At 43.6% G+C, this 144,179-nt stretch overlaps 2 protein-coding genes and 1 long non-coding RNA gene across 7 annotated transcripts in view; 1 reads left to right on the top strand and 2 right to left on the bottom strand.

Moving 5' to 3' along the window:
* LOC120320233 overlaps window positions 1-11,522 on the top strand; it is a 21,510-nt gene extending 9,988 nt beyond the window's left edge. The window contains exons 2-3 of the long non-coding RNA XR_005559924.1: window positions 5,276-5,314; window positions 9,867-11,522. This is a non-coding gene — a long non-coding RNA (uncharacterized LOC120320233). The remainder of the gene's footprint in view (window positions 1-5,275; window positions 5,315-9,866) is intronic.
* Window positions 11,523-18,298: 6,776 nt separating this feature from the next.
* Window positions 18,299-45,735, bottom strand: TMEM168 (transmembrane protein 168). Of its 2 annotated transcripts, none has more exons than XM_039369784.1 (5): window positions 45,623-45,735; window positions 42,153-43,408; window positions 39,786-39,928; window positions 38,637-38,911; window positions 18,299-18,692 (listed from the first exon to the last, which is right to left on the bottom strand). In XM_039369784.1, the coding sequence occupies exons 2-5, from the start codon at window positions 43,287-43,289 to the stop codon at window positions 18,685-18,687; spliced, it is 1,563 nt and encodes a 520-aa protein (XP_039225718.1). In that variant the 5' UTR covers window positions 43,290-43,408; window positions 45,623-45,735; the 3' UTR covers window positions 18,299-18,684. The 2 variants fall into 2 exon arrangements, with proteins under 2 accessions (XP_039225718.1, XP_039225717.1); XM_039369783.1 differs by lacking the exon at window positions 18,299-18,692 and adding an exon at window positions 22,595-23,893.
* Window positions 45,736-66,843: 21,108 nt separating this feature from the next.
* BMT2 (base methyltransferase of 25S rRNA 2 homolog) lies at window positions 66,844-127,427 on the bottom strand. 4 transcript variants are annotated; one of them, XM_039369786.1, is made up of 6 exons: window positions 127,228-127,358; window positions 116,124-116,210; window positions 75,279-75,420; window positions 72,798-72,962; window positions 69,496-69,610; window positions 66,844-68,753 (listed from the first exon to the last, which is right to left on the bottom strand). In XM_039369786.1, the coding sequence occupies exons 2-6, from the start codon at window positions 116,152-116,154 to the stop codon at window positions 68,124-68,126; spliced, it is 1,083 nt and encodes a 360-aa protein (XP_039225720.1). In that variant the 5' UTR covers window positions 116,155-116,210; window positions 127,228-127,358; the 3' UTR covers window positions 66,844-68,123. The 4 variants fall into 4 exon arrangements, with proteins under 4 accessions (XP_039225720.1, XP_039225719.1, XP_039225721.1 ...); XM_039369785.1 differs by lacking the exon at window positions 116,124-116,210 and having other exon boundaries at window positions 127,228-127,427; XM_039369787.1 differs by lacking the exon at window positions 116,124-116,210 and having other exon boundaries at window positions 127,220-127,354.
* Window positions 127,428-144,179: the final 16,752 nt, after the last annotated feature.

Below are 144,179 nucleotides of genomic sequence, written 5' to 3'. Positions count from 1 at the left end.
TTATCGGCTTGTGCTTTGTATGCCTGCCTAGCTTCATCTAGTGCTTTTCTAACTATTGGCCAGGTGTTTTGTAATTTTTTCATCCATTCTTTCAGTGAAGGGATCGTTGGTTCGTTTGGGGTTAACTCTGGCATGTGGTTGAAACTTTGACCGGTGGCTACTTGAAAAGGAGTGTAACCTGTGCTGGAGTGGACTGCATTATTGTAGGCAACTTCTGCAAAAGGGAGTAAGTCTGCCCACTCGGTTTCCTGCAAACTAAGAAAACATCTTAAATATTGCTTAAGTACGGAGTTCATTTTTTCAGCCCCCCCATTTCCTTGTGGGTGGTCGCTAGATGTCAGTCCCTGAGTGGTTCCTAAGAGGGATAAAAATTCCTTCCAAAATGCAGACGTAAATTGCACCCCCCTGTCAGAGATGATGCGTTGGGGTGCCCCATGCAATCTGTAAATGTGCTGGATGAAAAGTTTTGCTAAGGCTTTTGCAGTGGGAATCTTTTGGCAAGGGATAAAGTGCACCTGTTTGGAAAACAAGTCCGTGACCGTCCAGACCACAGTATTCCCATTGCTTTCTGGCAATTCCACTATAAAATCCATGGCTATTTCTCTCCAGGGGGCTGAGGGACTTGCCACTGTTTGCAATAGTCCTGGCAATTTCCCTTGCAACCTCTTTGCCGTGGCACATTTTGGACAACTGGCTACATAACTTTCTATGTCCTTTTGAATGGATGGCCACCAAAATTGTCGTTTAATTAAATGTAAAGTTTTTACAAATCCAAAATGCCCTGCTGATTTTGTGTCATGGCAAAGCTGCATGAAAGTGACTCTTTGAGTTGTTGGTATATATAATTTTTCCCCTACCCAAGGCAACCCGTCTTTCATTGTGCACACATTTTTGTTTTTCTAGAACCATTCATCTGTTTCCAAACTTTTTCTGAATTAAATTCCAGTTTGGCTGTCCAGTTGTGGTTTTAATTTGGCTTGGGTTCTTGTGGTTACTGGTACTCCTTCATTGTTTTCTTGTAATAGAACAGCCCCCACTGCCACATCACTCGCATCTGCCTGTATTACGAAGGGCTTGTCCATGTCTGGGTGCCTTAGTACTGGTTCGGCAGAAAAAAGTCTCTTTAGTCTCTCAAAGGCTGCTTGGCACTCCATTGTCCATGTTAGTGGCTGGCTAGGTTTTACTGAGGATGTTCCCTTCGTTTTTAGCAAGTTAGTGAGGGGCAAGGCTATCTGGGCAAATGAGGGGATGAATTGGCGGTAAAAGTTTGCAAAACCCAGGAAGCTTTGTAGTTGCTTTCTTGTGCGGGGTGGTGCCCAATCTAATACTGCTTTGACCTTCTCTGGGTCCATTTCAATGCCCTGGGGGGATATGCGATAACCTAGGTAGTCTATCCTTTCCTGGTGGAATTCGCATTTTGAGAGTTTGGCATATAGGTGGGCGGCTCGCAGCTTCTTTAAAACCGCTCTGACAAGGTTGACGTGTTCCTCTTTTGTTTCAGTAAAGATAAGAATGTCGTCCAAGTAAACAAGGACCCCCTTAAACAGGTGCTCCCTTAGAACGTCATTGATTAATTGCATAAAGACTGCAGGGCCCCCTTGTAATCCAAATGGCAAGACTTTGAATTGATAGCACCCCATGGGGCAGTTAAATGCAGTCTTCCATTCGTCCCCTTCCTTAATTCTCACGCGATAGTAAGCTTCCCTTAGGTCTAGTTTAGAAAAATTTTCCCTTTCGATAGGTGTGACAGCATGTCTTTCATGAGGGGCAGAGGGTATAGGTTGCTTTCACTGATTGTATTCAGGGCCCTATAATCCACGCATAAGCGTAAAGAGCCATCCTTCTTCTTTCTAAAAAGGACCGGGGCAGCCACTTTAGGCTTGGCTGGCTCAATGAAACCTCTCTCTAGGTTTTTTTTTTATAAATCTTTCCATTTCCTCCTTCTCCTTTGGGCTCATGGAGTATAATCTGGGCTTCGGGAGTTTTGCCCCAGGCTTGAATTCAATGGTGCAGTCTGTGGGTCGGTGGGGAGGGGAGCTCATTCGCCCTTTCCTCACTGAAGACTTCAGCAAGGTCTCTATATTCCTCTGGTATTTCTGTTAATCTTTTTTCCTCTCCTATGGATGCTTTTTCTATTCTTGATTCTGGTAGCCTCCCTTGGGGTTTTAAGGGTCCCCCTTTGGGAATTTGATTTCTGTCGTCCTCCAATTTACCCAGGGGTTCCATTTTTTCAACCATTCCATCCCTAGAATCATTGGGCATTCCATACCTGGGGTCACCACAAACGTTATGTCCTCTTCATGTTTGCCCAGGGAGAGGTGTATTGGTAGAGTGGCTAGGGTAGCTGGCACCCCCCCTGCTATGGATCCATCTAACTGGCCAAATGAGATTGGTTGTTCCAGTCTCCTGGATGGGATGCCCAGATTCCCCACTAGTGTTGGGCTAATGAGGCAGCAGGTGCAGCCAGAGTCTATTAAGGCTTTCACCTTCACAGCTTCGGGCATGGGAGGGATTAATATAGTCACTGTTTTGAAGATGGGTGTGATGCATCCACTTACCAGGGGTTCGCCCTCCGAGCTGTCATCTGAGGCATCCACCGTCCCTGTGGTGTAGGCTGGAGTTCTTTCCCCTTGGTGAGCAGAGGTGGGGGGTTCTGCAATTTCCATCATTCTCATGGCCGTTTCTTTTGGCTTAGCTGAAGACTTTCCAGATTTGTTGATTGGGGATCTGTCTGGGTTGTGCTGGGGGGCCTTTGAGCGGCATTCTACAGCTCGATGCCCTTCTCTTCCGCACTTGAAACACCCCATTTGCTTCTTGGCTGTAGCCGATGATTTCACCGGTTCGTGCATCAGCTCAGGCGGGGGGGCGGCTCCATTGTTTTCCTCGCCGGTGCCTCTTCAATATGTCGATCTCTGCTTCCTCTGCCAAGACGTACCATTCCTCAAGTTGGTGTGGGTTCCCTTGGGGCAGGCAAGTGTCATATAGATCATAGTTTAGTCGGTCTTTGAAATGGCTAAGGAGGATGTTTTCTGGCCAATTCAGTTTGCTGGCAATGGCCCGGAATTCTTGTGTATATTCAGCCACCGGGCGTTTGCCTTGCCTCATCGTTTTTATCCTTTCACGGGCTTTGCGATCAGCCAGGGGGTCTTCAAATCGTCTTCTCAAAGAGGACATGAAACGGTTGAAGTTACTGAGTTCTGGGGCATTGGAGTCATGCAAGTTCACCACCCAATCTGCAGCCGGTCCATCCAGGGCAGATTGCACGATCCGGATGCGGGCTTTGTCGCTGGGAATGTCCTGCCCGTATTCCTCCATGTAGCTGAGGACTTGGGTTAGGAAAAACCCCAAGCGTGTTGGCTCCCCTTTGAATTTCACCTCCAACGGTGGACGTCTTGGAATGGATCGGTGCCTCCGTTGTGGTGGTAGTGTCTTCCGTCCAGATTGCCATCTGTGGTCCGGTAGGGGGTGGGGGCTACTGGATCAGTAGATGTCCCCGGGGTTGCAGGTTCCACGTCCCCCTCGGTGTCTCTCCCTTTGCGGCTCCAGGAGCTGGGGCGGCCGTAGGGCTCAGGATTCTCCTCTCCTAGGGAGCTGAGAGTTCTCTTCATCAGGTCAATAGGATCTCTAGGATCCAGTCTGAGTACAGTGCCCAGCTTCCTCCCTCTTCACTTGCGTGCAGGGATTTCTCCATCTCCTGCTTCCATTCTGGTTGCTTGGTCCCCCATCTCAGGGTCACCTTTCTTGATTCCTTTCCCCACTCACTTTTCTTTCCAACGCCCATTGACCAGCGAGGCTTGTGGTCCCGTGTCTCCACCACTTCTTCCCCTGAGGAATCTGACCTCTCGGATCCCAACATCTGGCAAGGTTCCAACTGGGTCAGCGGCTCTCTTTCCAGGGAGTTTTTCCCCTCTCTTGCTCCATTGTCTGACATGGTAAATTTTTTGCAAAATCCCCCGGCAAGGGTCTCCCTTCCAGGTGGATTAATTTTGCAAGTCCTGTCTAATGTAAGGACCCACCCCACTTTGCATCTTAAGAAGACAGAACTCTTGGAATAATTCTTCCAACAGGAATCCTTTATTAAGAGAAGTGGTTGCAGGCGTGCTAGACAGGACTTGGGGTCCAAGCCCTCCCATTCAAGGTTTTAAGGGGTTCCCCAGTAGTCCCACCCAATCAACCCCCCTTCCAGTGATAGTTTCAGGCATCACAATTCCACCCCTTTTTTCTTTCTTCCGTCTGGATGGAGACTTCAGATAAACTACATGAAAGGCAAATAACCTTCTTTGTTATGGTAAGGTTCTTTGGTGCTAACGCTTTGAGGTTACAATAAACACATTCAGCATTCAGCTCCTTAGAAGTATACTGAAGGAAGTGAGGGCCATAAAGCCCTTTTGTTCTCCCCCTTCTCTCCCTCTTATGGCAGAATCCAGAGAAGGCAGAATTGGGAGTTTCTATATTTGATAATTAAAGATGAAATATAATTGGATTCTGACATTTATACACATATACAGACACATACATATATAAGTATTTTACAGGTAGTCCTTGACTTACAATCACAATTGAGCCCAAAATTTGTGTTGCTAAGTGATATATTTGTTAAGTGAGTTTTGCCCCATTTTATGACCTTTCTTACACAGTTGTTAAGTGAATCACTGCAATTAAGTTAATAACACGGTTAAGTGAATCTGACTTGATTTTGCTTGTCAGTCGCAAAAGGTGATCACATGACTCAAAGACGCTTTAACCATCATAAATATGAATCAGTTGCTAAGTGTCTGAATTTTGGTCATGTGATCATAGGGATGCTGTAATAGTTGTAAGTATAAAAATGGTCATAAATCACTTTTTCAGTGCCTTTGTAACTTTGCATGGTCATTAAATAAACTGATGTAAGTTGAGGACTACATATATACAGTATTTGTATATTCATTTGAAGTACTAGCATGCTAATTGTGGAATTTCCTCCCTAGGGATGGGGGATTAGTTCCCTATATTGATTTAGAAGGGAAGAAAGACTATACTATTTTATATGTATTACTGTTCCTCAGTTTGAGAGCCACTTTCAAATTTCTCTGTATAAGAATTCTTCTCTTTAATTTTATAAGGCACTTTTAGTATATTTTTAAATTGTATTTTCCTGGGCACATGCTAATTTGAAAGGTGTAATATATAAACTTATTTCATAAATAAATATAAAGGTGTTATTTTATTTGTCATTGCTTTGTTAATACATCATAACATTTACTCTTTTTTTTATATCCGAATCTGTGCTTAGGGAAGAAAGATTTGAGTTCATCATTAACATGGGGATTTGGTAATTATTTTTTCTTATAACTTTTTTTAAAAAAATCTTTCATAATGTAGCAATATTGTGATTGTTTCTTTGGCTCTTCCTTCTTATTCTCTTCCTGTTGTTATGATCAACTTTAAAATAATTTGCAGAGTTTGTCTTATAATGTTTAGTTAGACCAGTGGTTCTCAACCTTTTTAATGCAGCGACCCCAACCGGTCGTAAGTCGAGGATTACCCAACCGGTCGTAAGTCAAGGACTACCCAACCGGTTGTAAGTCGAGGACTACCCAACTGGTTGTAAGTCGTGGACTTTCCCTGCCCGGGAGCACCGTGCATACGTGGTGCCGCCCCCTGCGCCGGCTGAAGTGTAGCTGGCAAGAGGCAGCGACGGCGCAGGGTGACCACCGGCTGGGCCACCAGCTGGCCCAGCCCAAGGGAGGTAAGGCACCCGCCGGGCCCCACACGCGCCAGCAACCCTCCCTGCGCCTGCCGACCTCCCACCTCCCAACCCTGGCCCTCTTTTACTTACATTTTTAGTAGTTGCTCAGCAGGGAGGGGTTGAAGCTTCTAGACAGCTTGCCTTCACTGCAGACAACTTGCAGCATCGTTTGCAGACTGGGGGTTTTGGTGGGCCCAGCAGGGCAGAAACAGCCTGGACAATTCCTATTGGCTTTTGAAAGCCAATAGAATTAGACTCTATTCAAGAGAGTCTATTCTATTGGCTTTCAAAAGCCAACAGAATAAAAGGGAGTAGAACAGCTAAGGAAAAGGGGGAAAAATGGCGGACTATGTTGTTTGGCAACCCCTGTGAAATGGTCGTTCGACCCCAAATGGGGTCACTACCCACAGGTTGAGAACCGCTGAGTTAGACCTTGCAGAAGGAACACAAGAATGTGCACCACATTTATTATACATACATTATACATCATACATTATCAGCACATGGTGGGAATCCATATATCAAAAGGCAAACTGAAATTTATGTACAGTTAATCTTATTTATTTATTTATTTATTTATTTTCAGTGTTTATATGCCGCCCAATCCCAAAGGACTCAGGCGTACAAAGTTAAAACAATGATAAAACAATAAAATAAAGCAGTCATACTGCAAGTCCGATCATATCCCGCCCCCCCGGGGACATCAGCCCCAGGCCTGCCGGAACAGGAGGGTTTTAACAGCCTTCTTAAAGGCCGGCAGGGTGGGAGTAGTTCGAACCTCGGGGGGAAGTTGATTCCACCAGGTCGGAGCCACCACAGAAAAGGCCCTTCCCCGAGGGCCCGCCAGCCGACATTGTCTGGGCGACGGGACCTGAAGGAGGCCCAATCTATGGGACCCCACCGGTCTCTGGGAGCTGCGCGGCAGAATGCGGTCCTGTAAGTAACCTGGCCCTATGCCATGAAGGGCTTTAAAGGTGATAATCAACACCTTGAATTGCGTCCGGAGACCCACAGGAAGCCAGTGCAGCTCGCGGAGGATAGGTGACACGTGGGCGTACCTTGGCGCGCCCACAATCGCTCTCGCGGCTGCGTTCTGAACCAACTGCAGCCTCCGAACACTCTTCAAGGGTAGCCCCATGTAGAGCGCGTTACAGTAATCCAGTCTTGGGGTGACAAGGGCATGAGTGACTGTGAGTAAAGCCTCCTGGTCCAAATAAGGCCGCAACTGGTGCACTAGGTGAACCTGTGCAAAGGTCCCCCGGCCACAGCCGATAGATGTTGTTCCAGATTTAGCTGTGAGTCCAGGAGGACACCCAAGTTGCGTGCCTGCACTGAGGGAGGTAAATTTGCCCCCCCCAGGACTAAAGATGGACCATCCAGTTGGCCTTTGGGAGGCAAGACCCAGAGCCACTCGGTCTTGTCAGGGTTGAGTCTAAGCCTGTTCACCCCCATCCAGACCCTCACATCTTCCAGGCACCGGCACATCACGTCGACTGCTTCACTGAAAGGACACGGGGTGGAGATATATAATTGGGTATCATCCGCGTACTGATGATACCTCACCCCGTGTCGCCGAATGATCTCACCCAGCGGTTTCATGTAGATGTTAAAAAGGAGGGGGACAGGACCGAGCCCTGAGGCACCCCATGATCGAGGCGCCTAGGGGTCGATCTCTGTCCACCCGCCAACACCGACTGCGACCTGTCAGAGAGGTAGGAGGAGAACCACCGCAATACGGTGTCGCCCACCCCCACCTCTCCGAGACGACGCAGAAGGATACCATGGTCGATGGTATCGAAAGCCGCTGAGAGCTCAAGAAGCACCAGGATAGAGGAGTGACCCCTATCCCGGGCTCGCCAGAGGTCATCGGTCAGTGCGACCAAAGCAGTCTCAGTGCTGTAGCCGGGCCTGAAACCAGATTGAAAAGGGTCCAGATAATTGGTTTCATCCAAGGATCGCAAGAGTTGAGATGCCACCACCTTCTCTACAACCTTCCCCACAAAGGGGAGGTTGGAGACGGGACGAAAGTTCTTCAAAACAGCTGGGTCCAGGGAAGGCTTCTTGAGGAGGGGCCTCACCACCGCTTCCTTTAAAGGTTGCGGTAAAGACCCCTCCATCAAGGAAGCATTGATTATCGCCTGGAGCCAGCCTCGTGTCACCTCCCTACTGGCAGAAACCAGCCAGGAGGGGCACAGGTCCAATAAACAGGTGGCGGCATTCATTGCCCTCACGGCCTTGTCCACTTCATCAGGGGTCACAGGCTCAAACTCGCTCCAGATAATATGACTAAGACCAGCCCCTGGCAACTCGGCTGGCACTGTCCAGGTCCCTCTGAATCTGAGCGATTTTGTCCGAAAGAAACTGAACAAACTCCTCAGCTCTCCCCTGCAAGGGTTCCTCCGCCTCCTCCACTTTAAGAAGGGAGCGGGTCACCCTAAACAAGGCGGCCGGCGAGATTCTGCGGACCCAATAAGTGCGGAAAAGTGAACACGCTTTGCCGCTCTTATCGCCACTAAATAAGTCCTAAGATAGGCTCTTAATAGTGATCGGTCAGATTCAGAGTTACTGGCCCTCCAACGTCGCTCTAGACGTCTCTTGTGGCGCTTCATCTCCCGGAGCTCCTCAGTAAACCAAGGCGCCCTCCGGGGACCACCACCACAGAGAGGTCGCAAAGGCACAATTCGATCCAGGGCCCCGGACGCCGCCTCATTCCAGGCCGCAACCAGGGACCCGGACGAGTTGTGGACAAGGGAGTCAGGTATTTCCCCAAGCTCCTCCTGGAACCGATCTGGGTCCATTAGGCACCTGGGGCGGAACCACCTAGTCGGCTCCCTCTCCCTGCGATGGGGGAGTGATGCTCTGAAGTCCAGCCTCAATAGGAAATGATCTGTCCATGACAAGGGCGAGATCTCTATTCCCCTTAATTCCAGATCATGTCTCCATTGCCCCGAGAGAAACACAAGGTCGAGTGTGTGACCACCCCTATGGGTCGGATCCTGAATTACCTGGGTCAGGTCCATGGTTGCCATGGAAGCCATGAACTCCTGCGCCGCCTCTGAGCGATCGCCGAGTGATGGTAGGTTAAAGTCCCCCAGTACTATAAGTCTGGGGAACTCCACCGCCAACCTGGCTACTGACTCCAGCAACGCAGGCAGGGCTGTTGCAACGGAGCTGGGAGGTAGGTACGTCAGCAGCAAGCCCAACTGAACCCGTGAACCCAACTTCAATAGGAGGGACTCACACCCAACAACCTCCGGGGCAGGAATCCCACGAGGACTCAAGGACTTCCGAGCGATGACTGCCACTCCCCCACCCCTGCCCTGATGTCGAGGCTGATGAAGCACCACAAACCCGTCCGGGCACATCTCCGAGAGGGAAACACCCCCCTCAGGGCCCAGCCAGGTTTCGGTTATACATGCCAGGTCCGCCCCGCTGTCCAATATTAAATCACGGACAAGGGGGGCTTTGCTGACAACGGACCTGGCATTAAGCAACAGCAGCCTACAATTAGGGCCCTGTACTCCCCTGTCACCAGTACTACAGGATGAGCCTTTTGAGGGGCCGGAACAAGGAATCGCTCTAACATAGCGAGTCCTCGTTCCCCAAAGATGGCCTGCCCCTCGGCTCCCGCCATATCTGCCCATCCCAGTCATGACCAGGATGCTCCGACCTTCTCCCCTCCCCGGAGTACCCCCACCCTCACCAGCCTTCTCCCTTCCTGAGCGGACTCGCTTTCCATACAGACCAAGCCCAAGGGTAAGTCCTCCCCCCCCTACTTTTGCTATTGCACTCAGCAGAGGGCGTACCAGGCTCCACCCCCGACTCCACCATTCTCATACCCCAAACACTCAATACACATTCACACTCAATTTATATACATAGAAAATAAAAATGTTCACATTCATACGCCCTAAATACAATAATAAAATTTACACATAACAGGGCCATCATTCATCTACATGCATACTCACACCCACAACAAACATTCTCTAAAAATTAGTATTGCCCCTCTGTGTTCCAGCATATAAGAACACTTATTTTGAAACAAATATAGAAATCAATTAATTTTGAGATTGTTCAAAGGATGCTTAGATATAAAAATCTGCTGACTAGACCAAATGTCCATTCTCCATAGAAGATGAAGAACCAAAGACTTATGAAGCAAATGGAACCAGGAAATATTCAAAGAAACCATCAAAGCCAGTAGACTGGGTTTTGTGAAGAATGAATCGACTTTCATGGTAAGATGGTCACTTGGGGTAAAGAAAGGTGTAGTACAGAACAAAAATGTGTTGAATGTAAATCCAGTGAAGGGATGTAAAAGGAATCTCTTGAATTGATACTGGCTATCATTTATTTATTTATTTATTTATTTATGAGACTTATATACCGCTTTAAGTGCAAGCACTCTCTAAGCGGTGTACACCAGTAAGCAATGTATATATATATTTACATTGCCCCCAACAATCTGAGTCCTCATTTTACCTACCCCTTCAAAATAGGCATTGTCAATGTATAAATCACTAGCTCGCTCCTCTAGTGCAATATCTGGATTCCTGAGATCTGTGTTTTCATAATGCATGACAACACTTAACAAGGGTTTCAAATTCCTTTGTGTATAATATATGTTGGGAGGGGGAAGATGGAATTGGAATAGCTGTTTTTCAAAAAGACATGAAGAAGATTAAATATGAAGCTAAAAATAATATTGGAAAGATTCAGCAATTTCTTTTTAAAAATAAAATTGGGTCAATTATCTAGAAAGATTATTGAGTGGTATGATGGGCTAGTGGTGAAGATGCTTGCCTCCCACTCATAAAGTTGAGAGTTGAATCCTAGTCAGCCACAGATGTTTCCATATCAGGATGAAAAGAGAAAATATCTGCTGCAATTTCCACGTAGGGATCAGGAAGGGCATCTGGCTAGTAAATGCTCAGCTCCATTCAATCTCCCTGACTCTACCCCTGACTCTACTCTACTCTATCTTCTTTCTAGTATTTTTAGTGAAGGTTAAAAAGAATAGATGAAATTCTAAAAAAGTAAATCTACTAAAATTCCTTTGACAGTTTCAGAATATATTAGGATTATAATTTTGTTCCTAAAAATATGTTTTCTTTTTGCCAGATGTTAAGAAGAATTCTTAGGATTTGTGCAGTGCTCTTTCACAATGTAATGTCAACATAATAAAGATATAAAGTCATAGAGGTATAAACAGCTGTTTGTGGGCACAAAGAAAATTGTTTACAATAAAAGGAACAATCAGCATCATCAAGTATTTGGTCAATTATATTAACACAGAAACAGAATGCAATCTGTGTTGACAGCAAACCTTTTTATAATGATATATTTACACCATGTGCATCTTATTGCTTCTCACAATGCAACGAGACACATGAACAAGCTATATAATCATGAACCGAAATAAATCATTGCATGGAAGAATAGATCTGAGACATTTCTAATTATTTCAAGACTTCTCTTTTGAAATGATAGTGACAATTAGTGGTTTAATTCTTGTTTCTTGAATTGATATTACTTCTTTCATATACATCTTATAGAGTGCATATTAGCAATCAATCAGAATAAAGCTGAAAAGGACCTTGGAGATCTTCTAGTCCAAAGGTCTCCAAACTTTTGGGCACAGGGACTGATTGCATGAAGAGAGGGTGTGTGGTTGTAAGGACCCACCCCACTTCGCATCTTAAGAAGACAGAACTCTTGGAATAATTCTTCCAACAGGAATCCTTTATTAAGAAGAAGTGGTTGCAGGCGTGCTAGACAGGACTTGGGGTCCAAGTTCTCCAATTCAAGCTTTTAAGGGTTTCCCCAGTAGCCCCACCCAATCAACCCCCTCTTTCAGCGACAGTCTCGAGCATTACACTTCCACCCCCCTTTTCATTATTGCCTGGCTGGATGGAGACTTCAAAGAAACTACATGAAAGGAAAACAGCCCCATTCTTATGGTTAGTTCTTTTGCAATACACACATTCAGTTCCTTAGAAGTATACTGAAGGAAGTGAGGGCCATAAAGCCCCTTTGTTCTCCCCCTTCTCTCCCTCTTATGGCAGAATCCAGAGAAGGCGGAATTGGGGTTTTCTATATTTGATAACTGGAGATGAAGTATAATTGGATTCTGACAGTGGTTTTGTATGTTGTCTGCATCTTGCAAATGGGGCTTTGCTTGTTTGTGTGGCCTGGTTGCTGGTATGCTGCGGCCTGGTATTGGTCCATGGACTGGGGGGTTGGGGATTCCTGTTCTAGTCCAACCCCCTGCTCAAGCAGAAAACCATATATCATTTCAGACAAGGAGCTGTCCAAACTCTTCTTAAAAACCTCCACTGATAAAGCACCCACAACTTCTGATGGCAAGCTGTTCCACTGGTTTATTGTCCTTATTGTTAGGAAGTGTCTCTTTAATTCCAGGTTGCTTCTCTCCTTGATTAGTTTCCAACCACTGTTTCTTCTTCTGCCATCTGGTGCTTTGGAAAATTATTTGACCCTCTTCTCTTTGTGGCAGCCCCTCAAATATTGGACTACTGCTATCATATCCCCCCTAATCCTTCTTTTCTCTAGACTAGCCAAACCCAAACTGCAACTAGTCTTCATGTTTTAGTCTCTAGGCCTTTAATCATCTTAGTTGCTCTTCTTTGCACTTTTTCCAAAGTCTCAACGTCTTTTTTATAATGTGGTGACCAAAACTGGGTGTAAGACTGACGCAAAGTATGAGTTAAACAGCTCTTTCTCCCTGTTGCCTGTAATTTCTTTGCCATTTTCTCTCTTTAGTGGGCCTACAGTTTCCTTGACTTATTTCTTGTTATTAATATGTTGAAAGAAACTTTTTTTTATTATCCTTGATTTCTGTTGCAAGTCTTCGTTCATTCTGAGCCTTTGCTTTCCTGACTTCATCTTTGCATGTTTTGGCTGTCTGCTGATAATCGGCCTTGGTTATGTGCCCCTCTTTCCATTGTTTGTATTTGTCCTTTTTGTCTTTCAGTTAGAGAGATCTTTGTACAGCTATGCTGGTTTTTTTCTTGGATTTCTTTTTCTTTTTCAGTGGTATTATACTCAGCTTTTATGATCGCATTTTTCAGAGTTTCCCATGCTTCTTGGGTTGTTTTCCCCTTTAGGATTTTAATCCATGGGATCTTTCCTAGGTTCTCTTTGAGTTTGTTGAAGTCAGCTTTTTTATGCCTGTTCATGGGTAAGTTTCCTACATCTCCTGATTGTTGTTTTGAGTTTTTCTTTTTTCTCATCTCTGCCCACCTCATTGTTTGATTTGTTTTCTTGGGATTTAAGATTGGTTTTATGTTCTAGAGATTCTAATGATTGGCCACCCTCTCCCCTCAGTTTTAATTTAAAGCCCTCCTGATGAGTTGCCAGTCTAGAGGCATTGCAGAAGAATTGTGTTGTCTATGGTGGCAAAAAAAAAAAAAAAATCAGAAAATGTCTGTTGGCCTCTTTTTTGACTAACACGTTTTTAAAGAAGCATACACTTTTGCTGGCTACAAATTTGGCTTTTTAATAAAATGTATTAGTTGGAAAAAGTGCTACTGGACTAGTTTTAATTAATGTAGTAAGTTATGCTGATGGAGGTTTGTAATTTATAGTTTTAGTCTATATGACATATTTTATAAGCATAGGACTTCCAATAATTATTGCACTGAATGGATTTTTAAAAATCATGTTATGATTTTCTTTTTAAAAAATTATTTTCCAGTACCTAGTTTTTTCTGTTTATAACCAAAATATTTCTCCAGCACCAATATTCTATTCAGGCAGCTGCTTTCTATCTTGTATAATACAGTTCAAAAAGATCCACCTATTAAATTGCAATTCCTTATTTCTGATATTTTCCAATATGAGTTTCTCCTGATTCCTAATAGAAGAAAGGTAGTTGAAAACAAGAAAGAGATGAGTTTCTCTCATCTAAGAATTTGCTCTAAAATTCAGACACTCTACAATTAATTTACTGCATTTCCACTAATTTTTTTTTGTCAGATTCACGGTGAAAAAATTATATTTTGCCAAAACATTATTAATGCCCTGAACATTATAACATTCTAGTGTTTTGTTCTCATTCTGAATATTCTGAGTATGCTGAATCTTGCACTAAATGTTATTCAATGAAACTGTATAAACATATATATTAAGAAACTTAATTGCAATTCTGAATTTAATAAACATAATAATGACTGAATCAAGTTTGTATTCAAAACCCAGCCAAGGTTTTAAGAAAAGTTGATTATTCATTGGCTGATTTAAAAATATTTTCCAGACTTCCGGTTCCAGTTTGCGGCATCACTAGTTGTACGGGGAGACTTCTCTCCTCGTCGGCTAGGTTTTCCTCCTTCAGTGGACCCTTATACAGGTCCAAAGTTGCACTGGAGGGTGCGACTTCCATTGAGGAGGCTGCTGTCCGGCTGTGGAGCAGCGGCGGCTCCTCCAACTGTCCGGACGAATCTCCAAGAGCCGATGGAGAAGAAGATCGGCCAGTAAATGGCTGATCGCCCTGCCGCTTCAGACCGTAAGTCAGACAACATCTAAGCTCTGAGTGCCCCCGTGGTGAATCTGGGTGAGAATTTTTTCTTGTTTTTTCTCTCTTTTCTGATTTTTTTGTTTGTGTACTTGTAAGAGCCTCTGGAATTATTTCCCTGGCTTGGAAAGGTGGCTTCTGCTTTTTTGGGGGAAGAAAGGCATTTTACAAACACTGAAAGACTATTTACTTCTATTTGGATACTAAAAAGGAAAAAAAGATGGAAAAGGTTTTCTCTCTCCTCTCTTTTTAAGAACTGTACCATTTCATTCATGTACGTATGTGTGTATGTGTGTGTGTGTGTGTGTATATATATATATATATATATATATATATATATATATATACACACACACACATACACATACACACACATACACATATATATATATAATACTTCAAAGACAGAAAAAAGGAATTGATTTTGGGAAAAAACTTTCTTAACTCACTGATGGCATCTAGTGGCGAAAGTTTAATACTGCAACTTTGCTTATTTTTCTATTGAATTTCAAAATACTAAAGATAAGCTGTGCACCTATGAAGCTCTGGGGATGTATGTTTTTTGTATTAAATATAGCCTTCACAAAAAAGAAAAAGAGATCTTCTTTTAAGCATTAGTATTAAAATGGAGAGACCTCAGTTACAACTGAACTGTGCACTTATATTGGAAAAGATTTATGAGGCTACTGCAGAAATATGTGCTACAATTAAAAACTCTACCTTAGAATTAAGCTCCAGAGACTCTACTACATTTGCTCAAACTGATGCTCAGGCTACAACTGACTATGGCATAAATCAAAATGTACCAGAAGAGGATTCTGCAGAGATAGAAGAGGAATTTACTTCATCTGACAACCCTTTCTTCAGCAACTTAGAGAACCAGAAGGAGCAGAGACCAAGATTTTTAACTACAAAGCAACTACGTTCCAAGAAGAACAGGAAAAGATGTTTACTGCAGAGGAAGGGATTTATATTTTCTCAAAGACCACTACAAGCAACAAGAATGGATTTATTGGTTGAAAGGTTAAAAAGACGTTTACTTCAGAGGAAGGGACTTATATTCCTTCAAAGATTACTACAAGCAACAAGAATGGATTTATTGGTTGAAAGGGAAGCACTTTTATGGAAGCCTGTGTGGCATAGAAAGAAACCCAGAATTAGACTTAAAAAGAAATTCAAAAATGTTTAATGGAGTAAAAAGCAATGCTGATTTTATGGATTGTTTTAAGGATAATAATCTAAAGTTAGAAGTAAAAAAAATGCTATTATATTCATGTGTGTTTAAATTAGTTAGATGATTTTTTTTTTGAAAGTCTATTAAGGATAGAAAATATATAATCATATACATACAGATATATATGTTCTGGAATTGAAAAAATGTTCAGTTATGGAAATGGAATTTTGAAATGCTTAAATTGTTTAAGTGATTTTTGATAATAATATCTGATAAAGTATGATTATTAATTGGATGGAATTTGAAGTTTGTGTAATGAATTGAAAGGATTTTTCTTTCTTTCTTTTTCTCTTTCTTAATTAAGTTAGTTACAATTATATACATATGTGGTTTTTTTGTTGTATCGAAATTTGTTTGGAAAAAAGAACCTTGGCTTTATGGATTGTATTAAGGATAAAAAATATATAATCGAGTATGTGTGTGTGTGTGTGAGTGTGTGTGTGTGTGTGTATATATATACACACACACACACACGCACACGCACACATTTAATGATGTCCATAAAAATGCGACTCCCGGGCATATTTATAATAAAAATAAATAGCATACGACCACCAGGAGAATTTAAGTATAAAAAATACTTTACTAAAACCACCAAGCTTTCGTTGGGAACTCCCAACATCATCAGGGCTAAAAGCCAGTTAACAAGGATGACTTAAATAGGTTTGGCTGACATTTTCAGCCGGCTCCTGGACCACATCACTGGCCCTGGTCTGTCAATTTATATTCCAGATGTTTCTTTGTTACTCCCATTGCATTTCCTTCGATCATTCTTCCAGATCACCTCACCTACTGTTTCATTGCTAACACTCAAATTTGTTAACACCCTTTTGTCCTCCTTCCTTCTGATGGTATTAACTCCCACTTCATCCTTCTTTCTGCTACCTATTTCGGGGGTATCTGGTTCTCTTCTAACACTGCCATCAATCCCGCTGGGGCTCCAGTTGTTTCTTCGCAGCCCCTTTGACTGTGGATCGATGTTTTCCCTCTGTTCTATACTCTCTTTTCTCTCCTCCTTACTCCTACGGGTAGTAGGAGTAGGTAGTAGGTCCACCAGCAGCTAGACCCCCCATAATGAGTGTTTAAAAACCGTCTTGGTAGGGACAGTGGTTACCAACAGATAGAACAGCGGAAGACGGTAGACATAGGGAACGCCAGGGTGGGGGATGGGAGTATGGGTGACCAAGTATACAACGTCCACATAAACACTACCCATAGGAATAAGGAGGAGAGAAAAGACAGAATAGAACAGAGGGAAAACATTGATCCACAGTCAAAGGGGGTGCGAAGAAACAACTGGAGCCCCAGCGGGATTGATGGCAGTGTTAGAAGAGAACCAGATACCCCCGAAATAGGTAGCAGAAAGAAGGATGAAGTGGGAGTTAAAACCATCAGAAGGAAGGAGGACAAAAGGCTGTTAACAAATTTGAGTGTTAGCAATGAAACAGTAGGTGGGGTGATCTGGAAGAATGATAGAAGGAAATGCAATGGGAGTAACGACGAAACATCTGGAATACAAATTGACGGGCCAGGGCCAGTGATGCAGTCCAGGAGCCGGGTGCAAATGTCAGTCAAACCTATTTAAGTCATCCTTATTAACTGGCTTTTAGCCCTGACAATGTTGGGAGTTCCCAATGAAAGCTTAGTGGTTTTAATAAAGTATTTTTTATACTTAAATTCTCCTGGTGGTCGTATGCTATTTATTTTTATTATGTATGTATGTATGTATGTATGTATGTATGTATGTATGTTCTGGAATTGAAAAAAAAAAGTTCAGTCATGAGAATGTAACTTTGAATTGCTTATATTGATTAGGTGATTTTTGTTTATAATATTATGATTTGATAAGGTATGATAATTAATTGAATGGAATTTGAAATTTGTGTAATGAATTGAAAGGAATTAATGTTTAACTTGTTTTTTTAAATTAAGTTAGTTATCATTGGAAGAAGAAATGAATGAGATTGATGATAAAAAGAGGGCTGAGAGAGATTAAGAACTTCAATATACTTGGTAGAGATATTTGAAGTGATAATTTGTTGATGTAAAACAATATTTGATTATGGTAATTCTAAATTGATAAAGCTTTAAAACAGGTTGAGTAGTAATAGAAACTTAAGCTACAAACGGAATATATTAAATCTATTATGTTATCTGTGAAAAATTGAGAGATGATAGTGAATGTATTAAGTTGAGCTGTTTTTGTATGTTTTTTTTACCTTGGAATGTTTGTTTACCCAAACACCACGGTGTGTCTTAAATACCTTTTGTTAAAATTAAAAAACCAATAAAATATATTCAAAAAAATATTTTCCATATGGTTAAACGTTATATTAGGAAATACAGAGAAATTAAAGGCAGGTACAAAATCACCTTAAATTAATGGCAAAAATTCAGTTACAGGTAACTGAGTTACGAATGTAATGGAGCCTGCCTGTAAGGACCCACCCCACTTTGCATCTTAAGAAGACAGAACTCTTGGAATAATTCTTCCAACAGGAATCCTTTATTAAGAGAAAATGGTTGCAGGCATTCTAGACAGGACTTGGGGTCCAAGCTTTCCCATTCAAGGTTTTAAGGGGTTTCCCAGTAGCCCCACCCAATCCCCCCTACTTCCAGCAACAGTCTCAGGCATTACATTCCCACCCCCTTTTTCCTTACTGCCGGCTGGATGGAGACTTCAGAGAAAACTACATGAAAGGTAATAGCCCCCTTTGTTATGATTAGGCCTTTTTGGTGCTATCCACATTCAATCCCTTTGAAGTTGTACCGAAGGAAGTGAGGGCCATAAAGCCCCTTTGTTCACCCCCTTCCCTTCATTGTATGACAGAATCCAGAGAAGGCAGAAATGGGGTTTTCTATAACTGATAACTAGAGATGAAATATAATTGGATTCTGACACTGCCCATTCCATTCGTAACTTGAGAATTCATGGGAGTGAATCTCATACCTTGAAAGAGATCACTCCCGGCCTTCGCCCACACATTTGCTAATTGAATGCGTCGGCGAATGCGCAGTTCGTTAAGTGCTGTTGGAATATTCATGAGCAGGAAGAGTCATGTGGTAACTCAGTCAGCCAATGGGAAGAAAGTGCTACTGAGTGTGCAAAAAGGGTATTGAGTTAGAAGCTGAATTTTCAGTCTCAGGTTTGTCTCTGTATCTCTCTGTAAGAAGTCTTCAATTGAGCTATGTTGCTGTAAAGAAAAATGTATGGTATTGTAAATATTTTGATATGAATACAAAGTTATTTTGAATCAGCTAAATGCAGTCAACTGTGAGAGCTTCTGATTTATTTTTTAACCAACAGAGAAATTAAAATTCTCTAACAAGTGCACACGAGGTATCTCAGTGTAGGGAAGGCCATGGGTGGGCTAGTGATGAAACAGGCCTCCAAGGCCTGCCCGACCCACAAGAAACCTAATGCTTCCTCCTTCCCTTCCTGCCGTGCCAGACTCACCTTGCAAAAATCTTCTCTGCGGTGGTTTCTGCCTTTGAGGGAGAGGAGAGTCAATGGAAACTGCTGGGTGCCATAAAATCATGCAAGTTCAGGCACTGATCCTCTTTTGCAGAGAATGGGTGCCTGAACTCTTGCAAGAACATGGACCCCAGAAACTGATTTTGGGGGTGAAAAATGTTTGCAGTGTCTGTCTCCTGCTCCCCACCCAATACCTTCCCGCCATTGCCAGAACACTTTTTACCCAGATGGAGACCTTGGTGAGATCAGAAGCTCCGTCTGGCTGCAAATGGGGTGCTTTGAGACGCTCTGTTTTGCAGCAATTCGAAGTGCTCCATAGGTGTTCAAACATTTTAGCTGAATGGAGACCTTAGGGAGACTGGAAACTCGATCTGGCTGCAAATGGGGCACTTTGAAATGTTCCATTCTGCTCTGTTTCAAAGCACTCTATAGGCACTCAAATACTTTTAGCCGAAGATCCTGGGGAGACTGGAAGCTCCATCTGGTTGCAAACAGGGCAGTTTGGAATGCTCCATTCTGCTCTGTTTCAAAGTGCTCCATAGGTGCTCAAACACTTTTTAGCTGGATGGAGATCTTGGGGAGAGTGGAAGCTCTATATGGCTACAAATGGGGTGCTTTGAAATGAAGCGTTTTGCTCCATTCACAAGCGTCCCATTTGCAGGCAGGCAAAGCTAAAAAGTGTTCTGGTGGTGGTATCGCAAACACTTTTCTCCTGAAAATCAAAGTTTCTGGGGTCCATGATCTCCCAAGAGTTCAGGCACCCATTTTCTGTAAGAGGGATGGGTGCCTGAACTCATGCGATATTACAGCACCTGGGAGCTTCCATCGACTCTCCTCTCCTCTTCTTCAAAGGCAAAGAAATCACATCAGAGAGGATTTTGTAAGGTGAATCTGGCATGGCAGAATAGGAGGGGGAAGCAGTTGTGGGGAACATGGGGGGATAGGGTGAATGTTGCAGAGCTTCTGCAGTTGTTCATAAAGGCGAAGAACTGCCGCGGTGCTGCAACATTCGTAATTTTGGGACACGCTTGTAAACACTAGGGGCGCTTATCGCGTAATTTCGAATGAGCACTAACTGAACACGTGTAACTCGGGGATTACCTGTATTAATTTTATATATGTTTTCTCATCCCAAATGATAAAATTGAATCCACTGACAGAGAAACAGATTTGACTAGATTTTAGAACAATTCTTAACCCTGGGTGGTGTTTTACTAAAGAAAATTTTATGAAGTGAAAGGGCTACATCTCATTAAAAGAAAATAACCAAGAAATTATTACATTTCCCTTTGCCTAGTGCATGCTCCCCAAAAGATGGAGAAAATTAATTTATGTCATTTTTATATAATCCAATTAAGTTTAACAAAAAGTAACAAAATTAAATAGCTGAATATAGGAGGAGACAAAAATATAAAAATATACAAACAAGTCATACATATATAAACAATACTTTATAGTATAAGTTCAAAAAAAACTGATTAACAAGGATTTTTTTCAAGAAAAGTGTTATTCATTGCTGACAGTAAATTCAGGCATAAATCAATTTTAGCATACTAAAACCTCAAATAATCCACATAAAATAATGATGAGAAAAGAATGCAGCTATATAATCAAGAAAATGGCTTAGTACTTTTGTAGATATAATTAATATACTTTCCACCTAGATCCAAATTACTTGGATGTATCAGTATTTGCATGTTATAGGAAATGTGTACAAAAAGGAGAACAAATGAAATAATATAATAATAATAATAATAATAATAATAATAATAATAATAATAATAATAATAGAGTTGGAAGGGACCTTGGAGATCTTCTAGTCCAACTCCCTGCTCCGGCAGGAAACCTATACCAGGGGTGTCAAACTGCTGGCCTGCGGGCTGGATGCGTCATGGTGAAACCGCGCCCACCCCATTGCCGGCAATGGAAAAAAAGTCACGATACGTCACGACACGTCACGTGACATTGCGAGTTTGACACCCCTGCCCTATACCATTTCAGACAAATGGTTGTCCAGTCTCTTCTTAAAAACTTCCAGTGATGGAGCATTCACAACTTCTGGAAGCAGGTTGTTTCATTGATTAATTGTTCTGACAGGAAATTTCTCCTTAGTTCTAGATTGCTTCTTTGATTATTTTCCATCCATTGCTTCTTGTCCTGCCCTCAGGTGCTTTGGAGAATAGCTTGATTCCCTTTTCATTGTGGCAACACCTGAGATATTGGAACACTGCTATCATGTTACCCCTTGTCCTTCTCTTCATTATATACCCAATTCCAGCAACCGTTTTTTATATATTTAAGCCTCCAGTCCCCTAATCATCCTTGTTGCTCTTCTCTGTACTCTTTCTAAAGTCTCAACATCTTTGTAAATGTAATGTAATGAGTTAAAATAATTAACTCATTAAGCACAAGAATACTAAATTCTAAAACAATATTTTAAATAATAGCTAGTTTCAGAAACAACTTTCAAGGAATGTTTTTCTCCTGCTTTACCTATTGTTTAATGAGTCCTGACAACTTGAAATTAAAACTGATTTTTTTGGGGGGGCTGAAACTGCATTTTAGGACAAAAGTACTCTGATCTCATCTAGGCCTAATTACCTCTCTGATATTATTTATAAAACATGGGTTATTTAATAACTGGGTTATTTTCATTCTGGCAATCTTGGCAAAGGATGCACAGAACTTGTTTTAGGAAAAAAAAAAATCCTGATTTTTAGTTAGACTCTCATCTTGATTCAATCATTATAGAATGCTTAATTTGTTATTATTGGCCAAAAAACATGGAGTTAATCTTATTTATAACTCTGAATGTTGTCTCTTGGCAAGTGGTTTCTTTAGGGGCATTGGTCTTTGCAGACCATTGCTGTTGAGTGGAATAGGCAATGCAAGAGAAAGAATTTTTCCCAGTTCCTGAATCTGTCAAACTATGAACTGTTAAACAGAAAAATAGCTTAAGTAAGAAAAGTACAATTAGTAAGGTTTTAGCAGTATTGTTACTATTAATGCACATTTTAAATTAAAATTCTGTAGTAACTGATAGTAATTTGGATAAATATAGGAGTGGCACTTAATGCACTGTGAATCTATTTTTATAGTGCTTGACAAAAGTATGAAGTACTTACTGTAATCAATAATTACAAAACAGATTTCCATTTAAAAAGTTAAAGTAAGAATGCAGATTATATCATATTATCTCCAGATATTGCCAGTTTTATCTTAGTCTATACGCTTTCATTGTGCTGTACATTTTATAAGGTAAAAGAGAGGTGAAAACAAGCCATTTAACTCCCATAATTAGAAACATTAAATGGGTTTGTGGGGATACTTTATCTTAATTTTATAGTTCTAAAACTGTTGCATGAATCATTAGTATTCAGTGAATAGTTACAACTAAAAATTGACCAGCAAAAAAAATGAACTGAAGATACCTTGTTTTTTCATATATGCATTTTAGTTACTACTCAATTATTTTCTAGCTCCACAAAGAAAAAGATTCTGCAGCTTAAGAATGTATTTTTTAAACTAAAATCAATGTGTTTCAATGTGAAGAAAAAATATAATAAAAAGATGCTTTGCTTTCTCCACTGAAAATCAGAGAAAAATATCAATTTAACCTTGCTGAGTTTAGCTTTGCTGAGTTTATTTATGATGTGTTAATTAAGGCTTGAAATATTCAAAAATTAATTTCAGCATCATTTCAAAGACAAAACATTATGCTTCTAATCCTAAGAATAAGCTCCAGTAATACTTACTCCCATGTATGTTTGTCTAGGCTTAGGATAGAACTCCTATGTACATGCACATGAACATTTCATGGAAAAATGTAACATTCACTTTAGTTCATTTCAACATGAATTAAAGTGCCAACCTGAATTAAATTACAGCTATCTAGCTGGCATAACTTGATTTATTTTAGTTCTTTGCTGCTTTATGTTTTGAAGCCCTTCAAAACAAAAGGTTATCACTATTCAATAATCTCTCTTCCAATGACCTAGGATTGAAACAGATATATTTGTCCTATGGAATGTTTAGAACAGTGTTTAGTAAGTGTGAAATTTGACAAATTTGTATCAGACAGCTGCAATGCAAAAAAGCACACAAAGCTGTCTCTCAAATCTATGGTCACATTTAATGGCTCTTATGGAATTCAAATCCAATTTGGTTACAAATTTCACTTAACATCTATGCTGTTTTTGTTTTCAAATGGAGTTTCTTATTTTTCTGAAATCTTGCATTTGCTCAAGAAAATACAAAAAGGAATATGGCTACATGGGTAACAACATATCTTCAAAAAGTAAAATGTAAGAAATAAAAAATTATAAGTCAATCCTGTTTCAAGTTTTAAGAGTTCTCATTTCTGGTTCTTAGGTTAAGATCTGATGAGTTTAAAGCCTTGTCCTGTATCCAATACTGTAGGAAGAAACCAACTCATTTTTAATCGTTTTAAGCACCTAAAACAAAATTTGCAAATCCAGAAGAGATTAAGCCCACAGAACCAGCTTGCAAGATGAACCAATGGGTATGTGATGTGGGGAAAATACACCATCCAGTGCTTGGCAACATCATTTTCAGTTGGCAAATGTAAAGTGTAGTCACTCCATCCTTTTGACACTCCATACACAGCTTTCACAGTACGCCCCTTTTCAAACCAGCTGATATTGTGATTAGAATTACAATTGTATTCAACCCAATCTTGGGTGAAATCACCAAGATGGGGAGGGTCTGATTCTTCTATGTCTACTACTTTAGCCAATTCTGCTCCTTGCACTGCGATATACAAGTCACTGACTTTTCTGACTTCTTTAACCCAAGGCTGAGCATTCTCACAGTCTAAAACTATAATAAGCCGTGAACAAAAGGAGCCATTCTTGTCTCTCCACCAGTCTAAAAGCGTGTCAAGCTGTAATGAATCTCCACCTATGAGAGAGCCAGAAATGCAATAATTACCAAAAAGAACAATTCCTATTTTAATACCAGTCTCATGTTTGTCATGATTTTTTTAAATAACACTAAAAAATTAGCACGACCTGCAAGAATGTCCTCAACTTTGTTTTGTTCAGATCAAGTTCATTACAGAAATCCTATCCATGAAAAAATCACTACTGAAGCTCCATGAAGCCAATACATGGAGGAAAAAAATACTTCTGATAATAAATTAAAAATACACTATTGACTTCTTTGGAACGTAGAATCTAGAAGTTTGTCTTCTCCCATCTTTTTCTTAAAGCACTGGTCATACTTGGAACAATTAAAGTATGCTATTATCTGTCTGACAAAATGCTCTTAAAATGAAAATGAAAAGTATGTCTTAATGTTAACCATGAATTAATATTATTAGCCGACAAATGCACAGAAGATGAAAAACTAAATCAACCAGTCTTTGGACTATATATAGTGTCATGTGTGTATATGTGTGTGTGTGTGTGAATACACACATACACACACACACAAACATATTATTTGTATACACACACACATACATACACATTATACACACACACACACACACACACATATTATATACAATGTATATAATATATGGTATGCATTGAAATAATACAAGGCTCATGACTTTTGTATCTCCAATTCTGGATCTAAAGTGTGAAATACAACCAGAACAGTATAAAACATTTCTGCAATAATGGTTTCTTAAGTACAAGTTATTCATTCAGATTCAAATAACATATTGGACCAGAGTTAAGATACTTTAAGAAAAACAAGACCTGATTATATATAAATCAAAGTTATACATTCTGTTTATGAATCAGGACAGATATCAACATGCTTTGGAACTATCAGCTTTTGAAAAAAAAATGTTTTTCCTGAATCAACAGTCAATGCATCTAAATGGGGCAAAATAATCGCACCCCATGGGGCTTTCCTGTTTTTGTTAAGCAATTCCCATTATAACTCTAAAAGAAGCAACATGTTGTGTAATCAGAATTAACTAGAGCAGTTATGCAACCAAGGAAGTACCATTCAAGGAAGGAGTTTACTTTTAATTAGATGTGAAATTAGTTTTAAGACCTCTATAAATTCTTTTACAATGATATAAAAATGTTAAAATTCTTTGTTTTGAAAATTTTTGATCATTAAAATATTTGTTACACATTTCTAGAAAATACAATTAGAAAGTTAAGGAGTTCAGTCATTGTTTAACTTGCAATCAAATGATATCTCATGATTAGTAGAGTAATATTTTCACTGTGTCAAGACTGACTCGTAATACACCTCTACTTGCAACTTGACAACAGAAACAAAGAGTGGGGGGAGGGGAATGCTTGGAGTGTATTGGAAGCTATGAGGGAGGTGAGAAATTTATGTGAAACGTTTGCAGCCTAAGAAATTCCTGACACTTCAAGGCTGTGCAATGGTAACCTTCAGAAGGCACAGACTGTTTTCCCAAAGTAAAAAGAACATGTTGGATTGGTGGACAATGGGTGACCCAAATGGGGAAAAGGGGAAATTAACTATGCCTATGCCTGTATGGATCTATCAGTAAAGTTATACTCTTGGCAAAATAATGTCCCAGATTTTTTTTTTTGCTGCATATGCCAATGGGACAATTGACATTAAGCTAACTCTCCAACAATAGCCTACCTGGACCCCACTGGGAGGCCAACAACCCCAAGATGTCGGCAGAATCAGAGAAGAAGAAGTCGGGAGAAATCCCAGCCTGAGAGGCTCCGGCAACAATAAGTACGAGAGAGCAGGCGAGGGACACCCAATACTAAGTCCCAAGACTTTCTGGGTGACAAAAGTGGACAAGGCGGCAGATGCCAAAAAGCTTTTAGTCTCATTGGGAGTCAATGTGATCCAAGGGAGCAGGTGGAAAATGAGATGGCCAGTTGAGTGGGACGAGCCTACTAAGTGGAAGCTCCCAATTGCCACCTGTAGCCCATCGATGGAGCAGCTGAGGGAGAAGTTTGGCAGCTTGGAGATCTGGGCGGCCATGTAACCTAGGGCCACAGTGACAGTAACCAGGACAGGAGGACTGAAGTCGCCAGCAGTGTCGACTACACCACAGCTCCATCTCCTACAGCCAACTGCCCATCCCGACCGGCACGGCTGGGATCCTGGCAGCTGGACCTGCTACCCTATCCCCAGCATGGCAGCAAGTGGTTCTGGTGGCTCCAGCAGCAGCTGGAGTCTCTGCACTGGTGCTGGTGGCAGGGCTGCCACTGGGATATGTCTTGGTGCAAGAGAAGGGGTCTCCATCCCCCAATGGTCCGCTCTGATGGGGGCCCAGACAACCTGGCCCAAGTATGGCACCATACGGAGTGCTACGGAGAGATGTATACAGATGATGCAACCTGGGTTCATGTTGTATCTAACTTGGAAGAGAGCGCTTCGGGATGGCTGGTGTCCCTACACAATGAGAAGACTTCGGAGTTGAATGACCTGGATGCCTTCATGCAGAAGTGCAAGCGTGATTTGAAGACCCCATGGCAGCTTGACGGGCAAAAGCCCGCATCCTTACTGAAGCAAGGCAAGCGGCCAGTAATGGAGTACATCCAAGACTTCCGCAGCCTGGCTAGCTATCTGAGAGACTGGCCTCCCATCCCCCACCTCCAAGCTAGCTGAAGAAAAAAACAGACCCAAGAAGCCAAAGGAGAGAGGATGGAACTCTAAACCCCACCAGAGTGGGCCCAGTCTTCTACAAGAGTGACAGTGAAGGAGAAGACAAACTGACAGTAAGTGGCACCATCGTCCCCATGATGGCCAGGGTGGAGACTGTGGTGTCCTCAGGGTTAAAGGGGGTTCTAAAGGCCCTATTCGACTCGGGGTGCATGAGGTGTGTGATTAGCCCCCAGGTGGTAGAGAAACTAGGGAAGAAACTGAGAAAGCTGAGGCAGCCCATGGCATTTTCCCAGTTAGACGGCTCAATAATGGGCGGAGTGCCAAAGATCTGCCTGACTGAGCCAGTAAAGCTCAAAGCTGGGGCCCACATAGAGACTATTCACCTCATTGTAGTCCCCAGGATGACCAAGCTCATGGTCCTAGAGTTAACATGGTGAAAAAAGTGGAACCTGACTGTGAATTTGGACAGAGACAAATGGCAGGTGCAAAGGGAAGCTTCCAACCAGCAAGGGCTAGTGAAAGTATTAAGAGCCAGCCATGCGTGGGACTTCTGGTTTGCATCATAGTGATGCAGCAGAGGGGATGTGAGCTCCCACTTCCCATGGCTGATTTCGCTCTGCCAGGGGGCTCTAAAGGGATCTAAAGTTGCCCCGGAGAGGCGATGAAGAAGGAGGGGACCCTCGTTGATCACGGAAAGACGGCAATTGATCTGTTTGATCCGAGGAAAGCCCTCCAAACCAGCAGGGGAAAGACTGGCTACATTTCTGTGACTAGCCCAAGCTACTGACAACTGAAAAAAGAAAGCACTAATCAGCAGATCATAAACAGCGTGTTTGGAACTGGGTGAGAATACTGATTCTTTCTCTACTACTTTGATACTTGATTCCCTGGAAAAGACAAATTTACAAAAAGTAAGAAAGTCCCCAATGCGAGAAGGAAGGGGATTTTTGCCCCTCCTTCCAGAGGAACAAAAGTGGCAGCTTAATTCTTTTGGGGGGGGGGACAGAAACAGAGAAGTACATAATATTAAAGTGGAAGTAATATAAAGACATAGCTTTAACAAACTTGAGAACTGAGAAAACTGTTAAGATTTTTCTTTTTGAAAGAATATTGTGGTGAAGTTTAAGAAACTTTAAAGCTGAAACAATTCCTCGCTTGAAGTCAGGGGTCTTCAAACTTGGCCCTTTTATGACTTGTGGACTTCAACTCCCAGAATTCCTCAGCCAGACATGCCGGCTGAGGAATTCTGGGAATTGAAGTCTACAAGTCATAAAAGGGCCAGGTTTGAAGACCCCTGCTTTAAGTGCTAGAAAATGGATATCTAAGGACATCTAGTGGTGGAATAGAAGTACAGCACCAAATCTGTTGTGTCTCACAAAGTCCAGATACAGATAACTACTTAGCCTCTTTGATCTTCAGTGAAGCTCTTAGTTCAACAGAGAGCAGCTGGCAAAGGAGAAAAACATCCTGGGCTATTCTCTGCATGGTGGGAGTTACAACTGTTTTGAAACTTGCTGACCCTCTTGGATTACAAACATTAACTTTTGACTTTTTGCCTTTTTGTTACTTTTGCCTGGGAGAGACCTACGGATTAATCGTAGGGTGGTTGGACATTTTGGATTACAAACATCAGTTGAGTGATAATTTTTGGATTCCTGGACAGAAGAACTGTTACAAAATACTCCTTTTGGTGGTGGACCTATATTTTGGAACTTATTGGACTATAAGGGCTATATACAAAGACTATAACAACTATATGAGAATGATTTTAAATTTAAATTTAAGTAGTATATTGTTGTATTGACTATAAGATTGGGCATGTTAGATAAGGCCAGCACTTGGGGAATATAATAGAGGGTGGGAACAAAAATGAGTGCTCCACACCTAGCTAAAAGTGGTAAAAAACCATCCCCAGTATATGCCTCCGAAACCCCCAGCCTGGTATATCAGAGAGAAAAAGCTAACAACTTTCAGAAGGAAATGCAATCTATACTGCAATTAATTCAAGAGGCAATTGTTTCACACAAAGAAGATTCAAGAAGAAACTATGATGAGACTAAAGGCAATCTGGATAAGATAAATGAACAAGATTTTAACTTAAATTCAAAATTAGAAAACCTTCAGAAAATGACTATAAAGAATGAACAAGGAACTCAGAAAATAGAAGACAATTCAGAGGAAGCTGATCCAAAGAAGGATATAAAGGAAGAAAATCAAAGACTGGTGCAGACAAAGAAAAACATGGAAGACTCAGTGACAGTAATGGAAACGGAAAAGGCATCCTATCTCTCAAGATGACAGAATATATCTGAAGATAAGGAAGAAGACTTTATAGAACAGATTATAGAGCTTTTAGAAGAAACGTTAGAAATTGGGAAACAAGAAATGAAAAGAGAAGCCGAGGAAGAAGGAAAGTTGGAGTTTTTCAATGAATATAAATGGGTTGAACTCCCCTCAGAAATATCTTACCTAAATGCTTTTTCCTATTTAGAATAGTACCCATAAAAACAGAGAAAAAATTATTTGACAATCTAAATACACTGATTTGGAAATTTATCCGGCAAAGGAAGAAAGTTAGAGCTAGATTAAAGAAAATAGAGGACTTGACCTACCAGATGGGGCCTTATATTAACAAACATGTGTTTGAATTCAGCTAAAGGAAATAGATAACACTTAGACGCTGAAAGATTATTATACTTAGAAAGATATGATTTATAATTAGGATAGTACACTTTTCAAGGATATGTGAAATATGAAAATATCAGGATGGCTCTTAACAAGAGAAGCTTTTACTCACCCAAACATAATCAATTTTGAGAAAATTGTAACCTATAAAGATGTTTTGAATATTGAAGGGAAACCAAAATTAAAATAAGAATTGGAAGAACAGGGTATTGATTCAATAGAGTGCCCTCAATTACAAATATAATTGAGATATGAGTTGGATAGAAAAGATGTTATAAACTAGAACGATTTTTATTAGGTACAATATTAGAAAAATATTATGAGAAAGTGTATACTTAATGTTGCATGTATTAATAGCAGTAAGAATTGTATTTACTTAGTGCTGAAAAAATGAAGAAACATTACCTGAAGAAGAGAGGACCAAGAAAACACTGGATTGTATAGAAATGGACAGATCAATACTGAAGGATATAGAAAAAGAAGACATAAATAATTTCAAAAAGGAGATATAATTTTGTCACTGGCCAGAAAAAAGGGGTAGAGATTAGGAATTCAATGTGTATTATTAAGTAAAAAATAGACCCAGACAACATGTTGTTTACTAAGCACTTATGATTTGTAAAAATAATAAATTAATAAAATATTATATATATATATATATATATATATATATATATATATATATATATATATATATATATTATATATATATATATATATATAAAGAGCCAGCCACGCATCTGCAACTAGAAGAGTGAAAGTGGAAACAGCAAATACACTAATGGAAGGTGGTGAAGTAGAGCCATTGATTCCACAAGAATACTGTGACCTAGTGGAGGACTTTAGTGAAAAAGAATCAGACACGCTCCCACCCCACAGACTGCAGAATTAAAATCATGCCAGGGGCCAAGTTACCTAAATAAAAAATGTATTTAATGTCACCCAGAGAGATGGAAGAGCTCCGGGTGTTTATAAACAAGAACCTGGCTGGGAAGTTATTCAGCCAGCAAAGTTGAGGACAGTTACCCCATGCTCTTCAAGAAGAAGGATGGGTCCCTTAGGCTGTACATGGACTATAAAGGCGTAAACTGTATTTGTGTGGAAAATATGTACCCACTCCCTCTTATGAGGGAAATGTTAAACTATCTGGCTAAAGGGAGGATTTCACTAAACTGGATTTGAGAGAGGTGTATGAGGATAAAGGAGGGGGATGAGTAGAAAATGGTATTTAATTACCCCCTGGGCTGATATAGGTTTCAGATGATGCTGTTTGGTCTGCATTGAGCGTCTCCCATACTCATGCAACTAATGCAAGTCCTGCATGAGCACCTGTATAAAGGGGTGTTTGTGTACCTGGTCAATATATTGATATACACATGTGAAACTGGTCAGAGCAATGCTTGAAAAATTACGAAAAGCTCAGCTCTATATCTAAGTGTGATTATCACAAACCAGCCTAGACTATAAGGTATCAAATCTCAAAAGAGGGAGTGGAAATGGATCCCAGCAAAGTGAAGGCAATATTAGAGTGGGAATCCCCTCAAACCAAGATATAGTCACAGTTTCCTTGGTTTTGTGAATTTCTACCACCAATTCGTCCCCGAATTTGCCCAGATATCCCTGCTGATTACCAACTTGCTGAAAATGGGAGGGGAGAGTAAAGCCGAAGCCTGGCAAACCTCTGAATTGGTCCCTCAAGTGCTGAGCTGCCTTCGAGAAGCTAAAGCACTTTGCAGCGGAGCCTATCTTAAAGCACCCTGACCCGGATGAGACATTTGTCACACAGGCAGATACTAGTGATGTGTCTGTGGGTGCAATTCTACTCCAGAAAAATGCTAAGAGGGAACTGCAGCCCTGTGCCTATATGTTCCGCAAGCTTTCTAAGACCGAGAGGCAGTGGACTATTTGGGAGAAGGAGGCTTATGTGGTCTAATGGGCTCTCTTAACCTGGAGGCAGTTCCTAGAAAGCAGTAAAATTCCATTTGAAGTGTGGACAGACCACAAGAACTTGAAAGCATTTAAGACTCCCCAGAAGTTATCCTCTAAGCAGATACAGTGAGTGCAGTACTTCATCTTTAACCTCTGCTACCTACCTAGAGAGAAAAACCTTTTGGTGGATGCTCTCTCCCAAATGCCCCAATACAACAGTGCGCGAGAGGAAGTCTTTACTCCATCATCCCATCCCCACAATTTGTGGCACTAGCCCTCACGAGGCAGCAGAGGGAGTTGCCCCTGCAATCAATCAAAGACCTAGTGCAGCTATTGAGGGATGCCTTGTCAAGAGATGAATGGTTTCAGTGGCACAGATCTGAGATCGGGGGACGCTTCCGTGGCCTCTGTGGCACGATCTGGGTGCTGGAGGCCTTTTCTAGACTGCTACCACCTGGATCTGAGGCCAGGGGATGCCTCTGCGGCCCTCTGGCAGCCCAATCCAGGCACTGGAGGACTTCTCCAAGCTGCTGTTGCCTGGAAACAGGCCACCGGAAGGCCGCAGAAGTGTCCCCTGGCCTCAAATCCAGGCAGCAGAGGCCTGGAAAGGCCTCTGATGCCCCAATCCGGCCTCCTGAGGTATGCAGAAGCGTCTCCTGGCCTCAGATTTAGGCAGCAGCAGGAACCACAGCGGAAACAGATCTTTTCAAAGGAGTCCGGTGTGGCAGGAAGGTAGGGGGAAGCATGAGGTATCTTAGTGGGTTCCCGTAGCTCAGCGTTAAGACCTGCTACTGAACAATCCCCTCCCCCAATTTAGTGAGAGGAGGAGAGCACTTTGAAATCAAGGAGATCCTTGACTCCAGGAAATTTAAAGGGAAGTTGCAGTATTTAGTGTTGCGGAAGGGGTATCCTTTAGCAGATGCTGAGTGGGTGGTAGTGAAGGATGTTAGGGCATCTAGACTCATTAGCAAGCTCCATGCTAAATATCCAAACTAACCCAGATAGGGTGCTGGGGTAGAAAACTTTGTGTTGTGTAATATTTTGTACATTTGTTCTGTCTTTTTCAGCCGTATCTTTTTTCTGGAGGGTTGGCATATCAAGGCTGACTTGAAATGTATCTCTACTCGCAACTTGACAACAGAAACAAAGGGAGAGAGGAGGGGAATGCTTGGAATGTATTGGGAGATGAGAGGGAGATGAGGAATGTATGTGAAACATGTACAGCCTGAGAAAATCCTGGCACTTCAAGGCCGAATGATGGGAACCATCTGAAGGTGCAGACTGTTTTCCCAAAATAAAAAGAATGTGTTGGATTGGTGGATAATGGACAATGGGTGGCCCAAATGGGGAAAAGGGGAAATTAACTATGCTGTTTTCACACGAAAACCTCAAAGCTGGCTGCGTTTCTTCTGTGCCTGTATGGATCTATTAGTAAAGTTATACTCTTGGTAAAAATAATGTCCTAGGAGCTTCTTTTGCTGCATATGCCAATGGGATGGTTGACACATCGTGGCAAATGGGGCTAGCAGAATCAAAATATAACCTCTTTATCAAGATTGAAATCATGTTTTATTAATTCTGTTACACAGTGCTATGACATGTCAGGTCCCCATAGATTCCTAACAGGATGCTGCCATTCTGGCAGGAGATGCGAACTTTGGAGTTTTCCTGTGATGTATCCATTTGTGCTTTGTTCCTCTTTTGCTTTGATGTATCTTTCTGGGAATGGGAGAGGGAGGGATGAGCCTGGGGCCATCTGTTTTGTCTCAACTCCAGGGAAACAAGATCGAGGCAGAATGAGTTCTTATTACCTTCTCAGCACGGAGTTCTCATAACATCTGGATTGGCTTCCTGTGGACTGGGCAGTTGGGAGGGGTTTTGAAGAGTGGGTTTAACCTAACGTTTTTGTGTGGGAATTTCAGATTCTGCCTGCTTTCTCTGCATTCACTGTCTCTCAATAAAAATTCCTTTTGAAATGCTTGTTTCAAGAGTTCTGCTTCCTTGAGGGAACAGCTAAGGCAGGACCTTACATTAGGCAGGATCTGCAAAATGGTCAACCTGGAGTGACACCAGTCCAACTGTGGAGACTGTGCACACGATGTCCAACCAGGGCAGTGAGCATGAAGAAGCCAAGTGCTGAGGGGTGACCTCCACAAAGACTCACTCTGACGAAGACTTAGCTGAATGGATGGAGGAAGCTGCCACTCTGGAAGACCCCACCAAACCGAAATGGTTGGCATGGGGAAGAAGGAGGATTGGGAAGGGAAAACCAAAGGGGTTACCCTTACCTGTGGCAGCCAACAGCATGGTTGGAGGTGCAAGATAGAGCTGCTCTATCATAATGGCGGGCTCAAGAAGGAATCAGACCATGCTGATTGTCTTATGAAGCAAGCCATGTGCTTCATGATGGAAGCTTTCCAGACCCTGAAGGCGAGAGAGGCCCCAGGGCATGTGGAGAAGGAAGACTGAAAACCGGAGGAAGCCGCGTGCTGATGGAGTGAGACCCCCTACCCCAGAAACAACTGCGGGCATTGCTGAATCAGTGGAGAGCGTGGTGGCTACACCAGCCAGCCCACCTTGAAGGGCCCTGGGTGGCACAAATGTTCAAAGAGCAGGTGGTGGACCCCAGTGGATGGGAATGGAAGGCATCCCCCCGGGCATCAAGTTCAATGGGGACCCCCAGCAGCTGGAACTTTTCCTCGCCCACATCCTCACCTACATACAGGAATACAGGCGGGACATCCCTAGTTAGGGGGCTAGAGTCAGGGTGGTTACCCTGGCCCTGGAAGGGGCAGCCACCTGATGGATGGTGACCTTGCACAACGCCAATGCTTCAGAGCTCTGAAAGTTCAACCACTTTATGACTGCACTGAGGCATCAGTTCAAGGACCCCCTCGCTGATCAGAAGGCCGAGACCACATCAAGACTGTCAGGCAAGGTTGCCGCCTGGTAATTGAGTGCACCAAGGAGCTCCGGGACCTGGTGTGCCACCTTAACAGGCCAGAAGACAGCCTGATGAGCTGATTTAAAGATGGGCTGAGTGACGACCTGTACCATGTCTGCATCACCCGAGGGGCTCCAGCTTGCCTACATGACTGGTGCATCCTGGCCAAAGAAGCTGAAATTGGCCAAGCACGAAACCAGTACCAATCCAGCAGAGTTTGAAACGATCACCGCCCGGGTGGAAGAGGGAGGCTACCAAGCCCCAGGCAGTTCCACCATCTGCTTCAAATGTGGCAAGGAGGGACACCGGGCGGCCGATTGCAGAGCCAAGACTCCAGCGAAGAAGGAAGACTGGATGCCAGGGGGAAACCAGTTAAGCCCTCGCAATGCCCAAAAGACACGGTCCTGAAAAGCACAAAGATCATTGAGTTCCGTCCCAGCCCAAAACAGGGGAGTAGAACTCCGACCTCATCAGAAGACAACCTGGGATCCTCCCTGGTAAGTGGGTCAATCGCACCAGTGACCATGCCCATAGAACTGTTAATCCCACGTTTGGGGAAAAAAGTGGTCCTAAAGGCTCTACTAGACTTGGGGTGCACCAGGTGCTTAATAAGCCCAACCTTACTAGGAAGACTGGAAGACTCCTCTGCCTGAGGAAGTTAAAGAATCCAATCACTTTTTGCCAACTAGACAGGTCAGTCTCAGGGGATGTCCCAGCCGCTTTTGCTACTGATCCCATAAACCTAGCATGGGAAGCCACTCTTACTTTTATCGTGGCACCTAGCATGGAATGGCATCCTGTATTAGGACTCGCCTAGCTCAAAAAATGGAACCCGCAGGTGGATTGGAGAAAGGGACTGCTGAAATTCCCAAAGAGAGAGCAAGTCCTAGGCAACAACAGCCATGGAGTGAGGAAGGAATCCCACAGAGAAGTAGCGGCTTTGAGGTGCGAGTTGCTGCAAGGCATACCCCAAGAATACCATGAACTGGTTGAGGTGTTTAGTGAGGGGGGCTTGGATAAACTCCCCCCTCACTGACCCACGGACTGTGCATCGAGAATGTCCCCGGGGCCAAGTTGCCAAAGCGAAAGCTGTATTCCATGACTTCAAGGGAGTTAGACAAACTACACAAATTCATAGAAAAAATTTGGCCCGCGGTTTCATTCAGCTGGCCAGACCCTGGGTGGCAACCCCAGTTCTATTCCAGGAGAAGAAAAATGCGTCTCTTCATCTTTGCGTTGATTATACGGTTCTGAATGCGGTGTGTGTGGAAAATGTGTACCCGCTCCCATTCATGAAAAATATGCTGGCCCACCTTTTAAAGGGCAAAATATTCTCTAAACTGTAATTATGGGAAGCCTATTACTGAGCCAGGATTAAGGAGGGAGATGAATGGAAAACTGCTTTTAACTACCCCCTGGGGTGCTTCCAATTCAAAGTGCTCCCTTTTGGGCTGCATGGGACCCCCACAATGTTCATGCAGCTGATAAATGAAGTGCTCCATGAGGACCTATACATGGGGTTTTTTGGTGTACCTTGACGATATATTCACACTGATATGAAAGCTGAGCACATAAAATTGGTCAGAACAGTCCTAAAAAGCTCTGTGCTGCCAAACTATATGTTAAGCTTTCTAAGTGTGAATTTCACAAAGAGAAAATTGACTACTTAGGTTATTGGATTTCCCACGAAGGGGTGGAAATGGATCCAGAAAAAGTGTGAGCTATGATAGAATGGGCACCCCCGCAAACCAGGAAGCAACAGCAAATTTTCCTCGGCTTCGCAAATGTTTACAGGCAATTTATCCCATCCTTTGTGCAAATTGCCCTCCCCATCACCAACTTGCTGAAAACAAAGGGGGTTTCAGCCACTAAAATAAACTATGGAATACCAAGCCTCATTCAAAAAGCTAAAAAGACTTTTGTCCACTGAACCAGTGCTAAGGCATCCAGAACCTGAAAAGATTTGTTATTCAAGCTGATGCCAGCAATCTAGCCATGGGGGCCATACTGCTCCAAGAGAATGAGAAGGGCCAACTGTAACTTTGTGCCTACACAACAAAAAAAATGACAGAAACTGAGCAACATTGGGCAGTGTGGAAAAAAGAGACCTATGCAGTTATGTGGGCCCTCTTCGCCTGGCGACACTTTCTGAAAGGGAGTAAAACCTCTTTCCAAGTTTGGAATGACCACAAAAATCTAGAGACGCTGAACCCCCATCCAAAAAAATTGTCCCCTAAGCAAGCACAGTTGGCCCAACACTTTCAACATTTTAATTTCACCCTCCACTACATACCGGGGGGGGGGAGGGAACCTTCCTAGCTGATGCCCTGTCAAAGATGCCACAATATAACAGTGCCAAATCATAAGTGGTAAAGCCTTTGCTCCCGGCACGGCAATTAGAGCCTCGAGTAACCACGAGGGCACAAACAACAGGTGGATCGCCGCTAGATAATGCTGCTACTCTGGCTTTCAAACAAGCCCTAGAGAAAGATTAGTGGTTCCTCAACCACAAGAACCTCTGCTCCATTCAGGGAGGGTTAGCCTGGGTAGGGAAAAAACTATACGTCCCAGCCAAACTGAAAACAGTACAAACATGCCATGATTCGAAACTGGCAGGGCGCTTTGGGTTCGTAAAGACTCGGCACCTCTTAAAAAGACAATTTTGGCGGTCGTCCCTAAAAAAGGACACCGAGAGCTATGTAGCTAGCTGCCCTACCTGCACAGCAGCCAAACAGAGGCAAGGGAAAACGCCCAGCCTCCTGCAGCCGTTGACAGAGACCTCAGCACCCTGGAGAGAGATTTCCATGGATTTTATCATAGAACTGCCAGAAAGCGTGTGAAACACAGTAATTTGGGTGGTCACTGACCTATTTTCAAAACAGGTCCACTTTATCCCATGCCAGAAGATCTACTGCCAAAGCTTTGGCAAAACTGTTCATTCATCATGTATACCGCTTACATGAGGCCCCAGTTGCATAATCTCTGATAGAAGGGTCCAATTAACTTCAAAGTTCTGGAGGGCATTTTTGGACCTCTTGGGGACAGACCAGAGCCTGAGTTCTAGTCACCATCCTCAAACGAATGGGGGGATAGAACGAACGAACTTAGTACTAGAACAATACTTAAGATGCCTTATTAACTACCAACAAGACAACTGGACTGACCTCTTACCATTTGCTGAAGTCACTTCTAATAACACTATACACACCAGCACAGCCTACACAATAGTCTGACAAAAGAAACTTGAACCTGAGAGTCGGAATGGTGGTGAAGAAAACATTTCAGAAGGCCTTAATAGGATGAATGCAGGAATTAGAATGAGGGATATATAACAAGAGGTATGAAACAGAATAGCCAAAACTTGTAAGACCACCAGCCTGAGATCAAAGCTGGACAAATTTACAGAAAAGATTATTAAATGCTAAGAACCAACATATATCAGATATATTATGTCTGATAATGAAAGCATGCCTTTTTTTATCAAATTCTTTTCTGTTCTGCTATATTAAAAAAGCTAAGGAACACTGCATTATTAGTTTTTTCCATATAAGATAAAAAAACCTGTTCCCACAAACAATGTCACTAATTTTTTTTCTTGTTTATTTTCTTTAATAAACAATATTGTCATGTTCGAGGGAAATATTTGCCTTTTTCAAAGATTGTGCTGTAACAATGGAGAGCAACTGCATGATCCTGAGAAAAAAATGAATCTGCTTCAATGAGTTTTATATAGGTAAAAGCCAGTTTGATGTAGTGGTTAAGGAATCAGGCTAGTAACCAAATGACATTGAGTTCTAGTCCTGCCTTAGGCATGAAACCAGCTGAGTCATTTTGGGCCAGTCATTCTCAGTTCTAAGAAGACAATGGCAAACTACCAAATACCTTGCCAAAAATAGGGGCTTTGCAATGCATGAGAGTACAAATGAAGCACCACCCTCTGAATAATTAAAACCACTGCATCTTTGCCATATTTCACATGGCTGTTTTCAAAACTGCTTCCAGCAGTTTCCAAATATGTGTGAATGCACAACTACTTTATAAGTAGCTTTTAAGTTCCCAAGTAAATGTCATACACATCCTTGCAGAGAGTGCCAGGGGCAGCTTTCAAAACAATTTGTTGAACTATGGCAAAAACATGGCTGCTTTACCAATCTGAAAATAGTCCCTCTTAATAGTCCAGCATACTGCATTTTTAAAAAATAGTTTAGCCTTACTACAGATTACTAAAGTTGTCCTTGAAAATGACAGCATAAATAAGCTTTAAACATGTATAAATGAAAGAAACACAATATTTCCGAAGAATATTAAGGCCTGGCTCTGTCAACTGGCACGGGGATCCAAGAGTGGCACACAACCCCAGGGGTGGTTGGTGGCTTGAGTGCACTCTCTCCAACTTTTTAACTTCATCTATTTTTGTTGAGATTTTAGGGGTTTTATAGATTTTTTTACTTGTAAACGGCTGAGAGTCACTTAAACAGTGAGATGGGCAACATATAAATTTGATAAATATTCAATACTTACCTGCTAGTGCCCATTCCCCAGAGCTGTGAGAATGTCCACTATAGTATAATATATAAGTATCATGCCTAGGTCCATCTGATGTCCGAAGTTCAAGAAATGACTTTAGTTTAGAATGTAATGTGTCAAATGAAAGTCCGCTTGTGGAATAATCACAGCCATAGGTCTCAATCATATGATATACAAAAAACCTTTGGATAGCATTAAGCATGCCTGTTGACCTCAAATTTAGCTCTTGCACATGCTCAGGTGGAAGCAATGTTGGTTGGCCATCAGGACTGAAGGAAATAGAAGAAAAATTGAAAATTGTAATGAATATAACTTATTATAAATTGCTTTACTGTCTAATGTTGTATTATGAAATAATTTACCACTGTAACTGCATGCACTTTAAAACAAGAATGTTCAGTTACAAATGGCTTAAATTAGCAGCCTAAACCATTGAAGAGTTCTGTCTCATTGATAGCATATGCAACGGACATAGTTTTTAAACATAGTCCTACTTCTCAATGATATGCTAACTATGAATATCAATCTGCTTTCTGATACATCGGCACCAATTATTCTATGACCTAGATTCTAGAAGAAGCTCCCCCTCATTTTTCTATCAGTTTTAGTTGGCAGAAAATTCAAGGGGTTATTAGAATCTTTTCCGTATATCTAGGCTCATTCATCACTTCTCTCCAACCCATTCACCTCCCAAACAGATAAGGTCTCACATGAAGCACTGACTGACAGTTACAAACTTTCCAGATCCAAAACTATTGTAGAAAGCAAGTAAACACCAAATTGGTGTGAACAGATGTTTTCAAAAAAAAGAAAGAAAGAAAGAAAAGAAATAGTGATAGAACTTCATTTAGAATGATGTTTCTTTTATAAAAAATATGAATTGAACTTGCTGTTAGGAAGGATTTCATTCAGAACAAAAAGCAATTAACATTACCACTGTTTTCTTTCTTAAAGTTTAAAGTGCTCACTATGTCAGTTTTAATGATAAATCCACACATTACCACGGATTCCTTAAATATGACATATGCAACTTCTCAGATTAGGATAAATAAAGGGCAAAAATGCAAATCTAGTAGATAAATTAGCATAATAGATGACTGCAATACTATGTATTAAATAACATGTATTTGCATTAACACTTACCTGCAAAAATTGGTAGGGATCACAACTGCATAGCCAACACATGTGCCTCCCAAACAACTTCCTAGTTCATGAAACAATCCATGAGCCATAGATTCAAGGGATAAGACAATTAAAAAAACACTCATGAAGATTCCATTGGATTTCTATAATAAATGAATTTGTTGTAAGAATTGAATGCATATAATTACAGTTTATCAGTTTGCAAATGTGAATGAAAATACAGAACATTTAAAATCACAATATTTTAAACATGATTCAAATGCAATACTGTAATCTTAACAATGCTAATTCTGAATTTGGTCCTAACCTCCTTACCTCCTAAAGTGTTCAATTGTATGCACTACAACATTAACAAAAATATAGCTGTACATGCTTATTAAATATATGCACAGACTCAGCCAAATATTTACATTATAAGCCCTATATTTTATATTTCTGATTTTTAAAAGTAATAATATTTCTTACATAAATATGCATTTTCATGAAATAGTAATTTAAGTTAATAAATGAACAATTCCATTGGAAAGAAGTACTCTTTTTTTTCTTGTCACCCAGCTGAGTTAACTGACGCTTGTCCTGTTTCTTAATGGAACTGCAATACATTTATATAACATTTCTCCCTAGCTAAAAACTATTAGTGCCAGCCTCACCTGTCTTAGCCCTTATAAATATAATGAAGTAATGCTAAAAATAAGGAAATTAATAAATTAATTAAATGGTTTTAATTATGATGATTTAATGGCTAAAAGCAAATTGAGGGGGGCCAGGGTATGATGAAAAGAACAGAGAAACCTAAATTAGAGAAAGAATTAACTATCAAGTTTGCTCTGAAGGCAACTTGGTTTACAGATCTTCTATCTTTCAAGGAGAAACTAAAATTAGTGTAACTTCAACCATCCCAGTTAGACAAACAGCTGATAGAACTAAAAGGTATTTCCTGTCTTGTTAGAGCAGACATGTCAAACTCGCGACGACGTCACACGTTTTGGGACTGTTTTGCCATTGCCAGCAATGGGGTGGGCGCGGCTTCCATGTGACGTGACCGGCCCATTGGCCGGCAGTTTGACACCCCTGTGTTAGAGGGAAATAAAGGAGGTAAGAGAAGAGTGGTGACATTCACAGGTGGTGTGTAAAAACAAACAGAAAAGAAATGAAAATAACTAGCTTACTTTAAAAAAAGAAGACAGACTTTGGTCATATCTTGTGACAAGCTAAAGGATCATTCTGTAATTAAGCATGGAGATTTTGTAGCAATAGCTCTTCAGAGAGAATAACGTACCCTCTATCACCACTTCCAACAATGCTATTGTTAAATGAAATGTTTATTTCTCTCTCTCTCAATACTGATTAGGAAAATCCAATATTTGAGGGTCTGCCACAAAGAAGAGGAGGTCAACCTATTTTCCAAAGCACCAGAAGACAAGACAAGAAGCAATGGATGGAAACTGAACAAAGACAGAAGCACCTAGAACTAAGGAGAAATTTTCTGATAGTAAGAACAATCAACCAGTGGAAAGCTGGCCTTCAGAAATTGTGGGTGCTCCAACACTGGAGGCTTTTAAGAATGGATTGGACAACCATTTGTCTAAAATGTTACAGGGTCTCCTGCTTAAATAGGGGGTTGGCCCAGAAGACCTCCAAGGTCCCTTCCAACTCTGTTATTCGGTATTCTGTAAAAGAACTTGTAAGGTAAGTCATAATGTGAATATACCATGAAAGCTCAATATATGAACTCTATGTTCTTTACTTTTAGGATGGCAGCAACTAATGATGCCACTGAATAAAGGGCACTTGGAAAATGAAACAGATTTATTTACACCTTAAATAACTCATCTCAATCTTTATTGCAAGCATTAATTAGCACCAAATATAATAGTTAATGTACAACTACAAATGTAGCTGAACAAATTAAAATAAATGGCAGGGGGTAAATATAAGAATTTTAAATCTATCCCTCAAACATCCCTTCCCATCAGCTGAAAAGTTTCAGCACTGACTTTTATGTCACCAAATCTCTTGCTTGCCCATCAGTCAAATGATGAGATGCAGCCCACACAATAAAAAGGGTTGTCCTTTTTTTTAGCCCAATGAAAATTTTAGATCTTGTGGAGAAAAACAGGAGAAAGGAGTATTTAGTATGTCTACCAACTTGAGTTACCTATAAAGTAATAAAGGTGAGATAAAAATCAAATAAAAATCAAATAAACAGGGTATGGTGGATCCATTTCAAGGCATAATACTGTATCATGCTTTTATTTTTTGTCAAAAGCCTTAATCATAATTATTTTATATTGTTTTATCTCTCTCTTTTGCTACACATACTTTAAAGAAAGTTTGACAGAGGATTGTAAAAACATTAAAACCTACCTGCCAACATACTGTACCCAAAACTGCTGTTGCAAGAAGGCTGAAAAAGACAAGTTGCTCTGAAATTAAACAAAAATGGCGCATTCCTTTAGATGCCATTACTCTGTCAAGGCTATTGTTCTCTGCTCTGTGTGTATAATATATTTTGTGACAGTCATTAAGTTTTGTATGAAATCCCCAGAGAGTTATAAGAAAAATGATGTGACAGATGATCCAGAAAATGCCAAAAATGGAAAAGCCTGGTATTACAAAGTACCAGAGATCCAAATCACCTAGTTTAAGTGCTGAGAGGATGAAAAAAATCAGTTCAATAAGTCCAACAAAAATGACTGAGAATCTTCGGCAAATTCGACCACGATATAAATAAGGTTTCCAACGTTCTGTAACTGAAAGTCCACTGAAGTAAACATCAAGCAGGGGATCAGCTATTAGGCAACTAAAAAAATATCCCAAGGGAAATGGATTTGTTGGTATATGCAAGGATGGAAAAAATAACAAAGAGGCAAGGACTCCAAAAATTACTAAATTTGGAATTGCCAAAAATGATTTCATCCTCAAATCAATAATCAGCATTGCTAAAGCTACAATCAATAGAATAATACTCATGGATTTCTCCACCAGCATAGTTGTACTGGCAATTGCAAATCCAACCAGCTCAAGTACTTCAACTGTTGTTAGTAAAATGGGCCGTTGATGAACACAGCCACATATTCTCTGCACCAAAGCATATAATATTCTTATAATTATGGAAGAAAGAAGTAAATATTTTGTTGCTTCTTCCTTTACATCATTTTTAAAAGAATTATTATCCAGGAAACAAAGAAGGCCAAGTAAAAATCCAAACCAAAGATTAGAGAGACTTAAACTTGCTGCTTCCATTGAAAAATAGTAATAAAGTATACTTGCAATTCCAAGAACAAATAATCCAAGGATAAAAATTATGAGTATTAGTGCATCTGCAGTTTTTTCCCACCTGACATAAAGACCCATACATATTGCTGCCAATAAATTCATTCTGGCCAAATAGCCAAGGTAGCGGACAGAGGAATGCATGTTCACTTCGCGATTTGCTTCTTCCAGACTTGTCATTGCTGCATACAGACAATGGCTTACACAGTAACGCAATGATCTACACATGTAAGCAGATTGGAAGGGATTATACCCACTTTACAGAACATAAATGTTTGAATTTCATCCAAGAAATATGATGCAAAACAGCCTTGTTTCATTTATAATTATCAGTCACTACTGAAGGTCTGAAAAACAAACATAACTTCACATTAATATATTGTATCAAATAAACAGATCCAATACGTCTGCATCCTTACATACTGTTTTTCAGTAAGACATAATTGTAGGCAACACAGTATTAAAATCTTAATATAGTAATATATGAATCCAAAAGGGGAATTTATTTTACATGTTGACTGCAAAGTAAATATGATACATTAGTCAACTTTTATTTCCTGGACATTTGGAGATTCCATTCATTTCTATTATTTCCCCCCCTCATATTTTGATTTTGCCATTTCTCTCATTATTTTGATTTTGCTATTTTTTAAAAAACTTTTCCATATATGAAATGGGAAAGTTGTCATACATTTCCCAAACCTAGTCTTATTTCCATTCAAGAAAATGTGTGGGATATTTATTTATATATTTAAAGTATTTATATGACCACCCAACTTGCAAAAGTGTAAAGTCAAGCAGCACAGAAAAATAAAAATCTCTGTAACTTGTAACTCCATATGTATGAGAAAAGATTAGTAGGTATACTGATGGCAAATTAATTCATTTTACAAAATACAAGATGTAAATATGCATCATATAGTAGCTCATCAGCATAATTTTATACCACCCAGGCCTCTTGATTACAAGCCAAAAATGTAAGGTAATTTTTAAAATTGTTTTTGCAATATTTGGAAAGAATTTGTGGGGCAATGTTGGGTGCCTTACACCTTGTAGTAATATTGTGTGAAGGTTTTCAAAGGTAAACTGGCGTTTAAGCCCTGTACTGTACATCCATCTCATACCTTTAAACCCTTAAAAATCAACTCTGGAAACTACCTGTTATGACTTCTGTAAATTGCACATGCCTGTTATGCCAAATTAATTTTAATATATAGTAATTTAATTTTCTGCCCTGGGCTTGTGCTTTTTAGAACATGGCTATATACAGTATGAGCATGGCAGATGCACATGTTTATTTATTGGGGAGGTGGGGGTGTCACCAGATTTCATTTTAGTTGGGATTGGCATCTACAGATTGGCAGGATAAGAAATCTGAAGCACAGGACTTTTTTTTTTTCCTAAGAGGAACTTTTGAGTAAATGCAATTTTATAATTGTCAATCAAATTTTCTATTATTTTTCAGTTTTGTTTTAATTTTGTATAGTCTAGGAAAAAGGGAATTTATAGATTTATTGGAGAACATCTAAATCCATTGTAAGATCATTACCTATAGTTTCAAATGAAGATGTTATTATTTTCTTAATCTTTCTAGTATATAGAAACAGGTAGCTCCTTATGCAAACCATAAAAGAATAAAGCATAGTTTAACTTTGTCAACTGCCCAAAACATATGCGCAAAATTACAGAAAATCGTCATCCTCAAAATATTAGAAATATACTAATCTTACATTTATGTTGAATTTATTTTAAGTTTAAATTAATCTGGAAAAAACTATGTCGATTTGGCTAGTTTGAAATTTCTTAAAGAATCTACCAGTACTGATCAAGCTACTAAACTGGAATATGCAAAATGCTCATTCCTACGCAAAAATATAGCCATACACTTTGGTTTATTAGGAAAAGAGAAGCGAACTCAATAATATTTTACTTTCAAAACTCGACAGACTGCTATTGCTGTTTCTTTGTCCCAGCAGCCCTAAATGATAGTAAAAATTCTTTTCTTAAGAACCTAATCTAATTATTTCTACACACAAATGATCCAGCCCTGGGCGTTTTAAACATATCAGTTTCATCCCACTTTGAACATGCAGCGCGAGGAAACAAACGTGTTTCCTATTTAATGCTATTGGAGGAAAACTTCGATTTCCTAACGAAGTAAGAGAGCTTGTGAAACGGGGTTAAGGCAGGATGGGGTCTATAGGGTGGCGGGTGGGCACGACACCTATCTTAGCGGCTCATAGGCAACCCGGGTTCATCGCTTGACAGTAGCAGAGCGACTATTTGCTACTGGCAAACTAACAGCCTGGCAACGCAGCGGGTACGCAACCGCTAGATGAGGCAGGAGGCTGAGAGGGCAGATCAACGTCCTTTTTTCCAACGTCAAGTTGGGGCAATCACTCCCCCCATCATATACAAGGCACATTCCAACTATGGTAGCCGGAAGAGGCAGTGGTCGAAGACCCTCAGCAGCCTCCGCGTCCACCTTACGCCTCTGTCCTAATCGAAGATTAAACTGTGGCGCCCGCGTGATTAATATCCCGGGTTCCCTCGAAACTCACCATCCGCCACTTCCACCCAAAACTTCCCCTCCCGCCGCCATTTTAGCGCTTCCTTCAGAGTGTTCTAGGTGGGTACGGGAAGAGCGAAGGTTCAAATCGCGCAACGCTCTGCCCCTGAGCGCGTGGTACCGCTCTTAACCCACAGCGGGAAGGCTGAGCGGGAAGGCGAAAACAGCAACAACGGCATGAAAGCGTAGTGCTTTAAGGGGAGGTTTTTTTCCTCCGAGACTTATGAGCCGATAGCAATGCAGAGACGTCACTCCTTATTCTTCCAAAGCGGGATATTTGAATCCCCTTTCAGTCATGATGCCTTTTGTTGCAAGTGGCATTGCATGGCATCTTGTTTGCGCTTAGCCTGTGTAATTTATCCAGGATGTATAGGATAAATCAGCGAGGAGGCGAAGCTAAAGCCTTCAAACGAAACCAAGCAAATTAGCGTAGTGTTTCTCAACTTTGACAACTTTAAGATGTGTGGACTTCAACTCCCAGAATTCCCAAATCTGGGAGTTGAAGTCCACATCTTAAAATTGCAAAGGTTCCGAAAAATCAGTTCATACTAGAATGGACTCAATAGCTATGGTATTGGGGTTTTTGGTTAAGGCTCTTTTTATTCCCCAACACAAGTAAAGAAGATGGATAAAATAAATTGCCTTGAATACCCAGCCATAGAGCTCTTGTGGTAGGAACAGAGATGCTTTACAAAGCTTTTAACTCTAGTAATCTGGAGTCTATGCATAGCAGAGCTGCCAACCATGATTGCCTACTTAATTCATGGACCCCTGGCTTGAAACTCAGATGGGATCACATTTATTTGATGCTTTAATGAGATGAGATTACTAGGTGTGTAGTTCAGGATACAACTCATATTTCAAAAGTAGGTGAAGGAAATACTTTTAAAAGGAAATAATTATTAAAATAATTATTTTAATAATTGTAGAAATGTAATGCCATTATATGAAACTCTTTAGTACAAATGTAACACTGTAACACAAATGTAGCAATGCAATGCCAATATATGACCAAATGTTTACTATTTCCTGCCTAAAAATCCTCTGGACACAGGAACTTACACTTTGAGTAGAAATCCTACTATCGAAGAGGGGGATTTTGACCCAAGGTGAGGATTACAAATAAACAAGATAACAGCAGATGGACGGAAGAGGTCAGGTTAACAAAGTACAACTTCAGAGTACATCTATAAAGATGAAAGAGCTGCTTAGATATGACATGCATTGTAGGGGTATAAAATGCAGATCTTGAAACCAGGCCAGTGTGCTCCTGGAATCCAATCCATAGGGAAGGATCCAGGGGGCCGCGTTTGCAAACGCTCCTCTCTTCTATTTTTTTTTCTTTTCTCTTTTATTCTGTTTATGTTATTCTCCAATAAACCTTTGTTTTGTTAACCAGACTTGTCTTCATATTGTGAGTATCAAAATTTGGGGTTTTTACATCTCACAATCTTGGTGGAGAATGCGGGCATTAAGAGCTTCTAGGGGACACTGTTCTCAGTAAAATCAGGAGCGCGCCTGTTGATTTCAACTGCATGGAGTTATCTGAGATCCAGTTTCCCCTTGCAGGCTCCGAGCCAAACTAAATTGACAACTCTGGTTTAAAAAAATCAAAGGACAGGAAATAGGAAGAAAGTCAACAACTGAAGCCCAGACCAGGTAACCCAGTGCACTGGCCCAGGTAAGGAACTTTTGCCCCGAAGGAGGGAAGCATGCAATTGTACCTGGGTGGTCAGGAGAGCGATTGTGGGAGGATTTCTGCGATAACGGCTGTGTGAGTGTGATGGGCTGTGTTCTGGGAACACTGGTAAGTCCAGAGGAGTGCGGACCTGAAAGGTTGAGGTCTCTTACTCCCGCAAGGGGGAAGGCCAGCCTGAAGGGAAGCAAACTGGTGTTAAGAGTTTTGAGTGGCCATCAAATCGAGAACCTCAGGGAACCATAATCAGGGAAACTCTCAAGAAGATGGGTTGTTGTTGTAAGTCGTTGTTGTAGACCTAAAGAAAAAAATAACTGTAAAATTGAGTAGCTTCAAACAGGAAAACCCATCTTGCTAGCAGCAGATGCCTTGTGTTTGTGAATGGGTTTCCCAGGCTTTGCCCATGTGGAGCTAGGGTAGAAAAGGAAGTTTTGGGAAATAAGGGGAATGAGAGAAATGTGTGTATGTCTCTGTGTGTGAGTGAGGAGACCTTTTTCCCAAGCAGTTTTCTGTTCTCTTTTCCTTGTCTTGGTGTGTATATGTGTGTAGAGTCTTTGTGTGTGAAGTAAATATGACTGTTACTAACTCAAGAGAAAGGAAGAAACATCCTCACTCTGTTTGTCTGACCAACAAACAAAGTGAAGAAAGATGTGTTTGTTTGTTTGTTTTTCTCCCTCTTAAGAACAGCCCAAAGTTACATGCTCAGGCAGGAAATCCTATATCATTTTCTTGCCTATTCTGCTCTCTCCCTTTTGCAAATTTTAAGTGTGTTAATGCCTTTTCAAACTCTATCTGTAGACACAATCCCCCTTCCCCCCTGCTTTTTTTTCTGGCTGTGTTGCTTTGAGAGGGAGAGAGAGAGAAAGGAGAAGGGGGGTTGATCTTTTAAACTTTTCTCTACTTAGAATTTTAGAATTCAAGTTTGAGAAAGGTGGGGTGGCTATGAAAATTTAATAGCCACTTTTGCAGTCTCAGCTTGCAATGTTTACTCAAAAGAGGGGTCAGTAATTGGTGGACAATTTTTTGGGGGGAAATTTTTGAATTTAAATTGTTTAGTTAGAGTTAGACCTATCAACCAAAAGAAATGACTCTAGATTGTTTTGCTTAGATTTATAAATGTTTTCCCTATTTAATGGAAATTTGTTTCCATCTGAATGGAATTTGATTAAATTAGAATTTGACTAACTTTATATTAAAAGCAATACTAGAGTTTGGAAAAAAAACTATTTCAGTAACTCAGAATATCTTATTAAACTTGTTTATTTTTTTGTGAAGTTAAAACAAAGAAGTTGAGAAAAATTTTGGGATTATAAATAGCTATGCTGTTTTGATTAAAGATTTGTATGCAAAACTGTTAGAAAAAGAGCTTGTGTTAACAAATGCAAACAGGGTTTGGTGAGCTCTCCTTTGTTGGCTCTTCACTTAGGTAATTTATTTATAAACAAGGACAAAGGTTGGAGGAGGTTTTAACCCAGAAGTGGTGGTGGGAGGGAAGGCAGCCAGTGGCATTTTTATCTAAAATTGACATTTGGGGACATCTTGGTGGTTAGCATTTCTTATCAAGTGTGGACAATTTTAATCAGGAACCCTAAAGGAGGTATACACTTGTTCATAGCAAAGTAGTTGGGAAAAGAAAAGAACAAGAAAAAGAGAGACATAATGAAGGTACAATAGTATATGGGGAAGGAGGGATTACCAAGAATTGAATTAAAAGATAAAATAATTAGAAAATATGTACTTGAACTGTCCAGATGTTTTTCTCTCCTGTGACAGAAAGGCATTCTTGCCCAAACTCCTTGGACTTTGTAGTACACCAATACAAAGCAGGACAGTGGGTGTTGATAAAAGCCTGGAGAAAGGAAAAACTAACTCCTACCTGGAAGGACTTTACATCGTCTTGTTAACCACTGAGACAGCTATCCGGACAGCTGAAGAAGGTTGGACCCATTACTCCCGAATAAAAGGGCCCATGCCAGCCCCATAGGAGTGGAAGGTGGAATCTCACCAAGGAGATCCACTGAAAGTAACGTTCCAAAGGACTTCATGGACTAATAGTCAATCTTCCTGTCAGGAAGTGGGGTAATAGAGGAAAAAGGACTAAACTTTATATTTCTTTTTCTATCTAGAACCAAAGGAAAACCAAGACCTCCCACATGTGCTGATTTTGTGGGTATCTTTGTAGGTATTGTTGCTCCTCTCACTGTATTAATTGTGTTCAGTGCACAGGGTGTGAGATAGAGTGTGATATTAAGTCTTCTGATATCTTCTGATGTATTGGAGCATTACAAGGTGGTATGTCTGGGGGGGGGTTCTTATTATACTCTTAAAACCTGTCCAACCATTAGAGTCATTTAAGCAATGTGTAAAAATGACAAAGGGAGAAGGAAAAAATATACACTGACTCCAAGTATGTTTATGGAGTCTTGAATACAGGTGGAAGAAGAAAAGAAAGAAGTTATGCTAGAGTGGCAGAAGGGAAGGAAGGAATGGATAATAGAAGAAAGAAACAGGAAAGTTGTTTTAAGTTGGTTTGCACAGACTTGTGAATTGCATGCATTAAGCAGGGAGACTGCAATTAACGTGGTCAGCCCAAACGTGTGAATTGTATGCCTTAACACAAGCCTTAGAATGTTGAAGGAACAAGAATGTACTAAAGATGGGAGGTGGATGTTGCAAGATGGGAGAGGGATGTTGAAAAGAAAAAACAACAACAAAACAATGGCTAGAACGCAGAAGCAGCCACTGAAGGGGGGGTCACAAGGGATGATTACTATTTTCTAAAACAGGATGGTTGTATTTATACCTTAGTTAAACAAATATGTGAAAAAAATTCAAGTTAAAAAAAAAAGCTTTACAACATTTAGTGGTGAGGCCATGTCAATATAGGCCTCAACTGGAAAGTTGTTTTTGTTTCTTTGAAATGGGAGGCTTTTGTTACATGAAGGTTCAAGAATGTCAATGAAGAAGAGAAGAAAGTTACTCAGCATTTGCATAATGTGGCGCAGGTTTTGTCTTCTATCTTAGTACAAGCCCAGGCTGCCTTACCACCTATCTCTGGCCGTTGTTCCTGGAGAGTGGATTCAGGTGAAAAGAACTGTCACCTAGAAATACTAGTCCTGAGTGGTCTCAACCATGCCAAGTCCTCCTGATTTAAGGAATCAAGGCATGAGTCCATGGAAAGTCCCATCATATCCTCTCCAGTGAAAAACTCCGCAGCTGGACAGCCTGAAAATGAAATTTCAATCTACCTCACCTGTTGAATTGTTTCCATCTAAGTGGGAGAAAAACTTCAATGGATTGGACGTGTTCCTAGAACCTGGACTATGTATTGAAAAGTTTTTCTTCTGCTACTGTTGTTTCCTTAGTACCTTCTTTGGTAGAAGGAAGGACCATGGGCCCAATACTTTAAGGAACATTGGGGAAAGAAGACTCAGTATATGAATACTTGCTTGCACAGGAATCTAAAGAAAATATAGGACGTTATGAACTGTTAAAAGTATAAAAGAATAAATTCAGGTGGAAGAGAAAAAGGGAGGATTGAAGGAAATAAAAGTTATTCTTTTAATAATTGTAGAAATGTAATGCCATTATATGAAACTGTCTCTTTAGTACAAATGTAACACTGTAACACAAATGTAATAATGCAATGCCAATATATGACCAAATGTTTACTATTTCCTGCCTAAAAATCCTCTGGACACAGGAACTTACACTTTGAGTAGAAATCCTACTATCGAAGAGGGGGATTTTGACTCAAGGTGAGGATTACAAATAAACAAGATAACAGCAGAAAGGCGGAAAAGGTCAGGTTAACAAAGTACAACTTCAGAGTACATCTATAAAGATGAAAGAGCTGCTTAGATATGACATGCATTGTAGGGGTATAAAATGCAGATCTTGAAACCAGGCCAGTGTGTTCCTGGAATCCAATCCATAGGGAAGGATCCAGGGGGCTGCGTTTGCAAACACTCCTCTCTTCTATTCTTTTTTCTTTTCTCTTTTATTCTGTTTATGTTATTCTCCAATAAACCTTTGTTTTGTTAACCAGACTTGTCTTCATATTGTGAGTATCAAAATTTGGGGTTTTTATATCTCACATAGGTAATAAATGAATGAGTAAATAAAAAGCCAGTTTGATTTAGAGGTTAAGGCACTGGGTTACAAAGCAAGAATCAGCAAGTTGAAGTCCCGCCTTGGCCATGAAAACCATTTGAGTGAACTTGGTCTAGTCACTTACTCTCAATTCTACTCACCTCACGTGGTTGTTGTGGAAAAAAATAGGAGGAGGGAGATGTGTTGGATATGCTTGCTTTAAAAATAAAGGTGAGATATAAAATAAATACATGATTTTAGCCCATCTTTGTAGTCACTGAGGGGCTTAGCCTGATCCAAAGAAGCTTTTAATATTATCCCTTGCACAGAGGGCCCTTTCTACTTGCAGTTTAAATCTATACCGGTATGTTCCAGAAACCTCCATGTTACACTTTGACCATATATAACCTTAATTTCCAGCTCAGAATTTAACAAAACTCTGTAGTGTATCTTACTGTAAACAGTTTTCTTAAACTGACTCTGAGCCAGCAACAAAGGAAATAAAACAAATGCTATTGTAGAAAGAAAAATCTTCATCAGGATCCAGTCCAAGCTGGGAATAATCAAAATGGAGACTACTTTAGAAAGAAGGTTGTAGTTTATTGAAGAAGCGAGCCAGACAGCAAGATGGTTCTAGGAAAGCTTACCACATGTAGCAGGGAGTGGTGGGTTTTTATACCTTCTGGGGCTCTTGAGGTTGTTTCCTGTTCCTGTTTGAGGCTTTGTATTTCCTGTGTCATGTACTTTGATCTGAGTCTGAGTGTGCCCTTTTGGTATTGGTGGGTTAATCCTATTATGTCTCCTATCCTTAGAATTTGGGTGGGAGTATGTAGATTTTAGGTGTCTTTCTAATAGCTTCCTGGCTCCAACCTTCCTGAATGGATGATTACATCTGCATTTCTAAAAGCTGGCCTCTGCCTAGTTTCTGCTAAGGGGGAGAGGGGCTGGGGCTGGTTTCTGGAGGCTGGTTTCTGTCTTTTTTAAAGATCTTCTCCATTATTCCTTTGGGGAAATATAGTCTGCCTTTTTAATATTCCCCAAAATATTTCTTTCTCTGGATTCTTCTCGCACTATCTTGCAGCTTTGGGGAATAGCGTCTACAGTAGGAGTTGCAGGAAGCATAATGTATCCAGAACATAGTCATACTCCTTTCCTTTTAATCAATATTGGTCAATATTGCAATTCTTTTTCAATATCTGTAAGACCTTTTGGGTAATGAGCTTAAACTGCTTATTGTAAGGCTAATTAATAGAACTTAATGTTAGCACAAAAATTCCTGTCATCACTTTTAACTGTTTGTTCTATTAGGGCAGGGTCCTTTCTAATTCTCTTTAACAGTTAAACCATTGGGGGCACCCGCTTCTCTTATCTGATTGTTTCCTAGACAGCATTTGATCCCTGCTGTTTCCAGAAGATCATTCCACATTCCATTAAAAATCTGACTGCTAAGACTATTCTTTTCTTGCTCCTTTTAATATCAATATGGGAAGACACTTAAAGGATATTTGAACTCCTTCCAACCCAGTTTTTATATTCACCACTAGCCACTCACCAATGAGGTCAGCACTGATCATTCAATCTGCTATGGAAGCTTTAGAAGATAAATTATCCTAAACAGTTGGACAACCAAAAGTTTGTCAATCTGTATGACTTTAAATTAGCAGTTGGAAAAAGACTAGTGTTTTTAAAAACATACTCGTACTACCAAGGTTGAATCACTAAGATGCCTGCTAACATCTATCCCCACTCAACTTGCCATATAAACAAGGGGGAGAAGTAGGAAGTGTGGGAAGGAAGCGGGAGTCTAAGAAGCCATCAATGGACTGTGAGACCCTGCCTAAAAGAATGCCAAAGTCACTAATGCAGGTGTCTGACGAAGTGGACTGTTCTCATAACAAATCAAAAGTGTATGATTGGGCAACATGAACACTTGGTGGGTGAAGGTTATGAAAAGCTATTGTTAATTAAGTGGATTTTTGCATGGGAAAATCAGAGCTGGGTTTTCTTCTTCAGTTCTGAGATATGTACTCAATAAAGTTTTATCTTTTATGGCATCTGAAAGCCTTGAAGATTTAGAATAGAATAGAGCTTGAAGGGACCTTGGAGATCTTCTAGTCCAGCCCCCTGCTCAAGCAGGAGAACCTATAACATTTCAGATAAGTGACTGCCTAGCCTCTTCTTAAAAATCTCCAGTGATGGAGCACCCACGATTTCTGGAGGCAAGCTGTTCCACTGGTTAATTGTCCTCACTGTCAGGAAGTTTCTCTTTAATTCCAGGTTGCTTCTCTCTTTGATCAGTTTTTCTAACCATTGTTTCTTGTCCTGCCCTCTGGTGCTTTGGAGAATAACATGAACCCCTCTTTATGGCAGCCCCTCAAATACTGTAATACTGCTATCATGTCTCCCCTATTTCTTCTTTTCTTTAGACTAGCCAAACCCAAGTCCTGCAGTTGTTCTTTGTATGTTTTAGTTTCCAGGCCTTTGATCATCTTAGTTGCTCTTCTCTGAATTTTTTTTCAAAACTCTCAACATCTTTTTTGTGATATGGTTGCAATATTCCAGGTGTAGTCTTCCTAGGGTTTTATAAAGTGTGATCTTGTTTTTAAGCCAGGTCTCACCTAATCTGTACTTGTACCTTTGATTTTTCCTGCCTAAATGTAAAACTTTGCTTTTCTCCATATTGAAACTCATTTTGTTGGATAGGGCCCATTGTTCAAGTTTATCAAGATCTTTTTGGATCCCCAGCGCTTCTGGATCACGGCACGTTCAGCTGTACAAAGAGATCTCTCTCTTTGTTGGCTGTTTTCCCTCCACTGGTAGACCCTTATGCGGGTCTTAAATCACCCTGGGGGGGGGGGGGCGACTACCGTCAAGGAGGCTCTTGCTCGGCTGCGGTGGAGCGGCGGCTCCCCCTACAGTACGAGATAACTCCGTAGGGCCGACGGAGAAGAAGATTGGCCAGTAAAATGGCCGATCACTTTGCTGCTCCAGCTGAAGTCAGAAAATCATCTAAGCATAAAGAACTGTGGTGAATCCGGGTGAGACCTTTCCTCTCTCTCTCTGTCCTGACTATTTGCCTGTAAAAAGTTTTTGATCACTTCCCTGTCTTAAGAGAGCAGCTTCTGTCTACTTGGGAAAGAAAGTTTTAAAAGTTTTATTGACTATTTGATATTTTTTGGGGGGATACCTAAGGGCCCTGAAAAAAATAAAAAAAAAACGCTATATTTTTTACTTTATCTATTATACTGGAGATACCTGCTTTTGCTTTTTATGTTTTCCAGAAGAGATAAACTTTTACCTATTTGGAAGAAAGAGTTTACAGTCCACTGAGGACATCTTGTGGTGAAAAGTGCCATTACAACTGTATAGGTGGATATTTGTTGACCTTTTTGAAATATAGCCTCCACTAAAAGATCAAAAACTATTCTTGATCAAAGTCTATCTCACCATTGAAATGGAAGAAGGTTATCCATAGCTCGACTTTGTACTTATATTGGAAAAGATTTTGGAAACTACAAACTATATGAAAGCTTATACCAAATCTTGGAGAAAAATCAGAGATGATACTAGAGAACCACAAATTGACTTTCAACCATCAGTTCAAACTATAGACCAAAGAATAACGAAGGAAGAACAGAGCAACCCTAGAAAAGTTCCCACTCAACAAGTTATACAACTGAATGAGACAGAGGAACTGCACTTACAATTCAATTATGAACTTACAGTAGAAACTACTGAGCAAATTAATTCTACACAATCCTACTTACAACCTATGGAGAACATTGACATTCAAAGAATAACATTAACTGAACTATTTGATCTCCCAAAAATAACAGAGCTTGACATTCAGGTACAAGTTATTGAAAATTGTGACAATGTGGACAATCAACTAGCAACTTTAATAAGGAATAAAATTGACTATACTATTCAAATGATATTGGAAGAAAGAGAACTGTGACTATTTTGATGTATTGAGAAATAGCCTTACTCAAATGTTGAGGTTTGATGATGCTGAGGCTTTATCTTGGAAACCGGTTTGGCATAGAAAGAAAGCTAGAGTTAGGTTTAAAAATGTGGTTTAAATGGGTTAAATGGGTTGTTAACACTTGGATTGTTTTAATAACAAATGAAATAGATAAGGGATATTTTTTGTAATAATATTTGGTATTAGAGATGATAAATAGTTGGAGGGGTAAATTTTACTTAATTGATTGATAGAATATATATTTAAAATAGACAGAAATGTAGTTCTTTAGACTGATATCTTTATTTTAACCAAGATAACTATTTTGTAATAGAGGGAGAAGAGGAGATATTTGTGATAAGAGAAATAATAGTATTAATAAATGATGTATTAGTTTAAGCAATAGGCTATATTTAAAAAAAATGTAAGATTGTTGCTTTTTGGGATAATATATTTATTTTAGATAGAATCATCATGATAGGGAAAAGAGAAATGAGGGATGCCTGAAGTGTTAATATGTCTACATAAGCATAATTGGAATATGGTAATTTCTAAAATAGTAAAGCTTAAAAACAGGATTTGGATTCTCATAATTGAAATGTGATTGATGACCAATTGGATTTATTGAGCTTTTTTAATAAATGTAATAATTTTAATTGGTAAAATAATATGTGGGAAATAGAGAGGGAACTTTTAAGGAATTAATCTGTGTCATATATGTATGATTTTGTTCTTGGATAATTGATAGCCCAATCACCACATTGTTTCTTAAGCACTTTTATGTAAAAATGAAAAAAATAAAAATAACATTTCTTCAAAAAAAAGAGAGATCTTTTTGGATCCTGAGTTTGTCTTCTGGGGTGTTGGCTACTCCTGCTAGTTTGGGGTCATCTGCAAATTCGATGAATTCTCCTTCAATTCCCTCAATTTCTACTTGAAGTCTCCCATTACTACTGTGGTATGCTTCCTACATACATTTGTTAATTGGTTGGCAAAGAATTCATCTATTTGTTCTGATTGGTTGAGTAGCCTGTAATATACACCTCTGGCAATGTTACTTTTCCCCTTTTATATTGACCCATATACATTTTGGAGGGATTTTATCGTTGATCATGTGAATTTCTATAGATATGTAGTGTTCTCTTACATATAGTGCAATTCCCGACTTCCGGTTCCAGACGCGACGCTTTCGGATGCAAGGGGGAAGCTTCCCCCTGCCATCTGTTTTCCCTTCGTCGGAAGACCCTGGAAAGGGTCGAAAGTCGCCCTGGAGGGGCAACCACTGTTGGGGAGAACCCTCGCAAGATCGCGGAAGGGCGGTAGCCCTTCTGTTTGATCTGAGGCAGCTCCCTAGGACTGATGAAGAAAAGATTGGCCATTAACATGGCTGATCACCTAGTCGCACCAGCCAAAAGTCCCAATAACAGCTAAGCATATGAAGCAGGAGTGGAGGATTTGGGTGAGATCCTTTTTTACCTCTCTTTTTCTCTAATTACCTTCCTGTGAAAGCTTTTTGAAATTCATTTCCACACTCTCAATTCAGTAGCATTTGCATACGTGGGATTTTACAGCTTGGAAAGAAAAGGAAAGAACATATAGTGCAACTCCCCCTCCTGTTTTTGTAGACCTGTTTCTTTGAACAATTTGTATCCATCTGTCAGTCCGTTCCATTCATGGGTCCATTCCATTCATTGGTTTCATCCCACCAGGTTTCTGTAATGCCAACTATGTCATACCTACCCTCGTGTACTATTGCTTCTAGTTCGCCCTGTTTGTTCCCCAAGCTTTGAGCATTTGTATATAAGCATTCAAGACTTTTATGCCTGTCCGTGGGTATGTTTTCTGCATCTTCTGATTGTTGAGTTTTTCTTTTTTTCTCATCACTGCCTACTTCTTGTTTGATTTGTTTGGAATTTATGGTTGGTTTTGGGTTCTAGAGATTCTAAAGATTGGCCACCCTTCCCCCTCAATTTTAGTTTAAAGCCCTCCTGATGAGTTGAGCCAGTCTTTTTCTGAGTACATTTTTCCCTGTTTTCGTGAGGTGCAGCCCATCCCTTTCCAAGAGTCCTTCGTGAAGAAAATGCAGTCCATGATCCAGGAAACCAAAGTTTTCTTGGCGACACCAACCCTTTAGCCAATGATTTAGCCCCTGGTCGGCAACCCACGGCTCTGGAGCTGCATGCGGCTCTTTCAGCTGTCTCCTGCCCCTCCCTGTCCTCAGCCACCATGTACAGTCTGAAAAAAAAGTAGGACTAAAAAAGTTCAACTAATCAATTCAAACTTCTCACGAAGTTTGAGTTGATTGGTTGAACTTCTTTGCTTTGTGGGACTGCCCACAAACCTCTTTTCTTCTTCAGATTGCACGTGGTGACAACGGAGGAAGAGCTGGGAGAATTGCTGGAAAGGTGGCAGAACCCTGGGTAAGGAGCCACGGGTGGCCAGTCTTGGGATGTCTCTTCCCTGCCCGAGGGTCTCCCATCGCCCTGCTCCACCGCAGCCTCTATTAGTCGGGGGGTTGCCGGGGGTCTCGGTAACTTCCCCACTCCGCCCGTGCCTTTTGGCCGTCTCGCAGGTTGAGAGATTTCCCCATGGCGCCTGCCTGGCCCTTTTCCCACCTGCTGTGCGGTGCCTCTTCGCTGTCCTCCCACTGCCGCTGGGCTCTCCATCACCTGGCCCCACCTCGGGCCGGGCAGCCTTGCCCCTTCGCTGTCCTCCCACTGCCACCGCTGCTGCCGGGCTCCACCACCCTGCCCCACCTCAGCCCGGGCGGCCGCGCCCCTTCTCCTTCCTTCCACTGCCACTGCTGCCACAGGGCTCTCCACCGCCCTGCCCCACCTCGGCCCGGGCGGCTGCAGCCTTTCGCTGTCCTCCTGTTGCCGCCACTGCCACTGGGCTCTCTGCCGCCCAGTCCCACCTTGTCTCCATCGGTGGCGCCTTCCTCAACCTGGGCAGGTGCGCCCCTTCACCATCCTCTCGCTGTCACCGCCGCTGCTGCCGGTCACACTGAGCGAGGCCGGAGAGGTGGCGGCGACCGGGCAGCCATGCCCCTTCACCATCTTCTTGCCGCTGTTGCCACTGCTGGGAGTACCGAAGGTCCGGAGGGTTCCCTCCTGCTGCAGATCCACAGTTCCTGGGCTCATGGGGAAGGGGGTGTGGGGATATTCGGGGCCTAAAAAGTTTTCCAGGACAGGCTTGGGGCCGGCCCTCTTTCCCTGGCTGCAGGAGAAGGGGCGGCGCAGGGTCTCCACTCAGGCGGGCAGGCGAGTGAAACACCGAAACCGTTCACGTTTATTTGCAAAGAGAAGCACACCGCATTAGCTGGCACCACAGGGGGTTGTCTCACGGCAACACTGACAATCCGGGCTGTGTGCCACCGGCGTCTTCTTCTGCAGGTAGCAAACGAGAGGCGTTTGTGTCTGCGACACCCTTTGGGAAGAGTTAGCCACAACCTGTGATGGGACCAGCCCTGTTCCCGTTTCTGCCCTGGTTTGATAAATTGAGCTGGAAGGGAGGGGACACTTCTGCCCAGTTGAGCCCAGAGTAGAGGTATTGCGACATTCGTTCTACCAAAAACAGGGCAGAGTTGAAAGTGCACATTCCCAGCAGGTATTAAATCAGTCTGGATCAGTGTTTCTCAACTGCAGCAACATTCAGCCTGGGGGAGGGGGAGCTGGACGGGGACAGGGCCAGTGCATGTGTTGCCTTAGACTCCATTCTTTAATCAAGCCCCGTTACGTTTGTGTGTGCATGCGCACGCGCATGCGCCCATTTTGCAGCTCCTAGTTTTTTCTTTTGTGAGGGAAACAGGTCCAAGTGGCTCTTTCACCATTTCAGGTTGCTGACCCCTGATTTAGCCATTGATTCTCTGATATGAGTTAGCTAGTCAGATGGTTGACACATACATAATAAAGCTTTCTTGGTTTGCATCTTTCACTTCTTCAGAGTTATGCTGTAACCAAGCCCCCAACTCCTACAGCCAACATAGGTAAGCTGAACTTAATTAGACTTGCTGACTTCCTACTTAATAGAATTGTAGTTTAATTATGACTATAAGTACTGTGAGAGTTCATGTACACTATGTCAACACTGCTAATATTGAATATTCTTGCTTTGACAAAATATGCAGAACTGTCTGGCACTTAGAATTAACTCAGAAAGAGAAGGGGGGGGGGGGAGAAAGAATGTAGAGAGCAATTTGCGCGGGCTTCAGAAGGAAGTGAACCTTTGCCCCCCAGGCTGGTTGGAGAATGTGACTCATGACAGCAAGAGGGAAGGAAAAAATGCTAGCAAAAATAACTGGTGGGGACTTTAGATCTTGGCATCCCAAGCCATGATGTGCCGTCAATCTGTTACACTGTTAATAAAGGCTTTTAGGATAAACAATGCCTGGAAGTTCTTTGAAGTGTTTCATTAGTCGGAACCTTGACACACTATTGATAGCAATATAGGCAGTATTTTTTTAATGTTATGAACCACCTCACCCAGGAGAGAGAAGAGAGACACCTTTAGGGCAAGAGCACAGAACGTACAGCTTCAGTGGGAAAAACTGAAGGGACAGGAGGTGTTGGAATCCAAAGGGCATAGAAATTCTCCATAAAAGAACTTGTTAAGACCATTTCATTCACCAATAATTTTACCAGAAGAGAAAGAAACAGAATGGGACTTTCTGAAAGAATATTCAGCTGGATGAAATGAAGCAGCTTTCCACTCCTATTCTCACTGTAAATTTTAATAAAAAACAACACACACAGAGCCAAAAGTAGGCTATTTTGTGTCCTGAATTTTTATGACATATTTCAATGTATTGGGATCATAATTAGGAGTGCTGGAGAACTATGTGCAACCCAGAAAGTCCTCATCTCTGCTATACAGTAGGGATAGAAGCTGTGTGCTTCTATTCAAAGAAAAGGATGAGCTGTTGTAATGCTAGCAAGCCATCCTTCGGGGATATCCACTGCAGTAAATATAATAATAATAATAATAATAATAATAATAATAATAATAATAACAACAACAACAACAACAACAACAACAACAACAACAACCCATGGCTGGGCCTGGATAGCTATCGGGTGCGGTCCCTATGGTTATGGGATTACTGATCTCTGGATCGGTAGTGGCTTAGCCACCATGAACCAATACAGGCATCTCCCATCACTAATAATAAGAAATTTAAAAAATCCCATAGCGGATCAGTCGTCGCCCGGGTCAACAAGGACTGCGTCAGATGCTATGGCTCCTGGACATCTGTCAAAAAAATGGGCCACAGGGCTCAGTTGCTACTGCTGGGGAACCAGAGCGTACAACTGTAAAGCGACTGGAACAAAAGTGCAACCAAAGAAAATCGAGAAATCATTCAATGCTACTACCAGGCAGAACCAACAGCCAGAGGATTTCAAAAAGGAATGATGCAATTGTGGAAAGAAAAACATCCGGAAAGTGACGTAACTGAACGCTTAATGGATCAAAGACGTTACATCATTTGTAATAAAGTTTTTACAGATGTGGAAATGCAACATCTAGAAACATTGGATAAAAAGAAAATAACAAATCAAAACTGAATGCTGGAAACATAATTAAAGCCATTAATACATGGGCAGTCCCAATGATATGTTACCCAGCAGGAATTATCAACTGGACTTTGACTGAACTGGAAAATTTAGACCGGAAAGCACGTAAACTTTTGAATATGCACCATGGTCTACATCTACGAATTGACACCGACAGGTTGTACGTGCCAAGAAAAATAGGGGGCAGAAGGCTATTGCAAATCCACCAAACTGTAAAAGAAGAAAAACGAAGTTTGAATGACTATGTCAGTGGTGGCGAACCTATAGCACGCGTGCCAGAGGTGGCACTCAGAGCCCTCTCTGTGGGCACGTGCACCATCGCCCCAGTCCTAAGCCTTCAGCTGGGTTTTATAAAACCTTTTCGCTTTAGGCCTCTGCCACTGTATGCAAAAAAAAAAAAGGTTCAATCAATCAATCAATTTCAACTTCTCGTGGGGAAAAAAAGATCTTGCAAAGTTGGAATTGATTGATTGAACTTTTTAGTCCCACCCAGTCTGCCGTTACCACTGCAGCCATGCCCACCCAACAGGCCACACCCACCCAACAGGCCACACCCAGCCAATGGGCCATACCCACTGGGCACCCGACGATGCATAAGTGGGTTTTGGGTTGCAGTTTGGGCACTCGGTCTCTAAAAGGTTCGCCATCACTGGACTATGTGAATCAAAGTACAGAAAAACTGCTGCAGGCTGTGAAAACAGAAAGCCTTATAAAAATAACAGAAACAAAGGCAGAATATAAGGAAAAAGGCTGGATGACAAATTAAATAGATGAAAACCAAAGCTTTGCATGGGCAGCATTTGAAAAACATTGAAGGAAAATGTGATAACAACTTGACATGGGCATGGCTTAAGATGGGAACCATCAAGAAAGAAACGGAAGGCTTAATACTGGCTGCTCAAGAACAAGCACAACAAACTAATGCCATGAAAGCGAGAATACAAAAATCCACTGACAATCCAAATTGCCAACTTTTGCAATGACAAAGTTGAAACTGTTTCACATCTACTGTGTGAATGCAGCAAAATCGCACAAACTGACTACAAAACTAGACATGACCAAGTTGCTAAATTAATCCACTGGGCATTGTGTAAAAAATACAACTTGCCTGTGTCTGAAAAGTCATGGGAACATAGGGTGGAAAAAGTTGTTGAGAATGAGAGGGTGAAGATCTTGTGGGACTTTTGAATACAGACAGATCGCCATTTGGAACACAACACACCAGATATCGCAGTTGTAGAGAACCGAAGTGTACAGCTCATTGATATTGCTGTACCAGGAGATGCCAGAGTCGAAGAAAAAGAACTGGATAAAATTACGAAATATCGCAACCTGACCATCAAAACTGCACAATTATGTAACAGTGATACCCATTGTCATCGGGGCACTGGAACTATGTCCAAAAACTTTGCAAAATATTTCAAGAAATTGCAGCTTCCTGCAATAACTCCAGCAATGCTACAAAAGACTTGCGCTACTTGGAACATCTTACATTTTAAGGAGGTACCTGGTTGATACCTAGGATGCTGGCAGCAACCCGTGTCAATCATCAGCGCCAGTCAATTTGAATGTTCAGTTGACTGAAGTTATGTCTAATGAATAATAATAATAATTAATAATAACAATAATAATAAAATTGGAAGGGACCTTGGAAATCATCTAGTCCAACCCACTGCTCAGGCAGGAAACCCTATACCATTTCAGACAAATGGCTGTCCAGTCTCTTCTTAAAAACTTAGTGTTGGAGCATTCAGAGCTTCTGGAGGCAGGTTGTTCCACTGATTAATTGTTCTGTCAGAAAATTTCTCCTTAGTTCTAGGTTGCTTCTCTCTTTGGTTAGTTTCCATCCATTGCTTTTTGTCCTGCCTTCAGGTGCTTTGGAGAATAGCTTGACTCCTTCCTCTTTGTGGCAGCCCCTGAGATATTGGAACACTGCTATCATGTCACCCCTTGTTCTTCTCTTCATTAGACTATACCAGTGATGGCAAACATTTTAGAGACTGAGTGCCCAAACTGCAACCCCAAACCCAATTATGTATCGCCAGGTGCCAGGTGGGTGTGACCCAATCGGCGGGGGCAGCTACAGTGGGCTTGGCAGACTGGGTGGGTGTGGCCACTGGATGGGTGTGGCTGCAGTAGTCATGGCAGATTGGGTGGGCATGGCCAGGGTGGGCGTGGCCACCTTGATGCTGCTTATGGGAAGGGACACCTGTGGGAGCCGGGCAGGGTTGGGGGAGATCCAGGGGGTGTCTGGCGGATGGGATGGTGGGCTCCCCAATGGCGGCTCCAGCTGGCTGGCCTTAGGCCAGTGATGGCGAACTTTTAGAGACGTGTGCTGGGGCGATGGCGCGTGCCCACAGAGAGGGCTCCACGTGCTGCCTCTGGCACGCGTGCCATAGGTTCGCCACCACTGGACTATACATTCCCAATTCAAGCAACCGTTCCTTACATGTTTTAGCCTCCAGTCCTGATTATCTTTGTTGTTCTTCTCTGTACTCTTTCTAGAGTTTCAACATCTTTTTTACATTGTGGTGACCAAAACTGGATGCAGTATTCCAAGTGTGGTCTTACCAAGGCATTGTAAAGTGGTATTAACACTTCACGTGATCTTGATTCTATCCCTCTGTTAATGCAATGTGTTGGCTTTTTTGGCAGCTGCAGCACACTGCTGGCTCATATGTTAAGTGATTGTCCACTAGGACAGGACTTTTCAACCTTTTCACCGATTGTACCGCTTTTAGGATATGGCACTATCCGAGTACCACCTAGCAAGGTGTCAAAAACTTGACGACCAAAAAAAACCCAGTTCAAAATTGCAATTGCACTGAAATGACTTATGACCATTTTTCACACTTATGGCCATTGCAGCATGCCCAGGGTCATGTGATTTATATTTGGATGCTTGGCAACTGATTCATATTTATGATGGTCACAGTATCCCAGGGTCATGTGATCCTCTTTTACAATCTTTTGACAGGCATCAATGGCAGTGCTGCTGGTGGCCAAGTGCTAAGGCAGGACTTCCCTCCCTCCCTCCTTCCCTCTTTCTCATGCCCACTTCTTTCTGAAGGAAGAATTTGAAAAAAAAAAAACCCAATACTTTCTCTCTTCCATATATTCATCAAACAAGGAAAAGCCTCCAGAGACAGAAAAGACAAACTGCTGAGTGAACTAGCTTAAAAAGCCACAATCCCCTTTAAGAATTAGCTACTGGCTAGAAAGGAAAGTAAGGAGCGCAGCTGGGACTTAAGAAAAAAAAAATGTAAGTATTGGCTGCCGGCTAAGGCAGCCTCCCCAAATGGCTCCATTCATAAGTAAAGGAATATTACAGGCAAAATCCATTCAGGAGAAAAATACTTCAAAATCCCTTGCCACAAAACTTACAGCTAACAATAGTAGAGCAATAGAAGTTAATACAAGACATCAGCCATCAGCCAAATAGAAATTGCCAAACACTCCTTAAGAACACAAAGCCCACATTGAACAAATCCCAGAACTTCAAAATCACAAAAGCACATAAGAATCCTTCCACTTTCCATCTCCCTCTCTCGTCCGTGCCTCCCTCCCTTCTCCCTCCAGCCATTGCTGCCTTTTTTCATTCCTCGTGGAGGGCGACCTCTCCCACACTGCATTTCTTGTCTGTTTGCTGCTGCCAGTACAGATGGCTGCCACAGCAGTTGTAGATCGGCTCTTGGCCAGCCTGCTTGATCTCCTCTCCTCTACCCCCCCTCCTCTTCCTTTCCCTTTTGTGCTAGAGCTGACTCTGCCTCCTCCCAAGGCTGCTTTTTTTCTCCCTCCCTCTCCTGCCCAAACTGCCTTCTTTTATAGCCTCTCCTGTCTCTGCCCCCTCCTCCTCCTTTCTCATGGGGGTGAGCCAAAAGTGAGCCTCGGGCCTTTGCCTCGCCCCAGCCACTCGGCAGCTCCAGAGGACTCTCTCACAGTAAGTCCTTGCCTGTGCTGGCTCTTTCCCTCCCCCACTACACTTGACTAGGCAGGGCTGCATACAACCTGCCACTTGTTAATGTACCGCAAGTGGTACACGTACCACCGGTTGAAAAGCCCTGCACTAGGACTCCAAGATCCCTCTCACAGTTGCTATTGTTGAGCAAGGTACCACCTATACTATACCTGTGCATTTGTTTTTTCTTGCCTAAATGTAGAACCTTACTTTTTTCACCATTGAATTTAATTTTATTAGATAGCACCCAATGTTCAAGTCTGTCAAGATCCTTCTGTATCTTAAGCCTATCTTCTGGAGTGTTGGCTATTCCTGCCAGCTTAATGTCATCTCCAAATTTGATGAGTTCCCCATCTATCCTCTCATCCAAATCATTGATGAAGATGTTGAAGAGCACTGGGCCCAGAATAGAGACCTGGGGTACCCCACTACACACTTCCCTCCATGTAGATGCAGTTCCATTGATGACCACACGCTAAGTACGGCCAGTCAGCCAGCTACGAATCCATCTGGTTGTGAGTAACTAAAGAACTAAAAAAAATTAAAATGAGAAATAAGACTGCTGCATTGAACGCTTTTTACAAATAATTTTTTTCATTGTACCATTTTATAAATTGTTTAAACATCAGTGTCATTTTTTGCCTTGAAAATGTATTAAGTATTTGAACAAAAGGAGTAAAAACTAATGACAAAAGGCAGACTTATTCATAGATGTTGGAAGTACATAAGAGTTCAACATTTTAATGAAGAGCAAATATACTGGATTGAATGAATTGCAATTGATGCTTGATATTAATATTTTTTTAAACACAGAAATATGAAAATCCTAAAGAACAACTGAAGGTTAACCATGTTCCCAAAGAGGTACAACATAATGCAACAAGCCAGTTTAATCTCAGTTGTTGAATAAGCTACTATTGGCTAGATGCCAACATTACACTACTTTGTAAACATATTTAAAAATCAAAAACCAGGGTACAACCAACAAAGCAAGCCACAGAATGTTAACTCAGTCTTCCATTGATTATTTGATTATGTTAGTACTGATCTGTATAAACAGTTGCTCTCAAGATTGTGTATAAATATAACCAAGCATTATTATAAAATACTATTTTATATTCTCAAATTCTCTATTAATAATGTAACAATGGCAGTTTTGCTCTCTTGATCATTAAAGGCAAATTGAATGAAATAGTATACATCAACACTATTCAGAAAATCAATGTTTTCTCCTGATGTGCTCTGAGAACATAAAAAAAATGAGACATTCTGTGGTATACTTGAAAAGGATACCTTCCTTGTTAGTCCTAGGTTAACCTCTTGGTGTTTTCAAGAACCCCCTTCTTGGAACGTCTGCCAGATCTACATAGCTGTCTTGAAATTTGTATATCCAGTGAAAATATATTGAGTAAAATATAGCAAGTAGTTTAAAACATCACCATATCCACTAACATTCAAGAAAAACAACATATTTTCCACAAAGTCATCAGGTATTACTGGCCAATATCTACCCTTCAAACTTGAAGCTATTTCATCTACATATATCTTGAACTGGATTAGGCATCAGAATGAGTTGGAAAACAACATACCACATATATACACGCAACATAAATGCATTGTACTATGGAATTTTGACAACTAATTAAACAGTGCATCATGCATAGTCTGGATACATAAACAGGAAACAATATTATGGGAAGATTTTTAAATTAGTCCAACAATATAAAAGGAGCAAGCTTTTAAATTCTAGTTAAAAGGAATTTTTAATTAGAAGTAGGAAACGTTTGCCTGGCTAGCATATAGTTATGCAACTGAAAAACGTTGCTGAGGATGTAACATGTTGGCTGCAAACTTTCTAGCACCGTTTTTACATATATAGCTCATTCACACTCCATTTTGCTTTATCTGTGGAGTAAACGGTTTGCCAATCTGATTTTGGAGCTAAAAATTGCGGTCTTTTATTTAGTTCATGTCTCACCAGTGAATGCATTTAGATAAGGTTTAACATATAAGGTTTATTCCATGAATTACTTAACACACAAGGTAAAAAGCAAACCTAAAAGTCAGTTGTGAAACTTTTGTGCAAAAATTTAGTGGTAAAAGCATTGTAATTTTTTAAAAATACCTTTCATAAATACTTTCCTTGAAACTAAGCAGTGGACTTCCTGAAATGAATGATTAATATTAATACTATCATTTCTGAAACTGTAAAACTATTTTGTTTTTTAGATTTCTCTTTTATGTATTTCAAAATATATTGGCTACATCATCATTCAGATATGCAAACATGAATTATTTAATCAGTTATTAAATCAGGAAATGATCTTTAGATATTAGTAAATTTCTGGGGCAGCTAAGAATGGAAATGTTGGGGTTGTTCTTAAAACAAAATGTTTTATCGCTCATTTTTAACTAGAATGAATGAAATTAAACTTATTTTTTTAACTTAATGTCTTCATATGCAGATTAGCTATCTAACCTGACATCTAGACAGAGAATTAAGCAACAATCTTCTATTTTCTCCCATAGGATAAACATATTAATTTAAGAAAACTTGGTAAAGCAGTGAAATTGAAACAATGGCACGAATACACAAGTTGTGAGGTAACTAAAAGAAACCTGTTTATGCTTATGTATATTATATAGTATACTGAATTGCACAAATAACAGGATCTGTATTTTGTTAAAGTACTCCAGTTGCAAATACAACTTAAGTGAAGTGATTTTGCAGTTATTTTCACTCACCAGATCAACATTATCTCAAGCAAAACCTTTATTCAAGTTCAAGGCTAACAAAGCTTTCTGAACATATTTCTTAGACAATTAACAGTGCATATCATCTATTTTGTGCAAACCTCAGAAATGCTATCATGAATCTCAATCAAAAGCATTAAAAGTATCAAACCAGGGCACATTAGCATAGAATGCATAATCACAGTTCACAGCACTGGAAGGGAATGGTATCTTTCTAGAATATTACTAAGTAAACCCTGTTCATGATATGGCATGAGTCATACTGCATAAAACACATGTTAATTTTTCAATACAAGAATACATTTTAAAATTTATAAGTACAAAAAAATAGCAATAGTTTTCAAAATCTTTAGCATTTCCTTTTTGTAAATGCTTCATTTGCAGAGCAGATGTCAATTTTGCAAAATTAGTTTTATGGGAAAGGGAGTTTGGACTCTGAAGCAGATTTTAATTGTTACATTAACTTAGAAGCAATATAGGATCTTCTAGTTCATAAAACGGTATAGAGCTAGCCTGGCTTTCTCCGGAATCTGAATCATAAGGAGCATCTGGTAGCTCCATGAAGCTACAGGCCAGTTGTTCATCTTCAACATCTGATCGGATATAGCAGGAATTATTAGAAAATTCCTCCTCCTCCACAGTGTTACAATCCTGGGGAATGTATAACATCCCTGGGTAGTTCCTGCTCACCAAGTCACTTGTTGTTTTGAGTGAGATTTTCCTGAAGGCCATCAAATGCATATGAGAAAATTTTGAGTATTTGAAACGTTTAAACCCTAAAGATTCTATAGCAATTTTCCAGCTTTTCATCATCATAGCATGGCGATTCTGATGGGAAGAGTCAGGAGTGATAATAAAGAGCAATCCATTTAATACAAGTAGTTCATGGGCTTTTTTACAACATATCCACCGCTGATAGGGTGAAGGGAAATAAGAAAGGAGGAGGGAAAAGACCACAACATGAAATAGTTCTCCAGGCAGGGAATCAATAGGATTCTTCAACTGTTTCAAAAAAGCATCAATGGCATCTTGTGCAAGTTGAAGAGGTTGATGAATCTGAAGGTTTAAAAAGTCACATTTGTAGACACTCTGGGGGAAGAAATATAGATGCAATGATATACTTGGAAAACAAGTAAATAAGATAACTCAGTTAAAGAATTCTTAAAATCAGCAATAGAATTTTTCATTGATCAATTAATTACATTTTTATCTGAGTATAATTTTTTTAAGTTAAGCAGCATGCACTTGTTTCAGGTAATGTAGGTGTGTTTTTGCCTATATGAAGAAAAGGGAATATGTAATAAAATATGTACTTATGAATAAATTTTGATTATTTTTTTGTGTACAGAATTTTTCCTTTAGCCCCACTATATTCTCAAAATCTGAAGTTTCTACAAAGCAGAGATTTGGAGGGGGGGGGGGGGAAAGGAAAGCAGAAGGTCTTGTTTTGTAAGAGGACTACTTTATTAATTATGATACCTTGACTCTCCCTCCAAAATATATGTTATTTTGTGAAGCATGAGAACAATGAACTATGACATTGAAAATAATACAGGAAATAGTGCAAATTCCAGTAGTGAAATACAACTATGTGGCACATCACTGAGTACTCAAGCTTTAACCATACTATAACCTAAGCAACGGCTTTAGATATATACTAGTAAAGCTGAAGTTTTCAGTCATCTGTCCATACCTTGAGCTTAACTATTTATTAACATATTCACTTTCAACCTCAAAACTATACTAGCAGATATTAATCAAAAGGGAATTGTAAGATTAGCAACCATTGTATAAGTACTACATTTTATGATTTGCATTGTTTATTTCATACCTCAACAGCTGGGACAATATCAATACCAACAGTCAGAAACTCTTCAAACTTCAAAAATGGATTAAAACAGCTGCCAACATCAAGTAATCTTATTTTTCCTGAAGGATGCAACAATCTAAGTGGAAGGAAAAAAAAATTGAAATGTCTCTAAGAATCTTAATCATGGAAATTCTATTTAAAATAGTAAATATGTTGCAGATTCAGCATTAATGAGTGAGATTTGTATAGAAATAGTTTCTTTTTAATCTTTTAGGTAATAAATGAGGTAATGTTTGAACTAGGTTTTTATTTAAACAACAGATTAAACATGTCAAATTTTGAAAGATATGGAACATTCAGTGAACTGGCTCATGACATATACATTTGGGAACATGGCCCCTGATTTAGCAACTACAGTGGAGGAAAAAAATTATTTGATCCCCTGCTGAGTTTGTACATTTGCCCACTGACAAAGAAATGATCAATCTATAATTTTAATGGTAAGTTTATTTTGACAATGAGAGACAGAATAACGACGACAAAAAATCCAGAAAAACGCATTTCAAACAAGTTATAAATTGATTTGCATTTTAATGAGTGGAATAAGTATTTGATCCCCTATCAATTAGCAAGACTTCTGGCTCCCAAGTGTCTTATACAAGTAACAAGCTGACATTACGAGCACTCTCTTAAAGGAAGTGCTGTTAATCTCAGCTTGTTAGCTATATAAAAGACACCTGTCTACAGAAGCAATCAATCAATTAAATTCCAAACTCTCCACCATGGCCAAGACCAAAGAGCTGTCCAAGAATGTCAGGGACAAGATTATAGACCTACACAAGGTTGGAATGGGCTACAAGACTATCGCTAAGCAGCTTGGTGAGAAGTGACAACAGTTGGTTTGATTATTTGGAAATGGAAAAAACACAAAATAACTGTCAATCTCCCTCAGTCTGAGGCTCCATGCAAGATCTCACCTTGTGAACTTTCAGTGGTCATAAGAATGGTGAGGAATCAGCCCAGAATTACACGGGAGGATCTTTTCAATGATCTCAAGGCAGCTGAGATCATAATCACCAAGAAAACAATTAGTAACATAGTATACCATGAAGGACTGAAATCCTGCAGTGCCCGCAAGGTCCCCCTGCTCAAGAAAGCACGTGTACAGGCCCATCTGAAGTTTGCCAATGAACATCTGAATGATTCAGAGCTGGGTGAAAGTATTATGGTCACATGAGACAAAAATCGAGCTCTTTGGCATCAACTCAACTTGCTGTGTTTGGAGAAGAAATGCTGCCTATGACCCCAAGAACACCTTCTCCACCATCAAACATGGAGATGGAAACATGCTTTGGGGGTGTTTTTCTGCTAAGGGACAGGACAACTTCACCACATCAAAGGGATGATGGACGGGGCCGTGTACCGTCAAATCTTGGGTGAGAACCTCCTTCCCTCAGCCAGGGCATTGAAAATGGGTTGTAGATGGGTATTCCAGCATGGCAATGACCCAAAACACACGACCAAGGCAACAGAGGAGTGGCTCAAGAAGAAGCCTAGTGGCAGTCTCCAGACCTTAATCCCATAGAGAATCTGTGGAGGGAGCTGAAGGTTCGAGCTGCCAAATGTCAGCCTCGAAACCTTAATGACTTGGAGAGGATCTGCAAAGAGGAATGGGACAAAATCCCTCCTGAGATGTGTGCAAACCTGGTGGCCAACTACAAGAAACATCTGACCTTTGTGATTGCCAACAAGAGTTTTGCTACCAAGTACTAAGTCATGTTTTGCAAAGGGGTCAAATACTTATTTCTCTCATTAAAATGCAAATCAATTTATAACTTTTCTGAAATGCGTTTTTCTGGATTTTTTTTTGTTGTTATTCTGTCTCTCACTGTTAAAATAAACCTACCTTTAAAATTATAGACTGATCATTTCTTTGTCAGTGGGCAAATGTACAAAATCAGCAGGGGATCAAATGATTTTTTCCCTCACTGTATATATGTAACAAATCTGTTTTTTCAAGTTCTAATATAAGAAGCTATTTGCCTAGCTCACAGGTCGGAAACCTGTGGCTCCAGAGCCGCATGCGGCTCTTTGAGCCTTCCCCTGCGGCTCCCAGCCTCCTCTGCCATTTGCAGAGAGAGACAGAAACAGAGAGAGGCACTTGCGCTTCCTTTCGCTCTCTCGCTCTCTGTTTGTGTGTGTGTGTGTGTGTGTGTGTGTGTGTGTGTAAAAAAAAGAGAGTGGACTCACGGTGTTCTCTGACAAGCTGAAAAGCTTACTGGGCGGGGCTCCTGCCTTGGCTGCGTCTCTGCAGGAAGCAGGAAGGGCAGGAGAGAGCTAGCTAGCCCAGCTATGCTGGCTCAGGAATTCTGGGAGTTGAAGTCCATGAGTCATAAAAGAGCCGAGGTTGCCTACCCCTGAGCTTGTTGGAGAACAGCTTAAAGCCAGCTTGCCAGGTGAGCAAAAGATCGGAGAGAGGGAGAGAGGAGGGGGGAGAGAGAGGGAGCAAAAGAGAGAAAGAAAGACAGAGAGAGAGAGAGAAAGAAAGAGAGAGGGAGTGAAAGAGAGAGAGAGAGAGAAAGAAAGAGAGGGAGAGGAAAGAGAAAGAGAGAAAGAGTGGGGGAAGAGGACTGGCAGACAAAGGGCAGAAAGAGAGAGAGGGAGGGAGGGACCGAGAGAAAGACAGAGAGAGAGAGAGAGAACCTTTTGACATCTAAAATGAAGATAACACTGCAATCTTCATTTTAGCTATCAAAAGGGTTTTGCGGCTCCCAGTGTTTTGTTTTTGGTGGGAAATGGGTCCAAGTGGCTCTTTGAGTGTTTTGGGTTGCCTTATCCCTGGCCTAGCTGCATATATACATATTATGATTATACAATGATCATACAATGAATTCTAACAAAAAAGCCTATTCTATATTTTTCATCTAAATTGGCTGCTTACTTCAGAATATTTTAATTCTATACAATACATTATAGACATGCTATATGAAAGAGGGTTAATTGTCATGGTTTTCCCAATGAACACTGAAAACCTCAGTTTGACAATGGTAATGTTTTTATTGTTGTTAGAGAGCCATAAAACCTATTCCTAATAAAGAGTAACTGGTTGTATAAGTGTGTTGTATATGCTTTTATAAGAAGTTATAAACTAACCAAAGCGAAACATTTAAATCACACTGGTTTTAAACAGGAAATTTAGATCGCACAGTTAACTAATTCATTAAGCACAGCAGTGCTCAGAAGTCTTATCTAAATTAATAAATTGAAAGAATATTACAAAAATTATCTTCCTATTCATAATCACATCACAATTAGACACTTACTCATCCATTATAGAACTATGGCTTAAATTATCAGTAGAAACTTCCATTTTTGAACTTGGATGAACGCTGGTAGTTTGAATGCTTTTAGTAGCAAGAGCTGCTCTTTTCTCATCTTTTTCCAGTGCTTTCTGTTTTCCACCATTTTGAAAATATTCCCGGGACACACTTAAGGCAGAAAGGCAGACAGATTTTTTTTTTTAAAAAAATGTTCCTGTGGTATTCTATTACACCCATGATTTAAAACACTGTAATTATTGCATATTATGATATTGTAATTTAAGCTAATTATACTTCAGCAAAATGCATATAAAATTAACAATTGGATTTAAGCTAAATGCTAAAATAACCATAGAAACTGTTCAGTATTGCACAATTCTTTCAGTTCATGTAGTATTGTAGAATTATATGGACCTCACCATTTCCCCTTTTTTTCACTTTATCCTTCATATTTTCTTCCCTATGCATCTTCTATAGTAAATTACTTTTTCTAGAAAGTATATTTCTTAAGTTATCTAGGAACTAAAAACAATGATTAAACTGTCAGTTCTGAAATGAACTCTTTATATGATTCCAAGTAAAGACTACAGGTAGTCCTCATCTTACAACCATATGTTTAGCGATCAAAGTTACTATGGCACTGAAAAAAGTGACTTACAACAGGTCCTCACACTTATGACTGTCGCAACATTCCCATAGTTAAATGATCACAATTCAGGTACCTGGCAACCAGCATGTATTTACAATGATTGCAGCATCCTGGGGTCATATGATCACCATTTGCAACTTTCCCAGCCAGCTTCCGACAAAGTCGTAACAGAGGTGACATGATAGCAGTGTTCCAGTATTTGAGGGGCTGCCACAAAGAAGAGGGCATCAAACTATTCTCCAAAGCACCAGAGGGCAGGACAAGAAACAATGGTTGGAAACTGACCAAAGAGAGAAGCAACCTGGAATGAAGGAGAAACTTCCTAACAGTGAGGACAATTAACCAGTGGAACAGCTTGTCTTCAGAAATGGTGGGCGCTCCATCACTAAAGATTTTAAAGAAGAGACTAGACAGTCACTTGTCTGAAATGGTATAGGTTCTCCTGCTTGAACAGGAGGCTGGAGTAGAAGACCTCCAAGGTTTAATTCTTATTCTTATTTATTCCTATTCCTATTCCCATTCCATTCTATTCTATTCTGGAAGGCAGTTTTCTTTAAAGGCTGCATGAGTCAGTTAACAACTGTGTTTATTTGCTAACAACTGTGCCAAAAAAGGTCATTAAACTGGGCGTAACTTACTTAAATGCCTTGCTTAGCAACAGATATTCTGGTCCCAATTGTGGTTGTAAATTGAGAACTACCTGTAAGGAATTCCTGTGTCTATGCCACAGAGCTCATAAAGTAGTTTCGCTAATGGCTTTATATATTAGAAAGCATGAAGGAAAATACTGTATGGGATTTTGTGGGCCATTACAGGTTCAGTGCCACAGAGTAATGCACAAGCTCCAAATTACTTTTGAAACCAGATTTGCAAATAAAACTGAATCCTCATGACTTTCAATCCTAATCCACAAAACTGGATAAATAGGATATTACAGTCATTGGTACTAAAGCTGCCAAAAGGTTACAAAAAAAAAAATCAACATTTATTTATTTGGATCCCTTTATTATTTTAATAGTAACTTAAGGTGGTGAATATGTACAACACACCTTCCTCCTTCTATTTTTTCCACAACAACGCTGGGGGTGATTTGGGCTAAGACTGTCCCAAGTTCACCCAGCTGGCTTTTATGGCTAAGGTGAGACTAGAACTCAATGAGTGATTTAACCCACTGCACCAAACTGGCTTTCATCACATAACCCAATCTTTCTTTGAATAGAGATCTTTATATTAAGTTTTGTTTTGTGCAGAACATAAGCCTAATACATACTATAGAGTTTTGATCAGGAGTAGGCAATCTGAAACTCTCCACATATTTAGAATTTCAACTCTCAAGCAAGTACAACCAAAAGCCAAGAATTGGGACAATGTAATTAAAAAAACTGGTGCTGGACATCAAGTTTTTACAATTCACTTCTGGTAAAGATAACATTTTATTCAAGAATACCCAGAATTGGATTATTATCATTCAGTTGCTATACTTAGGCTAAAAACAAAAAAATCACAGTTGGTTGATAGTTGTTAATAATGTTTAGGTCCAATGAAGCTTTTCTCAAGATTATCTCACAAATTTCTACTTTGCTAAAGATATATTTTTGTCTTTTAGACACTGATAACCATTCAGCCATTTCTAGAAATAATCAAGATAGGCATAGGTTAAGAGTATAAGTGGATGGTTGGAGCTCTTCAAGCACCTTTACCATATGCTCAAACTGCAAAATACATCCTTCAAAATTGGAAATGTATAGTACTCCCACTATCTTCCATAAAGCTATGAGAGAAATATTTTTAATATTATATAGCATTTTCTTTTATTAGACTATATAAAGATTTACCTGCAGCACCATTCAATGCGACCTTCTCCTTCACAAGTTTTAGTCCAGTGATTATCTGCCAGGTTTTTCATTGCTTCAGCATATTCACAGAGAGTTTCTTCATCCTCACAATGTTCACGCCATATTTTATCGAAGTCACCCACTAACCAAAAACACACACATAATATGAAACTTCACTGTGAAAGAAATCATGACAAAGAAGTAGGCTATAGTATATTCCTATATATTTTCTACTTAACAAAACCCAGTGTGTAATGTGAGCTTATAAAACAACTGATCCAGACAGTCCTACCCCTTTGCAGGCTTACTTGAGGATATGAATATATCCAATAGGACATCAGTTCTAAAAAGTACTTTCCCTGTGATGATGTTCATGCCTGAAACATTTAGTGCCATGATTTCTGAAGTGAAGAATTTTAAAAAACAGAAGTTATTCCTTCACGTTTACTTCCTATGCTTGGTAAAAGATTTGTAATTCCCTAATCAAAAACATTTACTTGATTTGCTATCTTAACAGGCAAACTGCACGTACCCAATTATTAACACAACAATTACTCCGACCACCATTTCTTGAAACTTCTCATCACAATGGCACAATTGACACTGAAGATTGTATAACAATGGTGCAAAATCTCAGTTAAGGCACTATTGCTCAGGCCAGTGATCAGGAGCTTGTCATTTGAAGGTGTTCAGAAATAACTTGACATGGCAGACTATCACAGCTCAATTTGGTCTTCACCTGCAACCAACCAAAATTGGCTGACTTAACAAATGAGGAATGTCACCAAGTAACTGGTTCCACTGAACAGTGTGTGTCTCTATGTGTGAGAGAATCACCATACACACACACATACACACACACAGGGTGTCTATTTAAAAGAAAGTGTGGGAGATGAAAATATAGCCCCCTCCTCATATAACAAGATGAGGCTAGAACAAATCTGAAATAGGCCCCCACAGAAGTGATTTGAAGCTCTTAACTTGAACTTTATGCTGTTTCACAATACGAACGTACTATTTGTAATCTGCTGAGCAAAGTAGATAGTTCGATGTATATTTGGAACATGAGTATTGTAACCGTGGGAGAAATAGGGAACTGAAAAGTAGCTGATGGATACGGGTTCCAATGTACAAGGGTATATGTGGAAAGTAGCTCAACAGCAAGTCAGTGAAAAGTCAGCAAAGGTCAGAAGTCAGCAAAAGTCAGTGGACCATCTGACTACAATCTTAGAACGAGAAAGGATATAAAAGGTTGGGACTGGACCTGATTGATTTACCATTGGCCTATAGCTGTCATATTGGATTCTGCTATGTCATATGGTCCTCTTTGCAATGTGTTATTAATGGAAGTGATGTTGTGTTATTATGCTTGCTATGTTCCAAATTATTAGAGAAATAAACCTTTGAATCTTAAAGTAAGAATTATTATGTTGTGTTGCTGTCTCTTGTCTTTTTCATTGCGTTTTTCCACAACAGTTTTTGGTGCATTGGCCGGGAACAGATGGTTGCTGGAAGAGATCTGCTGTCCAACCGGGATTTCTGATTGCTTCCTGGTTTTGGGCAACAGGTAACCAGCCCGCTCTCTCCGAGCACTCACAATCTACTTTGGTCAGAGGTAAGAAAAAGGCCTCTTTCCTTGGGACCTTAGGGTAGATAGATAAGGAAGTTGTTGTGTTTTAGTTAATTAAGCCTGTCCTAATCTGGCAGTAAGGGAAGGGTCGTGCCTGGACTTACTTTGAGGACAGACTAAGTGTGTGGTAAAGGGCCGTTCTCACTGGCAAAACAGTCAGACCTGTGGGTCGTGGCTGGGACCTGGTGAGAGTCTGGCAAGTCCTGGGGCTTGGCCAGCTCCTTGTACTGTGGAAGGGTCATGCCCTTGCGTGACGTCATGCCTCTTGTGTGTTAGTTCTTTCAGCCTCATTTATGAGGGTTTTTTACTCCCTCATCAACAATGCTTGGCAGGAAATGTGGTTACAGTATTTTCTGGCGTATAAGACGACTTTCTAAGCCACAAAAACCTTCTTAAAAGTTGGGGGTCGTCTTATACGCCGAGTCGTCTTATACGCCGGAAAATACAGGTATTCTATTTTATTCCTTTACACATGTGGTTTGGCACATTACTCATCAAGTTTTCTCTCCCCCCCCTTGCTCAAAAAGAGTCCTTGATTGGTAGAGTGGCGGTGGGGAGAGCAATTAAACGCTAAGCTGTTTGTTTCAGCAATCCGTCCCCGCAGCTCACCTCTAGCAGGCGTGTGGTTTGCAGCTGCTTTTTGCTAACTTGAAGTCACAGGCTGGTAAATGCTCACCCTGAGAAATTAGTGACAAAATTCAATCTGTCTCCTCGCTTCTTTGCACTTTCCGAGCTGGAAATCGGGGTGGAGGGAAAGGATTGGAGGGAGAGGGAGGAGGGAAAGGAGGCATGTGTGTGTGTGTGTGTGCACGCATGTGTATATGTCAGAAAGATGGGCAGGGGCCGAGAGAGTTGCAGTAAATACTAGCCTGAAACCGGCTAGTATTTGTGGATGGAAGACCAAGAGGAGGAGATCCAGTCTCCAGAGATCCCGGTGCGCAGCCCGGGGGAGTCGCATGCATGCCATGTGCACGCACACACCCTGAGCTCAGCACTGGCATAAAAGGGCGCCTGCGGAGGAGAGAATACTGTACTCATTTGGGCTTACAGGTGGCCAATGAGAACTCAGAAAACTTTGCTCCCTTTCCTCCCTCCCTCTCCCCTTCTTCAGCGAAAGGGTGTATTAGCTTGTCCATTTTTTCCCTAGGGCATATAAGACAACAGGGAGGGCTGGGCAGGCAGGGAGAGCTGACCCACTCAATCCAACCAGGCTTTGTATACAACAACCAGCCAATCACCGGTAAGGTACATCGCTTGCCAGTGATAAGGTATATCGCTTGCCATGATTGGCTGGTTGTTGCATACTGGGTACGTACCGGTACAGTACAGCACCAGTATCTGTACCAGTTCATACAGTAGAGCACCAGTACATACAGTACAGTATACAAATGTCCAACAGTCAAGACGCTATCATGGCTCCACCAGCAAGAAGAAGGAAATATGAAGCCAGTTTCAAACTTAATGTTGTAAACTTTGCCATGGAACATAATAACTGCGCTGCTGCAAGACAATATGGAGTAACAGAAAAGATAGTTCGGGACTGGAAAGCAAATGAAAAAGCATTAAAGAGTATGGCAAGGGGTAAGTGTGCATTAAGAAGAGGCACCCCAGATTGGCCAGAACTTGAAAAACATGTAGCAGACATGGTGAATGAGCATCGCCAACATGGTTATGTAGTGACACGAAATAAAATATGTTTGTCTGCACTTCAGTGGGCCAAATCTAACCCAGATCACAGCAACAGATTTAAGGCCACTGTATCTTGGTGTACTAGATTCTTGAAAAGGCATAATATGGTACTGAGGCAAAAGACAAAAATTGCACACAAATTACCTGCAGATCTTGATAGCAATTAGTTTCCATCGATGCGTAATACAACAGCGCATTAAACATGGCTATGCGTTAAGTAGTATTGGAAATATGGATGAAACTCCAATGAATTTTGATATGGTTGGAAATAAAACTGTCCATCAAAAAGGTGAAAAAACAATTTTAATTAAAACAACAGGACATGAGAAGTCCAGTTTTACAGTGGTACTAGGATGCACAGCTGATGGTGCCAAACTGAGACCAATGATTATTTTTAAAAGAAAAACAATGCCGAAACTCAAGTTCCCTGTTGGTTGTTTTGTACATGTGAATGAAAAAGGCTGGATGGATGAAGAAGGGGTAAAGCTATGGCTTGATAATGTATGAAGCAGGCGACCAGGTGAACTTCTTCAAAAACGTAGTCTACTGGTGTGGGATATGTTCAGGGCTCATTTAACTCCCAGCACCAAGCAAAGGCTTGCAAGAATAAACACAGATGCGGCAGTTATTCCTGCAGGATTGACATCATTGGTACAGCCATTGGATGTGTGCCTAAACAAGCCATTTAAAGATCGCATTCGAGAATGGTGGAATGAATGGATGGTTAGCGGCGAAAAGTCATTCACAAAAGGAGGAAACATGCGTGCTCCACAGTTGGATGTTTTGTGCAAGTTTGTCATAAAAGCCTGGAATGATATTGATGCAGAAACAGTAATCAAGTCTTTCAAGAAGTGTGGCATATCAAATTCATTAGATGGTATGGAGGATGACTACTTGTGGCAAGTTGAAGAGGAAGCCGAAGCTGAGACCACACCATCTGATACGGAATTTGATCCATATGATGACTGCCTTACAAATGTACCACAAGATGTCATTGATATTTTTATGATATCAGATGATGAACAGGATGATTTTGAAGGCTTTTAAAGGGAAACTGTCACGCAAGCAAAACCTATAAAAATAGCTTGCAGTTATGATGGGCGTTGCTGACTCACCAGGGACTTGCCCGGCACTTGCTCTTTCTATTGCTTATTATCTTCCTCCTATCAACATCAATTCCAGTTTGGTTGACAGCTTAAAAAACAAACAGCATGGCAGCTCCCATGGGTTTATTGTCTTATCCTTCCTTTCAGCTTTAGAGTGAATTAGGAAAAGTTTAATCCACTTGCACTGTTTTATGTTTATATGTTTGATGACAGCCTTATGTTTATAAGTGACAGTTTTTCTGCTAAGTACCTGCATGTCATAAACATCTGAATTAAAATTACCATATTGAAATCAAATCTGATGTTTTTTAATTTTTATTTGGTGTGCGTTGGAAGAGGGGTAGTCTTATACGGTGAGTATAGCCCAAACTCTATATTTTAACTGGAAAAGTTGGGAGTCGTCTTATATGCCCAGTCGTCTTATACGCCGGAAAATACGGTATATCATTTTTTCAGTTGCTGGTGATTTGCAGATTGAGCTCTGAGATTGCCATTTTGAAGTTTGTATGTTGAGTTTTTATTTAAGCTGTGTGAAGATGAAGATATGTTCTTTTTATTTTCACCCCTAGCTGATATTGTGCATTGGATTTTTGTGTGTATGAAAAAAGAGATAGTGTTTTAATAGTTTAATTTGGCAGTTGTATTATTTTATTCAAGACTAGAAATTACGACAGAGTTGTTGTGGGTACTTGAATAAAAATTTTGGTTTGGTAGGTTATTATGGGTATTTTTGAAAGTTATGAAACTGTTTTTTTAGAATTGTATTTCGGTGGTTTGTGGTTTCTTTCCTCATCTTGCACCTGTCATTGAATTTTTTCCTGTATTAGATTTGTTTGCTTCCTGATTTTTTTATGTCTTTGGGCATAGCGACACCCACTGTTGCTTAAAGTTTTTTTTATTGTACGTGTGCATTCTTGTATACATTTTTTGTGTTTTTGTAGTTGTGTCCGCCCTTTAGTTAATGGTGAACACTGCCTTTTTCATAGATAAGGGCCAGCTTCTTTGTTGGGACAGTGTTGTTTATTAGTAACTAACACTGGTGTTACCATGTTAGTTAAAGGGTCAGCTTGTTTGCTGGTATGTTCCATTGATTGCCATCAATTTTCGTGCCTGCTACCTTTCCCATAGATAAGAATTTGGCCTTTTTTTTGCTGAGGTAGCTTGTTATTTCTCTATTGCTGCTGTAAGGTTTACTGACAAAGAGGACGGACCTCTTTCATACATAAGGACTGCCTATGTTGGCAGGGTTCAACTCCCTTCTATTGTCCCTGGATGGTTGGGTTCCCAGACTGTCTTAAAGGAGAGAATAAATAGATTTTTAAAAAAAAGTAAAAGAAAAGAACAGAGAGATCCTGCCCTCACCCATGATTAGAGTGTGTGTGGAGCGACATATATCGGATAAAGTGATTGAATTGATAGATGAATGCATGGTGAGAGAAAAAATAAACATGTAACCACAAGCATGTTAGCCTGATTGAGCAGGTCATTATTCCTTGCTCATTCATGTATTCACAAGTGTTGTCTTTTTATATTTTGCCTTTTGTTTTATCCTTTATGCACCCCTAGTTCCCCAGTTTTTTGGGTAAATGTTATGTAGCCCCAGGCTATGAAAGGAACAGTAAGTTGTACATTGTTATGAAGTAAGTAGGAAGGCAGTAGTATGTGTTTGCAAGGATATGAGAAAATGAAATGAAGAAGGTTTTATGGAAAAGTTCTGTGAGAGAGGAGCTCATGAAAGGAAGAAGGAAAGAAGTATGTGATTTACTTAAGAGAAGGAAAAAGAAAAGAGATACCTATTTAGTTGGAAGAATGCTGAATGGAAATAGAGAGGGAAATTTCTGTGTAATTTTTTAAACATCTTTACAACATTTTCCGTCTCCTTTGCTAGTTGCTATTTCTTTCTTTTTGCTTGGGGACTTTCTGCCTTGACAGTGAGGGAGGGGCAGGAAGGAAAAGGGAGCGTGGTTTCTGTTTATTTTAATTTTTTGTGTGGTTAAAACATTACACTGTGCTATTTGAACATTGCAGCACAAGTTGGCAAATTGAACATCAGTGTGCTAAAATTATTACATTGCAACTAAAGTATGATTTTAAGGAAACACACTTAATAGAACATGGAATTTTTGTTCTTTTAAAGTAATATATGTTAATATGTATTTAACATATGTATATATGTTAAATGGAAAATTTCAAGCTGCTTTAATATTAGGTAGGCAGCTAGCAGTTGAATATCAGCCAAAACTGCAAGTAGAGGAAGTATAGAAATAAAGTTAAAATGCTTATCCTGTGCTACCAAAAACTGGGTCATGGTTCACATATGGCATAGGAGAAACTTAGAAAAAGAGGAAGTAAACTTATAAAGTTAGGAAAAAAAGATTTGTTATTCTGAATCTATTTTGTGAGATTTATGAGACTGTCAGCTTCTCTACAAGACATCCATGAATCAAAGGATGCAATATTGGACTACTGCCAAGTTTTCATCATTGCTGTCACAGACTGTCATTAACAGGAGACCAGTGCAAGTCATGCCAGTGGCAAGCAACCTTGCTCCTGTCACAATATCCTCCCCTTCTACCTTCTTATCCTTTCCCTTTTCCCACCTATAAAGATTTTGTCTGAGATATTTCAGCTTCCCTGAGGACTGCTCCACCCAAGGAACCACTAGATCTTTGTTATGCCTTGAAGACTGGTGATCAGGTTCTGACTAAAGTATTTCAGCAAAAAATTACTTTGCTCCTCGTTGAAAGGGACCTTTCCATTTTCTATTCAACACCAACACTGCTGTGAAGTATCAAGATCTGGCTTCCTGGATGCGTGTTTTGTGCTGCAAGAAAGTACCAGGCCCAGACGAGGAAGACATTCAGCCCCAATCACCTGGCTGCACCTAGACAGAGTCTGAAGCTTTGCCCGATAGGAGAGCAAATGCTAGTAACCTCTGTTCCCCACTAGCATGCAATCTCCAGCCCAGACAGCACCAAGTGGACTCTGATTTGCCATCCTTAAGATGATTGAAAAACTTCATACCACCTTTTCCAATGCAATGGAAGTCCAGAGGCACATAAAGGAAATGATTTGCATCAGGAAAATGCCTCATGCCTGCTGTATGGACTATAGATGTGTTGTTGTTTATTGGCATTTGTATTCTTTTATTATGACTCTTAAGCCTACTGAGGTTATATGTGTTCCCCCATAAAATACTTTCTTTACATACCCCTCTGAAACTATTGTAGACCCTTTACTCCAGAATCCTTCTAATCTTATCCTTTTGCTTATGCTTTGTGTTGTCCTTATGGACAAGAAGTGGGGACTGTGGGAGATGAAAATATAGCCCCCTCATATAACAAAATGAGGCTAGAACACGGGTCGGCAACCCACGGCTCCGGAGCCGCAAGCGACACTTTGAGCCATCTCTTGCGGCTCCGGAGCCTCCTCCACCATTTGCAGAGAGAGACAGAGAGGCACGTGTGCTTCCCTTCTCTCTCTCTCATGCAGACTTGCCTCCTCACAGAGCTCCTGATTGGCCCTGAGCCCGGGTGCCCTGCCCCTAGGAGAAGGGTGGCCAGGAAGTCCCTTTCCCGGGCTGGCCCCGTCTGAGGTCACGTGGCCAGGGAGCAGCATGGGGAAGCCCCGGGATCCCTGCTGAGAGCGGTCCGGCCTCCCGCAAGCTGTGGCTCTGGTTGACCAAGCAGCAGCAGAGCCAGAGGGTGAGTGGCGGGGGGAGGGAGGGGGCTGTGCGAAATGCCACTGCAAAGCGGCCGTGGGGCAGGTGGCACACCTTCTGGCTTACCTGTACCAGGCAGAGGGGCAGCTGAGTCAGCCACGCGTCTCGCCGGACCGGGCGGCAGTCCTGGCTGGGATGGTGGCATCACTTCCTGAGCCGTCCCCGGGCTGCTCCCTGGGCAGCCGAGCCGGCCATGCGTCTCCCCAGTCCGGGCGGCAGTCCCGGCTGGGATGACAGCAAGCAGGGGCATCGGTTCCTGGGCTGTACCTGGGCTACTGAGCCAGAAACACGTCACCCCAGGCCGGGTGGCAGTCCCAGCTGGGGCAGCAGCATCGCTTCCTGGGTTGTTCCCGAGCCGCTCCCTGGGCAGCTGAGCTGGCCACCCATCTCCCCAGGACAGTCTGTGGTGCCCCGGCCACCTTTCAGCGCCTTCTGCTGCCTCCTGCCCCCCCCCATGCTTGGCCTTCCCGGGATCTCTGCCCATTTTCCCACACCAGAAGCAGGAGAGGAAGCGCTGCTTTCCAGGCATCGGAAGGGGCTTCCCCCTCCCAGCCCCCCATCCACAGGGGTAGGGTGCTCCTCTGGACTGGAACCATGCAAATGGCAGCACACCTCCTTTCCTGCCGCGCAGCCTGGCCCAGCTCACCCTCGTGTGGCAGGCGGAGCTCGGCAGGATTTGGCCCTGGAAACGCTGGGCCAGCTGGCCAAACAGGGAGGCTGAGCAGCCCCAGCAAGGGAGCCGCTCCCGCCCCGTGGCCGGCTGGCCAGGAATCTTGTCTGGATTGGCAGGAAGCTCAGGGGCCGCCTGACCGCCACTGGGATGTCCACGTCAGTTGCCTCCTGGCGGGCCCGCTAATTGTGAGCTCCTGGCCGGCTTCCTCTGTGAGTCAGGCACCCAGGACTCTGCGGAGCCGCCCCTAATTGCCCCGGGAGGGCCTGATCGAGCCCAGGGCTGATCTGCGCGGCTCCGAAACACCCCTTGCCCGAATTCTTTCTGCCTCCTGGGGGGAAGTTGCGCCTCGTGGCCCAATTATTATGGGCGTTATTCCAGCATGGTTACTTAATTTGGATGCTTCTGTTGTTTTTATTGGTTTTGCTGTAATTATTCTTTTAAAAAGTTTTTAGTATTTTTAATTGTAATACATTTTTGAACTGTAAGCCACCCAGAGTCACTGAAAGGGACAACCAGAGATATTGAGGAGAGAGGAAAGAGAGAGAGTGAGAGAGAAAAAGAGAGAGAGAGGAAAGAGAGGCGGGAGAGGAAAGAGAGAGAGAGGAAAGAAAAAGAGGAGGAAAGAGAGAAAGAGAAAGAGAGGAAAGAGAGAGAGGGAAAGGAAAGAGAAAGAGAGGGAGAGGAGAGAGAGAAAAGAGAAAGAAAGAGAGAGAGGGAGAGGGAGAGAAAGAGAGAAAGAAAGAAAAAGAGGGAAAGAGAGAAAAAGAGAGAGAGGGGAAGAGAGAGGGAGAAGAAAGAGAGAGAGGAAAGATAGAAAAAGAGAGGAAAGAGAAAGAGAAAAAGAGAGAGAGGAAGAGGAAAGAGGAAAGAGTGAAAGAGAGGGGAGAAGAAAGAAAGAGAAAGAGAGGGAGAGGAAAGAGAGTGAGAGAGGGAGGAAAGGGAGAGAGACCCTTTTGACATCTAAAATAAAGATAATACTGCATACATCCTTTTCCACACACACACACACACACACACACACACACACACACACACACACACCAATCATAAAGGTAAAAAAGGATATATGCAGTGTTATCTTCATTTTAGATACCAAAAGGGTTTTGCGGCTCCCAGTGGTTTTTTTCGGTGGCAAACGGGTCCAAGTGGCTCTTTGAGTGTTTTGGGTTGCCTATCTCTTGGCTAAAACAAACCTGAAATAGGTCCCCACAGAAGTGATTTGAAGCTCTAACTTGAACTTTATGCTGTTTCACAATATGAACGTACTATTTGTAATCTGCTGAGCTTTGTGCAATATGAAATTGCAAAGTAGATAGTTCTATGTATATTTAGAACATGAGTATTGTAACCGTGGGAGAAATAGGGAACTGAAAAGTAGCTGATGGATGCGGGTTCCAATGTACATGGGTATATGTGGAAAGTAGGTCAACAGGAAGTCAGTAAAAAGTCAGCAGAAGTCAGCGGATCATCTGACTACAGTCTTAGAACAAGAAAGGGTATAAAAGGTTGGGACTGGACCTGATTGATTTGCCATTGGCCTATAACTATCTTATTGAATTCTGCTATGTCAGGGGTAGGAAACCTCGGCTCTTTTATGACTCATGGACTTCAATTCCCAGGATTCCTGAGTGAGATGACTCAGGAATTATGGGAGTTGAAGTCCATGAGTCATAAAAGAGCCGAGGTTGCCTACCCCTATGTTACATCATATGGTCCTCATTGCAATGGGTTATTAATGGAAGTGATGTTGTGTTATTATACTTGCTATGTTCCAAATTATTAGAGAAATAAACCTCTGAATCTTAAAGTAAGAATTATTATGTTGTGCTGCTGTCTCTTGTCTTTTTCATTGAGTTTTTCCACGACAAAAGTATTATTACTATTACTATTTCCTCAGTGAGGTCCATGCAGCAGTCAAAAAATAAAAAATATTAAACAAAACATTCTTTAAAAAGTTAAGCATGAAAATTAAAGTTCATTAAAAAAATCTAAGAAGCTGAAGCAATTGTTTAGTACAAACAACCAACTGAATAGGTATGTCTTCAGCTATTGATTAAAAGAACAGTGTGGAGACATAGGAACAAGTTTCATAGTTGGGAATTGCTCTTTGAAGGTAATAATAATAATAATAATAATAATAATAATAATAATAATAATAATAATGTTGGAAGGGACCTTGGAGGTCATCTAGTCCAACCCCCTGCTCAGGTAGGAAACCCTATACCAGTGATGGTGAACCTTTTAGACACTGAGTGCCCAAACTGCAACCCAAAACCCACTTATGCTTCGTCAAGTGCCAGGTGGGTGTGGCCCATTGGCTGGGCGTTGCCAATTGGGTGGGCGTGGCTGCAGTGGTAATGGCAGACTGGGTGGGACTAAAAAGTTCAATCAATCAATTCCAACTTTGCAAGATCTTTTTTCCCCCGTGAGAAGTTGAAATTGACCGATTGAACCTTTTTTTTTTTGCACATGGCGGCGGAGGCCTAAAGTGAAAAGGTTTTATAAAACCCAGCTGAAGGCCTAGGACTGGGGCCCATGCCATAGGTTCACCACCATTTCCCTATACCATTTCAGACAAATGGCTGTCCAGTCTCTTCTTAAAGACTTCCAGTTTTGGAGCATTCACCGCTTCTGGAGTCAGGTTGTCCCACTGGTTAATTTTTCTAACTGTCAGGAATTTTCTCCTTAGTTCTAGGTTGCTTCGCTCCTTGAATAGTTTCCATCCATTGCTTCTTGTCCTGCCTTCAGGCACTTTGGAAAATAGCTTGACTCCCTCTTCTTTGTGGCAGCCCCTGAGATATTGGAACACTGCTATCATGTCCCCCGTCATCCTTCTCTTCATTAAACTAGACATACCCAATTCCAGCAGCCGTTCCTTGTATGCTTTAGCCTCCAGTCCCTTAATCATCTTTGTTGCTCTTCTCTGTACTCTTTCTAGAGTCTCAACATCTTTTTTACATCGTGATGACCAAAACTGGATGCAGTATTCCAAGTGTGGCCTTACCAAAGCATTGTAAAGTGGTATTAATACTTCACGTGATCTTGATTCTATCCCTCTGTTAATGCAGCCTAGCACTGTGTTGGCCTTTTTGGCAGCTGCAGCACACTGCTGGCTCATATTTAAGTGATTGTCCACTAGGACTCTGAGGTCCCTCTCACAGTTACTACTATTGAGCAAGGTACCCTCTATACTATACCTGTACATTTGGTTTCTCTTGCCTAAATGTAGAACTTTGCTTTTTTCACCACTGAATTTCATTTTGTTAGATAGTGCCCAGTGTTAAAGTCTGTCCAGATCCTTCTGTATCTTAAGCCTGTCTTCTGGAGTGTTGGCTATTCCTGCCAGCTTGGTGTTGTCTGCAAATTTGATGAGTTCCCCATCTATCCCCTCGTCCAAATTGTTGATGAAGACGTTGGAAGAGCACTGGGCCCAGAACAGAGCCCTGGGGCACCCCACTACACACTTCCGTCCACATAGATGTGGTTCCATTGAGGACCACACGCTGAGTACGGCCGGTCAGCCAGCTACGGATCCACCTGGTGGTGATGCTGTCTACCCCACAATTTTCTATCCTTATCATCACACTGTGAATTGAACCCTTTAGTGAAAAGACAAACTAGGCCTCTCTACTTGATTTTAATGCAGGAGTTGGGTGATATTGGGAGACAATTTTTTTTGACTCCTCAAATATTTAGAGCAGGGGTCCCCAACCCCCAGTCTACTGTCTGCCAGGAACCAGGCCGTACAAATGTGCAAAGCCCCATCCGCACATACGTGGGACCCAGGCAGTGGATGAAACCATACCTACCACCCATGGTCTGTGAAAAAAACACCCTCCATGGAAGCGGTCCTTGGGGGCCTCTCATTATAAAGTTAATAACTTAAATTAGACCTGGTACTTCAAAAGCTGTAAAAGCAGTTTAATTCCCAGGCTTCAGAAGGGGCGTTGTCTTACCTGAACGCCTTTTCTCAACATGACGATGGAGAATCCACCAATGGGTTTTGCTTGTCTTCTGCCCGTATAGACTAAGTCAACCAAATCGCCACGTCCCCTCTTCCTGAGACCAACTCCCAGTCTCGACTGAGGTGAAGCTGTTGACTATGGTTTAATGTGTTGGCTTTCTTCCCAGCACAGGACCTGACTGGCCCTAAGGGTGGGAGTGGATTCTCCATTGTCATGCTGAGAAAAGGCGTTCAAATAAGACAACGCCCCTTCTCCAGCATGATGAGTGGAGAATCCATCAATGGGACATACTAAAGCCTCACTGTCCCTGTGGGTGGGAAGCCGTCTGGCCCTGTCCCCCACTCTCTGACACTACACCTTGAAGGACCCTCCTGCCAAATGAGGCCTCTGCCGAAGTGAACCTAATCAACTTGTAGTGTCTGATAAAAGGGGAAGGCGATGCCCACCTCGCCGCCCTACATATTTCCTCAATCGGTGCCTGAGTTGCCCACGCTGGTGATGTTGCAGCGCTGCGAGTGGAATGGGCAGTGATTTGTCTAGGGACTGAAAGCGATTGTCCTTGGTATGCTTCTGCTATGCAACTCCTGATCCATCTGCCAATTGTGGAAGCTGTGACTCTTCGACCCCTAGAGTGTGACTGGAAGGATATGAACAGGGCCTCAGGTTTGCGAAAGGAAGCAGTCCACTTTAAGTACTGCTTTAAGGCCCTGCAAATGTCTAAGGTGTGCCACTTGCACTCCAACTCATGGGAGGGCTGAGGACAAAAATCTGGTAGCACTACCTCTTGAGCTCTGTGGAATAAGGAATTGACCTTGGGAATGAAGGAGGGGTCCAGACGTAGGACCACTCTATCCTTATGAAATGTGCAGAGATCTTCTCTAGTTGATAGTGCTGCCAACTCTGAGATGCGTCTTGCCGAGATGACGGTGACCAGAAATGCAACCTTAAGTGTTAAATATTGTAAGGTGGATGCCTGGATAGGCTCAAATGGTGGTGTGGTGATGGCCTGTAAGACCTTAGGCAAGTCCCAGGAGGAATATCTGTGGACCACAGGAGGTCTGTTATTTGTTGCGCCCTTTATGAAACATCGCACCACTGGGTGTTTGGCCAGTGGCTCAGAGTTGCTATATGTGAGTATAGTGGATAGGGTGGCCACCTGTCTGCGAATTACGTTAGGTGCTAAGCCCCTCTCAAGTCTCTCCCACAAGTAGTTTAAGACTCTTGGGGTCATAATCCTGAGCGGATCTAGCTGCTGCTGTGCGCACCAACTTCAGTAAATTCTCCACATGGAGTTGTAAATTCTGTTGGTTGTAAGCCTTCTCGAGGCCTGGATTGTTTTGATGACTCTTTGTGAATAGGCCTCCCTTTCTAGGAGGCTCCGTTCAAGTGCCAGGCGGCTAGTTGGAGCCACTGCGGCTCTGGGTATTGTAGAGGCCTTTGGCTGAGTGAAATTCGATCTTGGGGAATCCTCCATGGGTTTGAGACCGACAGACTTGCGAGGTCGGCAAACCATGGCAAACTTGGCCAGTGTGGTGCGATGAGTATCACCTCTGCTTGCTCCTGCAATATCTTCCTGATTGTTGCCTGCATCAGGGGGAGAGGTGGGAAGGTGTACAGCAGTCCCTTCGGCCAGTATCCCTGGAGTGAGTCTGTTCTTTCTGTCCCCAGTGACAGGAAGCGGGAGAAGAACCTCGGGAGCTGGGTATTCCTGGGGCTGGTGAATAGATCCAGCAACGGATGGCCGAACCTCTCTGACACTTCTCTGAAGAGAGTTGGGTGCAGTTTCCACTCTGAGTGGTCTACTGTTGCCCTGCTCAGAAAGTCCGCTTGTTGATTTGCCTCTCCTGATGTGTGTTCGGCCCTGAGGGAGGCTAGGTTGTTTTCTGCTCATGTTCCCATCGAATGGGCCTTGGTCATGAGGGATCTGGACTGTGTGCCTCCCTGTCGGTTGACGTGGGCTTTCGCCGCCACATTGTCTGTGAGCACTAGCACGTGCTGATCCACCACAGTACTGTGGAAGTGACGGAGAGCCAAGCGTATGGCTCTGAGCTCCAACCAGTTTATGTTGTGTCTTAAGTCCTCCTTGGACCATTGGCTCTGAGCCATTTGGGATTGTAGATGTGTTCCCCAGCCGAATAGGCTGGCATCCATGGTCAGTATGACTCGGTTGCGTTCCTTGAAGATGTGTCCCTTTTTCATCGATGGGGATGATCACCACTGGAGCGACTTCAGAACCTTTGGTGGCACCCTTACTCTGGTTTGAGTAACTGGTTCCTATCTTTTGAAATGGAAGCAGGAACCATTGTAGGTCCCTGGAGTGTAGTCATGCCCAGGGCACAATTGCTAAGCATGAGATCATCTTTCCCAGCAGATGTGAGAGTGTGGCCAGTGTGGTGACTTGTTTCTTTCAGATCTGCCTGACCAAGGTCCGAATGCTGTCTTGACGCTCTGGAGAGAGGTAGACCTCGCATCTTAGAGTGTCTATCATGGCTCCCAGGTGAAGGAGGCGGGTCGAAGGAACCATCTGACTCTTTTGGAAGTTTATTGAGAACCCGTGACCTGAAGAGCCCTTAGGGTCAGAGCCAGATCTGACTGTGCTGTCTGGACTGAGGCGGATAGGATAAGAATGTCATCCAGGTAGCACTGGATGCGCACAGGAATGGTTCGTAGGTGTGCGAGAGTCACCAGAACTTTTGCAAATACTCTGGGGGCCGAAGAAAGTCCAAAGGACAGGGCCCTATATTGAAAATGCTGGCCTGCATGGCAGAACCTGAGGAACCTTCTGTGCTCCGGAAGTATGGGAATGTGGAGGTAAGTTTCCATCAGATCTATGGAAGTCAGAAGGCCTCCCATTCTGACGCCTGCTAAAATTGATTGGAGAGTCTGCATTTTGAATTTTCTGTATGCCAGGTGATTGTTTAGACTTTTTAGGTCTAGAATTGCTCTCCAACCCCCTGAACTCTTCGGGACTAAAAATAAGATGGAGTAGAATCCCTGTCCCTGTTGACCCTTTTGCACTGGTTCTATTGCCTGGATGTCCAGGAGGTGCTAGATGGTCTCCTTGATGAGACTCCCCTTGATTGGATCCTTGAGCGATGGGCAAGGGACGAAATGGTTCGGGGGTTTGGAGATGAATTGCAGTGAGAGGCCGAATCTGGTAGTATTTAGGACCCAGAAGCCCCTGGTGGTGGCCTGCCACCTGTATGCGAAGAGAGCTAGCCTGCCACCAATGGGGGAGCCCTCCCTGCCGTCACTTGGATTTGCGAAATGGACAGCCCCCCCATTCCTCGAAAGGGCCGTTTCGCCTGGAACTATTGTCTGAATCTGTCCCTGTTACCGGTTCTGTCACCCTGATCTTGGCTGATAGGAGGGACGGGAAAAGGAAGTAGGCTCTGAGCCTGCCTCTGAATGAAAAGGTTGTCTGCGAGGGTAGGAGGAGGCTCTCCTTTCTGTCCTTCTTGAGAGGTGACTTAGGACCTTACTTTTATCCTTGTTCTCTATCAGGTACAGGTTGAGGGACTCACCAAAGAGCAAGCTACCCTTGTAGGGTGCAGCAGCCAACCGCCACTTGGCCTTGATGTCGGCTTGCTATTGTCTGAGCCACAATAGTCTGCGTGCAGAGATGTTGGATGCTATTGCCTTGGCAGAATAGTTTGCGGCGTGTAGTGATGAATCTGCCATAAATTCAGCTGCCGCCACTAACCTTCTTAAGTCATGGTGAGTTCTTTCTTCCTCCAGGGAGATCCTGGCCTGAATTGGCACAGCCAGAGCAGCAAAGTCCTGGTGAAAAAGGAGTTAGATATGGCTGCCGTGATTGCCCACGCTGAGGACTGGTGTGTTTTGCAGAAGGTGAGCTCCGCCTTCTTGTCCTCAGACTTCAGAGCCTCTGCCATATCCCCAGATACTGTGGAAGGGGAGAATAGGGCTGCCAGTGGCTCGTCTACTGCCGGGACATCTATTACCTCCGATAAGGCCGGATCTATGTTGAATAGCTTCTTATCTGTCCCCCCCATTGGAGAGAAAGACCCCGGAGTCCCCAAATTCTTTTGGATTTTATCTAAGAAGAGAGGGGGGCAAGGGATAAATTTTTGTGTGTAGGTGGCTTGTGTAAAAACCCTGTTATTCGTGTCCTGGGACTCAGAAGGTCCCTCCTGGGAAACCTTTGGCCTTTTAACCTTTGTGGTGCTGCTGGCCTTGTGGAGCAGGGATTTGAATAATGTAGGATTGAAGAGGCCTACAAATGGTGGAGGGTCAGGGGAGGCATCATCATCCTCTGACAGTCCCTAGTCCGTGTGTTCATAGTCCCCCGTGGGAGATCTTCTGCTTCTGGAGGAGCGAGAAGGAGAGACTGATTCCTAGTATTCAGAGCCCTCCTCTTGGGAGAGGTCGGATCGGCCTCTTGATATGACTGACCCGTTTCTGGATCTTTGGTGTCTTGTAGAAGCCATGGCCTGCATGACAGCCTGGGATATGAGGGCTTGTAGGTGCTCTGATGATAGAGCTCCCTGACTGTCCGAGGGCTGTGTCCCTTCTGTTGGGTGAGAAACTGTTACCCCCGGGCTCTCGGGTCCCTCGCTTAAAGGGGATCCTGGCTATTGTGTCTCGGCCTCTGTTTCCTGAGGTTCCTGAACTGCCTGCTGCAGACCAAAAATCTCATTCTCTGTGTAAGCAGGAGAAATTAGATCATTTCCTGTTGTGTTTTGTCTCTTCTCGGCTCAAGAAAATTGTTTCGCCAGAGCCTGGTGCCTTTGTTTGGCCTCCCTATCAGCGGTATTGGAGGATCTTTTGCCCGATATTGCTTTGGTCTTGATCCTTCCCGCTGTTTCCTGGTTGGATGACCTGGGTCTCTTGCGACCTGGAGGGCTTACAGAGGAGTTCTGGGCTGTCTGTGTAGCAATGGCGTCTGCCATTAGCACTAGAGATATCTCAGCGTGGGAACTAGGAGGAATCTCGTAGTGTGGGCCTACTGTAGGCCTATTTGGATCACAGAGCAACCTGGTTAAGGTAGGGATCAGTCCAGAGTGGCCCAGTCGATAATGATCAGCCACGCCTCTTGCTCTCTCAATTTAGCACACTGCTGCGAAAGATGTTAGCGGCAAGATCAATTTAATGATGCGACCCGCACACCGTTTGAACAAGGAACTCAGGTTGATATGATACTGCCTCCTCCCTTTGTTCTCTTCTCTCATTTATTTATTTATTTATTTATTCCTTCCAGGCATGGGGAACAGTCCTTTGTGCAAAGGCTGACAGATGCTAGTAGTCAGGTGAATTGATCTTAATTTGCGATGGGAAGCTGCAGATGGGAAGAGAAGACGTGTGTCTTCCCTCTCCTGCGCCCCGTTTGCATCACTGATAAGATTGTTTGAATGGAGAGCCTGTTATGTGCAGCCCGCTGTTTGTTGGTCTGCGCTGGTTTCCCTGACAATTGAACCCTTCTGAAAGGAATTAAGTTGGCTGGTTGGAGTTTGAAAACTCGCGCCGAAAATGGTGACCGCAAGTCCTTTGTTCTTAATGGCTGCCTTTGGGAAGGCGCTGTCTGCGGTTTGCTCGGATAAGAGCAGGTATTAAGCTGCTCTGCTATGTTTGGCTGAGTCGAGGGAAACCAGAAACGGCTCAATTCCCAGAGGGGAGATTCCCTTCTCCTGATCCGAAGCCATGCGGCGCCGAAAATGGTGACTGGTTTCTTCTGCCGATCAGCTGGGGCTGAGGGAAGCCCCTGCAGTCTGCTGGAGCTGAGCGGAAAAAACTCCTGATTCCTTCAGTCCCGCTGGGGATGGCAGCGAAAAAATTGTTTGCTCATCTCCTGGCTTCTCCGGCGCTCGGCTTGGGCTGAGGGAAAACTCCTGTGCTCCGCCGGTCAGCTGAAGCTGATCAGAAATGCTCGCGGTTGCTGGATTCAGCTGAAGATGGCAGCAAGGGATTCGCTTGCTCATCTCTCACCCTCCCCCGCTTTATTTTGAAAGGAAAGAAAAATACAACCTGATCTGTAGATCTGTCCTAGAGCCAAATCTGTGTCTTTACGAGACTAAGTCAAGACTGGGAGTTGCTCTCAGGAAGAGGGGGCATGGTGATTTGGTTGACTTAGTCTATATGGGCAGAAGACAAGCAAAACCCATTGGTGGATTCTCCACTTGTCATGCTGGAGAACTATCTACTCATAGTGTTTTGTATGAATTCAGCTTCAGTTTCCTGGCTATACCCACTTTCTTGGTCTTCAGACAGCTGTTATGTACCTGCACAAGCTCCCCTGATTAAGATGGAAAGAGATAAGGATACCGATATCAAATATCTGAACTACCACACCCAAGTGGCTTTATAGAAATCCTAAAGAAGAAGAAAAAAAACCTTGTGAGGTTGTCACTAAGCACAATGAAGCCTGAACGCCTTTTCTCAGCACAGAGATGGAGAATCCACCAATGGGTTTAGACTGTGTTCCTGCCCAATCAGATCAAGTCAGCCAAAGTTGCCATGCCTCTCCTGAGCTAGAGGATCCCAATCTCGATGCAGGCGAAGCCATGACTGACAGCAAGACGGCTCATAAACATAGATCTAGGCCTAATAACCTACTAGGCTGGGAGTGGATTCTTCATGTCTGTGCTGAGAAAAGGCGTTCAGGTAAGACAACGCCCCTTCTCCAGCACAGGAGATGGAGAATCCACCAAAGGGACATACCAAAGCCTACTGTCCTTGAGGGAGGGAATGAGGCCTGCCCAGTGTGGCACTTTGCGACAGTACCTTTTGGAGAACTCTCCTGCCAAAAAAGGCCTCCGCTGAGGCGAACTTATCGATTTTGTAATGTCTAACGAAGGGTGACGGAGATGATCATGTGGCTGCCCTGCAAACGTCTTCAATGGACGTTTGAGTGTCCCAGGCCGCAGAAGTAGCCACGCTACGGATGGAATGGGTCGTAATGCGCCCTGGAACTGGCACTGAATCCACCTGATATGACTCCGCAATACAAGCCCTAATCCACCTGCCAATCGTGGAGGATACTTTCCTGCCCCTAGAAGGAGGATGACAGGAAACGAAAAGGGCCTCGGTGGTGCAGAAGGCAGCTGTCCGTGAGATATAATAACGGAGTGCCCTGCGGACGTCTAGCAGGTGCCACTGTCGTTCCAGAGCATGTGATGGATTAGGACAGAAATCTGGTAACACGATTTCCTGAGTCCTGTAAAATAAAGAATTTACCTTTGGAACAAAGGTCGGATCAAGACGAAGGACCACTCGGTCCCGATGAAATATGCATAAGTCATCCCTGGTGGAGAGAGCCACTAATTCAGAAATCCACCATGCAAAGGTGATAGCCATCAAAAAGGCTACTTTGAATGATAAGTATCGCAAATCATATGTTTTGAGGGGTTCAAAGGGCGGATTGGTAGGAGCCCGCAAAACCCTCAATAGTTCCCAGGAGGGATATCTATGGACTACGGGGGGCTTGGTGTTAGTAGCACCCTTGATGAATGAGCGGATCAAGGGATGGTGACCTAGAGCAGTGGTTCTTAACCTGGGCGATACTGCCCCCCAGGGGGTGATTTTGTTTTTCAGGGGGGTGATGAAACAAAAAGGGGCAATGTGGGGGCGAAGAAACAAAAAGGGGGAGATATGAGGGCGATGGAGCGAGAGGTTTTGGGGTCATTTTTGAGAATTTTTCGTACAGCGAATCACTGTATATCTGATAGAGGGGGGAGCGCTTCTTTCGAAACATTGCGTGCTGAGTGGCTCTGTAAAACATTTTGTATTGTACTTTTTTAGCGTGCACTCCAGTTCGATATTATATTTTCTTTGTGTCTTTTTAATCCTTTTTACAGTGTGCATGACTATATATGCTTTCCTCGAATCTTAATTTAGTTTCAGAGTTTTCGTCTTGAAATTCTTAGTTCCTGCACTGCGGTTTGTTCTTATGCCCTTTTTATATTTCTTTTTGCATCTTAAATTTCACTTGTAATTCAATCATTAAATGTTACTGTTTTTCTTTTCGGGCATTTCACTTTCTTGCAGTTGAATTTTGTTTTCAGTGGTCATTACGTTTAAGTGTCTTGAATAAATAAGATAATAATAAAATACATGTATCACGAAGTTTGGGAATAAAGTGATGGGTAGCACCAAACTTTTTTCACACAGTTGAGATATGGGAAAAAGACTGGAAATAAATTATTTGCATCAATATGTCCTGATGACAATTTTAAAGAAAACAAAAAAAGTGTTTGGATAAATTGAAGAATTATTTCCTATGTTGTGATTGGGAGGTTATGTTGGGGGAGGGGGGAGATGACAACTTCCTCATTGACTCAAGGGGGCGATTCGTTCAAAAGGATTAAGAACTACTGACCTAGAGAAGTGACAGATTCACATGTAAGTATGGTGGAAAGAGTGGAGACTTGTCTGCGTACTGTGTTTGGAGCCAAACACCTCTCCAGACCCTCCAGAAGGTAGTCCAATATGTGAGGAATCGTCAGATCAAGAATTGTCAAGTGGTGCTTTGAGCACCACGAACAGAAATTCCTCCATGTGGTCTCATAAATACGGTTGGTAGAGAGCCGACAGGAGGCCTGGATTATGGAAATGACTCCTGGTGAGCAGTGCTCCTGGGACAAGACTGAGCGCTCAAGTGCCATACGGCTAATTGGGGACAACGAAGAGGATGGAATAGAATCCCCGACCTCTCTGATGCAACAGTACCGGTTCTATGGCCCTTATGTTTACAAGATGCTGAATGGCCGGTTGCATTAACTTTTTTTTGTGGGATTTCTTGATTGGGAACAAAAGAGGAAACGATTCGGAGGGTAGGTGAAGAATTCTAGGGAGAGCCTGTGATGAACCGTGTTCAGCACCCATGCGTCTGTGGTAGTGGCTTCCCACTGGCAGGCAAAGAGGGAAAGTCTGCCGCCTATGGGAGGAACCGCAGAGAGTCATCTGGAGCGACGGAAAGGGCGACCGCTCCCACAAAAGGGCCATTTGCCCTGAAATTGTTGTCTGGGCCTCGAACCCGTGCTGTCCGATTGTCTGTCCTGTCTGTCTTGTCTGACAGGAAAGGAATGGGGGGGGGGGTTAGGATAGGCATAAGTGGACTGTCTCCGTGAGTAGGTGTTGGGTCGTTTGTCTGGACGTTTAATAAGGTGATTGAGAACCTTATGTTTATCCTTATTCTCCGTTAAGGTAAGGATCTAAAGCTGCCCCAAACAGCTTCCCCCCCTGTAAGGGGCTGCTGACAGGCACCATTTAGACTTGGCGTCAGTGTGCCAGTGTTTCAGCCAAAGCATACGGCGTCTGGTGATGTTGGAAGCCATAGCCCTGGATGAAAATCTGGCAGCCTGTAGTGTTGCATCAGAAGCATATTCCGTTGCCACCACCATCTTGCTCAGATCTTGGTGAGTTCGGATATCTTCCACTGGAATCCTGGCTTGAAGCTGTCTGAGCCAGCGGAAAGCCGGCCTATTGAAAAAGGATGCTGAGGTAGCTGCCCTAATAGCCCAAGCCATAGCTTGGTGTGTCTTGCGGAAAGTGAGCTCCTTTTTGCGTCCTCCGCCTTGAGGGCATCAGACACATTTCCAGGAGTGGCAGTGGGAGATACCAGGGGTCCCAAGGGTTCATCCACTGTGGGAACCTCCAGAGCATCTGCCAGATCCTGGGCAACATTATAAAGTCTTTTTTCACTGCTACTCGGGAGGGGAAGGGTACCCGGGGATTTCCATTGTTTCTTGACTGCAGTTAGAAACATGGGTGGACAGGGGATGCGGTGTTGTGTGGTTACTGGTTCAGTGAAGTTCGGATCTGCCTCTGAGTCCGGAGCAGCTGTCGATGTAGAGGGTTCAGGACCAAGATGGGCCATGGAAGTGGCTTTTCGAAGCAAGGGAACAAAATGAGACGGATTAAAGAGACCAGCAAAGGATGGCATTTCGGGAGGGTTTTCCTCCTCATCCGACATCGGGATCCCCAAGTCCGCATCATACTCATGATAGGAGGAACCCTCAGAGTAAGAGGACTGTGAAGGTGAAGAAGGTGCACCATACACCTCTGTAGTTGGCTGGTGGATAGGTAGGGGAGAAACTGAGGTTGAGCTAGGTACGTACGATCTAGCCTGAAGAGCACGTGCTACTGCCTGTGCAATCAACTCATTTAGGCGGTCCTCCATGGGAAGGGGAACCGGCTCTGTTGGTCTGAGTCCAGCCACAGCAGGAGTGAAAGTAGCTTCCGGGGCCAACTGCTGGGCCCGCAGAGCCGCAGGCTGGAAGATGGGCTCCTGGTGAGATGAGCCACCTGGCACAGGGGTAGAGATGGTATCTCCTGTTGACCAGATCCCCAGAGAGGAAGCAGAGGGTCCCAGTGGCAAATCAAAGGAAGGAACTTCAGCCTGAGTGGCTTCAGTCCCTGCTTGTTTTTGTTCTTTAGAAAATTCCCTCTCTAATACCTGGTGTCTCCTACTGGCCTGTTTTTCATCCTTTTTAGAGATTTTGCCTGCAGATCTGGCCTTGGCCTTGGCCGAGATCTTGCCTGCAGTCTCCTGATTGGAGGATTTATGCTGTTTGGAGGCTGATGAAAGCAGTGAAGCTCCCTTCGTGGAAGAGCCAGTATCCTCCATCCTTGTGGATTATCACAGAAGCACGATAGGGTACTCCTGGTATCCAGAGACAGATGCTTTTGTTCTGTGGATAAGCACAGTAGCACAATAGGGTACTCCTGGAATCCAGAGACTGCTGTTGTTGTGTATTTGGATAATTACAGGTGCACGATAGGGTACACCTGGTATCCAAGGACTGCTAATCTGTGGATAACACAGGTGCACGATAGGGTACACCTGGAATCCAAAGATATTAGAATTATGGATAAACCAGGTGCATGAAAAGGTACACCTGGAATCCAAATACCACTATACAGGGAGAGTTAAGGATCTGTTGTGTCTGTACAGTTATCTTTGTGTAGATAAGGAAACACCAATTCAAGACCTCCAAGATGGTGTGGTGATATCAAACTAATGGACTGCGGCCTAGTAATCCTGCTTTGGACAAGAGGATTAGTTTAGGTCCCCAAAAAAGGGCTGCCAGATGAAGGAGGGAGAGAACTAGCAGTTCTCAAAATGGCGTCCGGATCCAAAATGGCGGCCGTCCCTGCAAAATGAAACTCCCTGAGGCTATTTCCCAATTAAGAATGGGGTGAGGAAGAACCCCCTCTCTCAGGGCGAAAAGGGCCTAGAGACAAAAGAGTTCAGTGGCCACAAAATGGCAGCCATGAGTTTGAGAAGTCTAATAGGCACCACGCTGAATTTGCTGCGCGTCCCAATAGGACCCAGAAACTTGCTGGGCAAAAAGGAAGGCAAACGTTATCTCCAGGTGTCGATCGCTGCTTCCGAAAGGAAAACGGAGCTCACCTGTGCCTTCTGCACTGTTCTGCCGCCTCACAGAGCCACCAGCCAGCTGATTTTTCAAAATCCAGTCAGGAGATGGTGCATGCTCATCTGGTGATCAGGGCTGCAGCCGCAAGCCCCCCCCCCCAGCAATCAAACAAAGAAAAACAAGCCGCAGGGAAGCCTCCCTGACTCACACTGAGTTCAATTGCCATCCTTAAGCCTGCACACACAATCGGACGCCTGGGATTGCAGCTGCAACCCCCCGGTCGTCCAGAACAAGGATTCAGTCCTCAGAAAACTCCGGAACTGCAGCCGTAGTCCCAGCAACAAGAAACCTGAAAACAAGCCTTTTAGGGAAACCTCCCTGACTCAAGTTGAGCTTCCACCCCCCCTACTGGAAGCGTGCGCTAAAACGCCTTGGAGTTGCGGCCGCAGACTCCTGCAAGGGAAGGCAATCAAACTGATATGACAAAGACAACTATTATTGCCTCTGAGAAGTGAGGAAAGGGTCCCCAGAGAAATAAAAAACAGTACTGAACTCAGAAGGGATCCTGGATTAAGAAGGGCTAGGGAGGTGGAAAACAAAACAGAAACGCAAGCAGGGCCTTACTAAGCCCCACTTTGAAGCCGGGGGGGGGGGGTTGGAAAGAAAACAGCAATCCGAACCCAGTGCTGAACCCAGCACTGTTCATAAAACTGTTAAAAGTCAAAAGATGGAAAATCCACCAATGGAAACTATACCTGCCTAAGAGCCAAACTTGCACGTCTGTCCTGGGCAAGATCAAGTCGAGACTGGGATCCTCTAGCCCAGGAGAAGCATGGCAACTTTGGCTAACTTGATCTGATTGGGCAGGAACACAGTCTAAACCCATTGGTGGATTCTCCATCTCCTGTGCTGGAGAAATCAATGATTGTCACTCTTGTTTTTCACCGTTTTAAGAAACACAGCCATGTTAGATTGTCCCTGCTAGATCTTAACAGTCATACTGGGCAAATTGTTAGAGAAAAAGGAGCTTGCTTATCCTCCCTAATTACAATCTGGCCAGAATAACAAATTAATTAGTGCTCACATAAATTTATAAGCAGCAATTATGTGGGCCAATTTAGAGCAGATGTGGATGGCTTTATCTTCAAAATTTATTACAATAGATTGCTAAATGATCTGCCTCAGGACTAACTTTGAACAGCAACCTACCACCCAAAAATGTTTTGCTGGGTTTTTTTCTGAAGATGTAATGACGGCAAGAAATAACCACTTTCTGTTGCTATCACTGCAACTTAAAAGACTAAGGTATTCTGGCTTGTGCTTAGTCATAGTTATTACAGGCTTTGTTCTAGCAATCTAATGATTTTTGCTTTACTGCATACAGTTCCTCAGAAACAAAAGAGCATTGTAACTGGAGAGGAACTCAGGAAAAATAGGATCAATATCCATCCTCTACTTACTGTATCATTGTAAGTAAGTCCAGTGCTGTGAACTACCATGTTATCTGAGAATGTTAATTAAGTCCTCAGATTCCATCTGTCTCTAAAGATAAACGATCTTAATTGGTCCTGGACAGTTTAAATTGTAACAATAATGATCTTTTCATGCAATGAATTAACCACTCACTTCTAATGTAATCCTATTCCCTTTACCCTTTAATCCATGGTTGCCATGACACAACTAAACTAGTTGTCAACTTTAATGTTGATATGAAAATTTGGAGAAAAACTGTACTAAATTTTTCCAAGATCATTTCAAGAACTGCCTTTGACAGGAAAGATGGGAAGTAGAGTTCCAAACCTCAGAAAGATGAGAGAGAGAATTCTGACAGATAAATGCAATCCCTACTCCTCTTCCTTCTGATATATGCTAGTCCTGTACCAAGTATGTGGCCCAGTCGAACTGGGTCAAGACTGCCTCCACTACTCTGTTCTCATGCCAGCAACATTTATGCAGAAAAGTTATGTTAACAAATGCTCTGTAACAACAACCCACCCCTTTTAAAACCTTGCTCTCCTTTTCCCCAGTGGTGCTTCCTTTGACTAAGAACTTCCAAGGGAGCACATTTTCTCACCAAGGACTAACTTCAAGTAATTTTTTCCACTTCAGCCTCTCTCCTATACAAAACAGGAATTATTAAGCCTTTGAATAGCTGAGAGAACAGAGTATCCCTGACACCAAAGACAAATTAGTGGTTACGGTTATCAGTGGCTACTATGTCAACTCTACAACGAACCTGGCTGCAACCATCTTGCTCATTCTAGGTTGCCACATGAATGGAAGTGCGCAGGAATTTTGCTAGTCCAGACAATTCTGTGTCCTATGGGAACCAAGGTCATTCTGTCGGTTATGCTAGGTGGTTGGGCGGGGTGTTAGAAAGCCTGCCAAACTATTCCATTGGGAAACATAGTTGATTGCATAGCACTGGAGTGGGAAGTTTGATTTTGTAATAGTGTAACTCTTTGGAGGGTATTTTAGACTTGGTTTCACTTTTGACCGTGACAATATTTTGTATCCAAAAAACATGTTCTTTGAGGAAGTCGCCAGCCTTGGAGTTCTGATTTATTTGGCCCTATCTATCGGAACCATGACATTAAACCAAGTCTCCTAAAACCCTTTGTTTTCCTGGGGTGCTGAGCCCCAACCACCTACCCACTGCCTTTGGGAGGATGGCAAAGACTCAGCAAAGATTTTGAGATGGAGAAGAAAGATGAATCCACCACTGGTCACAGCAGGGCTTTGGCTGTTGGGGCACAGGCAGCTGCTCCAGCTACTGAAGAAGTGCTACAGGTGGGGGCTCGGGCGAAGACCCAGGTAATTCAACCTGGAAAGTTGGTACCGCAGGAAGGAACTATGCTCCTGGTAGACTTTTCTCAGGCAGAAGCGGCTCCTCAGTGCAGAAGTACCCCTAAGACTGCTGAAGATGAGCTATAACTGATTCTGTCCCACAGTTCTTCATCCGCAGTGCCTAAGAAGGGGAAGGGGATGAAATGACTCTGCGGAATGGAAGTACCAGATGGCAGTCCACAGACCCTCCGTCGAACACCTGAAGGAGAAATTCAACTAACTGGAAGTCAGAGAGGTGGCACCTACCACATAATGCATGTGTTCGATAGGGGAAAAAGCAAAACCCTATCTGTTGCTTCTACCATCTTGCCGGAGCCCCAGTCCCAGTGCTGAAGCCCACATTATGTCTCCTGCTCCCCAGTTGGCAGTGATGTCAAGCCCAGGGTTCCACAGCCTATAGTGCCATCTCCCATCAAGCCCATGTTCGATGGAGATCCCGAGAAGCTACCTTTCTTTTTAAATCAAGTGTGGGCCCACTTCAATCGATATGCGTACCCCAATAACGCCACAATGGTGAACACAGTGGTGGCTAACTTAGAAGGAGAAGCAGCTGACCAACCTTCACAATGAGGTGCTGAGTTGCTAGATGTGAACTTATTTGTGGAACAATTGAGAGAACAATCTGAAGATGAATCCCAAGCCATACAAATGGAAAAAGAGATCCACTGTTTGAAGCAGAATATGTTTGGGAGTTCTGGAGAGTCGCTAGTTGGTTAGGACAGTGGCCGAAACAATTGTTGATCCCCTACTTCAAGGAAGGGCTGGACCATGACCTATCCCAAGCGTGCATCTACCGAGGGATTCTTAATCAACTACGAGATTGGTACAGTATGGCAGTGACCCTGGACATTGAGTTAGATTGAGCACAGAAACCAGCTAATGCTGAACTGAAGCTGAAGCGAAGTCCAGAAAAATGCCTATTTAGTTGGCGTCCCCAGACTACCTCAGCAGCCAATGCTTCCTGAGCACCCACTGGGGTTCCCATCAAATGTTTCAGATGTGGACAATAAGGTCACTGCGCCAAGTGCCTGTCCATTGCTCCCCAAGTCAAGAGCACACCTACTTTGACAGCTAAGCCCAGGAGAGCCCCATGGGCAGGACGAGAGAAGTCGAATTGACCTCATCAGGAGGAATCCGTCCAGATCTCCTCCCCTTCCCAGGCAGAAGCAACAGCTCCACCTGAACACCTGCCTTACAACAGTGATGAGGAAGGTGAAGACAATCCGATGGTAAGTCGAGCCATTCCACCCTTGGCTATTCCTGCCAAGATTATAGTGCCCAAAACAGGGGCCCAAACAGATTTAAATGTTCTAATTGTCATGGTTCCGACTAATGAAACACTTCAAAGAACTTCCAGGTATGTTTATCCTAAAGTCTTTATTAATAGTGTAACAAATCGACGGCACATCATGGATGTATGCCAGAGTCTGAATTTCTCTTGCTTGTGTCTAACTTTTCTTTCCAAATCCCTCCCTTATTTTGCAGTCATAACTCACATCTTCCAATTAGCTTGGAGGGCAAAGATTCACCTCCGTTCCTTTTTCCCAGGCTTTCCTTATGAATCTCCTCCCTCACTCTGTCATCTGAATTAACTCTAAAAATACCAGACAGTTCTGTATATCTTGTCAAAGCAATAGTATCCTATATTAACAGCATTGAGACTAATAGTTTTGGGTTGTACCAGGTGCCTAATTAACCTCCCCACAGTACTTAAACTAGGGATTTGTGCTAAATTGTTGCCCCTAGCCATGAGAGATGGTGATATTAGGCTTGGCTTGGCTTGGTAAGTAGCATCCCACCATTTGATGGGAGAATGGTGGGAGAACTTTGAGATTAGCGAAAGGACCCTTCCACCTACTGAGACCAGTGAGATAAAGGGAGCTGCTGCAGTTGGGACCCAGGGGGAACCTCTCGAGATATTAAAAGCTGCTGTAGAGCGAGTACCAGGGATCCAACTTATTCCCAGGGAATATTGTGATTTGGTGAAAAGGAATGTGGCATCCTTCCACCTCAACTGCACAATTGAGATCCTATCAGGTGCCAAACTTTCAAAGCCCAAGATGTACTCTATGACAGGGCTTTTCAACCTTTTCACCAACTGTACCACTTTTAGGATATGGCAATATTCGAGTACCACCTAGCAAGGTGTCAAAAATGTAATGACCAAAAAAAAACCTATTCAAAGTTGCAATTGCACTGAAATGACTTATGACCATTTTTCACACTTATGACCATTGCAGCATGCCCAGGGTCATGTGATTTATATTTGGATGCTTGGCAACTGATTCATATTTATGATGGTCACAGTGTCCCAGGGTCATGTGATCCCCTTTTGCAACCTTTTGACAAGCAAAGTCAATGGCAGGGCTGCTGGTGGCAAGTGCTAAGGCGGGACTTCCTTCCCTCCCTCCCTCTTTCTCATTCCCATCTCCTTCTGAAAGAAGAATTTGAAAAAAAACCCCATATTTTCCCTCTTCCATATATTCATCAAACAAGTAAAAGCCTCCAGAGACAGAAAAGACAAGCTGCTGAGTGAACTAGCTTAAAAAGGCACATTCCCCTTTAAGAATTAGCTACTGGCTAGAAAGGAAAGTAAGGAGTGCAGCTGGGACTTAAGGAAGAAAAAAAATGTAAGTGCTGGCTGCCAGCTAAGGCAACCTCCCCAAATGGCTCCATTCATAACTAAACGAATGCTACAGGCAAAATCCATTCAGGAGAAAAATACTTCAAAATTCCTTGCAGCAAAACTTACAGCTAACAATAGCAGAGCAATACAAGCTAACATGAGACATCAGCCATCAGCCAAATAGAAATTGCCAAACACTCCTTAAGAACACAAAGCCCTCATTGCACAAATCCCAGAACTTCAAAGTCACAAAAGCACACAAGAATCCTTCCACTCTCCATCTCCCTCCATCCATCCTCTGTGCCTCACCTCCAGCAGATGCTGCCTTTTTTCATCCCTCTTGGAGAGCAACCTCTCTCCCACTGCATTTCTTGCCTGTTTGCTGCTGCCTGCACAGGTGGCTGCCACAGCAGTTGTAGATCAGCTCATGATCTGCCTGCTTGATCTCCTCTCCCCCCACTCTCCTCCTCCTCCTCCTTCTTTCCCTTTGGCACAGCTAGAGCTGACTCTGCCTCCTCCCAAGGCTACTGCTTTTTTTCTCCCTCCCTCTCCAGCCCAAACTGCCTCCTTTTATAGCCTCTCCTGTCTCCGCCCCTCTCCTCCTTTCTCTTCTGGGTGAGCTGGAAGTGAGCCTGGTGCCTTTGCCTCGCTCCAGCCACTCTGCAGTTCCAGAGGACTCTCTCCCAGTAAGTCCTTGCCTGTGCTGGCTTGTTCCCTCCCCCTCTACACTTGGCTGGGCAGGGCTGTGTACCACCTGCCATGTGTTAATGTACTACAGGTGGTACACGTACCACCCGTTGAAAAGCCCTGCTCAATGATACCCAAGGAAATGAATGAATGAGAGAATACATTGACAAGAACCTGGCCAGAGGGTTTATCCAGCAAGCTAAGTCGTGCCTGGCCGCCCCAGTGTTATTGAAAGAAGAGAAGTATGGGTCTTTGAAATTGTACGTGGACTTTAAAGGGTTAAATACTGTTAGCGTAGAAAACATGTGCCCTCTTCCTCTGATGAAAGACATGCTAGCTCACTTTGCTAAAGGAAAGATTTTCACGAAACTAGACTTAAGGGAAGCTTATTACTGGGTGCAAATTAAGGAGGGGGATAAATGGAAGACAGCCTTCAATTGCCCCTTGGGAAGTTGCCAGTTCAAGGTGATGCCTTTTGGCCTCCAAGGGGTTCCTGCAGTGTTTATGCAGTTGATTAACCAGGTGCTTCATGACCACCTTTACAAAAGAGTTTTGGTTTACCTTGACGATATCCCCATCTACACTGAGACCATGGAGGCACACATTAAGCCATGCATGTCTAAGTACAACACGGGAAACCTCACCCAGCCCGGACACGGAAAGGATTGACAGATCGATAGCTCTTTCTCGATTCTGTGGGTGGTGGTGCATGGCCGTTCTTAGTTGGTGGAGCGATTTGTCTGGTTAATTCTGATAACGAACGATATTCTGGCATGATGTCAAGGTTCCAACTAATGAAGCACTTCAAAGAACTTTCAGGCATGTTTCCTAAAGCCTTTATTACAGAGCTACAAATTGCCGGTCACTATCATGGACGTTTTGATGCCAGAAGCTGATTTCCTCTTGCTGGCATCAAACTTTTCTTGCTAAATTCCTCTCTTATCTTGCAGTCACAAGTCACATTATCCAATTAGGGTGAAGGTCAAAAGTTTACTTCCTCTTTCTTTCCCAGGCTTTTTACCCCCCCACTCTACGCTATGTATTAACCCAGTAAATACCAGACAGTTAGTTCATGAAATGCTCAAAAAGCTGCTAAATGCTAAGCTCTATGCTAAGCTTTCTAAATGCGAATTTCATCAGGTGTGCCTTGACTACCTGGGTTACCGAATCTCTAGCAAGGGAGTGGAAATGGACCCTGCCAAGGTTAAGGCGGTGCAAGAATGGCAGCCTCCACAGACCTGTAAGCAGCTTCAAAGTTTTTTAGGGTTCGCAAACTTTTACCAGCAATTCATCCCCTCCTTTGCGAAGATAGCTATACCAATTACTGAGGTATTGAAAACTGAAAAAAGGGGGGGGGGGAAGCCCCAACCTTGTCAAATTTTACAGTGGACTATGGAATGCCAGGCAGCATTTGAGCAATTGAAAAGACTGTTCACTGCAGAACCAATTCTTAAACACCCTGATCCTGAGGAACAGTTCATCATTCAAGCTGACGCAAGTGATGTCACAGTGGGTGCTGTCCTCCTACTAAAGCAAGGCTTTTCAACCAGTGATACGGGTACCATCTGTGGTACATTGGCACCTGGCAGGTGGTACGTGACCATCCTAGAAAAGTGGTAGCAGGGGAGGGGAATGAGAGCGCCACCGGGCCAGGCAGGCAGGTGTCTTGCTCAGCTGTGCCTTGGGGGGCACTTTTTTCAGTGCCATTGTAACTTCGAACAGTCACTAAGTGAACTGTTGTAAGTCAAGGACTACCTATACTTTATCACTTTTTTCCTTTTTTGGGGGAGTCATCAAGTTTTTGACACCTTGCTAGGCGACTGGTGGTACTCGAATATTGCCATATCCTAAAAGTGGTACAATGGGTGAAAAGGTTGAAAAGCCTTGTACTAAAGAACCAACCAGCCTTGCACTTATACCTTGAGAAAACTCACAGACACGGAGAACAGGTTGGCTGTTTGGGAGAAGGAGGCTTTCGTGGTGAGAGGGGGGCATTATTAATTTGGCACCATTTCCTGTAGGGGAGAAAAGTGCCTTTCCAAGTATGGACTGATCATAAGAATTTGCGGCACTAAAGAGTCCTTGAAAGTTATCCCCAAAGCAAGTACTGCAACTAATTCAAACAACAATGACTTTAAACCACAAAGAAATCCAAAATAACTTTGAAAATATAAATCAATCTATTTCTAAGTTAACTCTACAACAAAAAAATTCCCAGAAAATAACAACAGAGAAAGAGCAGATAAAACAGATAAATGGATATAGAATTGAGAATAGAGACTTAAAGATGGAACTTAACAAAACAAGGAAACATGATTTAACCTTGTGGAATTTTTTTACAAGAATTGGAAAAAAACAACTTATCCCTTAAGACTACAGAATAAATCTGAGGACAAGAAAACAGATTGGATAAAATGGACTGTAGAGATGTCAGGAACATCGGAGAGAAAGGAAATGATAAGAGAAGTGGAGAGAAAAAGATTTTCAACAAACATGGAAAGGCGGAAGGCCCGTATAATGACACTTTGCTTGATTTACTTTCTATATCTACAGCAACATTTACAAACATATGGAAAAACTTTTTGATTCAGCAAAATACATTGATTAAGAAAGATACTGGGCAAAGTAAAAAGACTAAAGTCGAAACCAAGAAAATAGATGATGGGATTTACCAGAGAGAATACTTAAAAAAGAAAAAATTGTTTGAACATGGTTAGAGAAATAGAAAAGCTTTGGAATATATATGTCATTCTAAGAGGGATGAATTCCCTAAATAATACAGTATGCTTTTTTCTCTTTTTTGTTTTCTTTCTTGATATGAGTAATATAAAAAAGTTGAAATGACTTAGATAAAGGAAATGTTTTAGATACTTAAATGTGATTGAATTTAAGAAAATTATAATGGATAAAAATGTTTTGAATAAGAGTTAAAGGACTAGATGACTAGATGTATTAAATGGAATGTTTAAAGATTAAACATACTTTTAATTATGGTTTAAAAGAATAAGAAATTTAGGAAATAAATATATATTAGCTTAGGAGGGATATATATTTTAAGTAGTATGTTATTTTTTATGTTTCTTTACTCTTGCTCTCCTTTCTCTCTCTTTTTTTTAATCTATTCCTTAAGAAATGTAAAAGTGTGAGATGGTTCATATGGAAAAATAGAGTTAAATTTTTAAATGTAATTAATTTTTGCGAAAATCTTAACCAGTAAAAATACCTAGAATTTGGTGGGAGAAACAAATTAAAATAAGGACTGTAACAGGATCTATGATAGCGGTTCTCAACCTGTGGGTCGCGACCCCTTTTGGGGTCAAATGACCATTTCACAGGGGTCACCCAAGACCATCGGAAAACACATATTTCTAATGGTCTTAGGAACTGAGATATCGCTCCGCATCTATCTCCGCACGGCCTCCTCCACTTGCAGAGAGAGAGAGAGAGAGAGAGAGAGAGAGAGAGAGAGAGAGAGAGAGAGAGAGAGAGGGAGGCACTTACCGCCTGCAGGGCTCCTGATTGGCCCTGCGCCCTGGTGCCCCACCCCCTGGGAGAAGCGCGGCCAGGGCCTCGTGGCTTGGAGCCACCCGGGGAAGCCCTGCTGAGAGCGGCCCGCTGGAGGCTCCGCTGAGTGGGGCAGCCCTCCTGCAAGCCGCGGCCCAAGGGAGACCAGCCCCTGCAATCCCCAGCCAGCCCGACCATTGGACCTCCTGGCCGGGAAGGCGCGCCGGAATCCAGGCTGCTGGGAAGGAAGGAGATGCAGCAAAGGTAGGAGAGGAGAGCCGCCTCCTGGGGCCCAGTGCTGGCGGCGGCTTCATTGCCCTCACCTTCCTCCTCCCTTTCTTCCTCTTGCCGCCACCAAAGTGGCTCGGGTGGGCATCGGGACAAGAGGGGTGCCTGGAGGGGAGCAGCTGGGCTGGAAGAAAGGCTGGTAGGGGCCATGCGACACCAGCCCCCACCGCGGCTCCATTGGATGGGGGAAGGGCGAGGCCGCCAGCGCAGAGTCCCGGCTAGGGTGACTGCTTCCTCGCCCTCCTCCTCTCCCTCCTGCTGCCCCCCCAGGTGGCTCGGGTGGGCGCTGCCTCCACCGCGGCTCCATAGATGGGTGGAGGGTGAGGTTGGGCAGCGTAGAGTCCCAGCGGGGGCAGAGGCCGGGCCAGGGGTGGCAGGGACCCCTATGATGCTGCCGTAAGACAGAGAAAGAGAGAGAGGAAAGACAGAGAAACAAAGGAAAAGAAAGAGGAAAGAGAGAAGAAAGAGAAAGAGGGAGGAAACAGAGAAAGAGAAAGAGGAAAGAGAAAAAGAGAGAGGAAAGAGACTGCCTTCCCAGTCGCCGAGAAAGGGAAAAAAAAGAGCCGTGAGCGACTTCTCCTATCTGCCTCGTTGCTGAAAGCTTTTTTTTTTTTAAAACGACCACTCATTCAGAACTCCTTGGGGCTTGTTTGCACGAGCTTGTGGCAGATCAGTAAATAAAGGGGTGGGGGAGCCAAACGGTCTAAGGCATTTGCATCCTGAATGTGTGGATGCTGCTTTCATGATTTGCCACCACCACCCCCTCTCTTCCCACCCTGCTTGGGCAACGTGCTGCTGTTGCTGCTGCTACTGCTGGCTGAGCTGAGCTGTGGCGCTGAGCCGATCCCCACACCTCCTGGTTGCCCGGCCGTGCTTCACCCTCGGCCACCCTCCATGCCACGCCAGAGCCTCCCCCGCACCGCCCGACCTGCCTGCCTCCCTCGCCGTCGGAGGGCATCTTTGTGTGTCTCCAGACCTTACTGGACTACCATCCCCAGCAACCCTAAAAAGCACTGTGGAAGAGTGGGGAATGCTGGGAGTTGCAGTTCATCACCATCTGGAAAAACATGACTCTCCAAAGATCGATCAATCCTTCCTTCCTTCCTTCCATCCATCTCCTTCCCTTCCCCTTCAATCTCTCCTTGCTTCCTTCCTTCCTTCCTTTCCCCCTCAATCTCCTTCCTTCTCCATCTCCTTCCTTTACCCTTCAATCTTCCTTCCTTCCTTCCATCTCCATCCCTTCCCCTTCAATCTCTCTCTCTCCTTCCTTTTCTTTCCCCTTCAATCTTCCTTCCTTCCATCTCCATCCCTTTCCCTTCAATCTCTCTCCTTTCTTCCTTCCCCCTTCAATCTCCTTCCTTCCTTCCTTCCATCTCCATCCCTTCCCCTTCAATTTTTCTCCTTCCTTCCTTCCTTCCTTTCCCCTTCAATCTTCCTTTCTTCCTTCCATCTCCATCCCTTCCCCTTCAATCTCTTTCTCCTTCCTTCCTTTCCCCTTCAATTTCCTTCCTTCTCCATCTCCTTCCTTTCCCCTTCAATCTTCCTTCCTTCCTTTCCCCTCCAATCTCTTTCCTTTCCCCTCCAATCTTCCTTCCTTCCTCTCCCCTTCAATCTCCTTCCTTCTCCATCTCCTTCCTTTCCCCTTCAATCTTCCTTCCTTCCCCTTCCCTCCCTCCCAATATTTTTGAGCAAGGAAGAGTAAGCTTCTCCAGCAAGCATTGTTATATTGTTTTTGTGATTAATCACTATGCTTTAATTATGTTCACTTCGTAACAATGAAAATACACCCTGCATATCAGATATTTACATTAATATTCATAACAGTAGCAAAATTACAGTTATGAAGTAGCAACAAAAATAATTTTATGGTTGGGGGTCACCACAACATGAGGAACTGTATTAAGGGGTCGTGGCATTAGAAAGGTTGAGAACCACTGATCTATGATAAGGCAACCAGAATGGTTGGGTAGAAAAAAAAATTATATTGATGTTATTATTATTTTTGGAATATTGGGAAAAATTATATATTTAATTATTATCTATGAAAACAATAAGAATTGTATTAACTCAATGTTTGCAAAAGAGGATATTTTGGGAAAAGAGGAAATCAACTAAAATCATTATGTGGATTAAGGATTATAGAAATCAATTGTTAATGATTGTTTTACAAATGTAACCCAGACAACATACTGTTCACCAATTATTAAGTGATTTATGTTTTTAAAAAATTAATAAAATATATTACAAAAATAAAAAATAAAAACTGATCCCTGGTTCAGGGACAATAGATCACTATTAACCTATCGAAATGGGCTAGCCTGGAAGGGAACTAAGCTGTACCTTTTGACTTGCCTCAGAATTCAAGCCCTTCAATGTGTCATGATGCCAAGCAAATGGGTCATTTTGGTCTCCTAAAAACTTTGCATTTGTTGCAGCAGCAGTTTTGGTGGCCAGGAATGAAAAAGGACATTGAAAGTTATGTAAAAAGTTGAGCTACCTGTGTAGCTATGAAAAAACTGCCCTGGTGAGACTGCTGGTCTGTTGCAGCAGGTAGCAGATCCTTCCCAACACTGGGAAGACAGCCATGGATTTTATTGTGGAATTGCCCAAAAGCAGAGGAAACACAGTAATTTGGACTTGACCTTTTTTCAAAGCAAGCTCATTTCATCACTTGTTTGGGGCTTCCGTCTGCCCCAAAATTAGCCAGGCTATTTTTGAAGCATATCTATCAACTCCATGGAGCTCCAAAAAGAATTATATGGGACGGGGGTGGGGGTGGGGAGGGATGTCAATTTACCACAAAGTTCTGGAAGGAGTTTGTAAAATTGATTGGGTCCACCCAAGGACTTTCATCTGCTCTTCATCTAAGTACAAAGGGATCAGCAGAACATCCAAATGCAATGGTAGAACAATACTTCAGATGTTATGTTAATTACCAACAGACTAACTAGGCAGACCTCCTACCTTTCGCCGAAGTGGCATACAACAATACAGTACACAATAGCACTAGATTTGTTCCCTTTAAAATAGCTACTGGTCGTGATTTTGTTCCGATGCCCAAATATCCCCAGGAGGCTCCCACTTCGCAGACCCTCGATCAGTGGGTGACCTCTTTGCAGAATGTTTGGGCAAATATAAAAAAAGCTTTAGCTCAAGCTGCTGAGACTTATAAAGAGCAAGCTGATAAGAAACGATGTCCCCAGAGGCCATTCCATGTGGAAGAGAAAGTTTATCTTTCTACAAAATACTTAAGACTAAAATTGCCTAGCAAAAAATTAGGGCCTAAGTTTCTCGGTTCTTTCCCTGTAGTCAAAATCATAAATCCTGTCACAGTTGAATTAAAACTCCCATTGCTTTTAGGGAAAGTTCACCCCATTTTCCATTGTACTTTGTCAAAGCCAGTCACAGAGTCATCCTTGAGACCCATTCCCAAGAAGGCACTTGGTCCTGTTCTCGTACAAGGAGAAACCCACTATGAGATAAAACACATTCTTGACTCTAGATTGTATAAAGGAAAATTACAATATTTAGTGCAGTGGAAAGGTTACCCCTTGTCAGAAGCTACCTGGGTGAAAAATACCAATGTGAAGACAGAAAGGTTAATAAGGTTTTATGACAAGCATCCTCAGAAATCCAGGGGGATTCCTAACTTGTATTTTTGTTTCTTCTGTAGGAATTGCTTTCTTCTTAGAGGGGTCTGACTGTCAACTCTACAACAAACCTGGTTGCAGCCATCTTGTTCATTTTATGTTGCCATGTGAATGGGAGGGAGTGCAGAGAATTTTTGCTAGTCTAAACAATTTTGTGTCCAATGGGAACCAAGGTCATTCGGTTATGCTAGAGGGTGGACGGGGTGTTAGAAAGTCCACCAAACTATTCTATTGGGAAACGTAATTGATTGCATAGCACTGGGGTGGGAAGTTTGACTTTGTAATAGTGTAACTCTTTGCAGGGAATTTTAGACTTGGTTTCACTTTTGACCATGCTGATATTTTGTATCCAATAAACATGTTCTTCGGGGAAGTCGCTAGCCTCAGGGTTCTGATTTATTTGGCACTATCTATCAGAACCATGACATACTAGTTATGATAATTTAATGGTACAATTAGAATGAAAGAAAATAAATTCTAAAATAGGATTCTTCAAATGTTCAAAAGAGATACTTCACAAGACACAAAGATAAATGAAGCACCTCTCATTGAATCATGAAAGAGGTGAATCTTTTGCAAAGCTTGGACAACTGCTTCAAAAATTGTCTTGACTGTGAGAGGGCATGTACAGCCACTTCATAAAGGGCAGTGTCACAAGACATTGTGAAAGATAAACTAACTATATACTCTCTAAACTACTAACTTCAGCTCTGATTATTTCAGTTCATTATTAAATTATGAACCTAATCTAAAATATGAAATTTAAAATTCCAGAAAAGCAAGTAGGCCAGGATAAATATTCAGTTCTATGGAACAATTTTTTCTATTTTAAAATGTTCCATTTTATAAAACTAATTAGCAGTCTAAAGAATGATAAGAAAAATAAAGTTAGCGATCAGAAGGAATATTAATTAAAAGATAATGTTCTCATAGATTTAATCAGAAATGCTTATTTATACAGGTAGACTTTGATTTACAACTATTCCTTTAGTGACCATTTGAAATTACAATGGCACACAAAGAAGTGACTTATAACCAATCCTCACACTTATAACTGTCACAACATCCCTATGGCCATTTGATCAACATTTGGGCACTTGGCAACTGCCATGTATTTGCGATGGCTGCAGCATCCCAGGGTCATATGATTGCCAAGCTGCTACTTTTTCAGCCAGCTCCCAACAAGCAAAATCAATGTGGGAAGCTGAATTTATCAATCATGTGATTCACTTAAGAAGTGCAGTCATTTGCTTAATAACCATGGTAGAAAAGACTGTAAAATCAAGTGTGATTCACTTAATGGCTTTCCTTAGCAATGAAAATTATGGTTCCAATTCTCATCATAAATCAAGAACATTCATAAGTTTAAATGTGAATTTTTTAGTAACTAATTTTCTACCTTAAATTGTTAACTTGTAGAGAGGTTCATGCTATTGATTTTTATATAAAGATATTTGTATATATTCAGATAAACCAATTCCAATAATTGAATTAATTTGAATGGAACATTTAAATAACATGTTTTTCCTCTGAATCTTTTTGTTCATATGGTTTTGGCAAATAATTGTTACACTAAAAGTTAGCATGACATTTTAGTTTTGTTTATTTCCATAGAGTGGAACAAATATCAAATTTTCCATCATTTCAGGAAGTAGAAAATTGCCAAAAACATTCCACAAAGTTTATGTTGCCATTAATATCAAATCTCTGAATCTATTATTTTCAATATATTTAACAGGAAGAAGTTACCAAGTTACATGCACATTATATCTGTGTAATAATCCTAAGAATAATGCTATTTGTTAGGCAATTTAATAACCTCATTCAATAAGTTTCCATAAAGACATGGAATAGAGTCTGTACAGAAACAAGGACTAGTGGATGAATCTTACAAAAAGACAGTGTAAGGACCCACCCCATTTTGCATCTTAAGAAGACAGAACTCTTGGAATAATTCTTCCAACAGGAATCCTTTATTAAGAAGAAGTGGTTGCAGGCGTGCTAGACAGGACTTGGGGTCCAAGCTCTCCCATTCAAGGTTTTAAGGGGTTCCCCAGCAGTCCCACCCAATCACCCCCCTTCCAGTGATAGTTTCAGGCATCACAATTCCACCCCTTTGTTCCTTTCTTCCGTCTGGATGGAGACTTCAGATAAACTACATGAAAGGTAAATAGCCCCCTTTGTTATGGTAAGGTTCTTTGGTGCTATTTACATTCAAACTCTTTGAGGTTGCAATAAACACATTCAATTCCTTAGAAGTATACTGAAGGAAGTGAGGGCCATAAAGCCCCTTTGTTCTCCCCCTTCTCTCCCTCTTATGGCAGAATCCAGAGAAGGCAGAATTGGGGTTTTCTATATTTGATGATTAAAGATGAAATATAATTGGATTCTGACAGACAGAAGCCAAATTTGTTAAGTGACAAAACCCACTCATTAATATACAGTTTACATTATAAATTAGATTTTGTACTGAAAGAATCTCCAACATTTCTACCAGCAAATAAATCAGAACAGCAAAATTCTAAATACCATTTTTTTATGTATGAAAATAACAAATCTAGCAACTACTCCAAAGTAAGCAATACCAGCACATAAGTACAGAAAATCTTACAAAAACTTTGCTATAGTTTCACTTTAATAATGACAACTTCAGAAAATATCTATTGTAAGACTGTCATTATTTATTTTATCAAATTTAGGTATTGCTCATCTCCCTGACTGTCTCTTGAGTGCTTTACAGCTAAAGCACAAAAATCATACAAAAATGCAATACATTAGTAAAATTGGAACCAGATAAAAAAAACAAAGAATAACTTAAATATTAGAAAGGTGGGGAGAGTGTCTTCAAGGCACTAACTATTCCTAGGGTTGTATGACACTCTGCGACCTCCACACGAGTTGGCAGGATAGTGAGTCTGCCTCACCTCAGGGGGAGGTGGAGAATATTCCAGAGCGCAGGGTCCTGGAAGAAAAGGCTCTTACAGGACCCTGCCTGTTAAAATGTTTTAACTGATGTGGTTGATAACATACCATCCCTACCTGATGAGGTGAGATTAGTAACTTATCTGGAATTGAATCCAGAAGCAAACTGGCACCCAACTTCAGCTCACACAACAAAGGTATTACCTGTGCCATCCTTGGGGCCCCCGAAATACATTTTGCACCATCTGACCCTTCCAGATACTCTTCAAGGATGGCACCATGCAGAGCACACTGCAATAGTTCATATAGGATAAGGGTGTCAAACTCTATTTCATTGAGGGCTGCATCAGCATTGTGGTTGCCCTCTGGTAGCAGGGGGCATGGCTGGGTGGCATGGCCGGCTCAACATAGCTCGTGTTGGGTGGTGCCTGTGGAGGGGTGAGGGGGGCTGTGGGGCAATCTGGGAGTCTCTGGCAGAGGGGGATGGGACTGGGGCAGGCGCTAGGGCCTAGTCCACTGGAGGAGCCTCATTGTCCCTCTCGGGCCACACGGGGATCCCCAGATGGCAGCGCAGGCTCCTCCAGCAGCTGCCCGGCCTTCAAGCTTCCAGGGCGCTGGGACCCCGCAACCTGGCTCGGCACCACTTTCCAGAGGGTGCGTCCAGACATGCGTGGGGTAGCTCCGGGGCTGGGCTCAGGTGAAGGGAGAGGGGAGTCCCAGCTGCCTCTTAGGGATGGAGGGTTCCCTGCCCTTCCTGTTTGCCAGGATCATTGGGGTATGCTGGCAGGCGGAAGGCTCGTCCTGCATGTGCTAGAGGACAAAGTTGGACGGCAGGGCCCAAGTGGACGGGGATGCAGTGTGGCGGTGACAGCAATCCGCTGGGCTACCTCACTGAGGCTGCGTCTTTGCTTGCCCATGCCTGCCATGGTTGGGTGGGGCAGGCAGCCAGCTGCTTGGCAGGTCTGGCAGGCTGGATCGCATGCCTCCCCCCCGTGCCTCTGTCTGCACCTGCTGCTTGGAGGGCTGGCCCAGTGGCCAAAGGGCTCGAACCCACCTGCACTGCATGGGGTGTGCGATTCTGGGATGTGCTGACCAAGGGGCTGGCGGGCTGCAGCTGCTGCCAGGCACTGCCAGTCCTTGCATACTCGCCTCCTGTGCCCACGCTCGGGGGGACGCCCAGCTGGGTTGGCCAGGGCCGCAGGAGGCGGTCCCTTGCTGTTTCTGGGGCAGCCCTGTGGGCTGGATCTGGGCCCATTGCAGGTAGGATCTGGCCCGCGGGCCTTGAATTTGACATGTCTGATATAGGAAACGACCAGGGCACAAGAATTTCTTTTGACTATTACTTTTCAAAGGCCATAAATGGAGTGCATTCCTTCAGCATCTTCATAGTTATATGACTGGGAAAAAAGTATTTCAGTTGATTAACTTAATGACCTAATACATTCAATAGAAGACAGATATGTCTGCAATCTGCAGTTAAGAAGCTATATTCACCTCCTCTTGGTTAAAAAGATCAGGTCATTAATGAGTTATGGAACTATATAATGAACTGAAATTTTTCGTTTTCAGTTCTGCCTCTGGCTTGTAGAATATTGTCAAAAAACAAGATGAGAGAACTTCTCTTTTTGCTTTAAGTTTTTTTGCATTAGCATAGGGTTGCCAGATCTGAGCTGTAGAAAGTCCAGGTGACTACTTTAAGTTGACAACAAATATATAGACAAAAGCACAATTTTTGCAGCCCTGATATGGTAGCCTTGCATTAGAATCTCAGGATCAATAATAAATATCAGAGAGGCTTATAGCAGACTATAACTGGGTTGACTTTACAGCAAAGTATCTGTAAGAAAAATATTCTATGAAATTGTATAACTTCTTTTTACTTCCAAAGATGTGACACTAAAATAAGTATATCCAGAATTTACAAAATTGCAGAATTGCTGTATAGAAAGGGCAAGCTTTTCCCATGAACGTCAATTGCTAGGAAACCCTAAATCACTGGTTCTCAATCTTTCTAATGTCGCGACCCCTTAATACAGTTCCTCATGTTTTGGTGACACCCAACCATAAAATTATTTTCGTTGCTACTTCATAACTGTAATTTTGCTACTGTTATGAATATTAATGTAAATATCTGATACGCAGGGTGTAATTTCATTGTTACGAAGTGAACATAATTAAAGCATAGTGATTAATCACAAAAACAATATAGCAATGCTTGCTGGAGAAGCTTACTCTTCCTTGCTCAAAAATGTTGGGAGGGAGGGAAGGGGAAGGAAGATTGAAGGGGAAAGGAAGGAGATTGAAGGGGAAAGGAAGGAGATGGAGAAGGAAGGAGATTGAAGGGGAAAGGAAGGAGATGGAGAAGGAAGGAGATTGAAGGGGAAAGGAAGGAAGGAAGATTGGAGCGGAAAGGAAGGAGATTGAAGGGGAAAGGAAGGAAGGAAGATTGAAGGGGAAAAGAAGGAGATGGAGAAGGAAGGAAATTGAAGGGGAAAGGAAGGAGAAAGAGATTGAAGGGGAAGGATGGAGATGGAAGGAAAAAAGGAAGATTGAAGGGGAAAGTAAGGAGATGGAGAAGGAAGGACATTGAAGGAGGAAGGAAGGAAGGAGAAAGAGATTGAAGGGGAAGGGATGGAGATGGAAGGAAGGAAGATTGAAGGGGAAAGGAAGGAGATGGAGAAGGAAGGAGATTGAAGGGGAAGGAAGGAGAGAGATTGAAGGGGAAGGAAGGTAGGAAGGAAGGAAGGAAGGAGATTGAAGGGGGAAGGAAGGAAGGAAGGAAGGAGAGAGAGATTGAAGGGAAAGGGATGGAGATGGAAGGAAGGAAGGAAGATTGAAGAGAAAAGGAAGGAAAGAAGGAAGGAAGGAAGGAAGGAAGGGGAGAGAGAGATTGAAGGGGAAGGGATGGAGATGGAAGGAAAGAGGGAAGGAAGATTGAAGGGGAAAGGAAGGAGATGGAGAAGTAAAGAGATTGAGGAGGAAAGGAAGGAAGGAAGCAAGGAGAGACTGAAGGGGAAGGGAAGGAGATGGATGGATGGATGGATGGATGGATGGATGGATGGATGGAAGGAAGGAAGGATTGATCCATCTTTGGAGAGTCATGTTTTTCCAGATGGTGATGAACTGCAACTCCCAGCATTCCCCACTCTTCCACAGTGCTTTTTAGGGCTGCTGGGGATGGTAGTCCAGTAAGGTCTGGAGACACACAAAGATGCCCTCTGATGGTGAGGGAGGCAGGCCGGGTGGCACAGGGGAGGCTCCGGCACAGCACGGAGGGTGGCCGGGGGCGAAGCACAGCCGGGCAACCAGAAGGTGTGGGGATCGGCTCAGCGCCGCAGCTCAGCTCAGCCACCAGTAGCAGCAGCAGCAGCAGCACGTTGCCCAAGCAGGGTGGGAAGACAGGGTGTGGTGGTGGCAAATCATGAAAGCAGCGTGCAAACTCCTTGGACCGTTTGGCTCCCCCACCCCTTTATTTATTGATCTGCCACAAGCTCGTGCAAACAAGCCCCAAGGAGTTCTGAATGAGCGGTCGTTTAAAAAAAAAAAAGCTTTCAGCAACGAGGCAGAAAGGAGAACTTGCTCACGCTCTTTTTTTTTCCCCTTTCTCGGTGACTGGGAAGGCAGTCTCTTTCCTCTCTTTCCTCTTTCTCTGTTTCCTCCCTCTTTCTCTTTCCTCTTTCGTTTCCTCTGTTTCTCTCTTTTTCTCTGTCTTACTGCAGTATCGTCGGGGGTCCCCACCGCCCCTGGCCTCTGCGCGTCCTCAGCCGAACAGGCAGGGAGGGGGAGCAGGACAGGAGGCAGCGGCTCTGACGGCAGTGACAGGGCAGCATCGTCGGGGTCCCTGCCGCCCCCAGCCTGAACTCTGCCCCCGCTGGGACTTCGCGCTACCCGGCTTCGCCCTCCACCCATTTATGGAGCTGCGGTGGAGGCAGTGCCCACCTGAGCCACCTGGGGGGGCAGCAGGAGGAAGGAGAGGAGGAGGGCGAGGAAGCAATCACCCTAACTGGGACTCCGCGCTGCCCGGCCTCGCCCTTCGCCCATCCAATGGAGTCGCGGTGGGGGCTGGTGCTGCATGGCCCCTGCCAGCCCCTCGTCCAGCCCAGCTGCTCCCCCCCAGGCACCCCTCTTGTCCCGGTGCCCGCCCGAGCCACTTCGGGGGCAGCAAGAGAAAGAAAGGGAGGAGGAAGGTGAGAGCAATGAAGCCGCCGCCAGCACTGGGCCCCAGGAGGCAGCTGTCCTCTCCTACCTTTGCTACATCTCCTTCTTCCTTCCCAGCAGCCTGGATTCCGGTGCACCTTCCCGGCCAGCAGGTCCAATGGTCAGGCTGGCTGGGGATTGCAGGGGCTGGTCTCGCTTGGGCCGCAGCTTGTGGGAGGGCTGCCCCGCTCAGCGGAGCCTCCAGTGGGCCGCTCTCAGCAGGGATCCCAGGGCTTCCCCGGGTGGCTCCAAGCAACGAGGCCCTGGCCACGCTTCTCCCAGGCGTGGGGCACCCGGGTGCACGGCCAATCAGGAGCCTTGCAGGAGGTAAGTCTGCCTGAGAGAGAGAGAAGGGAAGCTAAAGTGCCTCTCTCTCTCTCTCTGCAAGTGGCGGAGGAGGCCGTCCGGAGACAGATGCGGAACAGTGTCTCAGTTCCTAAGATCATCAGAAATATGTGTTTTCCGATGATCTTAGGTGACCCCTGTGAAATGATCGTTCGACCCCACAAGGGGTTGTGACCCACAGGTTGAGAACCACTGTCCTAAATGTTCACAGAAGACTCCTCTAATGCAGGGCTTTTCAACGGGTGGTACACATACCACCCGTGGTACATTAACACATGGCAGGTGGTACACAGCCCGGCCTAGTCAAGTGTAGTGGGGGAGGGAACGAGCCAGCACAGGCAAGGACAGTAAGTGAGAGAGTCCTCTGGAGATGCAGAGTAGCTGGAGCGAGGCAAAGGCACCAGGCTCACTTCCAGCTCACTCAGAAGAGAAAGGAGGAGGAGGGGGCAGAGACAGGAGAGGCTATAAAAGGAGGCAGTTTGGGCGGGAGAGGGAGAGAGAAAAAAAGCAGCAGCCTTGGGAGGAGGCAGTCAGCTTTAGCTGCACCAAAGGGAAAGAAGGAGGAGGAGGGTGGGGGCAGAGGCGATCAAGCAGGCAGACCATGAGCTGATCTACAACTGCTGTGGCAGCCACCTGTGCAGCAGCAGCAAACAGGCAAGAAATGCAGTCGGGGAGGGGTCGCCCTCCAAGAGGGATGAAAAAAGGCAGCATCTGCTGGAGGTGAGGCATGGAGGATGGATGGAGGAAGATGGAGATTGGAAGGATTCTTATGTGCTTTTGTGACTTTGAAGTTCTGGGATTTGTGGGACTAAAAAGTTCAATCAATTCCAATTTTGCGAGATCTTTTTTTTCCCCCGTGAGAAGTTAAAATTGACTGATTAATTGAACCTTTTTTTTTGCACACGGCAGCAGAGGCCTAAAGTGAAAAGGTTTTATAAACCCAGCTGAAGGCCTAGGACTGGGGCGATGGTGCGCATGCCCAGAGAGAGGGCTCTGCGTGCCACCTGTGGCATGCGTGCCATAGGTTCGCCACCACGGCTTTAAGCACTCCCTTTAGTGAATTTCCAGTTATTCAAAGGAAAACATAAGAGGTAATACTTACACCACCCTAAGATTTATTAAATCTTGACCAACTCTGATTATATTTACAGCCTTCATTTAATCCATCAAATAAAAATAAATTCTGAATACTTTAGTTCAACTAGTAATCAAAAGCCATCTTTAAAATTTAGATTTCTGCTCCTAACATGGAAAGAGAAACAAACAGCATCTTATTTTAGTATGAAATTCCAGAACTAGGATTCCTATTAGGGTTAATACTTCCCCTATATAATGAACTAATAGCAGAATTGTTAAAATGATCTCAAGATTGAAGTCATATAATAATTCCTTAAAGTCCTGCTTTGCTAACAAAACTATTGCATGTTTAATACTCATATTTTAGTGAAGTAAAAACAATATATATTTCTGTGTGGAGCAAATATATATATATATATATATATATATATATATATATATATATATATATATACACACACAAACTTTTGCTGCTAAATGTTTACATATAATTTAAGCTTAAATATATTCTATATGTACATATATATAGATCAATGATCTAACTGTAAACTCATTTTGGATTGTGGCTACTGAATCAAATGAGGTTTGGTTTTGAGTAACCATGTACATTAGTAATCAACTTAGCAGATTTACAACTACTATAATAAATTATTCACAAGTACAAATCATGTCCACCCCAATATTATCCTTTCTCTTTTAAAACATATAACTAAGAAGCAAAAAGAATATAAGACAATGACATGAGATAATAAATAAAGACTAAAACCACGACATTGCTTCTGAAGATATCTTAAAAATGTGAGTTATATTTATTTGATGTAATCATGTACTTGTTGGCAACCCTAGTGGCTCTAAGCATTTACAATTAAAACAAGGCAATTAATTAAAGCTATTTAAAATATCAACATAAAAATTCCTCAAAACCTGATTACTGTAAGTGGTTTTAAATTGGCTCCTAAACATTAAGGCCAGCCTCATTCCATAACAATTAATATAAACCCTAGAACAGCGGTTCTCAATCTGTGGGTCACGACCCCTTTTGGGGTCGAACGACCGTTTCACAGGGGTCACCTAAGATCATCGGAAAACACATATTTCCAATGGTCTTAGGAAATGAGACACCACTCCGCATCTGTCTCCGCACAGCCTTCTTCACCACTTGCAGAGAGAGAGACAGAGAGAGAGAGAGAGAGAGAGAGAGAGAGAGAGAGAGAGAGAGAGAGGCACTTTCGCTTCCCTTCTCTCTCTCTCAGGCGGACTTACCTCCTGCAGGGCTCCTGATTGGCCCTGCACTCGGGTGCCCCACCCCCTGGGAGAAGCGCGGCCAGGGCCTCGTGGCTTGAAGCCACCTGGGGAAGCCCCGGGATCCCTGATGGGAGCGGCCCGCTGGAGGCTCCGCTGAGCGGGGCAGCCCTCCCGCAAACCGCAGCCCAAGGGAGACCAGCCCCTGCAATCCCCAGCCAGCCCGACCACTGGACCTGCTGGCCAGGAAGGCGTGCCGGAATCCACGGTGCTGGGAAGGAAGAAGGAGATGCAGCAAAGGTAGGAGAGGACAGCTGCCTCCTTGGGCCCAGTGCTGGTGGCAGCTTCATTGCCCTCACCTTCCTCCTCCCTTTCTTCCTCTTGCTGCCCCCAAAGTGGCTCGGGCGGACACGAGGACAAGAGGGATGCCTGGGGGGGGAGCAGCTGGGCTGGACGAGGGGCTGGCAGGGGCCATGCGGCACCAGCCCCCACCGTGGCTCCATTGGATTGGCGAAGGGCGAGGCCGGGCAGCGTGGAGTCCCAGCGAGGGTGGTGGCTGGGCCGGGGGCGGCAGGGACCCCGATGATGCTGCCCTGTCGCTGCCATCGGAGCAGCTGCCTCCCGTCCTGCTCCCCCTCCCTGCCCGTTCGGCTGAGGACGTGCAGAGGCCAGGGACAATGGGGACCCCCGACGATACTGCTGTAAGAGAGAGAAAGAAAGAGAGGAAAGAGAGAGAAACAGAGGAAAAGAAAGAGGAAAGAGAGAAAGAGGGAGGAAACAGAGAAAGAGAAAGAGGAAAGAGAGAGGAAAGAGACTGCCTTCCCAGTCGCCGAGAAGGGGGAAAAAAAGAGCTGTGAGCGAGTTCCCCTTTCTGCCTCGTTGCTGAAAGCTTTTTTTTTTTTTAAAAAAAAAAACGACCGCTCATTCAGAACTCCTTGGGGCTTGTTTGCACGAGCTTGTGGCAGATCAATAAATAAAGGGGTGGGGGAGCCAAACGGTCCAAGGAGTTTGCACGCTGCTTTCATGATTTGCCACCACCACCCCCTCTCTTCCCACCCTGCTTGGGCAACGTGCTGCTGCTGCTGCTGCTACTGGTGGCTGAGCTGAGCTGCGGCGCTGAGCCGATCCCCACACCTCCTGGTTGCCCGGCCGTGCTCCGCCCCCAGCCGCCCTCCGTGCCGCGCCGGAGCCTCCCCTGTGCCACCCGGCCTGCCTCCCTTGCCGTCGGAGGGCCTCTGTGTGTGTCTCCAGACCTTACTGGACTACCATCCCCAGCAGCCCTAAAAAGCACTGTGGAAGAGTGGGAAATGCTGGGAGTTGCAGTTCATCACCATCTGGAAAAATATGACTCTCCAAAGATCAATCAATCCTTCCTTCCTTCCATCCACCCATCTCCTTCCCTTCCCCTTCAATCTCTCCTTGCTTCCTTCCTTCCTTCCTTTCCCCCTCAATCTCCTTCTCCTTCCTTTCCCCTTCAATCTTCCTTCCTTCCTTCCATCTCCATCCCTTCCCCTTCAATCTCTCTCCTTCCTTTCTTCCTTCCTTCCCCCTTCAATCTCCTTCCTTCCTTCCATCTCCATCTCCATCCCTTCCCCTTCAATCTCTCTCCTTCCTTTCCCTTCAATCTTCCTTCCTTCCATCTCCATCCCTTCCCCTTCAATCTTTCTCCTTCCTTCCTTCCTTCCTTCCTTCCTTCCTTCCTTCCTTCCTTCCTTCCTTCCTTCCTTCCTTTCCCCTTCAATCTCCTTCCTTCTCCATCTCCTTCCTTTCCCCTTCAATCTTCCTTTCTTCCTTCCATCTCCATCCCTTCCCCTTCAATCTTTCTCCTTCCTTCCTTCTTTCCTTTCCGCTTCAATCTCCTTTCTTCTCCATCTCCTTCCTTTCCCCTCCAATCTTCCTTCCTTCCTTTCCCCTTCAATCTCCTTCCTTCTCCATCTCCTTCCTTTCCCCTTCAATCTCCTTCCTTCTCCATCTCCTTCCTTTCCCCTTCAATCTTCCTTTCTTCCTTCCATCTCCATCCCTTCCCCTTCAATCTTTCTCCTTCCTTCCTTCTTTCCTTTCCGCTTCAATCTCCTTCCTTCTCCATCTCCTTCCTTTCCCCTACAATCTTCCTTCCTTCCTTTCCCCTTCAATCTCCTTCCTTCTCCATCTCCTTCCTTTCCCCTTCAATCTCCTTCCTTTCCCCTTCAATCTTCCTTCCTTCCTTCCCCTTCCCTCCCTCCCAACATTTTTGAGCAAGGAAGAGTAAGCTTCTCCAGCAAGCATTGTTATATTGTTTTTGTGATTAATCACTATGCTTTAATTATGTTCACTTCTTAACAATGAAAATACACCCTGCATATCAGATATTTACATTAATATTCATAATAGTAGCAAAATTAGAGTTATGAAGTAGCAACGAAAATAATTTTATGGTTGGGTGTCACCAAAACATGAGGAACTGTATTAAGGGGTCGCGGCATTAGAAAGATTGAGAACCAGTGATTTAGGGTTTCCTAGCAATTGGTGTTCATGGGAAAAGCTTGCCCTTTCTATACAGCAATTCTGCAATTTTGTAAATTCTGGATATACTTATTTTAGTGTCACATCTTTGAAAGTAAAAAGAAGTTATACAATTTCCTTCCTTCCTTCCTTCCTTTCTTCCTTCCTTCCCCTTCAATCTCCTTCCTTCTCCATCTCCATCCTTTCCCCTTCAATCTTCCTTCCTTCCTTCCTTCCCCTTCCTTCCCTCCCAACATTTTTGAGCAAGGAAGAGTAAGCTTCTCCAGCAAGCATTGCTATATTGTTTTTGTGATTAATCACTATGCTTTAATTATGTTCACTTCTTAACAATGAAAATACACCCTGCAGATCAGATATTTACATTAATATTCATAACAGTAGCAAAATTACAGTTATGAAGTAGCAACGAAAATAATTTTATGGTTGGGGATCACCACAACATGAGGAACTATATTAAGGGGTCGCGGCATTAGAAAGGTTGAGAACCACTGCCCTAGAACTTGTGGCAGAAACCACAGATTGTTCTAATACGTACCTTAAATTGGGTTTAGAAAGCAAGTGCTAACCAGTGCAATTGTTGAAATTCCTCTCTACTTATGTATCACATTCTGAGCCAATGGCAATTTGCAATGTTTCCAAGGGCTGTCCCACAAAATACAAATGCAGTACTTCAGCCTTGAGATTACAAATAGTCTTTTTTTCAAAAATGGAATACATCTACAAAGTAGATATGCCCTCTTGCTATTAATGCCTTTCAATGGCTTAATGCTGGAAAGAAAGACTTCCAGTATGGGAACAAAATTGTATGGGACAACAAAGAGCTGGTCCTACACAGTACTAGTATCCCTTGTCCTTTTATCTCTTTTGCCCTTAAATATTTCTAGTTACTTTTTTAAGGTTCAAAGCTGAAGAGATGGCTGGCCATTTTACTGCCGTGGTGAACAATTTTGTTAAAGAATGCTTTAGAAACTATGAAAAATTTCATTTTTATAGTATCTGTTCAATGGAAGAATAGGCATTACAATATTCTTGTTTTGCTTTCAAGATTATATTAATTTGACATTTAAATCACTATTATTCCATGTACCCAGGCTGAAATACTCTGAGATAAAGAGCAAATTATACAAGACTTTGTTCCATTATTCCATAAAATTCTGGGATAAATGGCTGTTTTTAAAACAAATCTTGGTCAAACTTTTACAGGATAGGTGTTACATTCTCAATCCTATTGACAGCCAAAATAAACCAAAGAGGATTGTCACAATGAAATCTGAACCCCTATGTTGAAACCTAATAATCTTGTATACATGCTCTTGAATCAGGTTTTTAAATTCTGAACAAATCTCTTTCCAGATCTTTGCATCATTGCTTCTTTTCAGAAAGAGTACCAGCACTCTGATTTTGCAACCTATAAAAGAACCTCCTACTAAAATTAGCCAGGTAGTTCTTTTTTAAAAAGTTCACTAATTGCGGTTAATGCCACTCTTTGCAAAAAAAGAAGGAAATGTGTGCTTTAGACTAAGGCATTTCACAGAACGAAAATCACCTAACTTTGAAATGTGAAGCCCTTCTCTTTGATAAATTCTGATCGACCCAAATCCAATGGTTGGTTTTCCGGAAATTTCTCAACTATAACGTCCTCCCTGCCTTCAAAGGTAATGGAGTTTTTCTTTTACCGTTTTCCACATTTACGAGAGGGAGCATAGCCCCCTTCCTCCCCCGCATAGGCTGAGGGCCCATCGTCCTCCTCCTTTGCCTAGGCTTCGGTCCCAGGACTGAGAGAAGAAAGCGGGGGGCGGTGCCCAGGCCCAAATCCCTTCCAAAGCGATTTGTAGCCAAGGCAAGAGGGCGAACCCGGTCCTGATCTCCGTTCTTACTCATCCCGCTGTGAAGCCCCCCTTCTCTGCGGGGTGAAGGGGGCAAATTAAGACCCGAACCTTATTACCTTCCCGGTATTTCTTGCGCAGGCGCCGATGTACGCTCTTCACCACCCCGGAGAGCTTCTCCTGCTGCAGTTTCCGCTCTTGTTCTCGGGGCTGAGGCAAAAACAGGATAGGTGTCCCGCATTCAACCTCCATGGTGTTAGAACCAGCGCTCCGCAACCCCACTCCTTCCGTTTCTCCAGAAGGGGGCGGCGGCCGCGGTTTCTATGACACGGCCGGCAGGGTAGGTTTGCGAATAGGAAGAGTGATCACTGGGTTCCCGGTGCCTGTTGGGAAATGTAGTCTTCACGCCTGAAAGCCTTTCCTTTTTGAGTCTAAGTTTCAGAGTGGACCAGCTGTACCCAAAGGTCTTATAGACCCTTTTAAGGTTAACGCCTTTCATTGCAAGGCTTAAGCTGTCGTAAGTTACGGCTCACTTCAGAGATTGTGGAAGCATCTGCTTTAAAAATTAAAGCAACGATACATCTTTTATTTCAGAAAACTGCCTTTAGATTTAATGTAAGCATCTGTGTTATCATTGTTCTTGAATTTTCCTCTGTAAAGCAAAGTTTTTTTAACCTCTGTCCCTTTTTCAGGTTTATCTTTTATTTTTTTCAATAAAAATGGTCACCCTGCTTATAATAGAAACAGCTGATAAAAGCTTATGCATTTAATACAATTTCTGCATCTTAAAAGTGCTATCAGACTGATTCTTGGTAACTCTAAACCAGTGGTGGCAAACCTTTTAGAAACCGAATGCCCAAAACCTAAAACCCACATATTTATCACAAAGTGCCAGGCTGCATCACCATTGTGGTGCCCTCAGGGGTGTGTGTTTGTGTGTGTGTGACCTACCTGGTGGGCATGGCTGGATAGTATAAATGAAAGAAAAACAATATTCCCGAAGAATATTAAGGCCTGGCTTTGTCAACTGGCACGGGGATCCAAGAGTGGCACACAACCCCAGGGGTGGTTGGTGGCTTGAGTGCACTCTCTCCAACTTTTTAACTTCATCTATTTTTGTTGAGATTTTAGGGGGTTTATAGATTTTTTACTTGTAAATGGCTGAGAGTCACTTAAACAGTGAGATGGGCAATATATAAATTTGATAAATATTCAATACTTAGCTGCTAGTGCCCACTCCCCAGAGCTGTGAGAACGTCCACTATAGTATAATATATAAGTATCATGCCTAGGTCCACTGATGTCCGAAGTTCAAGAAATGACTTTAGTTTAGAATGTAATGTGTCAAATGAAAGTCCGCTTGTGGAATAATCACAGCCATAGGTCTCAACCATATGATATACAAAAAACCTTTGGATAGCATTAAGCATGCCTGTTGACCTCAAATTTATCTCTTGCACATGCTCAGGTGGAAGCAATGTTGGTTGGCCATCAGAACTGAAGGAAATAGAAGAAAAATCGAAAACTGTAATGAATATTGTTGTGTCCTGAGCCTGCAAAGGCAGGCTCGGGACGTTGCAACAGTCCCGGGCAGTTGCAAGCTGCCCGGCACCAGACTGGCTGGCACCAGCACTCGCGCGCATGCGTGAAGTGCAAAGCGCGCCAAATGTTGCCGTTTGGCCCGGGGATTGTCTTTTAGAGGAGGAGAGAGGCTTGTGTGCCTCGGCGATGTAACAGAGCTGCTGGTCATCAATAAAGAGGCTCCTGAGAACTACCAAATGACTCCTGAAGTTATTGCCTTTCGCTGAGGACTCAACAAATATAACATTATAAGTTGCTTTACTGTCTAATGTTGTATTATAAAATAATTCACCACTGTAATTGCATACACTTTAAAACAACAATGTTCAGTTACAAATGGCTTAAATTAGCAGCCTAAATCACTGAAGAGTTCTGTCTCATTGATAGCATACGCAACGGACATAGTTTTTAAACATAGTCCTACTTCTCAATGATATGCTAACTATGAATATCAATCTGCTTTCTGATATTTCTAAGGAGGCAGATATTGGTATAGATCACGGGTTGGCAACCCGCGGCTGCAGAGCTGCATGTGGCTCTTTCAGCCGTCTCCTGCAGCTTCCTGTCCTAACCACCATGTGCAGTCTGAAAAAAAAGTAGGACTAAAAAAGTTCAACCAATCAATTCAAACTTCTCATGAAATTTGAATTGATTGGTTGAACTTCTTTGGTTTGTGGGATTTCCTTCTTCGGACTGCACGTGGTGGCAGCGGAGGACGATCTGGGAGGATTGCTGGACAGGTCTCCGTCCTCTGGAGGCAGAACCTGGGTAAGGAGCCACAGGTGGCCAGTCTCAGGGTGCCTCTTCCCTGACTGGCGGGTCTCTCCTTGCCCTGCTCAGCTGCCAACTCTGTTGGTATGGGGGTGGGGGGTTGCTGGGGGTCTCTGTAACTTCCCCTCTCTGCCCACGCTTTTCAGCCGTCTCACGGGTAGCGGATCTCTGTGGCCTCTTTCAAGAGATTCCCCCGCAGCACTTGCCTGGCCCTTTTTCCACCTGCTGTGTGCGGTCCTCTTGGCCATCCCCCTGCTGCCACCGCCGCTACTGGTCATGCTGGGCAAGGCCGGAGAGGCGGCAGTGACCAATGCCCTTTTGCCATCCTCCTGCTGCCGTCGCTGCTGCCGCTCGTGCTGGGTGAGGCCGGAGAGGCGGCGGTGACTGAGCAGCTGCGCCCCTTCACCGTCCTCCCACTGCTGCCGGTAGCGACGGTGACCAATGCCCCTTTGCCATCCTCCTGCTGCCGCCACCGCTGCCAGTCGTACCGGCCAGGGCATCTCTCGCATTTGTTGGCAATAATCCAATTAAGCATGAAAAATCAAAATTTGAAACTGACCTCAAATTCAAAAAGTAAACATATATTCAGGTCCCCCATGGGTTGGGGAACCTGAAAAACCATTTGTTTTCCGGATCCGACCTCTGCCTCAGGAGTTAGGCCAGGGCATATCTCGCATTTATTGACAAAAAGCCAATTCACCATGAAAAGTCAAAATTTGAAACTGACCTCAAATTCAAAAAGTAAACATATATTCAGGTCCCCCATGGGTTGGGGAACCTGAATAACCATTTGTTTTCCGGATCCGACCTCTCCCTTAGGAGTTAGCCTAGGGCAGGGGTAGGCAACCCAAAACACTCAAAGAGCCATTTGGACCCATTTCCCACTGAAAACAAAACACTGGGAGCCGCAAAACCCTTTTGATATCTAAAAAGAAGATAACACTGCATATATCCTTTTTTACCTTTAAGTGTGTGTGTGTGTGTGTGTGTGTGTGTGTGTAAAATAAAGGTACAAAATGATAAATGCAGTGTTATGTTCATTTTAGATGTCAAAAGGGTCTCTCTCTCTCTGTCTCTCTCTCTTTTTTTCTCTGTCTCTCTTTCTTCTCTCCACCTCCCTCTTTCCTTTCTTTCCTCTCCCTCTCTTTCTCTTTCCTCTCCCTTTCCTCTCTTTCTTTCTGTCTCTCTCTCTTTCCTCTTTCTCTCTTTCCTCTCTTTCTCTTTCCTCTCTCTCCTCTCTCTTTCTCTTTCCTCTTTCTCTTTTTCTTCTCTGTCTTTCTCTCTCTCTCATTCCTCTCTCTTTCTATTTCCTCTCTCTCTCTCCTCCTCTCTCCAGATGAGGAGAAAGAGAAAACGAAAGGCAGATGGAGTCAAACGGGTGGGGAGGGGGAGGACGGGAGGCAGCGGCTCTGGTGGCAGGGGCACGGTGGTGGCCACTGCAGCATCATTGGGGTCCCTGCCACCCTCAGCCTGGCTGTGACCCCTGATGTGTCCTTGGCCACTTTGCTGTCGTAAGAGGAGGGCGCCAAGGGGACGCTGCTCTCCTTGCAGTGCTGGTGCACCATCAGTGGCTACGCTGGCAACGGGGAGTGCCACTGCAGGGATGAGGAGGGGTCCTGACCCACCACCGGCCCTATCACCCTCGCAGCCACACCCCTTCGCTGTCCTCCCGCTGCTGCCGGTCGCGAGAACTTGTTGACGCCTGGCTGGAGCACACATTTAACTGCCACTGCATGATGCTCACCTGGCTGCCGCGGGGCTCTCTGTCGCCTGGCCCCACCTCAGCCCCATCGATGGCAACTTTCTCGGCTGCTTTTGGGGAGCCCTCGGTGCTGCAGGAGAAGCAGACCTTGGGCTGTGAGGGCGACGGGGCCAGTGGTGTGTCGGGACCCCCCTCATCCCCACAGCAGCACTCCCCATTGCCAGCGCAGCCTCCCAACATATATCCTTTTTTACCTTTATTTTACACACACACACACACACACACACACATTATTAAAGGTAAAAAAGGATATATGCAGTGTTATCTTCATTTTAGATATCAAAAGAGGTTTGCGGCACCCAGTGTTTTGTTTTCGGTGGGAAACGGGTCCAAGTGGCTCTTTGAGTGTTTTGGGTTGCCTACCCCTGCCCTAGGCTAACTCCTGAGGGAGAGGTCGGATCCGGAAAACAAATGGTTATTCAGGTTCCCCAACCCGTGGGGAACCTGAATATATGTATACTTTTTGAATTTGAGGTCAGTTTCAAATTTTGACTTTTCATGGTGAATTGGCTTTTTGCCAACAAATGTGAGAGAACGCCCTGGCCTAACCCCTGAGCCAGAGGTCGGATCCGGAAAACAAACGGTTTTTCGGGTTCCCCAACCCAATGGGAACCTGAATATATGTATACTTTTTGAATTTGAGGTCAGTTTCAAATTTTGACTTTTCATGCTTAATTGGCTTTTTGCCAACAAATGCAAGAGACACCCTGGCCTAACTCCTAAGGGAGAGGTTGGATCTGGAAAACAAATGGTTTTTCGAGTTCCCCAACCTGAGGGGAATCTGAATATATGTTTACTTTTCGAATTTGAGGTCAGTTTCAAATTTTGACTTTTCATGCTTAATTTGATTATTGCCAACAAATGTGAGATACGCCCTAGGCCACGGGTCGGCAACCCATGGCTCTAGAGCTGCATGCAGCTCCTGTGGCTCCCTGTCCTCAGCCACCATGTGCAGTCTGAAAAAAAAGTGGGACTAAAAAAGTTCAACCAATCAATTCAAACTTCTCATGAAATTTGAATTGATTGGTTGAACTTCTTTGGTTTGTGGGATTTCCTTCTTCGGACTGCACATGGTGGCAGCGGAGGAAGATCTGGGAGGATTGTTGGACAGGTCTCTGTCCTCCGGAGGCAGAACCTGGGTAAGGAGCTGTGGGTGGCCAGTCTCGGGGTGCCTCTTCCCTGACTGGCGGGTCTCCCCTCGCCCTGCTCAGCTGCCAACTCTGTTGGTATGGGGGTGGGGGGTTGCTGGGGGTCTCTGTAACTTCCCCTCTCTGCCCACGCTTTTCAGCCGTCTCACGGGCAGTGGATCTCTGTGGCCTCTTTCAAGAGATTCTCCCTCAGCGCTTGCCCGGCCCTTTTTCCACCTGCTGTGTGCGGTCCTCTTGGCCATCCCCCTGCTGCCGCCGCTGCTACTAGTCATGCTGGGCAAGACCGGAGAGGTGGCGGTGACCAATGCCCTTTTGCCATCCTCCTGCTGCCGTTGCTGCTGCCGCTCGTGCGGTGACTGAGCAGCTGCGCCCCTTCGCCATCCTCCCACTGCTGCCGGTAGCGAGAACTTGTTGACACCCGGCTGGAGCATCACACTAAGCTGCTGCTGCATGACGCTCGCCTGGCTGCCGCAGGGCTCTCCGCCACCTGGCCCCACCTCAGCCCCATCGGTGGTGCCTTCCTCGGCCGCTTTTGGGGAGCCCTTGGTGCTGCAGGAGAAGGAGACCTTGGGCTGCGAGGGTTGGGATCCCCCTCATCCTCGCAGTGGCACTCCCCATTGCCAGCATGGTCACCCATGGTGCACCCGCACTGCAGGGATAGCAGCATCCCCTTGGTGCCCTCCTCTTACGACGGCGAAGTGGCCAAGGACGTGTCGGGGGTGGCAGCCAGGCCGAGGGTGGCGGGGACCCCTGATGATTTTGCAGTGGCCACCACCGTGCCCCCACCACCAGAGCTGCTGCCTCCCGTCCTCCCCCTCCCCACCTATTTGGCGCCGTCTGCCTTTCATTCTCTCTCCTCATCTGGAGAGAGAAGGAGAGAGAGAGAGAGAGGAAAGAGAAAGAGAGAGGAAAGAGAGAGAGAGAAAGAGAGAGAGGAAAGAGAGAAAGAGAAAGAGGAAAGAGGAAAGAGAGAGAGAAAGAAAAAAGAGAAGAAAGAGAGAGGAAAGAGAGGGAGAGGAAAGAGGAAAGAGGGAGGCAGAGAGAGAAAAGAAAGAAAAAGAGAGAGACAGACAGAGAGAGAGAAAGCGCCTTTTGACATCTAAAATTAACATAATGCTGCATATATCCTTTTTTACCTTTATTTTACACACACACACACACACACACTTAAAGGTAAAAAAGGATATATGCAGTGTTATCTTCATTTTAGATATCAAAAGGGTTTTGCGGCTCCCAGTGTTTTGTTTTCAGTGAGAAACGGGTCCAAATGGCTCTTTGAATGTTTTGGGTTGCCTACCCCTGATATAGATGAACATCAAACATGTGAAGTGGTTTTGCTCAGACATTAATAGACATTTCAAGAAAATCTAACTGTAATCAGCAGAAATACATCGGCACCAATTATTCTATAACCTAGAACAGTGGTAGCGAACCTATGGCACATGTTCCAGAGGTGGCACTCAGAGTCCTCTCTGTGGGCACACATACCATTGCCCCAGTAGAGTTCGCCAGAGTAGCGAGCACGTGGCATTTGGAAGCGATGGGGTAAAGAATCTGGCAGTGAAAATCTTCCACCTTACGTGGGATCTGGATTTTTTTTCTCTGCTCCCCTTAGGTTTTCGCTGCCAGACTATTTAACTTGATGCAGAATTGGAAGGATCCTCATTCTGCTTCAAGTAAACTTTAAAGAGGTTTGGCAGTGAAAATCCTCCACTTTATGTGGGATCTGGATTTTTTTCGCTGCCAGATTGCATTGCCTGGCTGGCTGGCTGGCACAAAACCTCACCACTCTTCTTCTCCTTGTCCTCCCCACTCAAACGGTCCTCAGTGGCTTGGGTGCCTCGGCTTTGTCCGAGTTGAAGAAAGCAAAGGCGCAGCAGCAGGATTGCTCTCAATAAGGGGTGCACATGAGTGACCAGCGCACCCGAATCTTATTGTTTGAGAGCAATCCTGCTGCTACATCTCCACTTTCAACTCAGATGGAGCTGAGGCACCAAAGCCACTTGAGTGGGGATGATGAGGAGGAGAAGAGTGGTGAGGTTTTGTGCCAGCTGGCCGGCCAACAAGGAGAAGGTCAGGAGATGGTGGCTGGCTGCCTGGGGAGGGGGGATCATGGTTACTTGGGGGGATCTGCCAAGCCTCTTGGCAGTGGCAGCTCCCCCCACCTGGCCCATTTTCCTGGCTCCGTTACCAGCAGCAGCTCCCTCAGCGAGTGCCCCACGGCCCCCGCTGTCATGTTTCCATTGCACAGGCTTCCTGAAGCTGAGGAGAACTGCAGTTCCTGTGCTGCCAGGCTGGTCTGGTGGGTAGCATTGCCTTCTGCCTTTCCTGCTGCTGCATTGGCAGCTGATGTTGCCCTCCTGAAAGGAGGGTGCTGTGATTGGTTGGCAGCCACGCCATGAATAGGGATTGATCATCCCCTAAACCCCACTGCTGTCAAAGAAGGAGGAGGAATGGGAAGAAGAAAAGAGGGAAATTGGCCGAGCCAGCCAGGCACTGAAGCCCCACCCAAAAAAGCGGAGTCCATATGCGTGCCTTCCTCATGTTTACCCTGTGTCAGCCAGGCTCTCCATGGCATGCTGTAGCTGATTGGAGCCAGCTGGCCAGGCACCAAAGCATCGTTGAAAACAGCAGAGCCTGTGTGCATGCCTGCCTAGCCCACATCAGCCTTGCTTTCCTTGGTGCGCTGCAGCTGTTCCGAGGTGTGGAGAGCATAGCTGACGGTGAGCGCATAGCAGGCGTGCACACAGACTCCGCTGTTTTTGGTGGTGCTTCAGTGCCTGGCTGGCTGCCTCCGATCAGCTGCAGCACACCATGGAGAACCTGGCTGATATGGACAAGGCAGGTGCGCACATGGACTCCACTTTTTTTGGCAGGACTTCGATGTCCTAGGCTAACATGGCTTTGGGCAGAAATTTTTAAGAAGCAAGCTTTAATACCAGGCTTTTATTTGAATGCAAAGAAGCTTATTGGTGCAATAAATAGATTAATCTAAAAATCTCAGTCTTCCTTCTTTGCTTCTTCAGTAGAAGTTATTCAATAAAATGGAAGGTTTTATTGATTGGAAAGATTAATTCTGAAAATAGACAGGAAGATCTGCAAAATTATAGATTGGGCTATCAAACTGCCGGCCCGCAGACTGGTTGCATCATATAGATGCCACGCCCACCCCAGCTCTGGCAATGAAGAAAAAGTCGTGATATGTCATGACATATCACGTGACGTAGCAAATTTGACAATCTTGTTATAGATGGATACACTCCCTCACCCCCCCTTTTTTCCACACTCTGGGTATCACAGATATTAAGACTAGATACACATACTTGCTCACAAAAGCCCACAGATGATGTTTGCTTCCCTCTCTGTTGCAATACACAAAGATGATTAAAGAAAGGGCAATCAATTGCTGAACACTTGATTGCTCTTAAACAGGTGATACAATAGTAAGAATCAGATTCACTTTCCTAGCAGGCAAGCAGCCATTGCAGAACACACTGAATATAACTACTTTTAAATAATTCTGCAAAAAAAATTTTTTTTCATTCAGTTGTATTTGATTCTCAGAGATTGACTGAACTGCCTGCAATTTTCCTAGCAAGGGTTTTTTTCAAAATGGTTTGCCATTGCTTCCTTCCTAGGATTGGGAGAAAGTGATTGGCCCAGTCACCAGCTGACTATGTGCCTAAGACTGCACTATAATTCAGTCTCCTGGTTTCTAGTCTGATTGTAAGGACCCACTTCAACTAACCACCCAAGAAAGCAGAACTCTTGAAACAGGCATTGTCTCAAAAGGATACTTTTATTAGGGGTCAGTGACAGTAGGGAAATGAAGGTGAGATTTGGGGAAAATCCTGTGCAAACGGTATAGTTAAGCTAGCAATATTCCTCCTCCCATCAAAGTCATAATGTCCATTTGAAATTCAGCCAATCCACAGATGGTCTGATGAGTGGGTAACTGGCACAGTTGGCGCACGTCTCAAGGTCTTTTCCAGTTTTGTTTCTCTATAACCATCTCCCTGTTAAGGGAGACACATTCCTTTCTCAAGGGCATAGAGGCAGGAGGAGAGAGTAGAAAGCAAAAGTTATCCCAAAAGAGAGTAAGCTCCCCCTCCTCCCAGCAGAATGGCAGATCCCAAAAGTAGAATATATATGCAGGGAAAACAATGAGGGTTTGGGGACCTGACATATGCCCCCCCAGAAGAATGGGAAATCCACTAGAAATCAGAAAAGGAAAGAGAACAACACAAAAAATAAATGAGGTTTACCCGGATATTTAGAATGGAACCATTGTAAAAGCTTAGGGGCTCTAACATGTCTCCTATCCACCCATTTCATTCTGGGCAGAAGGGAGGTTTTTCCAAACTATCAGGTACCGTGTCACACCATAGTCTGCACCAGAGTCTAAAATATCTTTGATTTCAAAGTGTTGTTCTCCCTCAACCATGATAGGAGGTGGCACTGAGGGTGCAGGAGGTCTGAGATTTGAGGTATCCTTTGGTTTGAGCAAACTGCAGTGGAAAATAGGGTGGATTTTCCATAGATTCTTTGGCAAGTCTAGCTCAACAGTCACAGGATTGATGATGTGTTTAACTGGGAAAGGTCCTATAAACTTAGGACCTAATTTCTTTGAAGGTTGCAGGGGCTGTAAATACTTTGTAGAAAGGAACACTTGGTCTTCCACTTGATATGGCTTTTGTTCTACCATTTGTTTATCAGCTTGGGCTTTATAAGCCTCCCTGACCTTATCCAGGGCTTTCCTGACCACTTGTTTTGCAATTGTTTGATCCACTCTTACAAAATGGGGAGTTCAGGTTCTTTGGTGGGGAGTTCAGTCATGGCCACAAAAGTTTGACCATTTACTATTTGAAATGGAGTAAACCCAGTACTTGAGTGTACAGCATTATTGTAAGCCATTGGTTCTCAACCTTTCTAATGCTGTGACCCCATAATACAGTTCCTCATGTTGTGGTGACCCCCAACCATAAAATTATTTTTGTTTCTACATCGCCGGGTGCTGGGGGGCGTGGCCAAGTGGGTGTGGCCACCAAGTGGGTGTGGCCACCAAATGGGCATGGCCAAATGGGCATGACCACCAAATGGGCGTGGCAAGAAAGACAGCCCCAGCCACCATTAATGCTGTGCCGCCGCTGCATATATTTTAATGCATGTTTACCCTGCCTTTTAAATGTGGGACCAAAATTTACAGAAAGTTAGTAAATAATAAATAAGAACAGGCTGCTTTCATTTGAACCATAGATTATAGTGGGGACCTGGAGAGATTTTCTTTCAGTGAAGATAAAAGAAAGTATATACAAGAGAGGGAATATAAAGCAAAGCAGAAAGGAATAAGAAGAGTGAGAAATGGCATGGAGGTTATAGGTTTTGTGGATCAGAAATAAACAAAACAATTAAATCAGTTTTAAGAGAATAAATGGCAACAAATGGAAGATTCAAACTAGTTTTAAGGGAATAAAAGGAAATAAATGGAAGTATTAAACTACTTTAAACAATAAATGGAAGAATCAAAGCAGTTTAAAGGAAATAAATATCAGCAAACATGAATGCTTTAACCAATTTTTTGTAGCCCAGATGTGATAGCCTCCTTAGAGATTACATGCATATTTGTGCAGTTGTGCGTTAGAATAGCACAAAATGTTGGTTTCAAATAATTTTATTGTGCAATAAATGAATGAATAAATGAAGCAACTTTGATCAACCCCCCCCCGACCCTCCCATTTGCTAACAAAGTTAATAGCATGTGTGAGTCCACCCACCCTCCGCTATCAGGTTGATTTCTCTTAACCTGCCTAACCCACGGTCAAAAGCTGCAGTGGCTCCTCCTCCTCCTTTCCCCTTCCCTGCCTCAACCAGGAGGAGGTGGGCAGCGCTTGGCACCAGAGCCTTGGCTAAGGTGATGGCTGTACTTCAGGGCTTTTCAACCTTTTCACCCATTGTACTACTTTTCGGATAAGGCAATATCCGAGTACCAACACTCGCCCAGCAAGGTATCAAAAATTTGACCAAAAAAAGAGGAAAAAATGAGAAAGTACAGGTAGTCCTCGACTTATAACAATTCACTTTGTGACTGTTTGAAGTTATAAGCGAATTATGACCATTTTTCACACTTATGACTATTGCAGCATCCCCAGGGTCTTGTGATTTACATTTGGATTGCTTGATAACTGATTCATACTTATCATGTTCACAGTGTCCCAGGGTCATGTGATCAATGGTGGGGGACGTGGCCAGCTGATCACTCAGGTTGCAAGGTGCCTGTGGGGGGAATCCATGGGTCTCTGGTGGAGGAGGATGCGACTGGGATGGGTGCTTGCCTTCCTTCCCTCCCATTGTCCCTTTCTTCCCTCTTTCCTTCCTTTCTTTCACCTCCCTTTGTCCCTTCCTCCTTCCTTCACTTTCCCATTGTCCCTTCCTTCCTTCTTTCCTTCCCCTCCCTTTGTCCCTTCCTCCTTCCCTCCCTTTCCCATTGTCCCTCCCTTCCTTCTTTCCTTCCTTTCCTTCACCTCCCTTTGTCCCTTCCTCATTCCCTCCCTTTCCCATTGTCCCTTCTTTCTTTCCTTTCCTTCACTTCCCTTTGTCCCTTCCTTCCCTCCCTTTCCCATTGTCCCTTCTTTCCTTCCTTTCCTTCTCTCCCATTGTCCCTTCCTTCTTTCTTTCCTTTCCTTCACCTCCCTCTTTATCCCTCCTTCCCTCCCATTGTCCCTTCCTTCTTTCCTTCACCTCCCCCTTTGTTCCTTCCTCCTTCCCCCCCTCTTTCCCACTATCCCTTCCTTCTTTCCTTCACCTCCCTCTTTGTCCCTTCCTCCTTCCCTCTCTCTCTCCCTGTCAAGCCCCCGTGGGCTCGACATGAACTGGTGGGGGGAGGAGTTGAGGATGACGTGCAGGGTGGCAAAGGAGACCAGCGCCCAGCTCCGTTCTATCTGGCAGCTTGGATGCGTCCCGACCAACAGCTGAGCAGCTCCTACTCTTAGCCCCGAACAGCTGATGAGTGGGAGGCCGAAGCAGGAAGCCTAGGGCTGAGGGAGCGGCCTGAAGCTGAAAGGCTGTTTCTCGGCCGTCGAACAGCTGATAAATGTGAGGCCTGGAGCACAGCCGAAGGACGCTCATGGGACTGGAAGGCTGCAGCACTGCAGCTCCCATTGTCCCTTCCTCCCTCTCTTTCTTCCTTCCTTCGTCCTGTGTTATGCTGCCCAGATCCCAGCCTGGTTTTTACAGGCAGCAACACATCACGGCCCTGCCTGTGCACACACAGAGGCAGAGGAGAGCACACAGGCAGGGTGGGGCATAAAAGTAGAGGGCCCCAACGGCGAGAGTAACGCAGCTCTCTGACTCTCTGCTTCAGAGGAAAAATGCAGGGGAAAAAGACTGGGAGAAGTAGCTGGTTCCTACCGTATGTGCCCAAAAACGGGAGGTGAACCAGCCACTTCTCCCAGTCTTTTTTCCTCGCATTTTTCCTCTGAAGCAAAGAGTCAGAGAGCTGCATCACTCTCGCTGTTTGGGCCCTCTACTTTTACGCTCCGGGAGCAGCTTCGGTCCATCTCTCCGCTGCTGCGCCTGCTGCTGGGAAAAATACCCTGGTAGGAGCTGCCTTTGCCCGAAGGCTGGGAGGAAACTCGCGACTACGACATAGACCATGCCACCCAAACCACCAGCTGGGTTGACCCACGAGAGAGGTGAGGAAGGATGGACCAGAGGAGGCCGAGCCAGTCGGCTGGGGAGGAGCCTGCGCTCTAAGGGCGACAGGTGCCTGGAGCAGGTTGTGCCTTGGTAGGGATAGGAATGGAACAACTTGGCCATGGAAAGTACGTGGGCCCGGGAACGGGTGTGCGTGTTTGTCCGCTCATCAGGTCGCTCTCTCCCTCCCCCTAGTATTGTTCCTGGCAGGTCAGGAGGGTTTGAGAGCGATCTCTGAAGATTTGGGCCAGTATTAGGCAGGCGGAGAGGGCGCGGGGCGGGCAGCACGAGGGGAAGCCAGCTGCAAATTTACAGGAAATGCCGGTGGCCATGGGGTGTTTTCTAGCTGCTGGTCCGGGCTCTTTGGCCTCGGCTTTCCCCAGTGGCCCCCGGCTTGTCCGCTGCGATCAGTGGCAGGCGGAGAGGGCTCAGGGCGGCCTGCATGAGGGGAGGCCAGCTGCAAAATTACAAGAAGGCGGCCGTGGGGTGTATTTTAGCAGCTGGGCCAGCTGTGAAATTGCAGGAAATGTGGGCAGGGTGTTCTTTGGCTGCTGGGGTGTCCGGTGGCCAAGCAGAGGAAGCTCAGCGGCAGGCCAGAGACAAAACTTACTGCTTTTGCTTGTTCTCTCTTTTGCTTCCTGCTGCTTGTTCTCTCTCACTTCCTGCTGCTTGTTCTCTGTCTCGCTTTCTACCACATTTTCCAAAACCAAAACTTTCTTAGTTTATATTGGCTTTCGAATGCCAATAGAATAGAGTCTCTTGAATAGAGTCTACTCTATTGGCTTTCAAAAGCCAATAGAATAAGAGGGAATAGCACAGCTAAGGAAAAGGGGAAAAAATGGTGGACTGCGTTGTTTGGTGACCCCCGTGAAATGGTCATTCGACCCCAAATGGGGTTGCGACCCACAGGTTGAGAACTGCTGTTGTAAGCAACCTCAGCAAACAATAGCAGGTCAGACCAATTGTCTTTTTGATAATTAATAAAACATCTCTGGTATTGTTCTAGAACTGAGTTAAGCCTCTCTGTCCCCTCATTCGTTTGAGGATGGTGGGAAGATGATAGTCCTTGACTAGAACCCATCAAGTCCAGAAAAGTTTTCCAGAACTTAGAAGTGAATTGAACCTCCCAGTCTGAAATTATACATTGTGGAGCCCCATGAAATTGATATATGTTTTGCACAAAGAGTTTAGCTAAAGTTTTTGCAGTTGGAATCTTGGGGCATAGAATGAAAGGAACTTGTCTGGAGAACAAATCTGTTACAACCCAAATCACAGTGTTTCCATTACTTTCAGGTAATTCTACAATGAAATCCATAGAAATCTCTCTCCAGGGTGCTGACAGACTGGCTACCGGCTGCAGCAGTTCTGGAGATTTCCCTTGCCACCTTTTGGCTGCAGTGCATGTGGGGCAGCTGGCCACATAGCTTTTTATGTCCTTTTCAATGCAGGCCACCAAAATTGTCTCTTAATAAGATGTAATGTCTTTACAAAACTAAAGTGTCCAGCAGTTTTCAAATCATGTCCTGCTTGCATCATTTTAAGTCTCAATGCTGCTGGAACATAGAGTTTCTCCCCAATCCATGCTAAACCATCTTTTAGCGCACATAGGTTATTATGGTTATGAAACCATTCATCTGTTTCTAAGGCAGTTTTAAATTCCTGTAATAAAGTCTTTCCAATGGCACCCACTGGTTTTGATTAGGCCCTGGTGATTACAGGGGCTGCTAGTTGATGAGGATGCAGAAATTGTTTGGTTACCTCTGCTTTCTTGCTGTTATACTGTGGTAGCCTGGATAATGCATCAGCTAAAAAATTCTTTCCCCCAGGGAGGTAGTGAATTGTAAAATTAAAATGATGAAAATGCTGGGACCACCTTGCCTGCTTAGGGCAGAGTTTTCTGGGTGTTTTCATGGCTTCAAGGTTCTTATGGTCTGTCCATACTTGGAATGGTATTTTGTTTCCTTCTAGGACAGCGGTTCTCAACCTGTGGGTCGCGACCCTTTGGGGGTCGAACGACCGTTTCACAGGGGTCGCTATAAGACCATTGGAAAACACATATTTCTGATGTTCTTAGGAACTGAGACACCGCTCTGCATCTGTCTCTGCATGGCCTCCTCCACCATTTGCAGAGAGAGAGGGGGGGCACTTTTGCTTCCCTTCTCTCTCTCTCTGTCAGGCGGACTTACCTCTCCTGATTGGTCCTGTGCCTGGGTGTCCCACCCCCTGGGAGAAGTGCGGCCAAGGCCTCGTGGCCTTGGAGCCACCCGGGGAAGCCCTGGGATCCCTGTTGGGAGCGGCCTGCTGGAGGCTCCACTGAGGGGGCCAGCCCTCCTGCAAGCTGCAGCCCAAGGGAGACCAGCCCCTGCGATCCCCAGCCAGCCCAACCATTGGACCCGCTGGCCAGGAAGGCGCACTGGAGTCCAGGCTGCCAGGAAGGAAGAAGGAGATTCAGCAAAGGTAGGAGAGAAGAGCCGCCTCCTGGGGCCCAGTGCTGGTGACGACTTCCTTGCCATCCTCTTCCTCCTCCCCTTCTTCCTCCTACTACCCCCAAGGAGGTTCAGGCAGGTGCCGGGGCAAGAGGGGTGCCTGGGGGGGAGCAGCCAGGCTGGACGAGGGGCTGGCAGGCCGCATGGCATCAGCCCCTACTGCGGCTCTATTGGATGGGCGGAGGGTGAGGACAGGCAGCGGGGGGGGTCCGCGGGGACGGCGGCAGTGGTTTTCTCGCCTTTCTCCTCTCCTTCCTCCTGTTGCCCCCAAGGCAGCTCAGGCGGGTGCCGGGAGGAAGAGGGGTGCCTGGGGGGGAGCAGCTGGTCTGGTGGGCCACATGGCACCAGCCCCCACCGTGGCTCCATTGATGGACGGAGGACCAGGCTGGGCAGTGTGGGGGTGGCGGGGATCCCCGATGATGCAGCAACAGCCGCCGCTGTCGCCATCCCCACCACTGGTCCTCCATCCATCAATGGAGCTGCAGTGGGGGCTGTGCTGTGTGGCCTGCCAGCCCCTCTGCCAGCCTAGCTGCTCCCCCCAGGCAACCCACTTCGTCCCAGCTCCTGCCTGAGCCGCTTTGGGGGCAGCAGGAGGAAGGAGAGGAAAAGGGCGAGAAAACTGCTGCTGTTGCTGCCAGCTGATCTGAGCTGTGGCGCCAAGCTGGTCTCCATGCCTCCTGGTTGCCCGTCCACCGTCCGCCCCCGGCCACCCTCTGCACCATGCGGGAGTATCCCCTGTGCCACCCAGCCCATCTCTCTCGCCATCAAAGGCCGCCTCGGCTCTCTGGCGCCTGGCATGGCCGTGGGGCTGCAAGCCAGGAGCGGCTCCTTCCTGGCTTGCCAGGCTCTGGGCCTTGAAAGTGGCCAGGGGGGCAGGAAGAGGGCAAGGTGGCGGTGATGCCCGCATGTGCATCAGAGGCCAGCCGGCCGGGCCGGGAGGGGAGAAGCGGCGCCTTCTGAGCGGGAGCTGGCGCTCCGGCCGCACCCATCTCATGTGCGATGGGCTGCGTGGCATGGAAAGGGGCTCCTGTGACCCCACCACTGCGATGGCTGGAGGGGCGGGCAGGTCCCGGGGGCAGCTGGGAGAGGGCAAGAGGTGCCAGGATGAGGATAGGGGGCTCCAGATTGGTGGGTGTGAGAGGGCGGCCGGCAGCTCCGAAGCGTGCGGATCCTCTGCATGACTTCTGAGGCCCCAGAGGTGCAGCCGCTTGGCTCTCCAACAGGCTCTCTACCAGAGCCTCCCCCCTCCCCTGGCAATTGTGTGGAGCTGCTTGTATGTCCTTGGCAGCGCCTCCCCCCTTCAATCTCCTTCCTTCTCCATCTCCTTCCTTTCCCCTTCAATCTTTCTTCCTTCCATCTCCATCCCTTCCTCTTCAATCTCTCCTTCCTTCCTTCCTTCCTTCCTTCCTTCCTTCCTTCCTTCCTTCCTTTCTTTTTTCCTTCCTTCCTTCCTTTCTTCCTTCCTTCCCCCTTCAATCTCCTTCCTTCTCCATCTCCTTCTTTTCCCCTTCAATCTTCCTTCCTTCCTTCCATCTCCATCCCTTCCCCTTCAATCTCTCTCTCTCTCCTTCCTTCCTTCTTTCCTTCCCCCTTCAATCTCCTTCCTTCTCCATCTCCTTCCTTTCCCCTTC

The sequence above is a fragment of the Crotalus tigris genome, unplaced genomic scaffold (assembly GCF_016545835.1).
Source record: "Crotalus tigris isolate CLP2741 ecotype Arizona unplaced genomic scaffold, ASM1654583v1 scf7180000021230.206812, whole genome shotgun sequence".
In the NCBI taxonomy this organism is placed as follows: Eukaryota; Metazoa; Chordata; class Lepidosauria; order Squamata; family Viperidae; genus Crotalus; species Crotalus tigris.
The sequence above is the reverse complement of the archived record's forward strand: the minus strand, read 5'-3'. Positions and strand labels throughout refer to the sequence as shown.

What these genes read in the sequence shown, in the direction of transcription:
- TMEM168 (XM_039369783.1), bottom strand. Translation starts at nt 43,289, where the DNA reads ATGTGTAGATCATTGCGTTACTGTGTAAGCCATTGTCTGTATGCAGCA. An exon ending in ATCCCTACCAATTTTTGCAG is followed by an intron (nt 38,912 to 39,785) that starts GTAAGTGTTAAT and finishes TATTTCCTTCAG; the next exon opens with TCCTGATGGCCAACCAACAT. An exon ending in TGGGGAATGGGCACTAGCAG is followed by an intron (nt 23,894 to 38,636) that starts GTAAGTATTGAA and finishes GCTCTCTCATAG; the next exon opens with GTGGAGATTCATTACAGCTT.
- BMT2 (XM_039369785.1), bottom strand. Translation starts at nt 127,360, where the DNA reads ATGGAGGTTGAATGCGGGACACCTATCCTGTTTTTGCCTCAGCCCCGA. An exon ending in GCGCAAGAAATACCGGGAAG is followed by an intron (nt 75,421 to 127,227) that starts GTAATAAGGTTC and finishes GTTTTTGGTTAG; the next exon opens with TGGGTGACTTCGATAAAATA. An exon ending in CGCATTGAATGGTGCTGCAG is followed by an intron (nt 72,963 to 75,278) that starts GTAAATCTTTAT and finishes TTCTGCCTTAAG; the next exon opens with TGTGTCCCGGGAATATTTTC.